This window comes from Pseudoliparis swirei, chromosome 5, assembly GCF_029220125.1.
Source record: "Pseudoliparis swirei isolate HS2019 ecotype Mariana Trench chromosome 5, NWPU_hadal_v1, whole genome shotgun sequence".
NCBI classification, from domain to species: domain Eukaryota; kingdom Metazoa; phylum Chordata; class Actinopteri; order Perciformes; family Liparidae; genus Pseudoliparis; species Pseudoliparis swirei.
Genome location: NC_079392.1, coordinates 7,196,730 through 7,339,791, shown reverse-complemented (window position 1 = coordinate 7,339,791; position 143,062 = coordinate 7,196,730). Strand labels below are relative to the sequence as shown.

The 143,062-nt window shown below is 44.4% G+C and overlaps 7 protein-coding genes across 10 annotated transcripts; 2 read left to right on the top strand and 5 right to left on the bottom strand.

The window, feature by feature from the left end:
• Positions 1–31,271: 31,271 nt before the first annotated feature.
• LOC130193899 (pre-B-cell leukemia transcription factor 1-like) lies at positions 31,272–94,801 on the top strand. 3 transcript variants are annotated; one of them, XM_056414725.1, is made up of 9 exons: positions 31,272–31,796; positions 32,681–32,754; positions 80,189–80,463; positions 82,104–82,294; positions 84,230–84,365; positions 85,769–85,928; positions 88,880–88,992; positions 89,784–89,873; positions 92,290–94,801. In XM_056414725.1, the coding sequence occupies exons 1-9, from the start codon at positions 31,609–31,611 to the stop codon at positions 92,380–92,382; spliced, it is 1,320 nt and encodes a 439-aa protein (XP_056270700.1). In that variant the 5' UTR covers positions 31,272–31,608; the 3' UTR covers positions 92,383–94,801. The 3 variants fall into 3 exon arrangements, with proteins under 3 accessions (XP_056270700.1, XP_056270702.1, XP_056270701.1); XM_056414727.1 differs by lacking the exon at positions 88,880–88,992 and having other exon boundaries at positions 85,769–85,817; positions 92,290–92,379; XM_056414726.1 differs by lacking the exon at positions 88,880–88,992 and having other exon boundaries at positions 92,290–92,379.
• A 6,905-nt stretch (positions 94,802–101,706) lies between these two features.
• med8 (mediator complex subunit 8) lies at positions 101,707–105,672 on the bottom strand. 2 transcript variants are annotated; one of them, XM_056414670.1, is made up of 7 exons: positions 105,589–105,672; positions 105,203–105,324; positions 103,890–104,034; positions 103,620–103,760; positions 103,372–103,459; positions 103,033–103,269; positions 101,707–102,192 (listed from the first exon to the last, which is right to left on the bottom strand). In XM_056414670.1, the coding sequence occupies exons 1-7, from the start codon at positions 105,592–105,594 to the stop codon at positions 102,134–102,136; spliced, it is 798 nt and encodes a 265-aa protein (XP_056270645.1). In that variant the 5' UTR covers positions 105,595–105,672; the 3' UTR covers positions 101,707–102,133. The 2 variants fall into 2 exon arrangements, with proteins under 2 accessions (XP_056270645.1, XP_056270646.1); XM_056414671.1 differs by having other exon boundaries at positions 103,072–103,269.
• A 1,286-nt stretch (positions 105,673–106,958) lies between these two features.
• Positions 106,959–112,514, bottom strand: aldh9a1a.1 (aldehyde dehydrogenase 9 family, member A1a, tandem duplicate 1). The gene is made up of 12 exons (XM_056414865.1): positions 112,433–112,514; positions 112,091–112,249; positions 111,391–111,536; positions 110,695–110,824; positions 110,471–110,605; positions 110,168–110,364; positions 109,701–109,841; positions 109,420–109,608; positions 108,675–108,762; positions 108,441–108,582; positions 108,075–108,187; positions 106,959–107,902 (listed from the first exon to the last, which is right to left on the bottom strand). Exons 2-12 carry the CDS (start codon positions 112,230–112,232, stop codon positions 107,808–107,810), a joined length of 1,518 nt encoding a protein of 505 aa, XP_056270840.1. The 5' UTR covers positions 112,233–112,249; positions 112,433–112,514; the 3' UTR covers positions 106,959–107,807.
• A 438-nt stretch (positions 112,515–112,952) lies between these two features.
• Positions 112,953–116,207, bottom strand: tmco1 (transmembrane and coiled-coil domains 1). Its single transcript, XM_056414866.1, has 7 exons — positions 116,018–116,207; positions 114,998–115,075; positions 114,851–114,910; positions 114,678–114,724; positions 114,362–114,429; positions 114,023–114,167; positions 112,953–113,450 (listed from the first exon to the last, which is right to left on the bottom strand). Exons 1-7 carry the CDS (start codon positions 116,076–116,078, stop codon positions 113,352–113,354), a joined length of 558 nt encoding a protein of 185 aa, XP_056270841.1. The 5' UTR covers positions 116,079–116,207; the 3' UTR covers positions 112,953–113,351.
• A 5,566-nt stretch (positions 116,208–121,773) lies between these two features.
• On the top strand, positions 121,774–127,625 carry LOC130193986 (uridine-cytidine kinase 2-A-like). Its single transcript, XM_056414843.1, has 7 exons — positions 121,774–121,878; positions 123,205–123,364; positions 123,609–123,705; positions 124,726–124,868; positions 125,110–125,207; positions 125,324–125,372; positions 126,541–127,625. The coding sequence occupies exons 1-7, from the start codon at positions 121,774–121,776 to the stop codon at positions 126,675–126,677; spliced, it is 789 nt and encodes a 262-aa protein (XP_056270818.1). The 3' UTR covers positions 126,678–127,625.
• A 7,062-nt stretch (positions 127,626–134,687) lies between these two features.
• On the bottom strand, positions 134,688–139,297 carry LOC130193759 (protein Dr1-like). Its single transcript, XM_056414465.1, has 3 exons — positions 138,245–139,297; positions 137,959–138,122; positions 134,688–137,521 (listed from the first exon to the last, which is right to left on the bottom strand). Exons 1-3 carry the CDS (start codon positions 138,462–138,464, stop codon positions 137,375–137,377), a joined length of 531 nt encoding a protein of 176 aa, XP_056270440.1. The 5' UTR covers positions 138,465–139,297; the 3' UTR covers positions 134,688–137,374.
• Positions 139,298–141,290: 1,993 nt separating this feature from the next.
• Positions 141,291–142,761, bottom strand: zgc:109982 (uncharacterized protein LOC553564 homolog). Its single transcript, XM_056415037.1, is given in 11 exon segments — positions 141,291–141,368; positions 141,371–141,460; positions 141,655–141,689; positions 141,692–141,728; positions 141,820–141,976; positions 142,266–142,303; positions 142,305–142,326; positions 142,328–142,352; positions 142,436–142,526; positions 142,528–142,610; positions 142,731–142,761. Coding segments are annotated over 11 exon segments (687 nt in total).
• Positions 142,762–143,062: the final 301 nt, after the last annotated feature.

The following is a 143,062-nucleotide window of genomic DNA, read 5'->3' as shown; positions in this document are numbered from 1 at the left end:
TGCGTTATATAACCTATGTATCAACACTACAGGTGACAGTGGATATCCTCAAGCGGTGGCTGCTCACCCGTTCAACAACCCGCCGCGGAGAGGAAATTTACACACTCGCCACAGCCAGGCACGAGCTGTGGTAGGCGCTCAATAGGCCTGCTAAAGGGCAGGTGGCGCTGCCTCGATGCCACAGGAGGAAAGCTTTGCTATAAACCGGACAAGGCATGTGCAGCACTTTGGTTCGACCGAAAATCTATTTTAAATGTGCTATATAAATAAAATTTGATTTGATTTGAAGGTGTGCCAAATTGTGAGGCCGTGTGCTGTGCTACAATTTGGCACTCCTTAAAAATGTGCCGTTACCCTGAGGCTGCATGTACGGCCGCGAGCCAGACCCCTTCCCCATGCACATCCACACCCACACCCAGGTGGAGTTCAACAGCGTCTGGATGTGATGCGTAACTTACACACACAACAAGGTATTGAAACAACTTATTTATTGGCTATATCTTTTAAACAAGTGCATATTTCTCCCAACACATGACGAATTTGTCCCAGCTCTCTTGCAACCTCGTGTACTGCAGCAAGTGTGTCCCTCTGATTCTGCAGGACTGCATCTGTGAGGACACGGCCGCTGCTGGAGGGCTGCGCAGGAGGTGCCGTGCCCGTGGAGGCAGCGGGGCTCGAGGCACGAGGTTCTCCTCCTACCCTGGTGGAACCAGCATCTTGTTAATTCTTTTTCTTAATAAAGTTATGATTTGTTTTTCGAAATACACGTATTGTTTTATTTACATACCAGCAGATATCACACAACTTGAATACATTTGGTTTACTCTAATTTCAAACACGGGTATATAAATGTGGTTACCTAGTTCAGTCGGTGCAACCTTAACATCAGTGTCCCCATCTGCCTCCGTCACCACTCCACTCAGCAGGGACTGCGCCAGCCTTTCATCCATAGGGGTGAGCTCCGGTGCTCCTGTTCCCCCGTGGCACACACTCTGCCTGTGTGATGCCAGGCGTTTTAAGCGTCCACCAATGTCGGACCACTTTTTGATTTCCGCAACAGTGCGACCCTGTGCTGATGCAGCGTTGACAGCATCTGTCACATGCTGCCACTCTCTTGCCTTTTGGCATTTGTTACGCCAATGCTATGGCCACCAAACAAAATGTGTTGCCTCGTCTCGATTTCTCGAAGGATTTCTACTTCACAGTTGTTAAAGTTTCTTTTTTGCCTCTTTTTCCTTGTTTGCCATGTTCGATGTAGTTTGTGTAGTTTGATGAATATTCATTATGGGCGTATCAATGACTATTTATGGGCAAATATGGGTGTGGAAGAAGACAAAGCTGCTCCGCATTTCAAGTTGATTGTGATTTATAAAGGGTAATGTAGGATGTACATGCGCTCCGCATTTACGCAAGGTTTTATGAATGGGAAAATGGCGTACATTTTTTGTACCTATTTTTTTGCTTTCTACTACGTAAGCAACCTTCCTACGCAAATCCTACGCACGCCGTTATGAATGAGGCCCCTGGTCCCCTTTCCTCAAGGTGATACGGGTGTAAAGGTTAGTGCTGTATATCCTCACAGAGCCGAGGGAATATTGTCTCTCCTCAGGTTTAATCGTTGCGACTTCATGACCTTCGCATTGAAAATGCGGAAGGTCATGTTTTGATCGCCGTGTATTTATTGATTTATTTATTATATTTATTTGTATGCGTGTTATTCGCATAACAAAAAAAGTTTTTAACCGAATCGCATGAAATTTGGTGGGATGATTTGTTATTATCCGGGGACCATTTGATTAGATTTTGGGATCGATCGGGTCAAAGGTCAAGGTCATGAAAAGGTCAACATCTTCTTGAATCGTATGAAATTTGGTGGGATGATTGGTTATTATCCGGGGACCATTTGATTAGATTTTGGGATCAATCGGGTCAAAGGTCAAGGTCATGGAAAGGTCAAAATCTTCTTTTTACCATAGCACGGTCAATTTGTATCCAATTGGCATGCAGCTAATGCCAACATGTTCATAATTCAATGCCCAATCTTGTGATATGCGAAGGTATGCGCTCTACCGAGTGCCCATTCTAGTTCAACCAATAGAGCGTGAAGACAACAGCTGTAGCGTGCATCTCAGTTGTCTTCATGTCATTTATTGTAACGCTATAGGTATATTATGGTATATTTTGTGTACAGTACATCAGAAGAGGAGCCTGTTCTTGGATGGCTGAAATGCTATCATGAAAAATATTTTTAAATGATGCAATATTCATCATGAGTGAGTGCGGTAGGCTATTTCTGTTAAATGCTTTTTCCCCCCAGATAACACGATGAGAAGCCACCTCATCAAAACCAAATAATCGGGACAATTAAATTGATAGAACTGTGGAGCAAAACTCAAGTCTTCTGTCTTGTAAAATCCTACGCAGTGAATTACACTGAAAGGAAGAGCTTGCTCTCTGAGGACGTTATCAGTCATGTTTTCTGTCTGAGACCTGAAAAAGGTTTCTGATAGAACTGCCAAAAATGGACTTGAGGAATGTCTGTGAAGTAAAAAAAGTTTGAACGGAGCAGCATGATTTACAGTCTGAACCTTTTAAAAGGCACAGTTCCCTTTTTGGATCACTATTTGTCCTCAGAGATTGTGAGACCCGCTGACGGCCTTTCTTCACTGTGGGATCGCCATACATGAAATATTCGCAACTCAACGTCTCCTTATAAATTAAATAGAGTTTTAAGTTCCGGAAAAAAAAGGACGAAGAATGTTAATACCGAATGCATCTGCAGAATGAGAACAAACACTTTTAACTGATCTTTCCCTGACCATAACCAGCTCTTTTGTACTTTTTCGTCCTCTTGATGGCTAAGTCTGATGCCTCGAACAGATGCGACTCAACTACAAGTCCATACATTTGGGGATGCTCCGTGGTCCCAGATTGGTTTTGAAAATTTCTTCTGTTGTTGAAAAATATTTTTTTAACTTCTGCGGCAGATTTTCGGACGGTCCATATGTACTGTATAGCATTTAATGCTAGGAATAAGCTAATTTATTAATTGAGTAATTGATGAATATATTACCGCTCCATATATACTGTTTTATAAGTATATTCAGCCAGCTTTGTGAAGCATTTTGTTGAAAGTCGTACAAACCACAACGCATGCGCTTCATGTCGCTTAGCTAGCGTGCTACAAATGTTAACTAAAATATGGCATTGAACTTTTTACCAAGAAAAATAATTATAAACAGGATTCATCTGACATTTGACTCGACGGCGAAAAAACTAAATAAACTTCTCTCCCTGCACTTCATCCATTCGTAAACAGATACATTTCCTTGCATTGAAAACTGGGGGCCATACAAAATGACAGCTAGTAATTAATCACGATACATTAATCGGATTTATGGACACAAAACTTTGTGTCCATGACTAGAACCTCTGTCTTATTCATACCACATGACTACAATATCCCTGACTGTTTTTGCATGTCAAAACACTCTTGATTTTTTGCATTGTCCTGCCCATCCTCTGCTCCCGAGGGAGTCATTTTACCAATGGGATCATTTGATTGGCCGTTCGGGATTGCAATTGACATCACTGCAATTCTGCTTCATCACCAAAAAAAATAGAACTTATTATAATTGTCATTTCTGTATTATTGCTGTAGCTCTACGAAAGGCTGATACTGTTCATGGTATTGTGCTTCAGTGTGTTGTGCTTGGTGCCTCCCAGTATGCAGGCGCTTCACTGTGTTCTGGAGCAGACTTTTTGTACTTGACATTTCCATGATTCATGCCTGGTGTGATGGCTGGCCTGGGGGCTCACAGAACCTTTACTGAGACAGAACCAGGCTGCATTTGTCTGCATGGCCAGAGAGCTTCATCAAACCAAAGCACACTGTGTGTGTGAGTGTGCATACTGTTCCTAATATTTTATCTTTTAATGCTTATTAATTAGAAAACAATGTTGAAGGATCTGTTTTGCTCCACTGTCTAAAACCATATTATCTTGTTTAATTAATAGGTTTTTTTGTTCTGGCATGGTGTCATTGTTAGTGAACTTTCTTTCTTTCCAGAACTTGTTTTTCAGAGCGCTACTCAACACTTTTTGAGAAACCCACACGGCGTATGTTCTCCTTTCGTGTTTTAGAGAAATCATGAAGTCCGCTCCGCATGCATATGTTTCAGTGCTTTGGGGAAATGATAGTGGCTATGAATAACAAATAGATGCAAGTCAGTGCGGTTGAAAAGCGTTGGCTTTGTTGCCATTATTAAAGCAGTGGTGGTAGCAGGAGAAATGGGCCAGAAGTATGCTGTTGATCTTTCTGTGAACAGATATCAAAGCCTGGACAGAAAATGAGTGGTATAAGTACTGGGGGACAGAGGGGATCCCTGGAGCAAACAGAGGGTGAAGATGAAGGGATACGGAGGAGATGAAAGGGGGAAAAGACAAGAGAGGCGGCGAGAAAACAGAGGAGGATTGCGAGGGAGAGCCTGTGTGCCTTTGGATGCATCTGTACACCAGTGTCTGCTGGAGGAAGGACTTCAAAGACCCAGCAGAGCAAAGGCTGCTTCTTTTTCACTTTCTTTTTTACTCTCTTTTTTCTTTTCTTCACCAAGCTCCTCTCCGTGGATCCCCCCCTCACCCCCCTCACCCATCCTCCCCTCCCCTTCTTCCCTCTCTGGTTATTCATCTGTCTCTCCTCAAAGGCAGCCAGGCCTATTGGATTCTGTAGGGCACCACTGACATGAATATTTCTGCTGCATCAGAGACATTTGCTGCCGTTGCCTCATAGTGCTTCAACGGTAATTGAGCGCATGATCCCGCAAAGTTTATTGATTGCAATATTGGCTGCATTTTATATATTTATATATATATTACAATTTTGTATATGTATATAATTATATATATATATACTGTATATATATATATACTGTTTATATATATATATAAATCTCTCTCTATATATATATATAAATAAAATTTAAACAAATTATATATATACATATATGTACGTATATAATGACTGCAATGCTGATGTCTAGTGTAGCTAGTAAAAGGGGAGCCTCTGAGATAAAAATGGTTTTGCATTTTGTTTTTCATTGGAGGTTTTGTATTTCTCTGACTGTACATTTTTCAGGGAAATCCTCAGGAAGGTTGTAGTGGAAGAAATAAATGTATTAAATATAGGCTTAAAAAATTAAACCGGATTATTAGAATAAAGAATTAAACAATTAGGCTTCTATGAATAAATACATGTGATTACCAGATTACGGTTGCAGTTTTGAAAACCTGATAAACATTGTGAACTGAAACAAATCCAAACAAAAACGTAGCAAATTAAAATATAAAGTCTGACTTGCTGATTCAGATTTTTGCCAATTCCCATTTTCTTTCGGACAACTAACATTTTAAACACGGTTCCAGAATGAAACTTTATCTTTCTACTTTGTTGGAGTCATCTACAGTGTCTTCAGACCGTCCTGCCTCACACGTTGGACATAACCTAATTTAAACAAATCACAAATGCTCATTGGAAGTGTTGAGAGTATCGCATCATCATCACATCCTCAGTGTCTAGGCTTGCTGTGGGTGTTGACGGGCCTCTTTCAGAGTGTCAGTCTTCAACTATGTGACTGATTTACTTTCCTCAGTCATGGAGGGAGTCTTTTCCGACGCCGTAATTCTGATCATGTTGCGCTTTGAAGAAGAAGAAGATTCCCCCGAGGTACAGATGGCTACGCGCCTCCTTAGATTGTGTTCGGGGAGATGAGGGGCGACGGGGTGGAGTGTGTCGTCGTCGTCGTGCTTATATGCATAGAAAGAGAAGGGGGACACTTTGGGGGGGGGGGGGGGGGTGCTTGTGCTTACAGGCATATAGGTGAGTGGGTACAACTAGTGCCTGCTGCTGTCATATGAGGATATGCTGTCAGGGCTCTGATGGAGCTCATGGTTGTCTAATTTTGACTGGTTCTCCTGAGCGACACACTCAAGAAGTATTTGTGTCTCCCCGTCTCAAAGCTTGGAGGAATTTCTTTACGTCTCCTACTCTACTCAAGAGTCAAATTCAAAGCAGGAAAGTCGCGACGTAAGTGGGACTTGAAAGGGTGTCACAAACAATTAACTTTCCAAAATGTTAAATTCATATGTCTGGGTATTCAGAGCGTCTTGCATTTGGCACACTCGGTGATATTTGGGGTAGCGTTCTAAAGAACAGCGTGGCTCGATTTCACGGAATAAGCAGTTATTTTTCACATGATGTCACGGTTGGATCGTCGACTGAACAATGTTCTCCGGGATACTTTAGCGGTTGCGTCAAAAAGTCAGATTGCGCGTCAATAGCCACGCTTCCCACTGCTTCTTCTTTCAGCAAGTTGTCAGCCGTCCCAAGATGCAAAGTTGCAGAAGAGCGGCGTAGACGATAGATCAGAGGGCCTCTCGGGCGTCTCAATACTGCCCTTGTTCAAAGAGTTTGACAGATAGATCCTCTCCCATATATTTTTAGAGCACCCAAAGGACTTCGATTGGCTTGCGAGGGCAGTATATTGGCCCTATGAATTTGCTTTGAGCCACTGGTTGTCAAGGTGAAACACTTGCGCTTCATTACATCGCACATACCCAGATTGTTATAATATTGCAAATCCATGTCGATGGGGCTCATCGCCGCGGTGGATCAACAAAGGGGACGGGCCGTATAGCGCGAGTGCACAGTTGTTAACATTTAGAGGGGGTGAAATAGTTACGAGCATATAAAATTTGATTGTCCCCTTTAGAGAACTTAGCGGCAAGTGTAAAGTTTGCACTCTGCGGGATCAATGGCTCCCTTTTTCTATTGTACACTACGTCTCAATATCCGTCTGCTACTTTCTCTCTGGTGGGTTGTAGATCTGAGTTCATGTTGAAGTAATAGCTGCCTCTCTCAGAAATACTGTCTTTTGATGCTTCGCGCTTTAGATCCACAGTATATTTATTACGGTGGGGATGTTGTAAAACATGTCGTGTGAGAGTCAGGGAGACCTCGTCCTCGTTCCTAATATCAGCCCTACTCAAAACCTTCGTAAAAGTGTGTGAAATAATCCCCTCTCATTGTCTACAGAGTGATATTTATTGTATTTTATGGCACGCACGTGTCATATTCATGAAGTACATCAGTGCAGGGTTGAAAAATGAAGCCCTGGGGTTTTGTAAAACCCACGACCACCGACTCAACCTGGGAACTCCCGATTCCACACTGTGTACATGTCACCCCCCCCCCCGTGCGGTGCTTGTAAAGTTTTTATTTGTGAAGGTATGGCTGTAATTAGGAGTAAACACAAAGGCAGAGAGAGGGGGGCTGACGTGTTAATGGCTTGATGTGCGGAGAGCTAATCATTGCTCGGCCGTTAACCACAAGCCTGCACCACTGGGCTCGTTCCAGGGGTTAACTAAACTGAGCCGTGACACATGGCTGGGCTTTATGGGGTCCAGGCAGGGAGAGGAGGCCCACGGATGACGCTAAAGAGCCCATAATAATGACAGCAATTACCACAATCCGCTTAAACGAATGGGAGCGCGCCGAAACCTCATCATACTCTGATCAGATTGGCCCTAATGAGATAAAGATGCCAATTAATCCTGTGTTAATTGTCGTGGCGCGTTCTCGGCAAACACTGAAATATGCACATGCAAATGCAGGACGGGCCCTGCTGTGCCGTCCAGGATTCAAAACTGCAAAACACCGAGAGCATATTTACATAATGATCACGGTGATGATGGTCGTGTGGATAATGATGATGATGACGATGATGCAGACGAGCGTTCATGTCTGGGCCGTGTTTACGGTAGATTTTGAATGATGACCTTCCCAAACTGATCCCTGGCTGTTCCTCTAAATCTGAGCGTCGAGCTACCACAAGACAGAGAGACATGCCCAAAGTCAGACTGACATTCGCATTAAGATCATGTTTGGTGACTGATGCCGTCTTCTAATGATTCAGAATGGCGGGTCGGCTAACCTCTCTCGATACTGTGTCCGAACCCCAAAGTGCTGAGATGACACTGTGCAGTTGGTGACCTCATTATCGCTATTACTGCAGTCAGGAAATTTATAACATACATGTCTGTGATGACAAATTCTATAAATCACTGCATTAACTCCCGCTCAGAAGTCCTCTGCTGTAACATTCTCCTCGGCGCCGATGCCACCGTGATCCATTTTCTTTCATGTTCTCTAATTGCCCTCCTCATAGTTTTGCTCTTTTTCTTGCCCGTGTTGACGTGCCGTAATAGTCGGTCCATCTAAAGTGGCTGCGTTGTCGCTTCTGCCATTATACGGGCCATTTTCATTTCATCTGCAGAGGTCCTGGCTCCTCACCACAGTGACAGCATCCCCCTAAATCATCCTCATGTGTAATTGCTCCCTACTTACCCAAATGGCTATGGCCTTCTCTATCTGCCTAAGAGCATTTACTCAGGCTTCTCAGGAATTCATGCTCCTGGTTCAATGCTCTTTGACTTGTTCTTTATGCCGAACTCGGTGTCACTTGCTTCATTACAATCATTCATTGTAATGTCAACCTAAATGTCTTGTTTTGCATTATGTGACTGTTCAGGCAAAACCTTGAAATATTCAAAAAACAAAGACCTCTCTGGATAAAGATATTTATACACGACTAGATTCATGAAATCTTTTTTAAAAACTATCACTATTTCAACCTTTGGTTTGTATTTTTGGATCTGCGGCCGTCTGTTCCATCAACTTAAACAACACTGAACTGCAACAAAGTGATGTCACCAAAAATTGGTTCAGCATGGCAACAACAATGGGCCATGATGTCAGTAATAACACCTTATTGCACAGCAAAACCACGATAAAGAAATCGGGTTTTTTTATTCTCCAAGAGTAATATACCTAGTCCCGCCCTACTGTTCTGTGATTGGCTAGTGCTGCCTCCTCTTATTACACATCGTACTCTCCTACACGGTGACAAGAGCACGGACAAGAGGGTCTGGTGTTGATAAAGTTGTTGATTTCACTCATCTAGCAGCTGGCTGGTAAACTAGCTAGCTATCTCATTCCACCTTGATTTCGCGCTACACCGGTTCCAGAAAATGGGCCAAACAAAGTTGTCACTCATCTGTCACAACTCGTTTAGCTGCTGGCTAGCTAATTTTTCTTTCATGCTGCACTGGTTCTAGAGATTTTGCGCAAATGGGAGAAATTTGCCTCGGCCAAAAGACCTCCCTTCGTTAAGTTTGAGAAAACATCATCAGTGTCAGGACTGTTGTAGCCAGAGAGAGAGAGAGAGAGAGGACCCAAACGCCGACAAAGTTCCACAGAAACTTTAATCTCCTTAACTTAGGTAGGCTAATCATACAAAATAACAGGTCAAACACGCACGATCACCATGTTTCTAAACAGTAGCTAAAGACCAAAACTGGGGAATAAGACAAACAGGGTTTAAATACACAGGGAAGGTGCAGGTGATTGAACACAGGTGGAAACAATTAAGGGACAGGGCAGACAATCACAGGGACAGGAAGTGCAGGGAAACGGAGGACACGAGAGACGGGACTTCAAAATAAGACAAAAACTCCAGACCCTGACAATCAGCTCGTGCAAAAATGAGCCGAACAGTCGGGGCAATGAATAGGACAACTAGCCAATCACAGCACAGTAGGGCGGGACAGAAGTACGTTGGTCAAAGCTGAACCAGGAAGTTGAGCTGTAAGCTGTAGGAGAGGTTTAAAATAGTAAGTTTGATTTCTAATCGTATATACTCTTCTCTGTTGTTTATTCTTCCATAAATGGCATACATTATATTATTAAATACATTATTACATACATTTAACCCTTAATTTGCCGATTGACCCGATTACACCCCTCATGCAATATGACCCTATTCAATTCAATATAATTAACCCTCTTGTTACCTTTACCTTTATTTTTTATTTTGAGGTCAATATGACCCAGCTATTAAAATCTCAAGAAAAAAAAAAAAATAATTAAATTAATATGTTTAATAAGTTTTGTGAGGTTGTTTGTTTGTTTGTTTGTTTGAGAAGAAGAAACACCGACATTAACATTGAGGTCAAATGTCTGATTGTGAAGGGAGGTTAACATTATATTGATCAACAAAATGACCCGAAGGCAACACAAGGGTTAACACACCTGGAGATTTGTTTTCAACATGACTGCTCATGCTTAACGGCCTGTTTGACCGACTGTCGACAAGATGCCTCCACGTTCCAAGATTTCAGGAGATATTTTGTTGAGTGCAATGTTACAATAACAGATGGAATCGATGGTAAGACCAACAACAATAAAATCCTGCATGTTTTAATATTAGAGGTCGCAGAGGACTATTTGAAATGAAGTGTATCAACCACTGGTGGGAGCAAATGCAACTAGAGTGGTTCCTCTCAAATTAAGTCTTAAGTACGGGATGAAAAGATTAATTGCAGTCTTTTTTTAAAATTACGACGACTGAAGAAGACAGTCAACATCCTGCATTCTACGACTAATCCCATGGTCAAATATGTTCTCGCACATTGTGTGAAATGCACGTATGTACCAGCTTTAGTCGTTGATGCATCATTTCCTTTGGATTCCTTCTGTGTTGGTATCCACATGAATCACTCATGGGAGAGGTGGACTCAGAGTAGAACTGCTACACAGACGGGCAACAACCTCCTGTTACTCGTAGAAGTGTTTTTTGATTTCGGCAACTGTAATATTGTCAACGTCGCTTGTTGATGCCTTCGAAAACGGTTACAGATCACCCATCTGAACTGCTGTAGTTAAGGTTTGTTTAGGTGAAGGCACAAAAATGACCTGGTTAGGGTTCCTGGTTTGGCTTTTTGGTCACAGACAAAAGACACAAACATGGTCACATGGTCACAAATTGGAAAGAACAGCGTCTTTTTACTTCGAGAATGTCACCTGTCTCATTTTTTTGGCGGTATAGTCGCAGAGGTAACTACACATATATTAAATGGCTATAGCTGAAAGAAAATGCCAGACATAAATAGCTTCTAAAATTGGATCTGATGTAATGAAAATCTTAAGGATTATTACTCCTGTCAAGTTGACATATTGGAGATTCTGGCCTGGCAGCAGTGATACTTGCCTTGTATTTGTATTCATTCATTAGATAAAAGGTGACACCGGGGAAGAGACAAAGATGACCCGAACACGCACTCGCATACGCACACAATACATGGCGCGCACACGGCAGCTGGCAGATTGCGGCTATCCCATTACAATGATAATGGCCGTGTCCGTTGTGATGTCCCGCTTTTTAATTTGGATTTCGGGAGGTGAGTGAAGTCATTATGTTGCAGCCCTCGCTTGGTTTTATGAACAATCCAAAGCCCTCGAGACTCTCTCCTCTAGACAAACAAACAGCCACACGTGTATGATAGATAAGCACACACACATTCATGCGCACACACACACACACACAGCGAGCCACTCCCCTCCCCCCCCAGTGATTTGCCCTGCCATTAGGCCTGCGAGTTCCAGAGGCGACTGAGCGAATGGGGTGTCCCGGACCCACTCAGCGTCAGAAACACATCACTTAACCCTGACGCTCTCGCTCGCTTTTGCTCGGCATGAAAAGCCAAAAGCCCTCTCCAGTTAGGCCCTGCCTGTCTTGCCTCTATCGATTTTGTGACAATGGGAAAGTCCAGCGTCAAATCAAGTAGCAAATCATTGAGAGAAAGTTTCAATTGTTTTTTTTCTTCTTCTCTTTCCTTCTTTCTTTTTTTCCTCCTCCTGAAATTAAAGGCTACAGCGGATTCTGCTGTGTCCTCCCCTGCTCCGTCCTGTCAGTGGTAATAGGCTGATGGGCAGAGGCTACACGGGAAGGAAAAGATGTAACGAGCCCATGGGCCGAAGCCTTTTGAAAAGCCTGCCAGAATAGCTCTCACATGTGTTGTGTCTTCCTTTTGGGGTTCCGCCGGCGCAGTTTGAATGAGGACTTGTTGAAAAAGAAAGTGTAAACACTCCAACACTCCAAATACAAAGTTTTTATTCTTTAAGAAAAAAAAAAAAAAACAGCTTAAGAGCACGGCTGGGAATGGAATCATCCCGTGTGCAGTCAGGGAACGGCGGATATGTGATGTGTATTTATATATAGTATAGGGAGGAGGAGAGGGTCTAGGTGATATTTTAGTTTCCCCGGTTCCCCCCCCCTTCCTCTCCTCAAAGATGATCTCCGCGTGTTAACCCACAAATATGGACATATAGGGCAGTCCCCTGCTGTGGACTTGCGTAACTGAGACAAAAGAAGACTCTTCTCTCCCCCCTGTGTGGCCTTCTAGGCTCAGATCTATAAAATAGCTGTATCTTTAAGAGTAATATGCAAAATACACGACACATGTTCACAGCTATCATGGCGTTCATCAGTGAAGCATGTAGCCAACTGTAATGTGCACATCATCATACAATTAGAGACCGACTCTGAGCAATCTGCCACACACACAAAAGGGCCTAAAAATAATGAAAATGAAAATAAATGCAATAGGATCTCGTGGCTTGTGAGAAGTAAAAAATAACCTGTTAATATTTGCCGTGGGCTCCGATTCAAAACCTATTTGTGCCCATTTGATTATTTGCCACCCTCACACATATACCGGCACAGAATGAGGAATGTGGGTTCAGCAGTGATTGGATTAGTTGAGGTTCCACGTCTTTTGACTTCCACACACTTCTAATGGAGATGGAAATGGCTTTAAAGTGATTACTGTCTTATTTAATCATTCCAGGAAGAAATGTGCTCTAATCAATTCTGCGAGTGTGCAGCCAGATGTTTGGAGTTTCTGTAATTGAGTTATTTCAGTCAGACAAACAGAGACGTGTTTGGTCTAATTAGACTCCGTTGTCAGGGAAATCAAAAATTCTTCAAGCGGGAGCTGAAAGCTTTTAATATGCTATTGAGTGATGTATCATTTTTAGAATTAATTTCTGACGCAATAAAAACTTGTCTGATCTTCGGATGTTCCTGTTCATCAAGAGCTGTCAGTTATTTCTGTCATAATTCTCTCAGAACAGACTGTTTGGAACGCGCATTGTTTGTCTCCGTTTGATCGTCCCAGAGCAATCAGGCGGTCACAGATATTTATAGCGCTCTTCCTCAATCTTGGATGGAATTAATATTTGTGCGAATGAACGGGCTTTCTACTTCTGTCGGCGTATATGTGGGGACGCGGATGATTTGTGTTGTTGTGATGTATCTGAGCGTCTTATAGCGGCCTCTCAATTTATCCATCTATACATACAAATGGCTTCGAAGGGAGACCGTCTTTATTTGGATCGGAATAACAGGCTGATTTTGTTCCTGGCAGCTCTTAGCCTGCGAGCGACTTCATTACCCCCGTCAGACCCGCCAAGCACATTGGCTAATTACTCAGTCAGACCAACATTGGCAGGTAGTTGCACACATATTGATCAAAGTGCTTAAGGCTGGGCTCTCAAGCAGAAATTAATCAGGCATTATTTATTTTTTTCGCTGAGAAGAAAATATATGAAATCTCAAACTGCTCCGTGTTTGGTGGGATGTTGATGGCGCAGTGTTTGCAAAGCAATATTTTCTTGTTGGACCAAGGCCCCGAACTTAAGATGACTTTGGAAAAAAATGAATAACTGTGCATTGACGCAAAGACATGCAGGGTAAGGGAGGCGCTCTACCCGCAGTCCAGTCACTGAGTCAAAAATTCACAGATTTACAGATATCTCTCATAACTGGGTCCAAAATATCCAATCACTGTTATAGTAAAACACCACAAACTGTTTTCACTGATAATACCATGTAGCCAGTGTATATTATAGCCACAAGCACTGACTAAGTGTTTTTGAAAACAGATCACATTATATATAAAGAAAAGAACAAAAAAATAACTTTGACTTTGGGTAGTTTCTAGTTTCCATGTACCATACACTACTTCCTGCATCAATCCCACAATGCAATCACATTCTGTGGATGCACAAATTACATCATCATTTTTGGCACAGATCGTCACACAATCACACAACTTTTAACCTGCATTCAACCAAGGCACACTTGAAAATTATTGGTCAATACTACCCGAACTATAAACGGAAACCAGAAAAAAATCTTAGAAGAGTATCTTTTAAAACCCTACATCAAAATAACCATCTCAATTATTACCACACTTTAGCACAGCTCACGTTGACTCTGCTTGTGTGAGCATTAATATCATTCAAAATAACCTTATTGTCTATCTTAAAATAAGCTAGAAAATAAGCTAGCTCATTGTAGCCTTTTGCTAACGGCTGAGTCGGCGCTTCTGTTTTGAAAAACCCGGATAAAAACGCAGATGCAGTCGACCTTTTAACAGCTGAGAAACAGATCTAAATGTCTCTTTCAGGGGACGGTTAAATTAAATGTATTCACATTTCACGTGTTTAAGTTTATGGTCAGTGTCAGAATCTGTGGGATTTGTGCATCTGCCTCGATAAGCAGAGTGATGAGTTCTAGCCTGCGAGTTTGGTTAGAGTTAAGATGAAATCACGTGCTATGTGGGGCCCCGTGGATTTATCTGATGTCATTTATGTATCTTGGTGGGCTGCCAAGAAGCCCGGATTAAAACGCACGTCAGCAGCGTGATTAACGGATAATGACAGACCCAGGTGTCGATATGTTCTGCGCCTCAGATTTGTGGTGTAGGCATTATCACAAGCTCAGGCTCAGTATATCATCCAAAGGGAGTCGGGAGGGAAGTGCGGTGAGAGAACTGCACGGAGGCCACAAGTGTGGAACAGTGAAAGAAAAGAAAGAAAATGAGGAGAGAAGATTAGCGGCTCCCCGGTGCTACGAAGGGAACTTAATTCTCATTTTCTCGCAGCGACACTAAATACCTTGCTTTTCCGGCTGTGCTGTGCTCCTGACCTGAACCTGTGACCTGGCCTTGGTCTCTGATGATACTCCCCTGGTCCCCTGCTCAAGGCTGCCGAGCGGGCGGCGCGGCCGGACCCAGGCCTTGTAATTCACAGGCTTCTAGATCGCCTGCCACAGTGTATTGATTTTTGTTTCCCCAATCTCCAGGAGAGAAGCAAAGAAAAGATTAAAAACACTGTCAGTTTGAAGTTGAATAAGAATCCTGCACAGGGGAGATACCTTAGAGAGCAAGGGGTCACAGCTGAGGTACGTATATCTCTTCATAGGTCCAAACCTTCATCGGCCTGAAATCCAATTATCAGTACATAGAAACGGAGGAGGGCCAGGAATTGACCACAGTCATTATTATGTACATTGTATCATCCATAATGAATGTAGCAGTCATGTATCTATGAAGCAGGCACATTGCAAATAAAATTGAGCTATAATCTAATATTCTATGGATTATCTACCTTCCGGTGAAAGCATTTTTAGTCCTATTAAAAGCTTACAATTGAAATAATGTGTTAAAATTACTTTGTGTTGAAATGGTTCAAATTAAGTATGAAACAAATAATTCTGTAATTTTTCAGCATATTGATTCATAGAAAATTCAGTCTTGACTAATGCTGACAGGTGTCCAATCCTGTTCAGTCTTATTGTATATGCAACACACTGATGTTGCATCATCCTCACATCTATATATTTCAAAATATTTTGCAGTTACATTTGACATTTCTGGAAATGTTCCTATTTATGTTTCAATTTTTAAGCACGATAATTGATCATTTTTATTTTTAATTAACGGCTCGAATAATTATATATAATATGAATTACAGTGACAAATCATAGGCTGTAAATAATAAGGAGACATAGTTACCGTGACATCAACCACTGATTGGTGGACTTCCGTTGAAAGCTTCAAACTCAGTATTCGTAATCTCTGTTTTCTGCAACCACAACAAGATGGTGGCGCCAAGTTCAAACAAACACGCAGACATTTTATAAATGCTACGATTAACTTTCATGATCTTAGAGAGGGTTACATTTTTAACCGACAGCTCCCAGACGCTGCGATAGCTACCTGTCAATCACAAAGTAGCGGTTTCCCTTTTCAGACCTGGACATTGCCGACTGTGACAATCCCACAGAGAATCACCACCAGACTGAAGTTCCCCTCAGCAAAAAAAGCCAGATATTTCTCTCAGGAGGTGGAGACCAAAACAGAGCTCAAACCGTCAAAATCAGCAGTCGGCTTAAATAAAAGGTTGTATTGCTCAAACAATCCCATGGAACAGCATTATTAAATGTATCAGAGTGCCGACAGACGGTCTTTGCAGTCAACTCCCAGCATCACGATACACACACTGACTGTGTGTGTCTGTGTGTGTCTGTGTGTGTTGTGTGTGCCTGAGTGTCCATGTGTATAGCTGGCATTTTGATCATGGCAGTCTGGGCCCTTTTCATCTCTGTGGTGTTGAAAAGGCTCCTTACAGGCCCTGACCTGACATGAAATGTTGTCTTATCAGCTGGGCATGAGTTGCCATAAGACATTAGGGCTGGCACATTTCTCCGTCTCCCCTCCCCACCGATCCCCATCCACTGGAAGGAGATCACAAATACAGTGCTGTCACTCCCTGTCCGCTCTGTTTACTTGATTTCTTTCTCTCTATGGTCAAAGCAAGAATGTCAAATCAAGTCAGTCTCTATGGATGTCTTTTATATATTATCATATTTTTTACTTGATTGCGATTTTTTAATAGAGGTCAGCTTCCTTTCCAGTGTACATATATCATTTGAATGCCAAAAGTATATTAAATGTATATACAGCCAGACTTTTACAGTAACACAGTCTTTACTTGGGACATTACAAACACAGGTGATAACTCTAATAAAAGATGACAGAAGACATAAGAAAACAAATTACCGGGTGACAATTTCCTCAGATGCTGTCACCCAAGGTTCAAATGGCAAGCACCGTGTTCTATTATTTATTGAGTTAGTTGATGAAATGTCATCTTTGATGATGTGATGTTCACAGGGAAGGCTGACGTCTCAGAAGTTTAACTGACACGCATCGCCGTAGCCTTGCCAGAAACACGTACTCTCCCTTAAATATTGAAGGCCTACATTAGGAGGAACATGGAGTCCTTTGTGCTGCCTGTCATTATTATACACATGTCGGCTGGTGTAAATTAATTGGATGGATGGCCCTCTTTTTTTTTGCATGCTGATTAAAGGAAATGGGTTACCTTTCCTGAGTGGATTTTGAATTTAGGTTTCCCAGATGCACACTGAGAGAAAACAGTTCTCTATTGTCCTTATGTGCAGTGTCTTATACCAATGTTATGTAGTGTACATTATTTGCTTAGGAATCTTCTAAAACACATCAGTAGAAAGAATTTGTATTATTTTACTTCTTGTTGGCAGCATTTTTCTTATTTCATACCACCAAATATTGACTTCTGGTATTTCGTTACACCCTCATTTTCAGGAATTTGTGGTAAATGTTACAAAAACCGGCAGCAGAAGAGAGCAAAAGGCAATAGACAGGAAATACAGCACCATTCAAATCCTCCAATTTACAGAGCATGATATTGTATTTGTATGTTATTCATCGGAGTTTGCCCTGAGGCGACTTCACAAGCTTTAAGTCTTCCACAATATGCCGGGCCTCCTCAAAGGGCATATTAGTGTTTGCTGTTGCATATTAATTTAGCATCCGGAATGACTGACTGGATACAACCCACTGTGCTCCTTTATGCCTTCTTCTTTCGCCCTGAAGGGGTAATATCGCCAGATTATGAGCCCTGTGCGTTATATTTATACATCCCCCTCTTTCTACTCCTTTTTTATCTCAAGCAATTATGTCTTTCACTCCATCAATCTGTCACTCAACATCCACTTACCCACCACATTGCTTTGCCGGGAGACTCGTCTGTTCGCTCTCTTCTAAAAGACTTGACTTTTTGATCTGATCTTCATTTGATTTCCTGTACATGATCAGCTGTGGGTGGTTAGAAGAATGAAGTGGGATTGTTAAAGTCACTGGAAATTAAAAACTATTATATTCTTCTAACTCGGTCATTTAGGGTCTTATCTACATAATAGTAAGCATCTAAAAATTAGAAATGAGTTTTAATCCATAATTAAAATATTTCTATTTTAAGATTTTGTCAATGTTCCTGATATTGAGATTTGACTAGAAAAGGTAATGCTTGTACATTTTATTGCAAAAATAACACGATTAATTCCGTGAACACGTCATTTGTCCCCAACTGGACTACATAGTAGCCCTTTTGCAGTTAGCTAGCTAACGATATATTGACTGTTTTACCCATCCATCCACCATCCCATCATGCTGGTTAGGGTTTACTTTGGTTTATTTAATAAGGGACAGTGCACATTAATAAAAACATTTCTGCAAATTTGCCAGTTAGGCAAGAGGCTATTTTTAATCTCAGGTTCCGAGAGGCAGATGTCATAAAACAAACCTAAAAACATAAGATTACATATAAAATGTACAGACAAAGCAAATAAAATAAGGGAGAACTAAAATAGTTAGGGTTTAAAATCTACAAAAAGCCCTTTGCAACGCTTTTGCAACACACATTTCCCCAATAATCAACTATAACTATTCTTTTAGGTTATCTAACTTTTAGATGTCGCTAACATTTTGCCGTGTTGAATTGTGGCTAACATGACGGTTATTTTTCATGATTTTGGTCGATGCCTCCTGAGACAATTAAATATGCATTTTTATAATTGCAGTGCCTTAAATTGTAAGTTGTTCAGCGTGAAATCAAATCACCTGTGGTACACAGTTGGACTGACACCGCTGAAAGAGAAAAGCGACACATTTCCTTTGTTGCTATTAGCCGAAAGCTACATTCACCATTTACATCGTTCTCAACAGTCTCATTGAAGAGTTATTTTCTGCCGTGTTGACGTGTCTCCATATGGCTGTACAGGTGTGAGGGGAGAACATGTGAGGCATTTATCACGATACTGTACCACAGCGGCACTAGTTATTTTTGTGTGTCCCATCCTCTTTGGTGGAACACGAGGGGCTCGGGGAGCGCGCTGAGCGGAAAATGTGCGAGCGGAGGATCAATGGAAAAGAGGCATAAAATGTACGTGTGCATAAAAGAAGACAAACCGCAAACAACAAATAAAACCTGCACACACCTACACATCACAGGGCACGCACGCGCGCGCATGCAAACATTATAAATACACAGCATAAGCCCAGGTGGATTTGGTGCAAGCTGTTTTCACTGGCAGCAACCCACCTCCCCCCCCCCCCCCCCCCCCCCACCCCCCTCTGGATCCCCATCCCAGCCCTGTTCAGCAAAGCTGTCACAGCGGCAGCACTCATAATGAAGGGTAAAATATTTTATTCAGATTTATTAATTTGAAAATGAAGCATGCCTGTCGACAGAGGGACAGTTCTTCTCAATCTGTCAACGCGGAGCCACTCGGCGCTGACACCAGGATTCATTTGTCTTGTCGGCTCTGACAGTCGGATTCTCCCAGTGCTCTACGGAGAGGGATCGCCCAGGGATTTTTTGAGCTGGATAAAACACATTCCGACAAGGAACAGCCTCTTTATTAATGCAAATTAGGCCAGGAAAATTCCAGCAACAGCTACTTGGCTCGAGAGCCCTGGCTCCATTCTCTGTTATTTTTGGAGGGGGGGGGTGGGCGGGGGGATTGGGGGATTGTGTTAATAAAAGCAGCCTTGCAGTGTTTGTGGGAATAGGGCCTTCAGGAGGACCTGTCACAACGCAGCTGTGACACTATCCACACACATGGGACCTAGACCACATTTCTGGAGCCTTTCCTGCACTTTCAGGTCTCCTCTCCAGGTATAATATCCCACGTCACGGAAATGAATATTTCGTACGTTCAAACTCTCGCTTTTGAAAGACAAAACCAGAGCCAAGCAGATTAAAATCCTCATATACGAGTTAGAGCATTAGCCGTGACCATATTAGTCAGACCCTCTTATTTTCGATTCTTCTTTGCATTTTGATTTAATTTCTTTTTCCTTACCCCTTTTTGCGTCTCTGTGTGTCTCCTTAGACCAGAGGCCAGGAGACTCAGGAACTTATGCTGACTTGTGTTTGCCTGGATGAGTGCAGGCGAGTTGTTGTTTTATTTCGCCGAGAGTCCTTTGACATTTATCTCTCTTCACCTGCTCCGTGATGGTGATCCCCAGTGACAGGGTCTCTTCTCTCTCCTCCTTCTCCGTCTTTCTGTCCGTTCCTCCTCTCCCCCTCTCGCTCCCCTTCTCTCCCCCTCTAGCTCGTCTTTTTTTTTCTTCTCTCCTCTCTGAACCTTCGGATGTGTGCATCCCTAACCCAGGGCCACTGTCGGCGCTGCACATGGTTAAATTGAAGCCGGTGTGCTGCGGGAACCCCTTAAAAAGGAAATGCTGTCATTCGGAGGCATTTGACGGGGGAAGCGTTGCGAGATGGGACAGCGAGGGCGAAGACGTGCGTGATGGGAGTGCTCCCCTACGATGTTTAAAATAGGACGACCTTTCCGATCCTTGAATTAATTAAATGGACAAGGTAGGGGAGGATCGCTCGCGTGCTGCCACTGTATCGCCACTGTAACGCTGAGTTCAGTTAATTGCTTATCCTCTGGAACAAGCTGGAGGTTGTATTTCACTCAAACAGACAGGGGGCATCACGTATTAAGGGTCCTCCCACTGCCAATACACTGGACCAGAGAAGGGCTTCTCTCCGGCCTCCTGCAGAGTGGATTTACTCTTGATGGAAGACAGACGTAGCCCATAACCACCACAGACTGCAGCTATTTTTGAGAGGCAACATTGCGCCTGCAAAAAATAAATTGAAAGCGAGCTGGCCCCTCCAATTTGTTTTTATCCTGCTCATTGGCCAGCTCTTATGGGAAAAGTCACCTTAATTGCAATTGGCTTCAATACTTGACCTCGCCATCAGTTCATTAACCCGGCAATAAAAGAAACCCTCATTCTGCCAGAACTGCACCCGGTCTGCCCATTTGAAAACCATCTCACTTCCATGGCCCCGTTTCCCCCCCAGAGTAAGCGCCGGTGCAAGCCACCCACTTTATCAATTGCCTTCATAATTTTAAAAGCCTTTTTTATGTTGTTGTTTTTCTCTCATATAGTAAATGGAGCCATGATTTAATATTTTAATGCATGTTAATGTGTTGTTTAACCTTCTAGCAACAATCAGGCGTCTCTAAAAGGTTAACCTTGAACGTGAGCCAGTGCAGACAGCAGCACAATAACGCGTCAATCTTTGAAAAACATCTCTGTCTAATGGATTAGTGGTTGATTGCACAGCCCCATCTCGAGGTAGATGCCGTATATATTGGATAGGCATTAAAACAAGCATTTCTCAATTTTCTCGCTGCCGGCCCTCAGGGTCAATGGATCGCTGGGACTACAAAACGCTGAGTCAACGCTTGCCGCTTAATTTATCTTGGGGTTTGATTATAGCTTCATTTAAGTCTCCAGCAGGCAGCAGCCCACCAACACAAACATTAAACAGGTCGGATTGAAAAGAAAGAGGTCGGGTTTCTCCGAAGTCCAGTTCAGAGATCTTTTCCTTTTTTATAATAGCTCACTGGTAAGAGTATAAGGTATGAAAACACGTCAGCTCTGCACTGACACGAGGGGTAAACAATACTGTAAGAAATATGACAGGTGGCAAAAAAAAAAGTGAATGAGAGAAAGGGCATGCAGCCACTGGTGTGTGAAGGGTAACTAGACTGTCAGTAACCTTCATGTGACGGGTTGACACTGTATCTATCACCTTACGGATTGGTCAGGTGGAAAAGCACTGATCAGGCAAATGTGTGAGTTAGTGCACTGTATTTCTAATTATGCCATTTGAGACAGTTGAAGGCCTTACAGCGCTTCAAATGAAGTGCTCGTCAGATCGTCTAACGGAGCGTGAAAGCCCATCGCCTCAACTTCGGTAACTCGGCCGATCCGATATTCCCGCTCACTAATTGCACCGACCGGTGTGCGGAGGTGCGGTTTGAACTTTTCTCCAAAGCTCTCCGTTTTCTTTCTTCACACGACTACTTCCTGAAGGCATCGTCACAGACTTTTAAAAAAAAACGAGCCCCGTCGTCTTGACAGTGCGCAGGTTGGTCTTACTGCCTTGAGAAATGGTCTTGCGTAATGCGAAGAAGTTTATTTGAAGCATACCGAGGAATTCAGTCGTCCACTCGTGTAGATGCACCGGGTCAGAACTGTTGGCTCGACCAAGAAGCAAAGCTAGCTTGTTCCTGAGACTTAGATGGGAGGATCCATAGGCTACCAACCATGTGTCTGTTAGCTTAGCTTAGCACAAAGACTGTTTACAACTGGTCCCAAAATTACCAGCGACTCTAAAACGTATATAACGTGGATCTAATTAGTTTAATGCATATATAAAGTATAAAAATGACACATTGGGGTTTAAGTGCTGGACAATTTCTTATGCTGCGCTCACACCAAAAGCTTCTCGTGTGAGTTTACTCGCTTGACCCTTTGTGGCTTTTTCGCGTGATTCGCTTCATTCGCGCATGAGAGGGGGCGGGGCTTATCTCTGTGGCTTGTCTCCGTAAAAAACTGTTGTCATTTCTGCCGTCCACCACGGAAGAACTAACCACTAGTTCTGCTTTATACTTGTTGAGGACATCCCACAAACATCGGAACATCTAACGCCCTCGTGTTTGGGTTCATGACATCACCCGTAGGCTCACACGGCTCGGAGTCTTTCACCGACTACGTCTGGATGACCGCCGCCTCCAGCGCCATGAGAGCAGCAGCAGCCGGTTAGATGCACCAACGGCGGAGCATCTCACCGCTGACTGGCTTTCGCAACTCTGCAAATATATTTCGCACAAAATCGCAACCATTCGCGTCTTCACATTGACTTTGCATGGGATCTACTCGCGCAAAAAATGTGCAGCACTTTTGTGTGAACGCAGCATTAGTGTCTCCACGTCACAGGTATATTTCCCAAAATGTTTAAATGTTAGACCATTACTAAGACTAGTAACTTTAATGTAATCAAATTAATCGGAAATTAGTTCTCTGCATTCTTCTTCCATCTTAGTTTTTTATGCAGTGCAGGGGCTGCAGTGATGGAAGCAAAAGGGGGGGGGGTTCAGCCCTTGCTCAGGGACCGACACTTGCAAACAATGGGGAGGGGGGCGGGAACCCACAACCTTGTGGTTGCAGGACGGCCCTCTTACCCCACTGAGCTACAGCCCCCCAACAAACCACCAAATTTCAAATTGTAATACCTTCCACAACTCATTAGTAAATAAAGACTAAACATAGTACATGGCAGTATATACAGGACTGTCTCAGAAAATTAGAATATTGTGATAAAGTTCTTTATTTTCTGTAATGCAATTAAAAAAACAAAAATGTCATGCATTCTGGATTCATTACAAATCAACTGAAATATTGCAAGCCTTTTATTCTTTTAATATTGCTGATTATGGCTTACAGCTTAAGAAAACTCAAATATCCTATTTCTAAATATTAGAATATCATGAAAAAGTATACTAGTAGGGTATTAAACAAATCACTTGAATGTCTAATTAACTCAAACACCTGGAAACACATTTTCAAATGTTTGATTTTGTTTTGCTGTTATAAATCTTTTTTTACTTGGTCTGAGGAAATATTCAAATTTTATGAGATAGGATTTTAGAGTTTTCTTAAGCTGTAAGCCATAATCAGCAATATTAAAAGAATAAAAGGCTTGCAATATTTCAGTTGATTTGTAATGAATCCAGAATGCATGACATTTTTGTTTTTTTAATTGCATTACAGAAAATAAAGAACTTCATCACAATATTCTAATTTTCTGAGACAGTCCTGTATAATAAAGTAACTGTGTAAGTCATCGTAGCTCTGTTTGTCACAGGGGTGCTTTATCTGTCTATCTGCTGGTTGTGTCCCAAGTTTCCTCAGTTTATCTAGCCGTCCTCACATCTGTCTTTATCCTCGTTCTCTGAGATGCATGTGAGATGCCTGGGCTACACTGCTGTGACAGTGGTTGAGCAATGTGCCTGTCTTGTTCTGGGGCCCCTGCTGAAGCACAGTTCCTCTTTGTTCTGTGATGTATTGATCCATTCAGACCTCCTCCCGAATATACTCCGCTGCGGCCCGCTCTGCCCAAACCAGCGTGTGCCATGGATCTTGGTGTAATGCTCGCTCACGCACAGCAGCATGAAACCGGGACTCTATGTTCTACTCAGCTGTCATGACTTAATAAGCCATTAAAAATCCTTTCCTGTTGTCCGTCCTTCAGGGATTATTTGGCAAGGTCAAAATCCTCAGGTCACGCTGTATACTCTGACATAAAGAAGAAGTCCCCTCCTGCATTTTTTTGTATAACAGTAGGCTTCTGCTGTCACTGCCGCACATATATTCTGCGTTGTATATGTTCGAAAACAGAGTGGACATGGAGCTCCCGTGCATTTGGTACTCGGTCCAAACGCATTAGAATCAAAGAGAGGTTTATGTGTGGGAATCCGTTCCATTAGCGCTGCCTCCACACAGGCCAGAAGCCGTGCAGGATGAAAGGGAGGATTTATGTGCACGAGCTCATCACATGGTGTGACCCGGGGACTGGAGTAGAAAGGTCTCTCACTCAGGTGCCATGGAAACCAGCCATTGGCTGCCTGTCCCGTCGTCCTCCAGTCGTCCTCTGTGCTTTCCCTGCATGGATCTCTTGGCCAACGCTCTGAGGAGGATTCCCAGCCCTGTTGAGTGTCTTGAGTTTGTCCGAAAAGAGATTATTCCAGAAATGTGGTGAACTTGTGCTTCATTGGTGCGTTACAGAACTGAAATGTCAAGTAAGATGTTCCTTAAGACGCTACTAGCGTGTTGTGCCACTGTGCACAGCTACATGACAACACAGTCATTGTGATGGCTCTCTCAGTCTCTCCTCTCTCTCTCTCTGTCTCACTTAAGTAGAGAATTTAAGTTAGAGAATCCACGGAATGTTCCATGTGTGGAGGGCCAAACATGACACTGAACAAACAAATAAAGTTCAAAAAAATTAAGAAATACATAATGGAAGAAAAGCAGGTGAGGTGACTTGGAAACACTAAATTACCCATGTGTGTGAAATTGTTTATCTTTTTGTAAAGTACCCAACCATAGACTGTATGATAAGTAGTAGTCCCTTACATGTCGGACACTTTCATGAACTAAAAACAAACACACAATGAAAGTGTTGATGAAAACTCAGACAGCTCCCAGAGTCAGGCAAAAGCACGTACCTTGCTTTATCATCTATTTTACACTGAATCGGACCATATTTCAATCATGATAATCATGCTGCAATGAGGAACACTTGACAATTGAGCAATTGAGACCATGAACTCATGTTTACAATGTTTACTGAGGGAATAAATCAAGTGAGAGGTAGAGTCAGCGTTTCGTAGACTTCTATACGATCAGACTTCTTTTCACCACCAGAGCTGGACGTTAGGAATAACCCAAGTTTGTGGCGCTTCTGCATTGGATTCACTTTTCAGACTTGGATGTTGCTGCTCGATAAGACCCCACCTGATCCCTGACGACTATTGTATGAATGTATGTGACGGAGCAGCGTGAGTCTGAGCCTGTGAAGACGAGTAAACGTTTCTGTTCAGTGGAAGTCCATTGATGAGATTTACCAAAGTGTTTCTCTTAGTTAATGAAAAGTTAAACTGTTCCTGTAACAAAACTGCACAAGTTCTTCTTCTTCTGCATGGAATTCGAGAAAACAAGTCAGATGAAATCAGATGTATAACATGCACTAGCAGAGATTCATTTATGTGGTTAAGTGTAAACAAAGGTTTATTAAATCGCATCTGGATTTGTGCCAGATATAAATTACTTAAAATAACAAGTGTGTAAAAGGGGCCTGCGTGTCCTATGATAGACTGGCAGCAAGTCTGTGGTGTACTATACCTGACCACTTGCCTAGTGCATGCTGGGATATGTTCCAAGCCCAGGGGAAGGATGTGTTGTTCAGAAAATAGAATAAATACACAACAATACATACTTATATAGAAACAATATACAGTGAGTACAAGTCCAATCAGTTTATTTAAACACAGCTGGACTAGACTCATCTCAAAGAGGATCAGAAGAAATGGACAGCATGTGAGTAAAATATGAGTCACAGCAAAGGGTCTGAATACTTATGACCATGTGATATTTCAGTTTTTCTTTTTTAATAAATTTGCAAAGATGTCTACATTTCTGTTGTTTTCTGTCAAGATGGGGTGCTGAGAAATAAAATGAACTTTTTAGATTTTAGCAAATGGCTGCAATGAAACAAAGAGTGAACATTTTAAAGGGGTCTGAATACTTTCCGTACCCACTCTATGAAAACATAGATACAGGGGATGCCCAGACTTGACTTTCCTTCGGAAGGACTCATTTTTTCACATTAAATCAGCTTCAATGCTTTCGGATAAAATCCTAAAATGGAGGCAATAAATGATGTTGGGTTAAATGAATACATTTGTAGATGTTATGTCGCCAGTTAGTTTCCTGGAAGGTTTTTTCCACTGCACAGCGCCAGTGCCCTGGAACATCCACATTACGTAGCTGCTGTTCTGTCCTACACCTGGGCGTTATATTTGCCACTGCTGTTCGAGTCGGCCTTTGTTACTGTTAGTAACTGTGACTGCATCACAGAATCCAACTCATGTGGACGGTACCCTGGCCTGGGAAATTAGTGCATTCCGCGGCGCGCTCCATAATATATATCGCTTATGTCTCCGCTGCAAATTAAGCACTTTACAGGACCTCTAGAAGCATTTCCTGTTTTATCACTAGTGAGTGGCTGATCACACATCAGCCTGGCAATGAATGGCTGAAGATCACTGCCAACTCCGTGATTTGTCTGCGTTGCCGTGTAGCCGGAAAGTACCAGCATATATTTAGATTTCTAAATGCCCTGCTAACGTAACTTAGCAGATGTTGAGGAGTCATATGGATGTTGGTGTAACAGAGACCCCCTCAGGTATTCTCATTATTCTACAACTGAGCAGATGGCAGGGAAACTTACGACACTTACCATTATCCATCATACATATTCTGCTCCCAATTTACAGAGCCTGGCGCTTCACAGGAGCTCCTACAGGGAAAGTACCTCGCTCCAGGATTGCACTGCGGCTCCACCAGAGGCCTAGGAAGACAGTCTGAGATGTCACTGCCACTGCACCTCAAATTCAAATATGCTAATAGTTGAACAGAGGAATTCCGATGGGGGCACCCCAGTTGTATATTTTGAATTGTGAGTATAGAAAGATCTGCAACTCGATGATTTTAAAATAGATTAATATCAATCAGGGCATGTTTTTGCAATGAAACAGAGAGACCCCGTTTACACGATGGGAAAACGCAAATATTTTCATGCGTTTTGGCCTTTCATTTACACAAAAACGGAGGTTTTATCAAGGAAAACGATCATTTCTAAAAACTCCGGCCAAAGTGGAGATTTCTGAAAACTCAGTTTTTGTGTTTGCGTGTGAACTAAGTCAAACGGAGTTTTAGGTTGTCAAACGTCACAGTATGCGACTAAAAATGCTTCACGTCATGTGAGCGTCCTATGTTTACAGTTAGTTTGCTTAGGTGCGCCCGAGTTATTTCCTCCTTGACATGAGGATACTCCTCGGAGGTCTCGGACGGGTACTGTTCTAAGAACAATGCCAACATATCCCTATATTTAGTTTGGCATGATTCCCAATCCACATTATCGAGTGCTTTATTTGCCTTATAATCTAAGGCGACTCGAAGCAGCAGCTCCACTTCGCTGTCTGTCCATACAATGAACCTCGCGCCATATTTACTCTCTAAAGGAAAAGGAAGTTGGTCGTGTTTTTCGTAGTTGTTGGTTTTGAGAATTCTGATTGGTTTGCATGTCTTTATCCTTCTCGTTACACTGCCGACTACAGGTTTGGCATAGTTATGATGGCGCCCGGGGGCGTATTTATGCGGGTTCATATAAACAGAAACTTTTTTGAAAACGACCTTGTGTGTACGACGTTATTTTTGAAAACGGAGGGGCAGAAATATTCGTTTCTGGAAATACCCGGCTATGTGTAAACGTGGCCTTAATAAGATGGGAAACTAGTGGCTTTTATTGTATTCTTGACTGTTTACTGCCTGTCACTTATCAGGACCTCAAGTTTCAGCCTGGATACTTTTTCAGACGTTTCAAAACACAAATAATGTTTGCATTTCCAGATCCTGAAAACCTATTTTCTCAACGAGCTTTTCATTCAGTTTAATTTGCTTCATTACCTTGTGATGTTTTGGAGCACTCCGAAGTTGTGCTACTCGTGGGTCCATGCTTTATTTGTTGTGACGCTTGAGCAGAAACGGCACAGGTGACGAGACGCATTCTGTCCCGGCCATAGAGCGCAACGCGTCACACTATGAAAACCACCACGCCCAATGGAGGGGAAGTCAGTCAGCGGCATCGTGCAGCCGAGGGTTCAAACGCTAACAAAATGCCCGAAGCTAGCAAAACGCAAATGGGTATTTTGGATCCCCGTTTCTACGAGGCACGCTAAGGTTAGCTATGTGTGAACATGTTACTGTGGCTAGCTTACGCACTTGCAAATATAATACCGCACAGCTTTCTGTATTCTATTGTAACACAAGTATCATTAACTAACAGGAATATATAGTTAGCTTAAAGCTGACATTTTGTCCAAAGGCTTTCTGGACACGTAACGTTGTGCACGTGTCAGGGTCCCACAGTTTGTCTCTTCTTCCTGCTGATGGCTCACGTTTGATTGTCTGTATTCTTTAATGTTTTAGTTCGGCAGCTTCTAAAAACTAAGTTTTACCCCGTTGGTAGTGCCTCCCATCAAAAAGCCGCTTTTAGGCATTTTTCTGTTGTAAGCTAGCAGACGAAAGAGACAGGGGGGCACCTCCACACACGACAAAGTCAATGGGGAGCATTGAAAAGCTTCCCCTCGGCTTTAATTGTTCTCTTTCTCAATAGAGCAGTCGTTCTCTTTTTTGAGTCCCCGCCCTCCCCCCACACAAGAATAATCAGGAAATCCCCCGTTAGATACTCAAGTACAGGCAAATGTCCACTCACAAACACTCAATATAATATATTGTCGGCTAATTATATCATTCGTTTAGGCAATGCAATACAAAAAAAACATTCCCCAGTCTAAAAATATGTTATTTCATTTTTGTAATATGTTCTTTTATTTGCTTTCTCCTCAACCATCTGGTGACCCGACCCCCACATTGAGAACCACTGATAGGCCGACAGACTACAAAAGATCACTGTATCACAGTTTGTGGACTGCAGTTTTGGTTGTCGCTAATTTCTTTTTTTGCCATCAAAAGTGATGCGGAACACAACCAAAGTATAACCAATAGCTGCATAAGACATTTTTGTGGGACCAAACTGTCACTATTTGATGAACATCACGCTGTATTGATGGTGACTTGAAACTGCCGATTGAGACCATAAACTCGTGTTTACAACGTCTGAGGTAATAAAGAAGTAGTCATATTTTTCACTGGCTTCTTTCTTTTTTCAACCAGAGGAGTCGCCCCCTAATGGCCATTAGAAAGAATGCACTTTTCAGTCTCGGAAGTTTCCGCTTGATCCCCACCACAATTTTCACATTCTGTCACTGATCTACAGGCGGCGATAACTTGCCAACAAATTTAGCAGTGCAACAAAAAACGCAGGGAAGAAGAAAACTGCTCGTAAACATAAATGTTTTAAACAACCCAGTTTTTAATTATTTATTTTTTTACAGTTGGGCACCCTTAATGTTTTAAAGAAAAGTGCAACTTTTGAAAAGTTTCTAGGGGTTTTACATCTTTTCAACATGAAATGCGTTTGTCATTTCATTTCTTTACCAAAGCATTGACTCAGATGGGCATCGTTTACAGTGTTCATTTTGTTGATTATATGAATGTCAAAATTAACCCAGAGCAGGGAAAATAAAATCGCAGGTAGCACTCATCAAAACATCTAACGCAGTCTTTCAGCTGCTCACACTAAAACACTGTGGCACTCTTATAAGCGTTTACATACCTTCCTCCTGATGTGAGTCCCGCATATATACACACATACAGATTATACACAACACTGTTCAGACTTTAGCTCCACGCCGGAGCTTTTTTTGGGTTGTTTTTATTTTATTGAGGTTTTCTTGCCCCTCCTCCTCTTCCATTTCCTCCTCCCCTCTTCCCTCTGAATGGCAGCACTGGGCCTGAAGGGCACTTTTCAGCCTGGCCAGACACACTCGGGCCTTGCTGCTTGGCTAAGCAACATGGGTCACCGACTTACATTAGGAGGACCCTGCCAAAGTCAGCCAAGCGGAGCCCTGCAACATACCTGAAAACGAAGGAGCAGAGTCGAGGCTATGACAAACACACGTGTGTTTTGACTGTAAGAATGGGATGTGACATCTAAAAAAAATGGAATATGAATATTCCAAACATAAGGTGTCTCATCATCAGGATGGATTTTTCACCCTCTTCTCTCAGCCATAAATCTCCAATCACATTAACTCTTATAATTATAACAAATAAAAAGCGCTAGCCAATAGTTTTGATTCGTGTGCCTCGCATCTTGGCACGGCCCGGGAATAAAACCGTCTCCCTTTGAGCCCTTGGGTGCTCCCGCTGAGGTCACGAGGGGAAACTAAAGCAGACCTTATGTGTCAGCCGCTGTTATTTATTTGGGGTTCAGGCTCTATTCATCACCACGCTGCCACTCCGAACCGTCTCTTCCCCTCTCTGGAGGGAAGGCAGCGGACATACAACCCCACCCCCCACCCCTCCAAGCATCTCCCCTGCATCCCACCTCTGGAGTCCAATGATCGACGTTTCACGAGAGGCACCTCAAGGTGGGGCTAAACGGTCTTATATTCCCAATCATGTCGCGGAGGCGGAGTCTGACTCCAGTGCTCTCTCTGCCTGCCCAGTCTGTACTGTACATGACGAGGAGGGATGTGAGTGAGGGAAATCAATCCACACTCCTTATTTCTCACAGCCACGCATTTGTGTGTGTGTGTGGTGAGGGCGGGGGGGGGGGGGGGTATTTGGCAAGAATGGTGTTGTGTATGTAGAGGGGGGGGGAGGTTGCTGGTTTTGGATCAGTGCGCCACATTACAAGAAAACGTGCCCTAGTTCGTGTCAGTAGTTGAAATCAGCAGTCTCTCTCTCTCTCTCTCTCTCACACTCACTCTCTCTATCACATGCACTCTCCCTCCCTCTCTCACACACTCACTCTCTCTCTCTCTTTCTCAAACACACTCTCCCTCTCGCTCTCTCTCCCTCACTCTCTCTCTCTCTCACCCCCCCGCCCCCCCTCTCTCTCTCCCTCTCTCTTTACGCACGCCGTATCCTCCAGTGAAGGCAACAGCAGTTCAGATCAGATTTCACATTCAGCTCCGACCAGCTGAGGGGAGAGACAGCCAAAAGAGAGCAGAGGAGGACTCGTGTCTCCGCTTTCCTCTCCGATACCCCCGCCAGAAAAAGAAGAAGACGAAGAGAGAAGAGAGAGACAAATTAAAAATAAAGCCTGAGCGAGGAAACGACCGGGGCGAGCGGCGCAAATATTAAAAACACCACCGGGATTTTTTTTTTTTCCTCCCTCTTTTTTTTCTTCTTATATGTATTTTTGCAGGATTTCAGCAGCGCCACAGAGAATTAGATAGAAGGAAGAGGAAGGAAGAAGAGATGGACGAGCAGACGAGGTTGATGCACTCTCACTCGGGGGTGGGAATGGCAGGGCACCCCGGCCTGCCGCAGCACATGCAGGAGGGCACCGGAGGAACGGACGGCGACGGGAGGAAGCAGGACATTGGAGACATTTTACAGCAAATCATGACCATCACGGATCAGAGTCTGGACGAAGCTCAAGCCAGGTAAAGATGCCCGGAGGAGGCGGCGGCGGAAAAAACTAGACACGTTAAGGGAAAAAAAGAAAGGAAAAAAACAAACATTTAAAAGAAAAATTGACTTCCTAAATTTACAACGCGGCGCGGTGAAGATGAGACTTTTTTTTACATTTCATTTTTATTTGTTGTATTAAATGTGAGCCGTGTGTAATGAAAAGCCCGATATAAAACAACGGGTGGCAAATTGTCTTCGCGCTTTTTAAAATAAGTCCCTTGTCGAAGGAGAAAATATTTTTATAAAGTGCACGAATGTGGTGTCACTACCGGGACACGCCAACGTGTCGCCCACGGAGAGTATTTTCTTTTTTGTATTATTTTTATATCATTTTTTTAATAGCACTTTACGCCATAAACACAGTTATGGTGCATTCACGAGAGCCACAAATATTACAGCTGATTAATTAATATTTTAAAAATGTAATTACTGAGTGGCTCTCAGCTCGCTTACTGCACGGCGAGAGAAAGCAAGGCAACTTTCTCACTTGTAAATGCACAATTCATCCATCTTGTGGCAACCACTTTGAATTAAGTAAGGACCAAAGGTGTGCATTTCAAATGTTTTCGTTTATTGATAAAGTTGGTCAGAAAAAAATAAAATAAATATAAAACTTTTTAAAAAATATTCACAGGACAACAGACAAAGCTAAATAAAAAGTTTCTTTGTGTACATATACATTTATAGTTGTTTTATCTGGGCCTGTAATTGTGCTGGAACATATATCTAAAAGGTGAGTGGGGGGAAATGAAATATAAATTATGGTATATAGGCCAATAATACCGAGGCTGAAGAGGTTCTTAGATGTAATGTATGTTCCTGTGGTTTTGAGTCTGAAGACACTTTTCTGTTTCAGGAAACACGCTCTCAACTGTCACAGAATGAAGCCAGCTCTTTTCAATGTCTTGTGTGAAATCAAAGAGAAAACAGGTACGTTCACGTTCATTCTGCACCACGAGCAGGGGAGCTGCTCATCACTGTGCACTGTTGTTGTCCACACACTGTCTCCGAGAAGTGCTCCCAGGTCCCCCCGGCCAGTGGCGAACAAATACCGTATCTGTTCACTGATGGAGCGAATAGCTTAAGCGTGAAGAAGAAAAACACACCCTAGAGAGGCCCCAGCTCTTGTGAGGGCTATTTTATCATTAACGTGTAATGTGCTATTCACACTCAGATTCACAAAAGGAAAACCCTGACGTCGGACATTCAGTCACAACACAAGTCGCCACATAAATTTCACTGACACACACAACATGTGTTTCCTCCTGTAGCTCTAAAGTCTGCGTGTGTTTTTTTGAACAACTCTTTCACAATATAATCTGTGGACAATTACCTCCGAGCAGTTCTTATCAATTGAGGTGTCAAAATATAAATGAAGGTTTGCAACAACAAAAAAAGTATGCTAGTGTGGAATAATACATAGTATTGATTAAAAAAAAAAAATGTCACAAGCACGTTGATGTCTCACCCTTGTGAGTTAACTGTCACGTCTGGTGAAAACGTCTCTTTCTGTTACGCCGTTGTGTCTCTCTATCAAAGCAGTTGAGAAAGAGAGAGAGAGAGAGAGAGCGTGTCAGCGGAATAATTGTAAGGTGAGAAATAACCGCTCCACGTGACATTTTTAGAAATTGTACACAGATGGAATTTGGTGCACCTCAGACCCCCCCCCCCCCACACACACACACACACACACACTCTCAGACCCCTCAAAAAAGTTCCACCGCTGAGATGCTGAGTGGCCACTGTGTGCCGGTTTGCTGCGGAAAGGCGGCGGTGCACGTTTCTGTGCGTTTTCACACTCATTAGTGCATGAAATCAAGTGGAATGCCTGGAGGATGAGGAGGGTGCTCTTTTCCATTGTCTCCAAAGTTGCACTTGCTCACACTTGACCTTTGCGGGGCGGCGGCGGCCGGCGCTGGTTTACATGCCGTTCCTCGCGTGTGATCACACTCTCTAGCCTGGCGCTTCCACGGATGTTCTTTTATTGAGGGTTTCTTTATTCCCCCCCCCGCCCCCCATTGAAGCTCACCTCGCTGCCGAACCCGCAAGCCCCGGCAGTTTATCTTGAGCCGGCCACTGCCTAGGGAGAGAGCGGGGGTCGGGGCGCTTTTGAAGCCTGCTGGCTCGCTCCTCTGGTGGTTTTTTTTGTTGTTGTCTTGGTAGGTTTCTTTTTTTTGGGGGGGGGGGGGGGGGTTGACACAGTTATGCATAGTGTTTTACTCCCTGGCGCTTCTGGGGAGTTCATCCAAAGTTCGGCTCTGCCGAGAGTACAAAGTAGCCTGGACCTCTCTTCCTGCCTGCACAATCCATTCTCTTCCCTTTCAGCTGGCAACCTATAAATATGAGGTGCAGCTCGCTGGGAGCTCTGGTGCTCGTCTCGTTTGTGTCGTCTTCCTTTTCATCCGGTCGGCTTTGTTCTGAGTGTCAGACGGAGAGAGAGAGAGAGAGAGAGAGAGCGCTTCGCGGTTAATGCGGTTCGAACCGTTTCTCTAATTCTGGTGTAATTTCAAGATTTTTTTCTTTCTTTCTTCATGTCACTTCAAATGCTCCGGTGTTTCTTAATAAGCCCTCCGCTAATCCTGCTGGAGGTCGATGTGCTATTATGGGGTCGGGGTATTAAAAAGAAGAAGAAGCAATTGTGCTGCAAACTCGACTTCACCTTCGTCACTGTCGCTTTGGGTGTAAATTAAACAAGATCCGTTTCCATGCACACGGCAGTCTTGTCGAAAACCATCATTTCACTCACACACTGGGGAGAGAGAGAGACGGTAGGAGAATAAAAGCCTTGATAGGAAGGTTGTAATTTACTCTTGCTTCATTAGGTCCACTCAGCAACTATCGCGTGTGAGCTTGATAATGAATTCCATTTTAATTCATTCATATCGCCCCAATCAACACAGAAGTTATCTCCGGGCGATTTTTCAATTTATTTTGATGAATAATTGAGTCTCCTGGTTAAGTGTCGGGCCAAACGGTCCAGATCTGGACGTTTGTGGCGTTACCTTGATCGCGTCTCGGTAAATCTCGCAGGTTCTACGTGAACGGGACTATTCTAAAATGTTTAGCGGAGCTCGCAGCTCGTTGCTCCCCCTAGTGGCCCGGTGTCTTCGGTAATTGAATTAGGGTTTGTGACCTATTTTATTTCCTATCGACACTTTAGTTTAAGCTTTTCGGAATTTAGTAGAAATGACATTGTAGCTGCGATGGCCGAAGACTGTTTCACCGTTCCAATGACGAGAACTTAGTCGTATCGTGTGGTATTTGTCGTTTTTGAAGTTGGCACTATAGCGAAGGAAATCTTTTGGCTTAGTTTCTCTCGCGCCGCGTGTACATTCGACAGGAGGCTGAAAATGAAACAATTAAGGATGCCACTTTGCTCGTGTTTTTATGCATAACCGTCATGACCTATGTGTCTTAATGGCTAAAAATGATTGGAAACAGCCTTTCTTGCCTCCTCCTCCCCCTCCCCCTCTACGTTTGCCCCAGTCCCACCTCTTAACTATTTCATAGTGAGCATGAGCTTCAGCTTCTCCTCGAGGCTACCAGTTGAAACTTCTTGATCACGGGTACCACTCGAGTGCATGAGCCGGTGTGTATCCAAAGAGACTCTGTTTGCTTGTGTGTGTATGTGTGTGTGTGTGTGTGTGTGTGTGTGTGTGTATATTTCCGCCTGAAGCGATAGGCTGACAGCACCTGCAGGACACAATGCCAGTGTTGATCTAGGGCCTGAACCTCTGACCTGCTCTGTATATTTTTACCGGGCTGAAGTGAGGGATGGCCAACAGAATTACAGTGTAAACAAGCACCATGGTGCAGCATCAGCAGAGAGGAAGGGACAAGGAAAACACACACTTTATTCAATCCAGCGCCTGTTTCTTCTTCTGTTTCTTCTTCTTCTTCTTCTTCTTTTGGACAGACATCGGCTTCGGTTTCATTCCAGGCATACTTGGGTTGTCTTTTTTACTTCAAAGGAATACTGGTTTTCAGACACAGTGCGTAACTGTGTGTGTGTGAGTGTGTGTGTGTTTGTGTGGCGTGCGTTTGTGTGTGTGTTGCGTCGTACATTCCTCAGATGAGACAAAGCATAAAATACGCAAAGCATATGCATTATTGTACCAGCGTGTCCAAGATGTGGAGCGAAGGTTAAAAAATGAATTAAGAAACATGTCTCGTCTGTGAGGTTCTCGCAAAGACTTTTTCAAAAAATATATATATATATCAAATTTGACTCGAGCTGCTATCGACCCCTGAAACCTTATCCTTCCACTAACTGAGAGCAAGTTCGGTAAAGAAAGGCACCAAAAATCAAATACGACACGACTCGATCCAAGTTTCTCTCTCTCTCTCTCTCTCTCTCTCTGTATGTAATCCATCCATCTGGCGTGCGCAGATGTTTTGTAGGTGGACTGTTCTCTCTTGGTCTTCACCATCAGTTTTTTTAAATTTTTCCTATGATTGATGAAAAGGCCTCTTTAGATAAGCAAACGCTTGACAAACTGATTTGGAAAATGAGCCGCCTTGACCCCCCTCCCCTCCCCCCCCCTGTAAACACTTCACCAACATCATAAATCTCAAGCGGTGTCAAACAAAAGCGCGTTCTCCTCGAGACCGAGCTGCTCGGCGAACGCGCGGCGGCTCTGGCTCGACGTTTAACTCCCAACCTCAACAAAAGGCCGGCTTTCTCGCGCCCCCCCCGTGTTTGTGTAGTGTAAGGTTTCCAGCCTTGGGGGGGGGGGGGTCCTCCATTTATAAAAAACGACTCGCCGAGTGATGTAATGTTGTTTTTTTTGAAGGGTGAAAATGGGGTGTTTTACGGGGGGGTCGGGCCGAGGAGCCGCTCGACGGGGTGAAGGGAGCCGGGAGGTCTGATTATGGAAGGTGCATGGGGGCCCCCTTTGCGCTGACCCGTCAGTCCGCGCTGACGCTTGGCATCTGCCTGTTTGGGTTACGGAGGCCACCGTGGGTGATCAGGTGGCTTTTCTTGTTGGTATTGCGCCATTTTCAGTCATCATTTACATCCATAGTTCTGTTTTTTCCAGCTTTTTTTCCCGCTTTCGATCATTTGAACTGAACGTATTTGGGGGTTTTTTTGCGAACAAATAACCTGCCAATTTTTTCTCTCGAATAATCGATTCAGCATTAGATCTACAAACAATAAAACAAGCACATTACCCGAGACTCCAAGGTAACCTCTTCTTCAGTTGTGTATTTTGGCAGGTTTTGCTTTTTTTTTAAATGACCTGAAGATTTATCTTCTGCCCATCAACTCGTCAACGAAGGGACCAATCGCTGCCGCCCTAGACGAGACGTTTGAAGACTCTGGAAGTTTGTGATCGACATTCACATTTCACACACCAAGCAACTTATCAACTCTCTCTCTCTCTCCACTGAGAGAGAGAGAGAGAGAGAGAGAGATCTGAAGTCTAATTCTGCTCCACATATGTAGACAACAGGGGAAAATAGGTATTGATCCACCGGCGTCGTGTCCACATGCGGACCTTTGCCCGTATTTTCGATGCAGAATACTAATCACAGGATCGTCAGTGAGTGACAGCGTCGTAAATGGTGCGTTAATACCATTACAGTATAGAACAATGTGCTTACATTATACATTATGCTAATTGTCAGTCGCCTAATTGATACGTGTTAATCATATTAAGGAGCTTAATTATAGGAATCTTACTGCGCCGCCATTTGTTAATTAACGCTGACATCACACGTAGACGGGGAGAGGGATGTGATTTCTTGCCAGCAGAAGAAGTTCCTCCACCCTGATAAGCCTCCTCTCACGCTTTTAGCAGATATAGTAAATGTATGAATGTTTTTTTCTATTTCTTGCGTGCTCCCCTCCACTGGAATGCAGAGTTTATACAAAGAAAAGTTCGGTTGAGCGCGTGTGCTCGGCACGCCGATTGAACATCAATGTTTGGCCATTTTGCTCGTTCCTCCTTCGCCATCTCAGTCCCGGCAGATTCTTTTTTTTTCATATACAAAAAAAAATACCGGCCTTTTCAATACGTTAAGGAAGTCTGCAAATTCGCTCTGCAAGTTAAATTGAACATGCAACGGCACATTTGGATGTGGTTGCCATACCAACACCCCCCCCCCCCCCCCCCCAGGAGTTCATTTTCCTTAATGTAGTGTTCGGGGTCTCATTCCCTCCACTTTTCTGTCCCCCCCCCCTCCTTCCTCCCTCCCCAGCTGCTTGCAGACGCCTCCTCCAGGCGTCCGCTGTACGTTCGCCACCAAAAAAAGCTGCCACGGCTTTTTAGACGCTGAGTGGGAGAGAGGGAGAGAGAGAGAGAGAGAGGCCTCTCTCCACGTAGTGGAAATGACACAAATTAATATACACTACTTAAACCAGACCAAGATTAATGGTTCCCTTTCGCTGCAGCTTAGTCCCACTGTCAGTTGCCGGGTGCTCGTTGGACAAAATCAACACTAATCAACATTTATTCCACTTTTGCCCTGGGCTCTCAGGAGTCTGGCAGCAAAGTGTGCCCCCCCCCCCACCAACCCCCCCCCCAGCACCCACTCCCCCCTCCCAGCAATCCACCCCTCCCTTTTCGTCCGTCTCGCTACGCTTTTCACCTCTCATCCAGCTCCTCCATACATCACCCTCCTCACGCCGCTCGGCTCCTCAGAGGAGAGTGTGCGCCCCTCCCCCCCCTCCTATCAGGCCGCATTAGAGTCATGATAGATTTTCTCTTTTCATTTGCATCTGATATATTTAACACGGCAAAGCAGTTGCTCTGTCACTTTACGGTACGCGCCGGTGCGTGCGCGAGCGTGTGAGTGAGAGCGTGTGAGTGAGAGCGTGTGCTCGCGGGCTTTCTTCTTTGTTGGGGTCATGCGTGTTCTTTTGAAACATGACCTTGCTGAGCAAGACAAAGTTATTTTTATTTTTTAGGAAATGTTCATATCCTAAAAGAAGACATTGTTCCATCCCCGGTCCAAATCAGCGCGATGGTAAAAAAAAACCAGAGGCTTCCACAGTTCTGCTGACTCGTCTCCGAGAGGCAGCGGACCCCCCCCCCCCCCACACACACACACACACACACACACACACACACACACACAGAGCGTCCATCCGAGGCTCACGATTGGCCGAAATGTAACAGTGTGTTGAGTAAATATCAGAGCTTTCATTCTTCTTATTAGTAGGACTGGGATGGCTCTAGGATGAAATCTCCTAATTCACACTTCACTTCAATCAGAACGCACATTTCCAGACACGCTTCATCACAAAATCCTGATTCCCGGGTAAATAACCCCGATCCGATATTAATTCGTCTGATCGTGTCACTTTGAATTGAAATTTTAAACGAAAATGATATTCAATCTGTAATCATTTGTTCAAAAACCCACAGTGTGTGAATGCAACAGGTGGTGTGGTGCCTTGTACTGCGGCGGGGGTTGTTTGTCAAATGCTGACAGAAAAAAAAAGAAAAGAAAAAACATTTGCAGAAACTACCTGACACAAGCATTTTGGGATTTAACTCCGAAGCGACCGAACGTGAGGCCGCTGACATCGTGGAACGCAGCCGGCTGTCAGTCCCAGCAGCTCGGACACGAGGTGGACGTCCTCGAGTCCATTCTCCACCCGAAGTGAAGTTTGAGATTGTTTTGATATCCAACCCATTCCTTCGTTCCCATTCCTCCAGCTATTGTCTCACCCCGGCTAGATGTGCTGGATCTATTCCCAGCATGCATTGGGCCCGAAGCCAAGAGAAGCACCCTGGCGTGGCGACCGGTCCGGCCTCAGATTTAGAGATCGCGACGTTTTGCTTCGCGCAAACAGCTGATGCCGCCTCCCCTGCTTTGCCGAGACGATCGGCGCCGCCGTGTCGTCCATCTTGCAGCCAGAGGCGCCGTCGTGGCAACGACCGGCCTCGTTGAAGTGACGCGGGAGTGTTTTGTCAGCTCCGTGTCTCAGGTGCCAAAAAAACGGCGCTAACCAAAATAAACTGTCATGCAAACATGGCAGGGTGGAAAAATGTTGGAGCATGTCAGAAGGGGGGGGGGGGGGGGTCTTTGTCTCCCCTCCTCATCCTGAAAAGGATGTTGCGTCGCAGAGACAGCATTGTGGTTCTCGGACGCCGACGGCAGCGTCATGGCGGGGAAACTTGCGTGAGGTCAGCGGCGTGAGGTCAGCGGCGTGACCTCGGCGTCCGGGCGGGATCGCAGGCGTGGAACTCTGGACTTTTTTCCTCCTGCACTCGGCGAACGCCTTTTGATTTGTCTTTTAAGTGCTTTTGACTTCATCGCTGCGCCCGCTGGCTCTCGACATGTCTTTGCTATCTGCAGACATCCTCCTCCAGAAATAGCTTGTGCTTACTGTAGTTAGCTCCTCTTTCTGTTTTATAAATGGTCTGTCACTTTCTCCCCGGCGGTGCCACGTTACACCGGGAGAGAGCTAACGCTGGATGTGCACTTGGCTGAAGTTACTTTCAGGCTGATGATGGCAGGGGGAGGGGGAGGGGGGGGAGGATTGGAGAGGGGCGGGCGTGTCGGAAAGGCACACGTGGAGATGCCTTGGCGACCTCCGAACTGTAACCACCGGGCGCATCGCCTGCCCCGCTCGATACGCGCCCCCACCCCCGTGTGCGTGAGGGGGGGGGGGCGGGGGCCTCAGTGGCTGCCGTGACATTCTTGTGACTCGTTGACTGGAGCAAAGGTGGGAGTCACGAAGGCTTGAAATGGAAGCTCAGTCCTCACCTCCATTAATGAGGAGCCAGCGGCTAATCATGCAGACAGGGAAGGATTCTGTAGCCGCGCAGCGAGAGACGGATAACGATGTTCCACTGAACACGGGCGGCGGCACGTCGGGACGGGAGCGCCGTTTGAGGCAGGGTTGTCTAGGAGGTGGTTTAAATGGGGCCATTACAGTTTTTTTCTAGGGTGGCTGTCAGCGCTGTGAACCCCGCTGAGTGTTTCAAACTCATGCTGAAATTACCCGAGAGGACACGACTAGTTTTGCTTTCGAGGACACGAAACCAAACAGACATGTTATTGAGAGGGACCGATTTTTCTCCCAGATTACGGTCGCAGTTTTAACCCTCCTGTTACCTTCGGGTCAATTTGACCCCATTCAATGTTTAACCCTCCTGTTACCTTTATATTTACTGACATATTTTACCCTCGGGGTCAATTTGACCCCAGCAATTAAAACCTCCAGAAAATTATTAGAATTAATATTGTTTTCCAAGTTTAAGTGTGAGGTACTTTATGTTTGTTTGTTGACTACCTAAATAGCCCTTTAAATATATAAAAAAGTTGATATTTCTTATATGTTTGACACAGTGAAAAACAGCCTGGGGTCAAATTGACCCGAAAGAACACCGACATTAAACATTGAATGGGGTCAAATTGACCCTAAGGTAACAGGAGGGTTGAATGAAAGCATAAAATAAAACCACAATAGAATTACTTGGTTATGTTAAGGAAACACAACTACTTGGTTGAGTTGAGTAAATGATCCTGGTTTGGACTTGACATGCGGTGAATATGTCTTTTAAGTCAACAGTGACACATAGGACAGGAACAGCGGTCTCATGGGTTAAAGTCCTGGGTTTGTTTGACCCACCCGGACTATCACACACACACACACACACTTAACAAACATTCAGCCTTTTTTTCTAGCTCTGGCTAATGCTGCGTGCACGTCCTATTATTTCAAACACAATTACGGCTTGCACTATCGCGACAGCATCTGGAAAAAAACGACAGCTTGCCAGCAAACTGTTGGCAAGATGGCGGCAAAATGCACCACCACTGGCAGTCCCATTAAAATGGAATCCAATATTAACACGAATACAAGAGAGTTGGCTCATTTGAAGGCTTTAACGGCTGCTTGTTTCAGTAGTGGCGTTTTGCTTTTATTTTATTGTCTTTTTTTGCACTTTTCCTCTCTTTTTCTTTTTCTTTTCTTTCACGTTTGTCTTAGTTACGGTCGGACACTGGACCATAACTACTTTTTTCGATAATTCTACTGTGGCTTTTGTTCACTTTGTCGTGAGTATCGGTGAGCCACAGCAAAACAATGACGGGGACCGTCGTCTACTCGCGTGCTCAGCTGATCGCGCTGTGCAGGCCGAAGCTTCTGCCTGGAGAAAGACCTGTGATCCCGCTGGAGCTACGGAGAAGGGCTCATGTTGCAGATCGGGTGTCAAGCGGAGGGCTAAAACGAGGAGATACAAACCCTCGGTACCGTCGATCATAACGGGGAACGTGAGGTCTTTGGCGAATAAGACGGATGAGCTCGGCGCTGGTAATGACCGAGAGGATCTTCCGTGAGAGCAGTCTCTTGTGCTTCACTGAGACGTACACGCGGACTATCCGGATCACAGCGCGTCTTTGCCCGGCTTCAGGACTGTTCGGGCTGACAGAGACGCTACACAGAGCGGTAAGAAGAGGGGGGGCCGGATCGCTGTTTATGTGAATGAACGGTGGTGCCACCCGGACGATGTGATCGTGAAGGAGCGCTTCTAGCCCGAACATTGAACTGTTGGCCGTGGGGATGCGCCCGTACTATTTGCCGAGAGAGTTCACGTCCGCCATTGTGGTTGTCGTGTACGTGCCGCCATCAGCTGACGCTGAGGAAGCTGTGGACACCATCCACTCCACTGTGTCTGCTCTGCTGAATCATCAGCCTGGAGCATTCATGGCTATCACTGGTGACTTTAACCACACCACATTGGAAAAAGCTCTGCCAACCTTCCATCAATACATAGACTGCCCAACAAGGAACAATAAAACTCTGGACTTGCTGTATGCTAATACTAAGGACGCATACAGCGCCACTGCCCTTCCCCCCCTCGGCAGGTCTGATCATGACCTGGTCCGGCTGACTCCCAGGTATGTTCCTCTGGTGAAGAGGCTGCGGTGACCACCAGGACTGTGAGGAGGTGGTCTCTGGAGGCTAACGACGCTCTACAGGACTGCTTGAGTCAACGGACTGGGATGTGTTGTGTGGACCGCACGGGAGGACATCAACAGTATGACCGACTGCATCACGGAATACATCAAGTTCTGTGAACACACCACCATCCCATCACGGACTGTGCGCTGCTTCCCCAACAACAAGCCCTGGATCACCAGGGACCTGAAGGCGCTTCTTAACATGAAGAAAGCTGCTTTCAGGTCTGGAGACAGGGATGAGCTGAGGAAAGCCCAGCGCAACCTAAAGGTGAAGCTCAGGAGGCAAGGACTCCTACAGGAGGAAGCTGGAGGCCAAACTCCAGCTGAACAACACAAGGGAGGTGTGGTCTGGCATGAAGCAGATAACTGGCTTCAAGGTGGGAGGAGACAGCCAGGGGCTCCTGGAGAGGGCCAACGAGCTGAACTGTTTTTCAATAGGTTCAGTTCACAGCCCTCCTGTCTCCTCCACACATCACACCTCCCAAACACCTCCCCTCTGTCCCCCTGCTGAGCTGCACATCCACCGAGCCCTCAATAACAATGGGCTCCTCCACCTCCCCTCTCTCTGTGACGACTGACCAGGTGAGAAGACAGCTGGAGAAACTACACCAGCGCAGAGCTGAAGGTTCTGATGGCATCAGCCCCAGGGTCCTAAAGACCTCGCCACCCAGCTGTCTGGTGTCCTGCAGCGCCTCTTCAACCTCAGCCTGAGGCTGGGGAAGTCGTGCTGTGGAAGACGTGCCTGGTCCCTGTCCCCAAGAAGTCAACACCATCTGGCCTCAACGACTACCGACCGTCGCCTCACCTCCCATGTGATGAAGGTGCTGGAGAGGCTGGTCTTGGCCCACCTCCGCCGCAGGTGAAATCGTCGCTGGACCCTCTGCAATTTGCTTACCAGCCTCATGTGGGAGTGGTCACGCCATCATCTACCTGCTGCAACGAGCTCAGTCGCACCTGGATGGAACCGGTGTCTCTGTGAGAGTCACTTTCTTTGACTTCTCCAGTGCATTTAACACCATCCAGCCACTGCTGCTGAGTGAGAAGCTGCGTGGCGACGTGCGCGCCCACCATCTCCTGGATCACTGACTACCTCACAGGCAGACCACAGTTTGTCAGAATGGGCGTGTGCTGTCTGGAACGGTGGTCAGTGATGTTGAGCCCCACAGGAACTGTTCTGTCTCCTTCCTCTTCACCCTGTACACCAGTGACTTCCAGTACAACACGGAGTCATGCCATCTGCAGAAGTACTCTGATGATTCTGCAGTGGTCGGGTGTATTAGGGATGGACGGGAGGAGGAGTACAGGGCAGTGGTGAGTGACTTTGTAAAGTGGGCGATGAGAACCACCTGCGGCTGAACGTGGCCAAGACCAGAGAGATGGTGGTGGACTTCAGGAGGAAGGCGACAGCTCCTACACCTCTGAGTGTCCTGGGAGTGGACGTGGACATGGTGGAGGAGTACAAGTACCTGGGCGTCTCCATCGACAGCCGACTGAACTGGAAGGCCAACATCAACGCTGTGTACAAGAAGGGATGAGTCGACTCTTTTTCCTGAGAAAGCTTGATCCTTCAACGTGTGCAGCAAGATGCTGGAGTTATTCTACCAGTCGGTTGTGGCCAGTGTGCTGCACTTTGCCATTGTCTGCTGGGGAGCAGCATCGAGCCGGTGACACCAGCCGTCTTAACAAACTGGTTAGGAAGGCTGGCTCCATCATCGGCTGCCAGCTGGAGCACCTGGAACAGGTGGTGGAGAGGAGGACGTTGAAGAAACTGGTGTCCATATTGGACAACCCGGACCACCCTCTCCACCACCTCCTACAGGGACAGAGGAGTACTTTCTCCAAACGTCTCCTCACGCTCCGCTGCCACAAGGACAGATACAGGAGAACATTCCTGCCGTGACTATGAGGCTCTACAACAGTTCACCTCTTGCCAGATCACCCTAACCCTTCTTATATTTGTGTTTTTTATTTTTATTTTTATTCTTGTGTGTTGCTGCTACTGGCTCGACAAATTTCCCCTTGGGGATTAATAAAGTATATATCTATCTATCTATCTTTAAATACAGCAAGCGCGGCTCATTTAGGCTTTTGATTGGTGCGACTACAAGGATTATTATTACCGGATTATAAACACTCAAACTGGAATAATTGGTGTTTTTATTTCTTCTGTTCTTCCCATTATGTCGTCGGCCGAAGCCACAAACTTCAGATCATCTAAAAATATGACAGCGTTGATCCTGATACTCCTCGCATATCTCATGTTATTATATTTGTATAATTTAATTACACACATTGGCGTTTTTTGGTCGGACCAGACGAGCAATTCCAAAAGCGTCACCGATGTGACGGGCACCTCTGACTATTTCCTGTCATTCCAAACGCTAAACGATTATGAGTCAATCTGAAAATAATAATTGGGAGATTAATTGATAGTCAAAGTAGTCATTAGTTGCCGTTCTATAAGCCAGCTGGCCGCCCTGTCACCGCTGATGAATGCACATGGCTCCCGCCTCGGCTGTAAAAAGGGATCGCGTTGATAAGTTAATATTCCGACAACAGGGTCGCGATGAAGAGGTTTTAGGAGTTTGTAGGAGAGCGTAACCTTGATAAAACGCTCATCTCGGTGACATTGATTCTCTCCATCCATCTTCGTCTGACGTGAAGTATGCAAATGGTGGCATCGGCTGGGAGTGGAGTACAGTGCTGTTAAATGGGCCATTTCAAATGTTCTTTGTACTACGCTGACTTCCGAAAGAAAAAGAAATCCCGTGTCAGACAGCGTGCGGATGTCTTTCCAGAGACACTTTGTCCACTTGTATCCGATATCTCCTTCCATTTCTTCCACGTCTCTTACCCCCACTGCCCTCCACCTTTATTTACTTACCCGCCAGCCCTCCGCATCTCGTACCTCGCCCTCTCTTTGCCCGCGATATCAATGAGGTATACCGACGGTGTCAGAATGGCTACTCGTGAAATATTAACAGCTTGTCGAGAATTTTGACTTTTCTCTTCACGTTCAACGATGTCAGCGCGGTGCTGTGGAACGATTATTTGTGTGAGTTCGGGCAGGCTATTACCCGACCAACTCCTTTTTTTTTTTTTTCATGTTTCACACGATATCCATCAACCTCTCCTTCCACGTGCAGGTATTCCATCTCACCCCAAATGGAAACGAGCCACTATTCCAGTGCGTTTATTTCTACCTCCCACATACTGGGGATAACACGAGCTCGGGATACGATATCCCGACTGTAACGAGGTGTTTATCGCCTCATGGAAGTAGTAATTATGAGTGAGATAAGAGCCACATATGGGTAGTTGTTAAAAAAAAGTTACAACCTGAATTGACGGTGATGAACATTGAGTCCAAAAAGAAGTTGTGTCGGATCGGTATTCTCCATCATAAATCTGCCTCTGAAAGACTTCATTTTCTTTTTCTGTATTTGTCTCTTTAAGATGGCTTATTCTGCTTCATTCACTCCAAATGCATTCAACTGAGTGGGCGGGGATGGCCCCTCTCTCTCTCTCTCTGCCTTTTTGTTGGATGGCCCTTTTAAAAGAAGGAGCTGTCAATCATCCGCTTGCTTCCCGAGTCTCGAGAGGCAGCGTCGGTTCTGGCGCGAGGGACCAAAACAATGACTTTTGTTGTGACACGTGCGATCCGCCGAGCGCTCGGTGGACAGCGTGTTTACCCCGTAATTAAGTTCATCCTTTCCTTCTGAATGGAGCTAAGAAGGGAGACGCACAAACGGCTGTCCAAATAACGGGAATGATGGAATACAGATCAAATGATCCTTTTGAGTTCATTGCATCTGAGCATCTTGTTTTCATGGGTTTGCTTCTCATCTGTGGCTGTATTGGTAATTAGTTTTTTTTCTCATAAAATATAATTTGTTGATTAAATTAAATTATGCACTAGCTTTAAAAAAGCTAAAATAACAACAACAACAACAACCACACCACAAGGCTAATCAAAATACACGTATTAATCAGAGCACTTTCACTTGTGGATCGCTTTTGAACGTATGAACGATTCTCTTGAAAACAATATTACAATAAGCCGGAATACTTGGCAAGAAACTGAACTCAGCGGCGTGTTCTGTCTGTCGGCCTTTCGAGCTCCTCCGCTCCGTTTCAGCTCTACGGACAGCGCCGTACTACGGCCCCCCAAACACAACAAACAGGGCTATGGCCCCCGAAAAAACAGCAGCTGACAGTTAGCCACGTTAGCTTACGTTAGCCAACGTGCATCTTGGCCAAGTTTTGACAAAAACACAGGTGCAATTCAGCCTTTTAATGATGCAAATATTATACCAGGCTCAAAAAAGAGATAGAGCGGGAGTCCGACTGCTAAATACTTGATAATTGACCAAATGTTGTCTCCCATTATATATTATAAAATATATATATATATATATATAAAATGGCGGGAAATGAGTTGATGAGGTGTATCCGCCTCTCTCATCATATGTAGCTGGGACTTGCTCTCCTCTTGACTAATGATGACGTCTGGCTCAGGTAGCTGTCAGCGAGCCATGATTAATTAAAAGGGAAACTGGGCCAATTAGTCATATTGTTCTAACCGTGGTCAGCGAGCGAGGATTCCTGCGCTCTACCTTCGACAGCCGCGACGCCTCGGCTGGCTTCTGCAGCTTCCGGGGGGGGGGGGGGTCTCATCGGGTCCGGGGAAGTTTGACCTGCGGCGCCTTGCCTCATATGCAGACACGATAACAACTATAGAACGAGGCTCGTGAAATATCAGGGGTCCGGGTCAGCACCCTCTGCCGGGTTTGAACTCTCATAAGAGTCCTCTCGGCCCCCCCCCTCGCACATGCAGTCAAAGCTTCATTCCCTCTTTTCGTGTGTTTTGGCGGTCCAACCGCGATCACTAATGCCGAGGAGCCGCCTCGCTCTCGCCGCGCGGCGCCCGAGTCTTCTCAGCTGCCAGCTGCGGGTCTCTCTGCAGGCCCGGCGAAGTCTCGCCGCTCTCAGCGTGCCGCCTGGCCCCTGTCAGCGGCCCCTGTCACGTTTGTCCCGACAGCAGAACCCCGGACCCCCCCTCCCCCCCCACTCCCTGCGTCACAAAGGCGGGTTCGTCCTGAGAGAGACAGGTGTCAGCATACCCTGGCCCCTCCCCCCCTCACCCCGCTGCGACGACGCAGCCTCACACAAAAAAGAAAAAAGCGGGGGTCATCACTCTCCGCCCGCGCCCGTTCGCTAGTCGCCATATTGCCGGAGACCCCGAGTCCCATCAGAGCGCCGGAGAGCGCTTTCACGTGTCAGATGCGGAGCGTCCGCCAGAGAAGACCGTCCCAGTCCAGCAGCGCCACAGACGGGCCCTGCCTCCTGACTGACTGACACGCTGACTGACAGCTTCATTGTGTCCTTTGAGGAACGGGGGATGAAAGGCTCTCTCGCGAAAGAGGCCTTCCAAACGCAGACCAGACTCAGCCGTGCTCGGCCCTTTGTATGCATTGTTGTCCCTTTGTGTGGAGTCCACGTCTTTTAGCTGACAACGCTCTTTTTTTCTTCTTCTAATTGTACAAAAGCGGCGATGGAGGAATCTGACAACACAAAGCTGCAGCACGGAGGGAATCAGGGATTTCATGAGGAACTCTGATGAGCTTAACTTGTTCAAGGTTGAAGAAGTTTAATGATACTAGGGTGGATTATTATTTTATTTCCCATATGGTTGGAGGACACTAGCACTAAGCCGAGATACCATTCTAACACATAGAAACTAAAAAAATATTTTATTGAGCCATCGCACTGCCGACAAAGCACGGCTACATTTACAAATACGTTATGTTCCTAAAGCGTGGAAAGCTTTAACATGATACTTTTTGTTGAACAGCCCATACGTTCATATATATATATATACATATTTATACATATATATATATATATATATACATGTGTCACTCTACAACTGGCTTTTATATATATATATACATATTTATACATATATATATATGCCACTCTACAACTGGCTTATACATATATATAGATAAAGTAACACGCATCCAAATTGATCCACGGTGAAGCCAGACAAAGTTTGCTGTATTTTTTATGTCTTTCAGCAGCCACATTAAGAGTGCAGTTTGAATTGAGGGGCTGGTGGTGGTGGTGGTGGTGGTGGTAGGGGGGTGGGGGGTGGGTGACATTAATATTTAATTGCAGCCGTGTATCTGAATGCTGCAGGAGCGCCAAGTGATGGATATTTTTTAATGATATGAAGAGTGAAGCCCAGAAAGATCAATGCACGCACACACACACACACACACACACACACACACACACACACAGACACACACACACAGAGTGTCTGTCAAAGTGAATATATGGGCCTAGCGAGGATGATTGTGCTCCCACACTAATATTGTTTTGGTCCGCGAGCCGTCTGGTCTGATCTTCCGGGCTGAAGGTCTCCGGCCCAAACGACTCGGTCCCCTTTGCTGGTGCTGTCAGAACTGACAGTCCTCATGTTTATTTCATTTTGCGTCTGGGCTGTCTCGTTTCCCAACCCTCCAATGTCATTAACGCTCGGAGCCAGGACCCTGCAGTGGCGCCGCCTAATGAATTCCTCTGCGGCTCCTCGCTCCCCACCTAGTTACCCCAGCTCAAGGTGTCAAATTAAAACAGCCTGGGAAAAGACGGCTCTCGTTTGTGTGCGTGCGCGCGACTTTTCATTGCGCGTATGGCCCTCTGTTGCATTATTTAGTTAGTTTTTTGGGGGGGGGGGGGGGCAGCGATTTGTTTTAAGTGGCTCGGATTGAGAGAGTTGTTGTTGGGTTCCCTCCCCCTCCCCCTCCCACGGCCCAGCGGGAAACAAACAAGCCAAAAAAAATTGACTTCTTAATCTTCCAATTATAAAAAAACGAGTCGACAGCGAACGACGGTTCAACAATCTGTGGAAATGAGTCTGATCCTCTGATGTCTGCGTGTCGCTTTGAACCTCCCTTTTGAGGTTTGTTGGGGACAGCTCGGTGAGGGATTGCCCGCTTTCAACATTTGGGATCTCCGCGATAATTTGGGGGGAACGGAATCGACAGCAGCGCGGACGCCCGGGCGACTGCTAATTGTGCGTATTTAGTTGTCATTGTGATATGCGTAACGAGGCCAGACGTGTTATTGAGCTGTGAGTCTGCAGCCGGCGTTGGGTGGTGGTGGTGGTGGTGGTGGGGGGGGGCTGGGTTGATGGAGCCTTCACGGCGAGTGGTCGCGTTTGCCTCTGAACCGGAGCGTTTTCACAGTAAAGTGAAGTGTACGCACGCCGCCGGTGAGGCCGAGGTTAAGCGGGGGCCAGCGCTGCCGTGCGATGCGTTCTCTCCGTATGCTACCGGAGACCCTTCAGAAGTGACCACAGGGCTCGCAGGCCTCGCTGTGTGGCCTCTCTCTCTCTCTCTCTCTCTCTTTCTGACAGCACCGGAAGATGGAAAATGGTGTCAATCAATTCATCACATCAACACGGGCGGCTGTGCAGCAGGGAGAGCTGGGGGGGGGGGGGGGGGCACAGCATTACGGCTCCGCGCCGCAACCGCTTCCCCTCGCGCGCCGCTGACGCTGCAGCGCCTTTAATGGACCGAGTCAAGCTGTACGACGCGGCGGCCGCGCGCCGGACTAGAGGACTCCTGCGGAGCGGTGATCTATCTCCGTCTGAGGGGTCTCCTGCTCCTCCCCCCCCCCTGGATGCTCCAGAATCCCCGCCACGTTTTGGGCCAACTCACCGCGCGGCTTGTTAAGAGAGTGAAAAAAGAACGCGTTAATTAAAGATGTGTAAATGTGCTCGAGTGGGCCACATCCTCGCGTTAGGAGAGATTTGCGGGAATCGCCGGCGTAATCTATTTTAATTAAGGATTAATTAAAAAAATAATGGGGGATTTTATTTTGCCTGGCAGATTTGGAGACGATTCTGGCGTCTGCCAGCGAGCTCATCAGCGGAATTATTGAGCACCTCAGATCGCTCCTTCAGGAGCGCGCGGGGAAGCTCTCAAGGTCTCCTGGAGAGAAAAGCTCGGCCCTCTCCTCTTCGGAATGGAGAGAAAAGGAAAAACAGGCACTTGCCGTGAGAGGGAGTGGCCAACGCGTTGGCTTAATTAAATCTCCCCTCCTCCTCCTCCTCTGATCTTCACCATCACCCATCCTCTCCTCTCTTTTTCGGCTGGCAGAGCAGCAGAGTGTCTCTGAGACACGGAACACTAGTTGTGCTGGCAATTATGTTAATGGGATGCTATTAGGCCATGATTCCGTATGAGCGATCGGGGAGAAGAAGAGCCCCGGCGGCAGAAAATGATAACGGAGCGTGCGCCTCGTTGATACCGCTCCAGCAGGATCATTTGCATAATGAACCCTCCCCACTAACGAGGGGTGTGGCCTCGACACCGAGCTACTTAGAGGGCTCAGGAGTCGCAGCGTGAGGCGAGCCGACACCGAGAGCTCCATGTGACAAAAGAGATTCATGGACTTCGCAAGTCGTGTTCCAAAAAAAGAAAGAAAAGAAGAAGAAGAAGAAGAAGTCACTTTGGCGCCAGTGTGACTGGCATGTAAATTGTACGATACATGATACATGACGATGCAGTTGCTTCCGTATCTTAGAATTTAGAAGTCTAATTTAATCCAATCAAAAGCTGTTTCCCCGGCTGGTGACGTGTGTGTGTGTGTGTGTGTGTGTGGCTCCAAATAGTCACCACCATGTCAATTCTTTAATGTCTCGACTTTAAACCTTCCCGCTTGAAGTCGACACTTTGCATTGCACACACACACACACACACACTGACATAGTGTGTGAATCACTAAGCTATAAGAAGGAAACTACCTTGGGGGCACCAATGCCCCGTGGATTCCCTCGGCAGCAGAAATAAAAAATACAAGCTGAGCAGGGATCGCTCCATTTGCTCGACATGCTGCATTCCACCGGAGCCTTTTTCCATTGCAGAGACGCCATTAATCCCAAATACGACCAATTTGTTATTAATTGGGTTTTGGGGGGGGGGGGGTCCTGCCTGCGTGTCGATGTCTCGGCGCATTATGTGTGTGTCCGCGCGGCCCAGTGGTTCCTCAAGACGCGGCCGCAGGATTTGATCAGAATGATCTGGAAGGCCCAAGGGAGGACATTAAACACCCAGAATGGCCCTCAGGCGGCTCCCCTCACTCCCTGCCTCTCTCTCTCTTTCCCTCTACCTCTCTCTCTCTCTCCCAACCTTTCATTCCCACTTAATGAGAACTCCTCCTAATTATTTCAGTGGCTGGAGCGTGGGGACACAGCCGGAGTTAGATCCCCCCCCCCCCCCGCGCTCGGACGTGACTGCGATGCTGATGAAGGCGATGGGGGGAGGGGGGGGGGGGGATCAATAATTTAGCCTCCGGCCTTAATGGTGGAGTGAGGAGAAAGCGATACATCCGAGTCAGAGATTACATTTATAAGAAAAGAAGAAGAAAGAAGGAAAGAGAAAAGGCCCAGCTCCGAGTTAACTAGAAAAGCCCCCGAACGTGTTCGCTGTAAACAGCCGACACATTTATGTTTTACTGGAATCCTTATCGCTCTTCCTTTTAAAGCTAAGTCTGCGTCTAAGTGCTTGTTTACCTAGCTTTGTGTCTTCAATTATTGCAGTCTGCAGAGTCACTCTGGAAATGTCTCGGCTCGCCAAATGATTTGCATTTGAAGTACATGGGGATATAATTGATTTAGAGGCATGAATATTGATGGTATCTTATCAGCTCGGTGCCCATCCCTCAAACCGCCCGGCGGAGGAATAATGGTCCTCTGAGCATTTTTCTGGTCATCTTGCCTTAGCGGATGCACACATAATCTTTAAGTGTACAGAGCCTGGGCTCCGTGAAGCCCTTCCATCTCCCTCTGGGGAGGCATCCATGCATCTTTTAAGGACTCCTCACATCAAGGAGGCCCGGACCAGAGTACCCTGCAGTCTCTCGCTCAATTATTAAAGCCGGGATTTTGACGCTCTGTTTTTTTTACTTTAACAACTAAGCCTGGGAAGGGAGGAGGTGGAGGAGGAGGAGGAGGAGGAGGGGCCACATGTAAGAGGACAGTAGCCAAGCCTCACATCCTTCCCCTGAAGAGGAAGAGATAGAGAGAGAAAAAGAGAGTGAGAGAGAGACGGTGACAATTTTCTCAAGCAATTTATTAGAAGAATTTTTTTTTTTTGGTCGACTTGGAGGAGGGTTTGAAACATTCATCTGGGTTTCATACTGGAGAAATTCCTTCTTCAAACAGAATGATTCACTGCGGGTTGCAGAAGAGCTTTTTCTTCTTTTCCAGCACTGCATACCCTGTCACTGTGAAAGAAAGAAGATAGAAAAAAGGGGCTGCATCCAATTATAACAAGGGGGTGGGGGGTGGGAGGTGGGGTGTGGGACACACACACACACACACATTTGCTCACCATGTTTCCCTCTGATTGATGTGCGAGGGCTGCGGTCAGAGCTCTAACCAACTCCAAGCGGCTCGGATTGAAACGTCACGTATTGACTCGACCCGGCAAAAAAAAAAAAAAAAAAAACATCCACAGCGGACGCCGGCGTGCCGTCTGCCAAGTGGGGTGGGGGGGGGGGGTGAGTGATGAGCGAATCTCACGTTATGCTCGTCATCGCTCGTAGCGTGAGAGGATTTAGTTGTTGCTAACTGACTACGGGATCCCGCTCGGCCTCCATAGGACGCCATTGTTTATTTATTTTGTTCGACGTGCCGAGGAAGTCACAAACGGTTTGGCCGGTGGGAAGTGGGGGGGTGGCGGGGGGGGGAGGGCGGGGCTCTGTCTGAACCCGACGCCTCGTCTCTGTGAATTGCAGCCGCCTTTAACCGTGATTAAATATTGATGCCCGTGTAAACACTCGTGCCGTATCGAGTACTTTATTCCGAGTCACAAGTCTCCCTCCGCGCGGCTTGAGAAATAGGCCGCTTGTTTTTCCCGCTGCTCGCCATTGATTTACGGCGACAACGTAAAGTGTTCTGACACCGAGCTGAAATTAAGGACCCCGCTGATTTCCAACCAAGGTGTCGTGAATTTGAACGGCTCCCTTTGGCGAGCGCGAGCTAGCGCACACGTCCTCGGGTTGTTTTTGAGGCTCTGAACGGCGACGGCCGTGGCAGTAATTTAATATTGTCTTCCACGGGCATAAATAATCTCTGTTTGGGAAAAGGCCCAGGATTAGGACAGCTAATTGATAATTGACAAGATTTATTCGGCGTTCGCAATCCATCAAGCGGTTTGCTTTGTCGTATATGTATATATGTGTGTAATATAATAATGATACATATATTAAATTAATATCTCACATGTTGAACTTACATTATCCAGAATCAACCATTTTTATGTATGTATATATATATATATATGTATATATATACATACATACATATATATATACCTTAGTTTTATATATATATTTATACATATCTCACATGTTGAATTTACATTATCATTAACATTTTTATGTATGTATATATATATATATATACATACATGCATATACATATATATATACACACATGCATATATATATATATATTAGTGCTGTGAAAAATAACTCGTTAACTTTTTTTTTTTTACGCATTTAACGCATGCGCAGAATGAGCTTTCAATCCGTCGGTTGTTGGTCGTCGGGACGAAAAAAAAGTCACTTGCAAAATGAGCTTCCAATACACCACTTCAATCTGAACTCTGTCCGCTCTCATGCAGACGGTCTGTTCATCGGTAATGATCCTTCCGCAGGTTCACCTCCGGAAACCTTGTGACGACTTTTACTTCCTGTAGATCAGTCTCAACCTCGCCGATCGCGACTTGCCAGTCGATCGCGGCGTAGTGTTGGTAGATCGCATGACATTAAAAAGATTGGCCCGCCTCCTGACATGTTCTCTACAGCACGTCTTTGTTCTTTTATTAAACTAAACGTCTGTTGTTGATCGTATCTCCACAGCAGCATGTCATCTCTGTCTCTACGCGTTGCGTTAACACTTATCGATCTCCGTCTGGCGCGCCACAGAGCTCCGTGCGCGCGCATCGGGACCGAGCAAAAAAAGTCACTTGTCAATCTGTCCACCTTTAGATTGTATCATGGTGGAGTTAATGGTTGACAAACAAGAGAAAAATGCTCTGTTTAACCCTCCTGTTACCTTTACATTTACGAACATATTTTACCCTCGGTCAATTTGACCCCAGCAATTAAAACCTCCAGAAAATTATTAGAATTAATATTGCTTCCCAAGTTTAAGTGTGAGGTACTTTATGTTTGTTTGTTGACTACCTAAATAGCCCTTTAAATAAATAAAAAGTTGATATTTCTGATATGTTTGACACAGTGAAAACAGCCTGGGGTCAAATTGACCCCAAAGAACACCGACATTAAACATTGAATGGGGTCAAATTGACCCGAAAGGCAACAGGAGGGTTAAACATTCTGTTTAGGATGAAGATGTATTAATGTTCCATATGGAAGAAAACTGCTAAATAACTGCTGAGTTGCAGCACCATTGTATAGAAGAATGTATAAATGTATATATCCGTCTTTTGTCGTAAATCTCTATGTTCTCACAAAATATACCGAGAATATCGGTAATATGTGATTAATCATGATTAATCCACAAAAACCTGTGATTAATCCGATTAAAAATTGTAATCGTTTCACAGCCCTAATATATATACCTTAGTTTTATATATAAACACACAAGTATATATATACACTCACATACACACATACAGTTTATTCAGGATAATCATGCCATACGGGTCATGACTTTGACCTTTTCGTTTTCATTCACTTATTTTATTTTATTTCATTACAGGTTTTTTCTGTGTCTGTTTCATATATCGTCAGTGAAACCGGACTCAAATGTCTGGAATGAAAAGCTTTTTAGTGGCTCGGGTTCATAGACGAAGATTTATGTTGTTTTGCCGCTTGGTTCCCAAAATAGTTGAACGCACGACTCCCGAGATAAACCTCCAGCAATAACACGGATGACTCGTCGCTGTACGGATTTGGATAAAGTCGTCAAACGCAGCGCCACGTGGCCCCGACTGTATCCCGCCGCTCAGATCTCACAGAACAAAGTCCTCACCTTTCCCAGCATGCATTAGAAACAGGACACGTTGACTTTTATTGATACCCGTTAGTGATCAAAAGAGGGCAATGCTCAAACTAAATAATCTAGTTTTACTATTCAGCTACCGTCAAGGTGTGTCTCCAATTAATCCCCGAAAACCCCAAAGTGTCTTCTTTTTTTTGTTTTCTTTCATTTGCTGCTGTAACTATTTCAAACTAGGGTTTATATTTGAATCTCTTAACGTATATTTGGGGACTCACTCCACTCAACCATTGGGCAAATTGAGAGACAATCTGGGGACGCGATCCTCCTGGATTGCATCTGCAGATTAGTTTGAGGCACCGCGGCGCTCTCTACCACCTGCGTCTTTCATCCCACGCTGCAATAGTTGCCACATACTGCGATAAAACTACTGCGAGGAGAGACATTTTCTTCCCTTCTCCCTCTCTGTTTTTCTCTGTCTTTTCTGTGAATAATAGATATCTTGCCAGCAGAGTTTCTCTCTCTCTCTCTCTCTCTCCTGATATCTCAGAGGCAACTCGTTGGCCATGTGAAACAGAAACATTACAGACTCTTACTGTGAGACCATATGAGTGCGTCTGTGCATACAGTACACACCGCGAGCCGTGTCTGAAATGCCTCGTTCCCGGGAGGAGGATGGAGGGGTGGGGGGTGGAGAGGGTGGGTGTGTGTGTGTGTGGGGGGGGGGGGGGCTATCCACATGTAAGAAATGAATGGGGTAATGCGCAGGGAGGTAATGGGGTTTATGCAACATAATGGAACAGAGCAGCTCGTTAGGAGACTGGAGGCCTAACCCCACAGTGCTGCTTTGCCTCTACTCCCTTTGTCATAGCAAGACCGGTGGAAGCCGGGGGATTTAGTGCTGGGGGGGGGGGGGGGTTCAATACTAGGAGTCTTTGCACAGAGGGCACAGGTGACTTACTTTATGCGTGGAGCGGCCCCGTCTCCGAGCAGCAGAACCAGCTATGGTTTGCTTCCCCTGGCAAGGAGGCGCAATCAATAGGAAAGCACTCAGTATTAATACTATGTAAGTGACCTATATGTCGTGTTGGATGTGGAGGAAAGTCGAAAGCCGTAGTGAAACTAAAGTCATTCCTATAAACTAAGGGCCTACGAGGGCTCGGTATTAAACCTTGTGATTCCTTCTTCAGGGGAGTCCTGGTCGTTTTCTACAATTCTATACGACTTAAATATTAATATTAAATGTCTTAGTCTACGAGTTGGTGTTTGTATGGCTCTTCCACTCTCGCCTAATATGGCCAACGGGAGTGGAAGTGGGTAGGAAGAGGAAGTCGGGGGTTATTAGGATGCTGTCATCGTGTCAGTTCAGGCAAAGCTGATTCCTACTGTTATTCTGTGGTATGTGCCATATCTTTTCAGGGGGGTGGGGTGCAACCACAATGTTCCTGTCGTTCGGTTTCTAAGATGTACACAACAGCACACCAGCACAATTATTGCAAAAGGCCAATATAAAAGTGTAACGGTCCCCTATGATTCGCCGCAACTGTAAACCTCACGACCCACTCGCCCGCGTGCCCGGAATAATACCCCGTTTTGACGAGGATTGTGTTTCACAGCGAGTGTCGCCTTCTGTTTGGTCGCTGCGCGCAACACGGACAGGAAATCCAACGGATGGGCCTGGTGCCATCTCCCCGTGCCGTATCATCACACGTCACCGGACGGCACACCAGCTGACCGACGGGCGCTACGGCGTCCGCTCAAAGGCGGCGTCGGCATTGTAAGGCGGTGAATAACATGCTTGGATCACGTTTGGTTTGTGTGATTGAGACGTGGTCGGGGGTGGGGTGTGTGTGTGTGTGTGTGTGTGTGTCTCCGCAGTGGTGTGGGATTTACTTGGCAGGCAGGCAAGCATCACCAGGTTTTTGGCCTGCGTGAAGTTTTCCGGTCTATTTCCAGCACTGCTGTGTTCATTCTAGGTGACTGTGTGTGTGTGTGTGTGTGTGTGTGTCATTAAAGGCCCATCCTCTGCCTCTACCCAAGTGTGAAATGCTGCGCCTTGAGGAGGCTGGTCTGCTTCTGTTTGTTCGACCGGTTTGAAATCCCGGGCTGAGGGTCAAGAGCTGCTCTCAGAGGTCAGGGACACGCGGCGTCGGTTGATTTTTTTTCCCCCTTCTTTCTGGTGTTTTTTACTTCTTTTACACAGTGAGAGTGTATTATTATCCTGTCTCATACATATGTCACACATGCTCACTTAAAAAACACCCAGTGTGGCAGCTTTAGGGTGCACTACGAGCAGAAATGGAAGAGAGTTCCCTGAGCTCGCCATGTTGCACAGCCATGTTTCTCTAGTATTCCAGAATGGAGAAGCAGAGCTCGTTGGCGTCTTCATGTCACGTGGAGTTCTCCTTGTGGAACCGTCGATGACGACAACCACAGCATTGCGCTTGTCGCTGCCGTCATCGCAGTCTTTGTAAAGGGTGTTGAGTTGGTTGCAATCTGCCACGCCACCACTAGATGTCACTAAAGCGTACACGCGGCTCCTTTAAGTCCTGAACTAAATAGATATGAATAGGATTCCTTCAGACTGTACGGGCCGGAAGACTACACTGTATCGTGTACCGTTTTCTCATTTACTGTCAGGGAAGAAAAACAAGCCTTTTGGGACACATCACCGTAACAATAAAGTTGGTCAATTATCCCCTTGTTGACAGTTTCCCAACCGCTTTATAGTTGATTCAAAGATATAAAACTTTTATCGGATACAAAAGAAAAGATACGGGACAGAGCACTGTGTTGTTTTCTTGGTTCTGCTTTATAGTATCTATATTATAGGTCCATTTAAAACTTTATTGGACAGGACAGAAAAATCTGGAGGGCAGTATATAGAATTAGGAATATATTAGTGGCGTTTTGTGTAAGTTGCATTTGAAATGTTATAGCATGGAGAGATGGATGAGCTCGGCCGGCGTGGTTTTAATGCTGCAGTCGGGTAATGATGTGCCGTAATGAGCAGGTAGCAGATGCTGACGTAAAAAGAACATGATATATCAATATTTAGCATAACAGATGTGACGTGGCATTTTATAATGGCATAATCACCGGCTGACCCTGTAAGTCAGTAACGGCGGAGTGATTTAAATACAAAAACACGGTGGTTGAAAAACGGGCTCTTTGACGTTTAATATTTCAGATACCAAAGGTTTTTATTTTAATTCCCAGGGTCATCCTCTGATCGCTGCGATGAGGCGTGCATTTCCTGCACAGGGAGTGATATGTTCTAGATGCGGTTCAGGGAAGGCTATAAAAGTCGTAGACTCTTTTTTTTCTTTTTTTCTTCGAGGCAGGTGCGCATCCTCAGCCACGAGAGCAGAATTTAAAAGGAGGCGAGGAGGTAGGCTCTGCGGAGAAACCAAAGTAGGAAGTCAATAAGGCCTGAATCTTTTATGAAGGCAGAGGTATTCAGATCACAGCTCTGTCGACAGGAAGAGCAGCCTGCTGCGTATATGAGGAGACAGAGAGTAGTTGAGGGTCTAAATCTCTCCCTGATTTACCTCAATCCTCATTAATGTAGGAGCTGCTGCTCGTTACGCCTCATTCCTCACGGAGGGAGAGGCGAATGTACAGTCTCGCACCGGGATGGAATACAAGAGACGGTGTCATTATAATAAGCGTTGAGCGTTTCTCTTTTTTCTTTCTGTCGTATCTCGGTTAGTTGAGAACAAAAAAAACGATTTCAGGACATATCGTTATCATTTTCAAGTTCATAGTTCATGTGCAACATGTTTAAGTTTTTAGAAAAAAAACACAGAATTCTTCCGACCGTCTGAATACACCTGTCTGAAAACGCTCCGTCTCTTTAAGCCCCGCCTCCCACTAAAGGCCAGTCTGCTCCGATTGGTCACGCTGCCGTCTTCTGCATTCACGTAGCCGCCGCCCACTTCAATTCTGGTTTATTATAACTTGGCTACTACATTTATAGTTGTGCCCATCATTCGTATTGGTTATGATAATACTTACGACTCTGTTATGCATGTAACTAACAGTGACTTTCTTGATTAAATACATGTTGAAAAACAGATAATCAGTTTTACTATCAAGACAAAAACAAAAGCTGTGAGTCCTCACAATTAAGATGCTTGATGAAATGAAAAATGACCAACGATTCATTCATGGCACAAATACTCTAAATGATGAATGTTGCTCTTCATCGGACGGATGTGTAACGAGGCAACCGCATGAACTTTATGAGATGATCAAATGTCACAACTTGTACGACTGCCCCTAAGTGGTGCCCCGCCAAAAAATTAAAAGAATTAATGAATGCCAGTGTCAAGATGTTCAAGTTAAACGTCCTTTGAAACTATTCTGAACAAAAAGGCGAAGCATTCTTGGCCAAAGCCGTCACGCTGAAACGTGAATATAATTCTTCATATCAACGCGAGCCTTTTTCAACAGACTCAGCTCCCCCTCCATCATCTCGGTCCGCTGTCCTCACTCAGACTTCCACTGAGTGTGTGAGCGTCTGAGTGGCTCTTGTTTACTCGGAGAGGAACGTCTGGGGAAGTTTGAGTTTGTTATTGATCAGGCGGACAGACGGAGTGCGTCTGAGAACTGATGTCTTGAGGGGCGTCCGCTGAAGAATAGCCGCCGCGTCGTGTTGTTGAGAACTGAAAATAGCCCCATCAGCGACTAATCGAATTAATGCATCCTTACTGCCGCCAAGATCTAATTAAGCATGCTTGCGCAATTCACAAAGACACCAAATGACATCGGATGAATCGAGAAAATATTAATTTGAGTGGGTAACAAATATCCAGCGGGGCTTTAACAGGGTCCTCGGAAATGTACCGCGGACGCTGCCCCCGCTCGAGCGTACAGGAAGGAGCAGGTGCAGCGCCGCAGAAAGGTCGAGGTTGCTCTTTGTGGATGTTGGCCAGCTCGCACCGGGGCTGGGACACGTCCACAATAAAATACAAAAAATTCCGGATGTCCTTTTTTTCTCCTTCTCTTCACTCCCAGAGATGCTCCGCTGGATCTCATTGCAATTAAAACCAAGTGTCCATCAGAGGCTATCTGGGCTCTGTGTGGCCCATATGTTTGGGTGCTGATAGAGCGTGGATTACTCTGTTTGGGACACAGATAACAGGCTGTTTATAACCTTGGCAGAGTCTGGGGTCTAATCTGGCAGGAGCATATTTCCCCTTGCTCCCCGATAAAGGCCTGTTAGCAGCTTTATCACACAGGCAGATAGAAGTCGAGCCGGAGCGAGACGAGCGCAGCACCGAGCCCAATCTGGCACGACGCACACGGTTCTGCTGCTTTATTTTTAGAAGCCTTGTCACACCATCGCGCACGCACACACACACACACACACACACACGCCAGCCCTTATACTCCTTGTCAGAAAGAGCAATTAATTTCTACATCTGCCTTCTCGGGGCAACAAAAGGACACACAACAAACACATTTTTAAAAGGACAATGTTGTCATTTATCACTGTAGCGTTTTGGAGTTATGCCTGTGCGTGAGAAGAAAAAAGAAACAACAGCAGGGAGATGGAGGCCATTCTCTCATGTCATTATGTTTGCTTGTATAGTGTGTTACATATAATGTGGAACCCTCTAGGTAATTAGCCTGAGCCTTTTTTTTTCGGAAAGACAACGTAAGCCAGCGGCTCCTGTGTTTGTGTGGCGCCGGTCTGATTTTTTAAATATATTCCACAGAATGAAAAGGGCATCTCGCTTGATTTGGCTAAATAGAAAAGAGTCTTTCTTGAAGCCGTTTCCCTGCCGCTGAGTTGCTCTGGGATACGCGCGAGGGCCCTGCTCTGCTTCTTTCCGTATCCCCATCGTGATGGCTCTGCGTAGAGGCACAATTAGAGAGAGGCGCTCCTTTCACAGCCCGAGAAAATTGTCGTCCTCTGCAAATTGCTTTTGCCGCAGCTTAAAGAAGATCTCTTGTTACCCTCTCATTCCGTCTCTCTCGCCCGCCTCCCTGCACCCCCCCCCCCCCTCTCCACCCCCAACCCCACCTCTCTCTCTCGGGGGAAAATTGCTTTCTCGCAATCAACAGATTGCTTGCTGCACTTAGGGTAAATACAGGTAGACTAGAGACATTAGCATAACATTATTCAGACAAGTGTCAACCTCGAGGCAGTTAGCGCTGCATCGAAGCTCGGTGTGAGGGGGTGAAGTGCTGCGGAGTTGTTGGAGTGGGGGTAAGTGTCCGCCGCTGAGATTTTTCAGAGCGGAGCTGGAATTGGCCAAAAGTGCGTCGAGTATAAGGCGAGATGATGCACTTCAACATTTCTGGCGCTTAAAAAAGAAGAAGAAAGAAACAGAAAGAGTCATCTTCAAGGAAACATGGGAGGGAGGGGGGGGAGGGGCGTCTTGCTCCAAGGTGACTTCACATGTACAGTTCACTCCCCCCTTTCAGGTGTGGGTGGAGGAGTCACATCCTGGCCTCTCTGGAGGGCCCCGCACAGCATGTAGGTCAGACCGACCTCATCATCCCACTGCACAGGCAGGCGGGACGGGCCGGATGGGAGACGGCTCCGCCGGTGATGTACGGCCCGGTGGCACCAGACTGGAACCGGGGCGACACGTTGGGTCCGATTTTTTTTTTTAATGATTTTTTCACTCGCGCCAGTTAGCTCAAATGAACCTCACTAGCATGGGTCTAATTAAGTTTCCTCAATGAAGCTTAACCCCACTCCTCCTCCTCCTCCCCTCCTCCTCCTCCTCCCCCTCCTCCTCCTCCCCTCCCTCCCTTCCACGTATCATTTTGATAGCACTCTGTCCTGAGGGATGGGCTGTGGAGAGCAGCAGCAGCAGGCGCACGCTCTCTCTCTCTCTCTCTCTCTCACACCGGGGGGAGAGATGCACTCTCTCTCTCCTCCACTGCTCCGCCCCTTTTCTCTCTTGTCTTTCTTGATTGACAACAGGGGTTCCTTCTGACCTACATCTGCATCTGCTCCCCTGACCCAAATAGGACCCGCGTAATGAGCCCGCTCGGGCCTCTTTTTTTCTTTTCTTTTTAAGGGAACTTGTGTGTGCCTCTCATCCTGGTCACTGAGGAGGGGAGGTGAGGGGGGGGCGGTAACCACGGTAGCGGTGTCCCCGGGGGGCTTTGTGTCTGGAGCTGCAGGGGGGCTGCACAAAGACACCCTTCCCCATCCGCACCGCCTGCCCCCCCCCCGGGGGCCGTTCTAGGTCACCTGATTACTCCTCGCGGTGATTACCGATCGGCGCGTTAATGTCCGTGTCGTCGGGGCCACGGAGGCTGAGATCTTCAGCTCGTTTGTCTGGCGGTTCTCCTGAAGTGTCCCCTTTTAAATGTGGCAATAAAGCCAAAAATCCATTCGTAGTCCCATCGCCGCGCGGCGCGTCGGGCGCCGTAATGCAATCTGACTGTGCGTCGAGGCCGTTATTGTTTTCCCCAAACACCGGGAACAGTCGGCGCCACTGGCAGCAGCTTGTACACAAATAGAGAGAGAGAGAGAGAGAGATAGAGCGGTTAGTTGAGAACAAAAAAAACGATTTCAGGACATATCGTTATCATTTTCAAGTTCATAGTTCATGTGCAACATGTTTAAGTTTTTAGAAAAAAAACACAGAATTCTTCCGACCGTCTGAATACACCTGTCTGAAAACGCTCCGTCTCTTTAAGCCCCGCCTCCCACTAAAGGCCAGTCTGCTCCGATTGGTCACGCTGCCGTCTTCTGCATTCACGTAGCCGCCGCCCACTTCAATTCTGGTTTATTATAACTTGGCTACTACATTTATAGTTGTGCCCATCATTCGTATTGGTTATGATAATACTTACGACTCTGTTATGCATGTAACTAACAGTGACTTTCTTGATTAAATACATGTTGAAAAACAGATAATCAGTTTTACTATCAAGACAAAAACAAAAGCTGTGAGTCCTCACAATTAAGATGCTTGATGAAATGAAAAATGACCAACGATTCATTCATGGCACAAACACTCTAAATGATGAATGTTGCTCTTCATCGGACGGATGTGTAACGAGGCAACCGCATGAACTTTATGAGATGATCAAATGTCACAACTTGAACGACTGCCCTAAGTGGTGCCCGCCAAAAAATTAAAAGAATTAATGAATGCCAGTGTCAAGATGTTCAAGTTAAACGTCCTTTGAAACTATTCTGAACAAAAAGGCGAAGCATTCTTGGCCAAAGCCGTCACGCTGAAACGTGAATATAATTCTTCATATCAACGCGAGCCTTTTTCAACAGACTCAGCTCCCCCTCCATCATCTCGGTCCGCTGTCCTCACTCAGACTTCCACTGAGTGTGTGAGCGTCTGAGTGGCTCTTGTTTACTCGGAGAGGAACGTCTGGGGAAGTTTGAGTTTGTTATTGATCAGGCGGACAGACGGAGTGCGTCTGAGAACTGATGTCTTGAGGGGCGTCCGCTGAAGAATAGCCGCCGCGTGTTGTTGAGAACTGAAAATAGCCCCATCAGCGACTAATCGAATTAATGCATCCTTACTGCCGCCAAGATCTAATTAAGCATGCTTGCGCAATTCACAAAGACACCAAATGACATCGGATGAATCGAGAAAATATTAATTTGAGTGGGTAACAAATATCCAGCGGGGCTTTAACAGGGTCCTCGGAAATGTACCGCGGACGCTGCCCCCGCTCGAGCGTACAGGAAGGAGCAGGTGCAGCGCCGCAGAAAGGTCGAGGTTGCTCTTTGTGGATGTTGGCCAGCTCGCACCGGGGCTGGGACACGTCCACAATAAAATACAAAAAATGTTGTATGTCCTTTTTTTCTCCTTCTCTTCACTCCCAGAGATGCTCCGCTGGATCTCATTGCAATTAAAACCAAGTGTCCATCAGAGGCTATCTGGGCTCTGTGTGGCCCATATGTTTGGGTGCTGATAGAGCGTGGATTACTCTGTTTGGGACACAGATAACAGGCTGTTTATAACCTTGGCAGAGTCTGGGGTCTAATCTGGCAGGAGCATATTTCCCCTTGCTCCCCGATAAAGGCCTGTTAGCAGCTTTATCACACAGGCAGATAGAAGTCGAGCCAGAGCGAGACGAGCGCAGCACCGAGCCCAATCTGGCACGACGCACACGGTTCTGCTGCTTTATTTTTAGAAGCCTTGTCACACCATCGCGCACGCACACACACACACACACACACACACGCCAGCCCTTATACTCCTTGTCAGAAAGAGCAATTAATTTCTACATCTGCCTTCTCGGGGCAACAAAAGGACACACAACAAACACATTTTTAAAAGGACAATGTTGTCATTTATCACTGTAGCGTTTTGGAGTTATGCCTGTGCGTGAGAAGAAAAAAGAAACAACAGCAGGGAGATGGAGGCCATTCTCTCATGTCATTATGTTTGCTTGTATAGTGTGTTACATATAATGTGGAACCCTCTAGGTAATTAGCCTGAGCCTTTTTTTTTCGGAAAGACAACGTAAGCCGAGCGGCTCCTGTGTTTGTGTGGCGCCGGTCTGTTTTTTTAAATATATTCCACAGAATGAAAAGGGCATCTCGATTGATTTGGCTAAATAGAAAAAGGGGAGTCTTTCTTGAAGCCGTTTCCCTGCCGCTGAGTTGCTCTGGGATACGCGCGAGGGCCCTGCTCTGCTTCTTTCCGTATCCCCATCGTGATGGCTCTGCGTAGAGGCACAATTAGAGAGAGAGAGCGCTCCTTTCACAGCCCGAGAAAATTGTCGTCCTCTGCAAATTGCTTTTGCCGCAGCTTAAAGAAGATCTCTTGTTACCCTCTCATTCCGTCTCTCTCGCCCGCCTCCCTGCACCCCCCCCCCCCTCTCCACCCCCAACCCCACCTCTCTCTCTCGGGGGAAAATTGCTTTCTCGCAATCAACAGATTGCTTGCTGCACTTAGGGGTAAATACAGGTAGACTAGAGACATTAGCATAACATTATTCAGACAAGTGTCAACCTCGAGGCAGTTAGCGCTGCATCGAAGCTCGGTGTGAGGGGGGGGGGGGGGTGAAGTGCTGCGGAGTTGTTGGAGTGGGGGTAAGTGTCCGCCGCTGAGATTTTTCAGAGCGGAGCTGGAATTGGCCAAAAGTGCGTCGAGTATAAGACGAGATGATGCACTTCAACATTTCTGGCGCTTAAAAAAGAAGAAGAAAGAAACAGAAAGAGTCATCTTCAAGGAAACATGGGAGGGAGGGGGGGGAGGGGCGTCTTGCTCCAAGGTGACTTCACATGTACAGTTCACTCCCCCCTTTCAGGTGTGGGTGGAGGAGTCACATCCTGGCCTCTCTGGAGGGCCCCGCACAGCATGTAGGTCAGACCGACCTCATCATCCCACTGCACAGGCAGGCGGGACGGGCCGGATGGGAGACGGCTCCGCCGGTGATGTACGGCCCGGTGGCACCAGACTGGAACCGGGGCGACACGTTGGGTCCGATTTTTTTTTTAAATGATTTTTTTCACTCGCGCCAGTTAGCTCAAATGAACCTCACTAGCATGGGTCTAATTAAGTTTCCTCAATGAAGCTTAACCCCACTCCTCCTCCTCCTCCCCTCCTCCTCCTCCTCCTCCTCCTCCCCCTCCTCCCTTCCACGTATCATTTTGATAGCACTCTGTCCTGAGGGATGGGCTGTGGAGAGCAGCAGCAGCAGCAGGCGCACGCTCTCTCTCTCTCTCTCTCTCTCACACCGGGGGGAGAGATGCACTCTCTCTCTCCTCCACTGCTCCGCCCCTTTTCTCTCTTGTCTTTCTTGATTGACAACAGGGGTTCCTTCTGACCTACATCTGCATCTGCTCCCCTGACCCAAATAGGACCCGCGTAATGAGCCCGCTCGGGCCTCTTTTTTTCTTTTCTTTTTAAGGGAACTTGTGTGTGCCTCTCATCCTGGTCACTGAGGAGGGGAGGGGAGGGGGGGGGGGGGCGTAACCACGGTAGCAGTGTCCCCGGGGGGCTTTGTGTCTGGAGCTGCAGGGGGGCTGCACAAAGACACCCTTCCCCATCCGCACCGCCTGCCCCCCCCCCGGGGGCCGTTCTAGGTCACCTGATTACTCCTCGCGGTGATTACCGATCGGCGCGTTAATGTGCCGTATCGTCGGGGGCCACGGAGGCTGAGATCTTCAGCTCGTTTGTCTGGCGGTTCTCCTGAAGTGTCCCCCTTTTTAAATGTGGCAATAAAGCCAAAAATCCATTCGGAGTCCCATCGCCGCGCGGCGCGTCGGGCGCCGTAATGCAATCTGACTGTGCGTCGAGGCCGTTATTGTTTTCCCCCAAACACCGGGAACAGTCGGCGCCACTGGCAGCAGCTTGTACACAAATAGAGAGAGAGAGAGAGAGAGAGAGATAGAGATAGATCCCCTGGGATCCCACTGTGGATTCCACAAGCGAGCGTGAAAGCCGTTCGGCTCGTGTTAGTGCGGCAGCCATCACAGCGAAACCTGTCTGATGAACACAATCATCACACCGGCAATATGAGCAGCTCCTTGATGAAGATGCTTTGGCAAAAAAACAACGAAAAAACAAGAGAAGAGTTTGTTTTCTCCTGTTTATTCACAAGTGCATTTACAGAACAAATGGCCTTTTGTCTGTTCTCCTACAACCCTTGTAGGGTCTTATATGTGCGCTTTGACAATGCTTCTTCGCTGTGTTGGACACAATCCCGACGTTGTAGCACACACACACACACACACACACACACACATCATATGTAGACGCGGTGGGGTGATTGAATTTCCCTCCAGCAGAAATATATCAATTTAGACTCGCAGGAACAACTCTGGAACTTGTTTCCTGGTTTCATTTCCTGTCTCTTCGCTGTGCGATTTTCTCTTATCAGCAAGTGTGATATTATGTGAATAATCTCATTTTCCTGCGGCTCTCATAATATCCCCCGTATTTTGATGAGCATCCTCGCCGCCGTGAGTGTGACCAGTCGTGCGATATGAAGGGAAATAAAACAACAACAAACTCCCTTTTGGAGGGGGACCGGGGGAATGAGACACATTGGCCCAGAAATGGCCTCTCTTTTCATTCGTTTCACTTCCGCTTTAGTCCACCTCATTTCAGATAGTATTGCTCCCATCTGTGCTGAACAATCAGAGAGGGAAGCTTTTCCAAAGGATGCATTAGATGGCCTTTCAGTTTCCTCGCGCCTGCAATAATAATGACATAATGTGGTGCACGAGCCTCTGCAGCCCTCTTCTCTCCATCTCCCGCTGTAGATTCAAACTCAAGCAGCTTCACCAATATATATATATATATATATATATAGATGTATATGTATATATATATATATATATGTCTTGTGTGTGTGTGTATATATATATATATAGATGTATATATATATATGTCTTGTGTGTGTGTGTGTATATATATATATATATATATATATATATATATATAGATGTATATGTATATATATATATATATATGTCTTGTGTGTGTGTATATATATATATATAGATGTATATGTATATATATATATGTCTTGTGTGTGTATATATATATATATAGATGTATATGTATATATATATGTCTTGTGTGTGTGTGTATGTATATATATATAGATATATATGTATATATATATGTCTTGTGTGTGTGTATATATATATATATATATATACAGTATACACACACAAGAAACCAAATCCCATTGTTTCTCCGGCTAAATAACACCGGTCCCCGAGGCGTTGTGTGATGTTTTAATGAGAGCCCCCGGTTCCCGACGCTCAACGCCCCCCCCCCCCCCATCTCCTCTGCATTTCTTTAAACAGCCAAGTAAGAGTGCCATTAATAATTCAGCTCATTAAAGTGTGTAATTAATCTGGAGCTGTGTAACAGGGAGAGACTGGGGCGCGGGGAAGAAGCTCTCCAGGGGGGGGCACAAGAGAAACATTGGGCTAAGAGGAACAGCACCCCCGCTGTGATGGAACCCGGTCCCCTGGTGCACAACCGGTCCTCCCGCATCATTCATCTGGCAGGGAAAAAGGAAAAAACAAGAGAAAAAGCTACAGAGAGGCGACACACGAGGCATCTTCAGGCAACTCAGCCCAATCAACAATGCAGCGCGGGTACCCAGGGGGCACTGGGGCCGTGTGTGTGTGTGTGTGTGTGTGTCCTTGTGAGTGTGGGGAATCTGATCTGGTGTCTGTTTACTGGAGATATTGAAGGTCAGTTTCTTGGAAGGCTGTTTTAGTCGCCACATATTTCCTTAAAATGCATCCGAATATGTGTTCAGGAATCTATTTGTGCACCTAATCGTATCATTACACACACACAGAAGTTCTATACATTACATACATATGCATGTATGATTTATCTTATTTATATTCCCCAATTTGTGAATTCAAGATGAACGTATTTACTCAACGGCAGGGGAACGCTGTATTTCTCGTACAAAAGACGTGATTAGTTTTATGTTCAGTAATCCACGGCAGGCTTTGAGAGGTTATAATTTGTTTAAAATAAAACAAGATCACGCTAACATTTTGTTGGCTGCAGCGGGAAAGATAACGCAAAACGCCATCTCACCGTGTCAAGGTGTCACCCTTTCTAAGCATTTATTTGTGGATTAACTCATATTTTCTGTTAGAAAAATGCCAAATGTGCTCATATTTGGGCTCACGTTTGGATTTCTAATAACACTTACTCCAGATTTAGAGCTGCCTGATTAATCGGCGAGGACGATATATTCAGCTCATCGCAGTTATACTGGATCGGTCTCCTAGTGCAATAATTAAATCTGTAAATGTTGCTTTCTGGAAATGCTGAATATATATTTGAGGTCATTTAGAAACTGTGTCTCCGTTACATACAAGAGAGACATCTTTTTTGAATCAGGACAACAACAAAAAAGATTTAAAGGATCCTATCATTGTTCGCTAATGTTATGTATTCATGCAAAAGAAAATTAATATGTATCTGTATCAGCCCACCCCTTCTGAAAGTGATCAGCCGGTGTAATGGCCGTTATCATTGGATATCACTACCACTCTAATTAGTGGTGTAACGGACCGCTGTTGATCCGTGATCCGTATGGATCCCCCCTCGCGGCTCAGCACACATGTGAACCGCGGATCAATTACACAGATGTGATGGAAAGTTTTACTGACGATTGCTGTCTGACAATTTTTTGTAAAATATGCGATGAGGACAACAGTGTTTTATGCTTTTCTAGTCGGCGGTCTCTGGTAATGTTACATTGGAAGCAACTAATCCAAGAGTTAGTAGCTATGGCAGCACCGCTTACATTAAGATGGGTTCAAGCTCTGTTCAGTGAAAATGAGGATCGGTCAAAGGTAAATTATTGCGTTATCACATGTGCACGTGTAATCTCCTAAAATGTACTGTTGGTGCAAAACACACATGATTCCAGTTATTTGAGGGAGATGATTTCACACCAATATAAATAGATGTTAGAAAGATAATAGCTATATAATAGCATATACATCATTAAAACTATTAATGACTAGATTGTTTTAATCCATAAAAATACCATTTGATGGTTTACACTGACTTCAAAGCGGTTGAAATTATTTTTGGGATGGTGGCAAAAAAAGAGAAAAAGGTCTGTAATTAGTATTGGCGGCAAAAAAACTAAACAACTGTAGGTTAAACTAAACTACTTGGTTAGGTTTAGGGAAAGATAGTGATAGTTAAAATAAGAATGCTTGATCCCGTAATCTATACGGTAAAAAAAGCCTTTGTTGACTTGGTTTCATATAGGACATGAACAGCTGTCCCCTGGGTGAAAGTCCTGTGTTTGATTGTCGGTATCGATTCCGGTCTGCTGGAAAGCAACACGGCTGGATACTGGTGTGATTTGATGAGTGCAGGCAGATTACGTTTCACTAAATGCAACAAAAATAGACTTGAAGGGTATAAAGAGCACAGGGCCTCGATACATTTATTAAAATGGAGACGTACCTGTTCCGTGAATGACAGATGTCAATAAAAGCTGAGCTCAACGAGTTATATTCACTTCAAACAGACGGGTGACGCTGTATTACGCATTGTTCCCCTGGATTTCAAACTTAGAAAGTGTTACATTTGAGAACAGAATTCAGTGGGGGACGTGAAATGATACACCTCTTGTCATTTCAAGAAAACGGAACATCGTTGGTCTACTAATTGAGTCACGAGGTTCTCATCCACGCAAAGCATCGACAAAAAGTATCGTTTCTGTATCGATTTCGACGCGTCGGAATCTGATTAGAAAGTTTTCAAACGACACGCCTCCTCCCGGACTACGAATTTTCTGTTTATGGACGTTTCGTTACGCAGCCGTCCACGGAGAGCTCCTATCTGAGATTCGCACAAAGTCCAAGCAGCGCCGGCGAGATGAGTCTCATGCCGTTTCAGGTGGACCTCAGCCGACAGTGGCGTTCACGCTCAGCGTGCCTGCTGCCACTCTCGAAGCCCTCAGCTGTTCCAGATGTGGCTTAATTTACTGCGACTTGGCTAATCACCGTGATTAAGGATTAATTGCTGTTAATCACTTTTACATAAACTGGTTTGGCAGTAGGGGAGCTGTGCTGGGTGAAAAATGCCACACGAGGGTGTGTGTGTGTCGTCGGAATAGACAGAGAAGGGACGGAGCTGGAGGCCGCCAGGCTTCCCAATCGGGGACGTTTCCTCTCGCTTTGTTACTCACGAGCACACCAGTCCAACGGCGTTAACCTCGAATAACTCTCAGCATCGGTTGACGCTGGTCAAATGGCACCGGGAGCCAATTTGTACTGGAAGTACGCTCGTGTTGGTTTCAGCCCGGGCGTTCCTAAATCGGAGTCTCCCCGAAACATATTTCTTCGCTGACAGGAGAGACGTGGTCAATATTCAGCGCAGCAGTTCTCTCCCGGTCAGCCGAGGCTCAGCAGACTGTCCTGCGACGGGAGATAAGAATGTGAAGGAGCACAACCACTGCGAGTTCCATTAACACGGACTGACAAGGGAATCACAGGGACATCAGGGGGTCCGGGGACGAGGCTGACAACAAAGCCGCTGCTCTGTGCTCGTAGCCCCTCCCCCCCTCCTCCTCGCCCCCTTGCACAGGCTGAGGGTGGCAGTGTGGTCACCTTCCCCTCCTTGGCCTGGTTTCCCACTGTGCGACATGCTCGTCTGCTCTCCTGAAGGAATGGCTTTAATAAGGTGGTAGCGGATCAAGGCGACTGATGATGACACGGCGGGCCAAGTCAACGGTGCGCCCCGAGGCCACGGATGGCCCCGGCCTGGTTCATGCTGCCGGACGCTCGCCATCTCATTGTGAGACACACGGGACACTCGTCTGGATGCTCTTTCACTGCTACCCCCGTCCTGTTATGTGGTGTGAGAAGTTACACAGTGGAGTGAGCCCCCGGCACGGCATTTCCCACGGCATCGTGTCGCGTTTTAAATCACGCGTCCGACAACAGAAATATCTCGCTTGATTGTCAATAAACTTCAGTTGACTTGGGGGTTTTGATATGGGGCGGGGGCATGAATACAGTTTAGTTGCATTGGAATGTTATTGGAGACAGGGGTGCAGTTGACGGAGGCTGGGGATGTGTTCGAAAGCCTCTGGAAAAGCTAGTAAGTGACCTTGAGTTAAGATTATTTTATCAAAGTACGATAACCGAAATCAACAGTGACCTCCCACGCTCAAGAAAAGAATATTTTAATTAATTGTCTTAGTTTTTCTTGTCAGATCATTTTCCTCTAGAAATTGGACAGAGCAATTGGCCAACTTTCTCACAGCTCATAGACGTATGCAACCTGTGTTGAGAGTATATAGCAAGAAGGCAACGTATTGATTTTTAGAGGGTCACTTGCACAGAAAGGTCTTTAGAGACGTTGACGGAACAAGGCATCAAGGCTGAGCCTGAGGCCGGCGGTGTCACTTCATCCTTCAAGCAGTGAGATTACATAAAGCCCACCATTCTTCTCTGGAAAAAGAGGTTGCTTTGAAACAAGTGTCAGACGGAAGTGAGTGATTAGAAATTTAAAAAAAAGGCATTTTTCATGGAAATTTTCAATTGGAAGTGTTCGTCCACTGTAGCGAAGACTGTGCGTGCATTACGACTGGCCCTTAGGCCTTGGTGGACCTAATTCTAATTACCTTCATTAGTGGTATCTGCAGATTACAGCGTGTATGTGTGTGTGTGTGTGTGTGCGTGTGTGTGGGGGGGGGGGTCGTTTTTCCTAACAAAAGACTGCTGCGTCTTTCTCCTCTGAACTGGTGGTCACAAAGCGGAGGGGCCACACAGCGGATGAGATGGCAGCGCGGCGCTTTAATGTGAAGGCTGTCAGCTCCACTCCCCTTGGTTTTCACCCTCTGAAGAGCACAAGGCCTTATCGGTTTAATTGACTCTTTATCTTTTTGTTAATTTCCCTTTTAGTGCAATAGCTCCCGTTCTACCTTTTCATGTCATTTCACATTGGCTTTTGCCTGACTTCCAGGAAGTGGCTGTATAGATTATCATATTTCATGGAGGAAAAAAAAGAAATTGGCAGATTTTTTTTCTAACAACGATGTTAAGGAGCTGAGTTGCTTCGTAATTGTCCTCATTGTCCATTAACCTCTTTGATATTGTCGGTGAACTCCTTTTCCCTTCAATGAATTACAGGACTTTGTGTCTCCACCAGCGGTAACATAATTGTGTTCTTTGCACATCCCAAAGCTCTTCTTGTGCATATCTAATAAATTCTGTATAATTTGATAGTGCTGGCAGGAGTTAAAACACTTGAGCCTTTACAAAGGCAAACAGAGGGGACTTAAGGGGAGCGGGATTTAACAGTTTGATGCCTGTCGTCTTCCTCCTGGTGTATGTTGGTTCCCTTTCCATTCCAGTACACATGCGACTGTATAATGAATTATGCCGATGTCGAATTAGCATGTAGCTGTCGCTTCGGCGCTGGTGCCTGCCTTGTGACAGGACCACCGTAGCACAGGCTGGCGTCGAGAGAGGGGGCTTCCACTGTGATTTATTAACTGCCGAAGCCACAATGAAGTGTGCCCAGTGAAGCACCAATGCAAACAAATAGGGCCGGGGCTGTCACCGTAAATTCAAGCAGACAGGCCGACCGCAGCCTGACCAGGAAGGGTTAATTATGCAAAAGCGTTTGGCTTTCATCAGACCCGCCGGACTGTCTTGGGAGGATGGGCTGGTTCTTCGAGGCAAGATTACATCATGACTGTTTGGAAGACCACGTGCCGAAGGTCGCTGTTGACACCCGTTTATTTGAATTGTAATATTTGATAACTCCGAAAATGTATCACCCTCAGGTGATTTTTAGAAACTCTTATGCAATTGTGTTTAATACATGGGGAGCCATGAAAGCATTCATTATACACACCTGGGGACACAGATAGGTTGTGCACTTGAATTTTAAGTGTCAGCACTGCTTATGTCGCCGTTTAATTTTTTTAAATTCCCAAACTTATGGAAAGCTCGCTACATGTCTGTACGATTGAAAAAAAGAATGCAACTTGTCTCTGGTAAATACACTCAATATTGCCCCCCAACTGAATTCAGTAATGGTATTAGTGCCTCCGCCACTACTTTCTTCGGTTTGTCCGTCAGCAGAATTATGGAAGTCAAATAATAGTTGGTGCTAATATGCCACATACTCTTTACATTTTGGAAATATCTTGGATATGATGAATATTACATCTTAGCGAACATGGCTATTGCCGGATTGAAGCTAACGTCTTTTTGCACTGTAATTGCCGGACTGTTATTGGATGTGCCACCATTTTCTTGTGTTTTCCTTTAACCCTCCTGTTACCTTAGGGTCAATTTGACCCCATTCAATGTTTAACCCTCCTGTTACCTTCACATTTACTAACATATTTTACCCTTGGGGTCAATTTGACCCCAGCAATTAAAACCTCCAGAAAATTATTAGAATTAATATTGTTTTCCAAGTTTAAGTGTGAGGTACTTTAAATAGCCCTTTAAATATATAAAAAAGTTGATATTTCTTATATGTTTGACACAGTGAAAAACAGCCTGGGGTCAAATTGACCCGAAAGAACACCGACATTAAACATTGAATGGGGTCAAATTGACCCTAAAAAGATACCTAAAGGTAACAGGAAGGTTAAAGAAGATTTAGGACGTTCTTTCCCCCCTAAACCCAAGTCAAGTTTGAACAAATTCCAACTAACAAATCATGAAGCCCCATCCTCAACAAGGCTGTAGCAACGGTGCCGCTCCATTCATTTGCGGTGGCTCACTGAGTGACTAGCTAACGTTACTGTTCGCAAAGTCAGCAAACAGCCTGATGCATCACTTCCTGTGTGCCAGAGGCTTCTTCTTTTTATTTCACAGGTAAGACCAACACGACACAGCAAAAGTTTTAATAAGCCTCATTTGGCTGATTGCTCAGCAACACAAGAGCAACACTGATATGAAAGCATCAAAGGGTTGTCGCTTTAAAGCCTCGTGCCCTTTGCCTTGTCTACTCAAAGGACTCGGAGAAAATGTCACGCTGAGCGTTGTTGATCTGCCTGGACACGCTGTCACCTGACCGGCATCGCGTGTCACTGTTGGCCGACTCTCCCCGTCCTGCTGCCGGTGATGTAACACTGCGGATCACATTTCAGCGTGTGGGTGCAGAATGGAGGGCCTCGTAAAAGGTGTCTGCCAGTTCGAACCGAGGTGCCCAATCTCTGTCAGAGGGCCGTCCATCTCTCTAACTGTGACAGAACAGCCCAATATCATTAATTAAACATCAGGCTCTGTCCCCCAATCACCCGATCGCCGCAACAGGCTGCCATGCCAACAGTCCCTGTCGACATGCCTTCAAAATCTAGAAGGGGGATTACATATGGTAATGGTTTTTGACAGCCTGCCATTTGCCTCCGTTAATCTGATAGGATACGATATCTGGACCGCAGAGCATGGTGTGCCGTAACTCTTTTGAGTCGAATATTGTTATGCCACGGCAAAAAGAAGGGAGGAGGAAAAAAACTGAATCATTTTGAAGATGCAAGCAGTGTCCTGGAAGAAATTTTAATCCCCTGACAAGCTTTTGATATCATCCCAAATATTGTCACTGACTTTAAAAAGCGTATTTTTAGACCTGGATCCTGCTTGTATTTGCTGTCAATTTGTATATTTCTCCCACTAACTTCTGTTACGTACGGCGGCGAGATGATGTGACATTCTGCAACGTGTCCTTCTCTCAGTGACAACATTCTACCACAGAGGCTAGCCCACGGCTGCCAACCCACTTCTTATTTTTCCACGGTCCATCCCCCCTTCAGAGAGAGTTTATTTTACGGTCTTTGTTCAATTAAGACTCGCCATGTTCTGCTCTGAAATGTTGCAAGTAGTATTTTAATACCCACGGCCATCTTCCTATGAGGCTGCGGGCCAATCTTCTCGGATGACTAATATATGGGGAGAGTGTTACACATGTGCAATGGGAGGGAAGAAGGGGGGTTTAGGCAAGCTGACACCCCCACCCCCCCCCCCCCCCACCCCCACCTCCCTCCAAATGGGGACGTACATCATCTCAGAGCATGATATTCCGAGTTTATCCTCAAAGACCAAAAGCTCTCCCCCCTCATTGAGGAAATTAAATAAATATTCCCAGATAAACAACCAGACATCCACTTCTCCAAAAGCCAATTACTCCTGGTATTATATATATTGGCGAGGTTAAGTAAATATCGCTTTACTTTTCCTGTCTTCAGCCGGTGACATTTCCACCCAGCGACCAGTGCTCCCCAAATCTTGACCCAATCCGACACGTCAACACGGGTGGAGGTTTCCTTCCGACACTTACACCGCAGTCCTGCGTTCTGTACGTTATATTGGCGAATCCATCAGAAACCGCAAATGTGAGAATCACATGTTTTTTTTTTGTGTGTGTGTGGGGGGGGGGATTCTCAGAGAATAAAGTGAAGCAATAAAAGCCCCGGTGCTCGTCTGCTTGCGAGAATTGCTTGTCAACAACCGGAGGGAGGGAATACGGCGGCGTCTGACAACGAGCCATCTTTGAAACGCCTCCAAGAGGGAAATGGCATCCATTAGAGACGTACAGAAAATGTGTGTTCACTCACGGGGGAGGAGGGTAGGGGAGTGTGTGTGTGGGGGCGGCACGCATACAATTGTTTATCCCTGGGAGAACCTTCAATGTTTGTCTGCGGGTGGCTAAGTAAGTTCACCAGCACTATTGGACAGGGAGTGCCCAGCAGACCCGAGGCTCAGAAAAAAACATTAGGATGAATCAATTAGGGCGCCATTAGCCAATAAAGTGGCCCTCACTGAGTCGTGTAATTATGACCCACAGCAAAGCCAATTTTATGGAGGCACATTATCCCTTTCTTTTCTTTCGTAATTTTATTTGTTTGAGATAATCCCTCCATGGTTTTAATTACGTGCTCTAGGTTCAGGGGTGGAACACATCAATCTTTGTTTGCTTGCGTCAGCAGGTCTGCCGGTTGTCCTCCATGCGGGGGGAAAAACGCGTCCCATCTCAAGGCGATTGTTGCCATTATGTCTGTCGCCGTTGCGAGGATCAAACTGATTAGTCGCTTAAATTAAAAAAGCGAAAACGCCGTCGCATCCTTCCCCGCCCCCCGCGGGATCCGCATTAACCCCACTCGGAGCGGGTGCCCATCAGATCGTATGATAAGAGGCGGCGGGAAAGAGCTGATATTATAGGCCCCAGCTACTGAGCTTGTTCAGCAGCTCAGAGGACACGGTGTAAGTGTGACAATGTGCTGTCAATGAGGGATGACAGTACACAGCCAACATGGCGTAATGCATTGTTCCTTCCTGGGTCCCTCCTGACAGATGCTCTCCAAGACAGCTGGATCAGCAGCAAAGAATGGAGCTGGGAATCTGGGCTGCGAGCGAGGAAAGGATGTGATACGCGAGGGCTGATTAGCGAGGGTGTACACGTGTCAACAAGCGAGGCCTGGGGATCGTGTCGGCAGTTTGTGTACATTGTCAGCTTAAGACACGTTTACCTATTTATTTCGAGGAGTAACGCTCGGCTTCGGATACCAGGCCCCCGTTGAGCGTAGTCGTTTGTTTTCCACAACCCTTTTTATTTTTCGGGTTCCATGATTCTGCAAAAACAAAAAAGTTGGACCCGGTAGTGTTTTTTTTCTTTTCTTCTTCTTCTTCACTTTGCCTTTCCGAGAAGAATGACCTTGTTCTGCAACAGGCGCTCCGATAAGGCGGATGTTGGAGTCGCTCGTAGCCAAGAGAAATAAACTCAAATAAAGAACTTTTCAAGTCGGAACTTGGCAGACGTGAATCGAAGTTCTTTTTTTGTTATATTTTCGTTCGCCAGTCTAGAGGTTTGAGAAAAAATCTGGAGCTTTCCCAGACATTAGTTTTTACTCTCTACAGGGTCAGTTGAATAGCTCAACAGGCCTAATTTAGAGATCAATACTCCCAGTCTTCTGAATCTCAGCATTGGTTGTTAGTCCACCCTGGAATACTAAATGTCGCATCTTATCGTTGTCTTTTTTTGGGTCATTTTTCTTCATAGCTCGTGTTTTCCTCCTGAAAATGACTCTTTTTACTCTGGGATTTTTGTGGCGCGCTCTCACTGTAGTCTGGTATTTATGAGGTGGTAACTTTAGTGTGGAAAAAACTGCCTCTCCATACTGGTGAGTGCTCAGGAGCCGGGGTCGGGCCTCTGCTGATGTACGTTAACTGGAGCAGACAGCCGGGTTTAAAGTTTCTGATGGGGCGCGTTTCATCGGGTCACGGCGCAGTTTGCAGTCGCGGCAGCGCCGAGGTGAGATTTCCCCCTCCCGAGCCCGTCCATACATTACGGGAGTGATGAAGGAGTCTGGGTAATGAGACAGGATGTTTGTACAGTCCTGCCATCCCGAGGGTCACCCCCCCCCCCCCACACACACTCAATCTACCTCCCGCTGAGCCGGTGGCCTGAACCACTGACCTCTCCCTCTCGCCAACAGTTGCCATATTTGCATTTCCAGCCCACTTAAAAAGGCGAGGAGGGGGTGACTACAGCAGGCCTCATTCTCATCCCGGTGACCCCCCCCCAGCCCAGGTCTACTGGGGTTAATGCACCAAGTGCTCCCATTGTCTCTGGATTAATGAAGTGCTCCCTTCCTGTCCCTTCTCATCCAATGACAACAAGGCACATGACAAATGGTAGCGTTTTAAATGGCTATCGGCGCGCGTGGGGGGGGGGGGGGGGGAGGAGTCACAGAGTGTAGTCCTGGCTCGCTTTGGCCCTTTTGCCGGTTTCAATTTGGAATGGCAGCAACACGACGCTCCACACAGGGGAAGGTGTTTCATATTGAAATGGATGGTGCTCAGATGGAGGAGGAAGAGTCAGAGGCTAGGGGGGAGGGGGGGGGGGTTACCTCAGAAAATTGGAAATGTAGGTGGGACTTGAGTCTTTCAAAGAATGGCAAGGGAGACCTCTGGTGGAAAGCCGAGGTATCCGCTCAGGCTGCTGCTGTTGAGGAAGCTCAAGATTAACGTTTACGTCTTTAGAAGGATGAGGAACATTTCGTTCATCAGGTCAGCCGTACTAATCACAGCTAATATACGTGTATATTTAATATACACAAAGTAACAAGCTTTGTGTCCACTTTTGCACTGATGAAATTAAACGTGGGAATTAGAGATGTTATTTTCCAATTGAAGACAAAAGATGCACAAGAATAGACCACAAACAAACAGCAACCGCTCTGGCAGCTATTGAGGAGGACCATAAAAAACAGATGGTAATCATAATAATTATAAAAGGAGGGGAAAGTGAAAGAAAATCAATAGATTATGGGATGGATCCAGCAGCACTGAGAATGGAGGATTTAGGGAAAGGCCTAACCCGAACCTTTAGAACTAAATACTGTAATACGTTGCATCTAAAGCTGCCACTTGAGATTATTTTCATTAGACATTTCCAGATTAATCAATAAATTGTTTGTATAAAATCACCTCACGTCCAATGGGACGTCTTCCAACGTCTTACTTTGGCTTATACCACAAAGATATTGAATTTACAATAACTGGAGAAAAGCATAACATCCTCCAATTGCTTGGCATTTATTCTGAAAAGAAAGACTTTAAATTGACATACTGTCTTAATAAATCAGCCGACCGGTTAATATTGCAGGGTGAATGACTGATTCAGAGAATCAACTGTGGATGATGAAGCGGTTAAGACCAGAGAGAGCGGGGCCGAATGCTATGAATGGAGACGTAGAGATGTGTGTATCTTCCTCAACAAGGCATCCTTGTCTTCGTATCCACACACTCGACACTAACGGCCTGTTCTGCTCGTGTGTCTGTCTTTGCTCCGACTCACGCCGAGCTGGTGCACGTGGCGGTCCGGCTCTCTCCGGCTGACAGCTTGTTTACGGCGCATCACGCCACCGTCGGTGTGACCTTTCTTTGGCTGACCTCTGACCTCCTGCTCTCCCCTGCAGTGCTGAGTATCCGCGGCGCCCAGGAGGAGGAGCCACCAGATCCCCAGCTCATGCGCCTGGACAACATGCTGCTGGCCGAGGGCGTGTCCGGTCCGGAGAAAGGCGGAGGGGCGGCGGCGGGGGTGGCGGGGGCGGCGGCGGTGGCGGCAGCGGCGGCCTCGGGGGGCGCGGAGGCCGCGACCGGGGCGGAGCACACCACGGAGCACTCGGACTACAGGGCGAAGCTGACCCAGATCAGACAGATCTACCACACAGAGCTGGAGAAGTACGAGCAGGTGAGGACAGCAGATCAGGCTTCTTCTTTTTTTCACCAATTGCATCTTTTTTCTCTCCAGTAAAAAAATTGCCTTTGACACAAATAATAATAGCAACAATAAAAAAGTACTACATACAAAAAAAAATGCTAAACTACTTATTCCATAATGCTCCACCCTGTGTAAATCCAGTACGATGACATAAAAAAGATAACTTTCTTGATTAATTGACCATATTTCCAGGGTCACCTTCCAATTCTTAACAAAGCTCCTTCTTAATCACAAGACTCTTTTCTTCACCCACAAGAATCAATTGGTTTTTTTTGTATGTTAAAGTCTGTGGACTTAAATAAATCTGTGTTATTTCCTGCATTAATTTGTGGTTCCTGGCTAAATGCCATCAGGACACAAGTGCGCTCTGTGTAATGAAAGCCGAGCATTTACCACCCAAACTGTTTTTCTAAACTTCGATTGAAAAACATTTATTTGGGACTGTTTTAATTATTGTTTAATTCATTAATTCATTGAAGTAAACACACAGGAAGTTGCAGCTCCTCTTTTTTGCGAGGATTTGCCGCTAATCTACATCATATTTGATAGCACCGAGTATTTTAAAGTTTTTGAGGCAAACCAAGACACTCTGTGTTGTGCCTCTGGCTTTCTTTTGAGAATTGTAATGGTCATTTTTAACTTTTACACATTTCGGCATTTGTTTTTCCAATACTTTTCCCCTCAAAATACCCTCCTTAACAACCCAAATATGCAGTCAGAGCCCTTAAAATCAGTTAATGGTCGTTTGGACATACATTTTCCAAGACTGTTTACATTTTTAGTCAATGCTTCCTCAACATGTATCCACTCTCAGTCACAATCCCCTTCAGATTGTCTTCTCGGCCCAGAATAGTCCAGCATATGCAGTTTGTTGTTGTGTGTCTCTGTGAGTTTTACAAGTATAGTCTTGAAAGTCTGCTGTGGGGGGGGTATGGGGGGGGGGGATGATTTCCTCTCAACGCCTTCGTAAACCGAGGCATTCACGACAACGGCGTCCCCTTTCTAGATGCGTGCGAGTAAGACAGACGAACATGCAGATAGACAGACACCGACAAAGCCCGACACGGCCAAATCCAGAGAGAGATCGACGGGGAGGAGAGGAAATAAAGAAGAGGAGACAGTAAGAGATGCAGAGTCGGAGTGTAATATCGTGGCGGATTCACGCCTGGTGTCACACGGGCTGGATGAATGAAAAACGTTGTGGCGTGTTCGTCTCTCAGGGAGGCTGCGCTGTGAAAGTGCGTCAGAAACGAAGAGCAGCTGTCATTGGTTCCTCTCAACACACTGCCATCACCACTTCTGTTAAATATGAAGCACATCAGCGCTCGTATTCCCCCTTGGCTCTGTGAGGAAGCTTGCCCCAGAACTACATTTTCTTTTTTTTATTTAATCTGTGACTTTTAAATACTGTACGACATCGTGTGTGTGTGTGTGTGTGTGTGCGTGTGTGTGTGTGCAGATGTGGGTTTCTGCAGTTGTGAATTTGAATATACGCACATTGACAAATTAAAAGCCTTACAGTTTTTTTTATATTTACCCCTGTGTGTTTTTGTGTGTGTTTGCACCTGTGTGTGTCTGTGTGTGTGTGTGTGTGTGTGTCCTCCTCACAGGCGTGTAACGAGTTCACCACCCACGTGATGAACCTGTTGCGGGAGCAGTCGCGCACGCGGCCGATTTCGCCCAAAGAGATCGAGCGCATGGTGAACATCATCCACCGCAAGTTCAGCTCCATCCAGATGCAGCTCAAGCAGAGCACCTGCGAGGCCGTCATGATCCTGCGCTCACGCTTCCTCGATGCCAGGTGTGTGTGTGTGTGTGTGTGTGTGTGTGTGTGTGTGTGTGTGTGTGTGTGTGTGTGTGTGTGTGTGTGTGTGTGTGTGTGTGTGTGTGTGTGTGTGTGTGTGTGTGTGTGTGTGTGTGTGTGTGTGTGTTTTTCCCGCCGTACACAGGGCGCGCTCACAACATCGCCGATTGGAACAAACATTGCAAATCATCACGTGCCCCCCCTGCGTGGCCTGATATCATTTAAATGGTCGATGTAGGAGGCCTATCATGCTATAAACATGCTGTAACACATGCTGTTATTGCAGCTTACACACACACACACACACAAATCCAAGGCTGCATCTATGGATGCCATTTGGAGCCGCATACCCAGCAGCAACGCTGGCCAATGAGAGTTCACCGCGTGCTCCATGGCGCTAACGATTTCCCTTTTTTAATGTAATCGCTTGTTCCTTTTGATGCGCGCTTTGGATTTGCATACATTTCTCCGAGGATAAATGTCACTCAAAAGTCGGGAGTCGGAGGCATAACATTTAAATGAGGCATGCGCTGCTTTACAAAGCTCCCTATCTATTCTCTTGCAAATGATTGTGGCGGTGCAGAGGGAAGGGGACGGGAGAGGAGAGGAGAGGAGAGCTTTCACTGGTTGAGAGGCTCCGCCATGATTAATCTACTGGCTGCTGGAGCTCACGCTGGGTGCATTTGCATATTCTCAAGCAGGCTTTGGAGTGCGGGACAGAGATTTTAGCACAAATCTCCTCACCGGTGGATACATGCATAGAGATTCTACAGGGTTCTCCCTGCAGTTTATGCAAAGCCCTCTTCAGATGTGGCACATGCAGACATGACCTGATAGGTGCAGGAGATGGAGGGTCAGTCAACTCGTGAGCATCAGCATGTGGCATCTGTCTGCTTTAAAGGGGTGGGGGGGGGAAGCTTTGAGAAAATGTATGCTAGTATTTCATGTGAGATCTGTGCAGCCATGTATTCGGAGCATGCTGCAACATAGCGATTTAACTTTGGATGATCCGTGTGTTTCCCATTGGATGCGGTTAGTCTGTCCCATTTGAAGCCAAAGACAATGCTGGTGCAGTGCTCGCTGTAAAGCGGCTCTAATTATCGTGTTTTGCATTAACAATGGAACAAATGACAGCTTTGTTTTGGTCTCATGGGTGCTGCCGGATATTTCCCCTTCCCTCTTCAAATGATGTTGTGTGTGTCTGCGCCGGATGTGTAAATACACAACTGTGGGCAAACCTGTTTGCCACAACAACTTCATATGTGCGGACAGCTTGTTGCGCTGCCCCCAAGTGGCCAAAAAAAAGGCTGCAGGTTTAAAGAAAATTTAGGAATATTCTTTTTTTTCCCTTTTTGTACAAACCCCAACGACAAACCACACAGATTGAACTAGAAATGACAGAAACTTATCTCGAGATCTAAATTGGTATTTTTTATGAAATGTACAACTGTCTGACCAGACATGTGATCTCGATACGTCTAAGTGTTGGGATTTGATACGGAGCCCTACCAATAGTTGTTTTCATCATTTATTTTATGGATATATATATATATATAAAATAATGCCACTTCCTGTAACTGCGGCTAAATTAATTGGTTTGTAGTGTGGAAGCATCTTTCACAAAGCAAAGACCTTAAGAGGCTCCATTATTTGAAGACCAGTCGACTATTAAGTTAACAATTTTAGTCCTGGTGGTATTGTCGTGAGGTCAAAGACGTGAAGAAGACCTAATAAGGATTTAGGGAAAGACAACTGCTGTGAGAATGTGACTGTACTTACACTAGGCTATGTAGTTATTATGCGTATAATCTCTTTTCCTCTCGTGAAGAATGGTCCGGGGTCCTTTCACTCGGGAAGTGTCCGAAGCAACAGCTCAGCGATCATTATGAACTCCACCCCTGTTTTAATTTGCCTCTCTGCTGTTTTTTGCAGACGGAAAAGGCGAAACTTCAACAAGCAGGCGACAGAGATCCTGAACGAGTATTTTTACTCGCACCTCAGTAACCCCTACCCCAGCGAAGAGGCTAAAGAGGAGCTGGCAAAGAAGTGTGCCATCACAGTTGCCCAGGTACACCACAGATCAGTGCACACCTCACCTCACCATCACCTGTAGGAACACCACTGTACAGAGACGACTGAGACAAGCCAGATTTCTAATCCGAAGGGGCTGCGAGCGTCTTGGCAAGTAACCTAATAATAAGTTTCCTGACTGTCATGGGTACAGACAGCTCCTCTAATCTTTCAGCGGTAGCTTCCTGGGAGAAAACAAAGGACTCAAAGTATAAATATATGCCGTGTCATAAATTCAAACCAGACAAAGCTATTTTTGACCAATGATTCTTTTGTTTCTATTGAAGAGACAACACTGCTGTCAAAGTTCTCATCATACAGGGGAACAAGTTTTCTTCTAACTCAAAATACAAAAAACCATAACATCTGGAGTCAGTAAAAGTACAAAACACACATTTCTTTGTTTTGTGGGATTCTAAAATGATTATTATTTCGTTATTTTGGCTACTCATCCAAACATTTGATTAATACAAATAAAAAGACCAATAGGTTAATGAATTGTGAAAATAACCCCACTGCATATGGAAATAATTAGCCAGACCATTAGCCTCTGAAAGGCAGCACGCCGGTCCTTTAAGGGATGAGCAGTGCAACGGCGGCTTTCTATTAATCTCGCCGTAACTAATTTACCAAACATCTCAAAATAAAAACTCTTGAGATGTTTGCGCCGTGGCTGCCGGCGAGCAAAAAATAAGGGTCAAATATTTAGGCCCCTTGTTTTGTTTGTTTTATCTTTGCACTCTAGCGTTCAAGTCGTTTCAATCCCGTGAGAATTGATAATAAGGGCAGCAACGCCAAGGTAAACAGCAGTTTGTGTTTTGAATCCATCATTTGGGAATGGATTGTTTTCTCAATTGATTTCATTAATTCTCACCAAATGATTTGAGGATGCATCGGGGCCTGATTGTGGAAGCTGCTCGGCGGCTGAATGATTTGTAGGCTTTCCGTTTCTTGGCCATAATAAAGGAGATGTTTACCTACTCTGCGTATTGGAAACTTTGCAGGATTGATTTGGTTTTCATTTTAATGTTGTTTATCATTAGCGCTGGGATTACCCCCCTGGCGTCATCTGGGAGTCCATTAGCAGTAATGGGTGTTAGCGGATGTTGACTGATTGGTGCGTGCGTGAGTTCTGATGATAGCTGCAGTCATGGTGACATAATGAGACTGTTATTGGCAATCATTCCATTCTGGCACTAATGTGGATTCGCAGCACCAGTCTATGTAGCCTCTACCTCTCTGTAGTGTTACATGCCATTACGGCTGAGCTAGAAAAGACCACCCTGATATCTCTGAACGCTTGCTCCTCCCCCTCCCCCCCCCCCCCCCCAAATGTGGTGAGGCTTCTGCTTGTTGAGATTTCACGAGCATTAAACTACCCTCTCTTGTTTGTCTGCTCAGGTTTCCAACTGGTTTGGGAATAAAAGAATCAGATACAAGAAAAACATTGGTAAGTTCCAAGAAGAAGCCAACATGTACGCTGCGAGAACTGCCGTGAATGCGACTAATGCGTCCTCACATGGAAGCCAAGCAAATTCACCCTCAACTCCAAACTCTGCAGGTGAGACAGGAAGTCCCTGGCTCTGATCAGCTAATAGACATGTACCTCCTCTCTGTGCATCACTACAACTAAACAACTCTTGCGGTATATCACTCTGAGGCTATTTCAATGCTGGTGCTGGTGATTTGTAAGGCATGAACAAATTAGCACTAACAAAAAGGCCGTTCTCGGATAAAGGACTATGCCTATCACCTGGTAATGCACCGTTATTATACTGGACAGGTCACCTTAACAAGTACGACGACACTTCTAGGTCAACGCTATGTCAGAGATAAGCCGACCTGAGCCCCATGCCGAGTCTCCCTATGCTTACTGTCCTTTTGTCTTCATCTCAATGAATCCTCTTCTTCATGTGTGACTATTTAACTCTGTTTCCATCCTGTTCTGCTGTACTCATATTCTAAGGATAGTTCTGGGGATCTTTCTGTCCTTCTTTTCTTATTGTCAACAAATCACATTAAAAGACTAAATTAACAATAATTGACTCTACTAACAAGTGCTGCCTCCAACTCCTTCTTTCTTTGTGCCATAGTTGCCATTGTTGTCGAAAAATTAAAACAAGTGAAAACAATCAATGAGCCATACTTTTAACCAAATTACCAAGAACATGGCCACTGTTGTTTTTTTTGTTCCTCACATTACACACAATCTCACATCAATTCTATGTAAATAGTCATTAACAGCAAATCTGTGTGAATAGTAGCCCAAATATTCACAATTGTTTGCTTCTGTTTGGGTAACATTGCAAAAAAGGGGCCTATTTAGTTGAATTGACATTTTAAAAACTGACACTATATAACTAAGATCCAGGGTTCTTTTCTATGTCGTAAAGTCCTTAATTTAATTAATTAATGTTGTTCTTTTTATGAGACTTGTTGACAGTAAACATACATATATATATATATATATATATATATATATATATATTGCTAGCCTCATCTTTTAAAGCTAAAGTTAATTATTTTTGAGAAAATTGTGTATTTACAGTGTCAGCAGGAGTCAGAACAGGAAACATGTTTATCCTAGCATGGGACAAGTATGGGAAGCAGATGCAAACAACTAGCTTCGATCCATGAAAACAAATGTACTCTTAGACCAGAAAACTAAATCAAAGGTCGCACAAGTTTGGTTTGAAGGTTCCTGGCTAGGCTAATCACATCCTGAGCCGACCACAGAATACTTAAAGGTGCTAAATTACAAATTCAGAGCATATCTATGATTGAGGGATTGCCTCCACACAGCTCTCAACATGGCAACAGCTGAGCCAGCGGCAAGCAGCTAATGATGCTAACAGTGCAAACAGACAGACCAGCTACATGCGTTTTGTTATTCTTATTTTGGTGACATTTTTGAGCAATCACTGGTATAGGAATTTCCTTCTGGATTAATAAAATAAATATTAAAAGTTCTATCTTATTTTATATAAACGAGCCAGTCAGATGAAAGGCTATCTCCAAATACAAGAAAGTAACATGATAACATCTAAAGATGGACTGAATAGTTCAACGCTTCTTTCATAATGTTGACAACCCAATCCTAAATCAACATTCAATGCTACGAATATTTTAATTTTGCATATCTATTTATATCTTTATGAACATATCATATATAATATATCATAACATATATATCATATCTATGTTCAAACACAGTATTTATGCACAATTTCAAATAAAGATTAGTCTATACTTATTTTATTCGTTATACATATTCGAAGAATTAGTTTCCAGTGGTGCTTAAGGATTGTTTCTGACTGCTGTTGTCGAGACATTTCCAATAACTCCAGTGGTCAAGTCCAAAAGTCAAAATGCATCGATAAAAAGATGGATGTAATCATTCTCCGAAATTTACACTTTTCTTTATTCACAACATCTTTCTCTTACGATATATTCTGCTTAAATCCATATTCGTTGGCATTTAGTTTTTCAAAAACTAAATGTTTCACTTTACTAGTTGTTCATGTAGCGATCTTAATCGCACCATAACTTACATTTAGTTAACGACAATGACATTAAAGCTTGTTTCCCCATTTCCTTTTCTGGGAGATGATGATTTCCAAAAATATATTTGAAGTTCTGTTGAAAAATCTCAAAAGAAAATGAATACTTGGTCACAGTACAAATAATCACAATTTCCAACTTTGCATGAAACACAAATTGAACAACAAATGAAAATAACTCTAAAACTTTCAAACAGAAACCACAATCATAATTTGCCACGGCGGGCCGCGATAAACACAGTTGGAGTCTCCTGAGCTTTGAGTTTAAATGTTTAGATGACGTCATTGTAATCTTTAGTGCCGATTAGTTCTCCTTCCTCGAGTACGTCCAGTCACCATGGATGGTCTCGGGTGCGGATCTGGTTTGTTGCGTAGAAAAGTCTCTCAAAGTGTCAGGCCGCCAGAGGGAGCCGGTAACGATGGCCCTGTTACCAGCTGGTTCCTTTTTAACTGAATGATCCGGTTGTGTCCGAGGTTATCGAGACTAGCATAGCTCTCACAAGAAGTCCGTGAGTAGATGGCCGCCGCCGCTTTTATCATAAATCTACTTAGAAAGTTGTTGCTTACTGCTACACTGATGCTCTGAATTTTGAATTAAGCACATTTAACTCTGAAATGAAATCATATTAATACTATGAACTTGCGTTTAATGGCAAGAAAGTACCCTTTGGACTGTAAGTTAGCTCCCACATGAAGACCCGACGTAGAAATGACTCGCTTATTTTACAGTCTGGCGGCCAAAACGTGTACTTGACACAACCACCCCTTGTGTCCGGCTACAGCTGGATCTCTTCTTGCCCTCATGTGTCCATTGGCTGGCCGCCTTCCTCTCATCTAACAGAGCCTGTGTGGCTGCTCGCTAACCTCTGCATGGTGCCCCTCCAGGCCGACTTGCTTGCCGCTGCTTGCTCTCTGTCTCTCTGTGATGCGACTGCTCCCTCTCTCCTTTCAGGTTCTGGCGGCTCTTTTAACATGTCAAACTCCGGGGACTTGTTCATGAGCGTGCAGTCTCTCAATGGGGACTCGTACCAGGGGGCTCAGGTGGGAGCCAACGTGCAGTCACAGGTAGGGCCGCGAGCTGCACTATCGCAGATGACACAGGGGCAGACCCACCTCACACCCCCCCAGGAGACATTTTGACTTGTCGCGCACAGGTGTCATGATTATAATGACAGAAGTATTCAAGTCATATCAGAAGCCAAATTCAGTCCAGTGAGCTCGCTCTAAATGCACAGCACGCCACTTGTTAGCATTTGGTTCTGCTTGTTGACGAGTAGCTACAGATGTAACATTTGAATCAAATCAAGCTGATTTGAGGCTAGCAATGGTGGTGATCATTTCGGATCAGCGTGCGAACCCTCTGGAGTCGGAATGCTCGCAGGTTTTCTTTTCTCGTTATCTCATTCTGTCTGAAATTGTTTTGCCGAGCAGATTTTTTTCCGAGCCTTGCGGGCATTAAAAGCTCTCGTTTTGGGTTTGTTGCTCTCACATGGCTGCCCCACAGATTGGTTCTACTTCATTTCCACTGCATGTTTGTTTTTTTACCCACGGTCATGCACACCCACATTGTCATACTACTACGCCCCAAAAGGGGAGCTAACCCCACAGTTAAAACAACACGTGGACCTAAGTTAAAATGTCCGTCTGCACAGGCCTCACAGTCTCATGGGCACGCTATTTCTTATTTTGTGAATAGTTTTTATTCTTTTTTTACGCTTCTTGTTTGTTTGATTGGACCCTGTCGTCTCCAAGGAGAGACTCGCAGCCGTGTGCCCTCGGCGTCTTGTCATCCCTCTCTCTTTGCTCTCTCGTGTTGACTCTGACCTTGCTTTGTTTGTTGCCTCTGAATGTTTCAGGTGGATACCCTTCGCCATGTTATCAGTCAGACAGGCGGATACAGTGAAGGACACACAGCCAACCAGATGTACAGTCCGCAGGGCATCAATGTAAGGATTCTTTTTTTTCCTTCTTCTTCTCCTTATCCTTCTTCTCTCCCTGCCAATTATTTCCAGGCCATGGGGCTCAGAATGCCACTTAGTGGGACTTGTCTCAGCTCCGTGGTCACCTAGTTGATTGCCTCTGTGTAGCCCGCGCCGCAGGCAGCACGCCGCCCAGGCCAACGCAGGCATGTGGCCTGGCCACACGCACGCACAGCCGCCGTCTGCGCCTGTCGCGTCGGATCAGGTCCGCCGCGGCACCTGCAGCCACGTACAGTCAGCCCGCGAGCCGACCGCGCAAACAGGTGACACCTCTTGCGCCGGACTTCAAATCCCCTCGGACCACCTGACCCCGTGATTAGCAGCCCTGGGAGGCCAGAAGCTCCCGTTAAAGACAGCGCCGCCGACCAACAAAGAGAAAAAGAAGGGGGGGGGGGGGAACCACTCGCGCCACAGGACACAACTCCTTGTGTGCGTCGGGTTGCGTTCCTCCCTCGTGTTTGTCTTATTTTGTGGCAGAGTTTGTGGGTGTGGGGGGGGGGGGGGTAGGAGTAGGGGGAGGGGAAGGATGGGGTTGGTTGGTTGGGGGGCGCGCTCGCTGGCGGCGGCAAACGGCGGGGGTGAAAATTCACAGCGACAAGCCGTGTCGCAAAGGGGAAAATCGATAAGACAGACACAAGGAGAGCAGAGTGTGGACTCGGGACAGCAATCCAAGCGCATTGCTCAGATCATGTTCCCGCCACACTAATGGCCCTGACAGCGAGCCGCCGCGCTACGAGGACGAGGCGCGGTCACAGCCGCGGCTCCTCCGCGCTGTCGCCGTCGTCGTGCCTCAGTGGCCATATGATAATCAGATGAAATGTCTCCCCCCCCCCCCTCGTACAAAAACATGTATGTGTATTCAAATGGCCTTCCCGGCTGCCTCGGAGCGCACCCCCGCAGCCAGCTGTGCCGGCCCCCGAGAGGTCGCTCACGTATGCAGGCCCCGTCCTCTGCCAGTCCCTTTGACCTCGCAGATACGGTTCTCCTTGGACGCCTGTTTGCTCTACCACATCTTACACTGCCACGGTATGCCGTGTTATTCACTCTCGTGTCCTGTACAGAAGCCCCGCAATGCATAATGGAAGAGCGGGATATCTGTCCGCCCCGGCTGTTTGCCTGTGATTTATGGAGCCATGGCGAGTAACTTACGAGTTTCGGGCCTCACTGCAATATATGTGCTTCGCAATTTTTTTTGACAATGATATTTTTCCAAGTGGCGGTAATTTCCGTCAAAGTTGTCAATCTTGTAGGAGAGAGCTAAATGTCATCTCAACCTTGTCTGGCCTGTTTAGGGCTTTAATTCAGAGGACTGAATATAAATTCACATATTTACTGTGTTATCAAATGGATAGATAACACAGAAAAGATGCTACTATTTCTATTTTTACTAAAGAAATTAATCATACAAATGCCACCACAACAGCCTTTTAGAAGTCTCACTTGTTGTTTTTGTTAATGAGATTCATGCTGTATCCAGGAAAATAGTTTTCCACACATCTGAAGACGAAGGGTTTCACGAGTGAAGAGCAAATGATGAGAGAGATAAAGAATTCTTATCTGAAATCTAACACAATGACTGGATAATGACTGAGCGGATACATAATGCATGCTGTGGATGATTACAGTTTTGAAACGGGCAAAGTCAGACTTTCTTCGATCTGACCCCTCCACTTTGTGATTACACACTACCGTCTGCCATCTTAAATAGCAGGCTTTTTTTTCTTTCTTTTTTTTAATGAAAGGCTGTCGAGGACCATTTCCAGATATTCTGATGGCTTTAAACGTACTATTAATATCCTAAATGCTCTCTAACAGGCATGTCTGTGGTCGGGGAATGGCCCTCCATTGCTCTTATTGTATGTTAATTCCTGCTGTCAGCGTCACAATTAGTGCACATGACGTTGATTGTACTTGTTTTGTTTCGGGGGGGGGGGGTCTTTTCACAAAATTCACATATATTATTCATATTATTTAAAACGGAAGTGACAGGAATTTCTGTCGAGACAAAACCCTCACACAGCTTCTCTTTTTTTTCTTCTTTTTTTTCATTATATGAATTTGAGTGCGCCGTGAACGACGGCACGGAGGTTTTAATTCACTCCCTTTCTGCTTGGTTGAAAACATGATTTTTATATTTATTTGATGTCAGTCGTCTTCTGAAATATTAGCTGTAATTCCAGCCAGGTTAGCTGCTCCTCCGATCCGGGAGGAAATTTGGCCCAAGGCGGCGTCCATCCCGGCATCGCCCGCCCCGCCGTACACGACCTCGCCCTCAGGACCTTGTACCTCGCCGTGTTTTCACCCGGCCGCATTGAGTAATGAATGTGAAAGTCATGCTTCTCTCCTTTTCTTTTCTTTTTTTCTTCTTCTTTTCTCCTCTCAGGCAAACGGCGGCTGGCAGGATGCTCCGACCCCCTCGTCGGTGACTTCACCCACAGAAGGACCCGGAAGCATTCACTCCGACACCTCCAACTGATCCTCCACCCCTCTCCCTCCTCCTGCTTCCCAGCCCCCCTCCATCACTGCGACCCCCACTCCCCCGCCTCCTCCCCCAGCCACATCTCCCAAAACTTATGCTCAATCCCCACCAGGACTGGACGTGACGTACTGTTTGTAGTCACGCGGCGGGACGCCGCCGGGGTCCGGGATGACATTTGCGGACAAAATATTTCACTTTTCCTATCCGGACCGCCGCGGCGCCGTTAGCAGCCTGCAGAGGGGACTCCCATCCACAGTTCACAGTTTGTACAGTTTCGATGTCCATGTTGCCTCTTTGTATCTCTCATATTATTATTATTATTATTATTATTATCGTTATGTGTTCACGTCGTTAGCAGCGCAACGCCCCCACGTCTTGTAAATTTAAAAATGCTTCCACACTACCTCGATTCGAAAATAACAACGTGAATATTTCTTCGGTTTTACCAAATTTTATAATCATTGGCGTCACCGCCCTGTCATGGCACCTCCGTCTCGGTTCACACGTTTCTGTTTGTCAAAGTTCAACCCTGGAGGTGAATTTTGATAATGTTACATTTTAATGTCCTTCCATTTCCCACCCCGTACTTCGTAAAGTATTGTTTTTATGTTAGTCCAGTCATATTAACTCGTAATAACTCGATTAACATAGTTTGTATTCAGAACTTCTACAGCAGACAGGGACACATGAGGCATTTGAAATTTCTGCTCATCTGCAGAACAATAATAAAAAGGATTCACAATTTTCTCGGAAAGAACTTTAACGCAGACTCTCTCGTGGAGATAGTTGAAGTTCTGTCACACTTGTTGGCCGCGGCCACGGTATTCATAAAAGATTTGACCCGTAAACACTCAAATCGACGGCAGCAGGAGCAATTACGGCACGCCGACGTGCATTAAAGCACAATACCGCCTCCTGATTGGACTCAAAGGGTAACGTTTGTAAATGACGAAGAGAAAAACAATACAGGAATACATTTTGAAGCTATAGGAGTGGCGTATGGAAGAAAGAGAGAGTGCTCATACAGTATATGATCAGACATCAGCCGCGTGTGTATCAGTGAGAGAAATGTAGCCAAATACTGCTGGTAACCAAATCCACAACAAAGAGAATCACATTTCAGATCATTAAAGGTGCCACGGTGTTGGGATTGGACACGTTGCGTATCCTGTCTCTGAATTCACTTTTCATTTGTGGAATTCCATTTGCGCGATAACGGCGAGAGCGCGGCGGCATTGTGAGCAGTGTGTTGCGTTTGCGAGCATTAAAAATGATCCTTAAGAATTGCTTTCGATAAAGACTTAGAGCTTAAACATCATTTTCTGTGCTCCGGGTGTCAGGCGCTCCCGGCTTGTGGCTCAAATGGACTTCCACATGCAGTCAGCGCTGGAATAAACTTGAGGCTACTTGTCCCGTAAACCCCTGTTCTACGATAACAAAGAGGAACAGTTTGAGAGAGAACGACAGCGTTTGTGTTTTAAATGTTTGAGAGTCCATTCCCTTTTTTTATTTGATTTTTAAATGCCGCTAAAATAAAACGCCACACCCATCGACACAAACAATCCAAAATGTGAACAGAAATGTGTGACTTTTGTTGTATGTACAGTATAGTATGTGGTTCAACATGTATACGAGATATCATTTGCATACTTTGATACCAAATTTTGACTTTTTATCCTCCACATTGGGATCAGCTTGGAGCTCTTTTCATAGGATTTGATTATCCGCGGTCCTCATGTTCTGGTTCTCTGTATTCAAAGCCCAAGGAAATGCAGCTGGAATACAGACGTGTTTATATACATTGAAACGGAAACTTAACACCACGATGGCACACAAATCCATATTTGTATGTCTCCATTTTGTGAGAAAAGTTGTTGTTTTCTTTTGATATAACGTTGGCTTCGCTCCAGGATTATTTCTTTGTTAATGCTCCCGTTATAAGTGAATTAGCCCAAGAATGCTCTATATACAGTATGTAGATATGCACCTTTACTCTTTTATAATTTTAAATTTGGCATCTATTGAATTTGGACAGAGTTCCTGTTGGATTCAAGGCTGCATCCTGGTTGTTATTTTGTACTAAAGACCAGCGACAGAAGCCCGCCTCCAACGCGGCCCCTGTCCGGACGAAGGGGACCTGAAGGGTCTGCGTTCACATCGCCTCCTGACATTGTTTTTTTTTTATGAGCATAACTGGACTCCTCTCGGAAAAAACAAAATTCAATCCCAACCAGTCGTACAGCCCGAAACATTTTTTTTAAATTTATTTTTATTTTTTACAGTTGTCACTGTGTTTGTATTTATTACACATGTATGAAATCGTGGAGAGCTACTGCGTGGAAATCATCCACAGACATGATCGCCACAAATAAAACTCACTTGGATTATTCGGAGGGCTCCTCCTCGACTCGCTCACTCAGAATAATAGGAGGGGGTGGGTGGGGGGGTCTTGGGGGGGGGGGGGGCAACATTGAAGTGATGCACAGAAACCTGCCTCAGTCGTGTCTCTTGAAGTCATTGGAGTGAATTGACAGCACCGGCCATGCAAGGCAAACGTACGGATTGTTTTTGCACCCCTCAAAAGAAGAACTAATAATAATAATAGTAATAATAATAATAATAACTTCACTCTACTTTTCACATTGCCTGTCAAATAATAGCAGAGCTTCATGTAATGACGCTTTTGAGTTTGTTTTTTTATCTATATAAAAAGGAAAAAAGACATGAAAAGAAAAACGGAACAATTTGTAAAACATGAAATGTTTTATTTGTTGCATGTTCTTTTTGTTCTTCAATAAAATAACGTACTGCGGTGTTTTGAATGTTAACTTCTTTTTTATAAGGATTTCAGAGTGAAACCGTGGAGCCTTTTTTTCTTGACAGGTTTTTAACTTTTAACATCTCTGCGTATGTAAAAAAAATAAAAGGTATCAAATGGAAAAAATGTTTGTTTTTTCTGCAGAGAGGAATAGCTGAAAGGTGTGTTTTATGGTCTCTTAATTTGTACTGGCGATGCGTATCCCAAATAAATACTTTCTTTTGTTGCATAAATACATTGCAGATTGTTTTTTCGTCATTTTTCTCGCCCTGTGCTTTTGTCAAGTTTCCCCTCTACTGAAGCTGAAGCTCATCTCAAACTTGTTTTCTTCGCCCCAGGCGGTGGTAACGGGATCAAGGTCAGCAGTCACTAGGATACAAGTTCTCACGTCGCACACTTGTCAGTCCGACACCTCCTGGATGACATCGCACGCCCCCCCTTTTTCAAGTTTGCCACTGCACGCAGGCATTTTTATCGCCTGCTTAACATGGCGCCGGAGCTCGGGCGTGCTGCCGAGGGTGTGAAGGGGACATTTTCACAGTTTTCCCGAGAGTGAAAGCTGTGTGCTCCCGGCAGACAGAAAGAACACACACACACACACACCTCCTCCTCCCCTCATGCAAACACCCAGCTCTCCCTCCCAGGCATGGTTAATGTGCGTTCCCTGAAAGAGGCGGAATCCACACTTATCTCTCTCTTCCAGATAAACCAGACAGGATGTGTCTGATTCTGCTCCTCCAATTCATCCATCCTTGGGAAATGTAACAACAACAAAAAAGGGAAAAAAATTAACTTGTGGATTAGGGAGAGGTTCCCAGGAGCATCCGAAATCGGAGAGCATGACAAGAGACTGTGGGAGTGACATGCAAACATGATCACGTGTAATTACATGGAGGAGCCTCCTTGTTTCTATCAAAAGGGCCACTGTGAGGCATAAAAAGACGAGGTATGCTGGACGCGTTTAATTTATTCATGTGCTCCTCAGGAAACCAGAAGAAGAAGAAAAAACACATTGTGAGGCTGATTCAGTCATTACGTGGTGAAAAGGTGCAAATCCCATTCGGAGTTAAATCGCTGTACGTTCTTTTGATTGTGTGAACAAACAGGCTGGATACAGCGCTCCGCCGGGACGAATGCTACATGGTTTTTTTAAGAAGATTGCGATGATCATTATTCTTTCTTTTTTTTTTAACATCAAATCCAATCAGCAACGGAATCAGGACGTTCTGAGGTGTTTTATCCATGAAGAAAGAAGTAGACGAAGAGCAATACATTCAATCTAGCCAAACAATAAATAAATAAACCACTTCTCTTTTCGTGGCATTTTGTTAAAAGGTCATTCACAAAATGAAACTGGCTTATATCCATTTTCTTTTTTTAAAGGAATAGGAATCGGATGGCAGGTGTTATTATTTTTGATCTTTTGTGAGAAGAGCAAGCCATTCCCACAAAATCACAGATTTGCAATTCAAAAGATGCCTTGATGTCTTGGGGAAGAAAAAAGACTTCAACTTTAAACTGGTATTTTAACTGCGGTTTTTTGAGAGTGTTTCTATACGCATGTCGAAACTGTTTTACGTTGAAATATGGATATTTTAATTCAGTTGAATGACAGTAGCTTACTTGTCTAAAAATGAACAAACTTTATATTTCCTTCAGAGATCACTTTTTATTTTATTTAAATGGGTTTAATTAAAAAATCACAAGTTTAAATAAACAATCAAATGAATGACGGCTGCGTTCCATTTAGCTGCCTCCTGGTATTGCTCATGCTGGCCCATAATGTAGGGGTCATGAGCTTTTCAATAACAAATCAAATGTAAAATTGTGACATTTTATTTTTTTCAAAAGCACTCAAAATGTTGTCCGATCGGCTGCTAAAATTGCTTTTAACTGATGGTGGTGCTGGGTAAGTGAGCTTAAGTGGAACCGTCATGTTCGTACTCTGCAGTCACAGGTATAACACCGTTGAGCCTCCACGATTTACTCATTTGAATAGCTGTTCAGGTTTATTTGGTAACAGCGCCACAAAAAACACAACATTAACTTCAACGGAAAAACGCCTCCTACATTTGAACCCAAATCCTTGGCGATGAACCCAGTTTTTAATAGAGAGTCCAGGTGAAACTGATATATTCCAGAAGTAAGGGAACCTCTTTAAAAAAATGTGTAAAGACGACGAACTTCTAAATGAACACACGAATAACTACAAATCCAGCATGGGAGGAGGCCCCTCCTCCGCTGTATGTTGTGTGGCTTGCTTCATATGTCTGGATAAGAAGAACATATTTTTCTGTGGCTCTGGTTGTTCACTCGAAGCGTCGCACAAGAACAAGCGGCGTGCTATAAAAGACTTTCCGATGGAATGAGAGAGGGCATCCTCGGCATCTCTTTTTCAAAGTGTGTTTTAAACACACGCCTCAATGTACGCGTACGTTCGATTTGCAAAATGCTTCATTGCTATTTCAAAAACAAAATTCTAATTATTTTTTACGACAACCTCGTCACCTGATCCGAGGCCTCTCGCCGCTCACGACTTTCCGATCAATCAGCCCTCATCCAGACCGCAGTGCATGCGGCACAGTGGGGCTCGGGGCTCACATTATATCAATGACAATAGCGAGGCTCATATGGCCTTATGCGTCACGCATAATGCGCATCAGTTATGTCAACGCCTGCCAGCATGACACACACACACACACACACTCACTCACACACACACATGTGCCCGGGGGAAGGGCCACTCAAGCGGACGACGCAAAGTGTCCGAGGGCACAAAATATCGGAGAGGCTTTGTCTCCGGGAAACCCGGATCTGCATTAATGCGACGAAACAAGTCTTGTCCTCCACTGATGGATCTCTGGCGCGTGAATCCTAAAAACACCTCCAGGTTAGAGGAGCTTCTGCAGGAATAGGGTCAAGTCATTAGTGATTGTGGGCGTGTTGCAGAATTAAAATTTGGAAACGGTTCAGTTTGGCAGAGGACTTTTTTGCCAACAGTCTGGCGTTGCCCGTATGCGCCACCCACAGATGTTTAATGAATTCCTCTCATCCCAACTTTCATAAAGAAGACATTCGGGGGAGATTTCACAGATCAGCGTGCGTCATCGGGGCCTTTCAAGTTATTTCAACCGTGGAACATTTGAATTAGGCTCCGCAGGAAATTGGAGCATCCTGGGCGTGGGAGTTTATAAGGCTGGAAACTGGTTCTTTATACTTGCCTAAAGCTTCCATAATGAGCGAGATGTGGACCTTATCTGTTATTCAATTATAGGGTGGGGAGCGGCGGGGGAGAGGGGGGGGACCCTTTAAAACAGTGCCAGGAGATGCTCTTATGAAAGAAACGAGAAAGTTATCTATCCGAAACATGAACGAAAATGAAGGCGAAAAAAAGAAGAAGAAAAAAAGAAATGTTTTGTTTGTCGTTGTTGTTGTTGTTTACCCGCCGATGATCCAGGACATCCAGATACACCGCTGTTTCAATAATTATGGCACTGAAACTCTTGTCTTTTCCATGAGAAAGCAACGCCGATCATGTAGTCAGGATGGATTTATTATGTCTGGTAAAAAAAAAATTACAAAAATAACTGTCCGGTTCCTCCCGCTAACCCCGCCACGTACTGTAGATTGTGATTTAGGAGGCAGCTGTCATATTGAGTTTTCCCATTATCCGGTATACGCAACGCGTGGCTCGAGCCTCCAGACCGAGCGCAACGGTTCGGCCCTGGGCCATCCTTTTCTGACGCTCCGGCACGAAGACGCGATCTTGATTTGAGAATCTAAATTAATATTTAGATTAATAGTCAGAAGAGAAGGCGCTGGAAGGAGTGTTATTTCCACGGTGGCAGGTGAAACGCTGCTGACCCCTCAAGGTCCGAGGACAGGAATGGGATGGAAGGCTCCGGAGTCAAAATATGGACCCTCATTAAGGACCGTTCTGACTTTAAAAAACAATGATTCCAATTTTTGGTTAAATAATTTTTGGTTTAATTTTTTAGTTTTCTGAATCTTTGGACCTCAGTATGTGATTGAATCAGCATCAACATTTAACCCTTGTGTTGCCTTAGGGTCATTTTGACCCGACTCAATATTACACCCTCCCCCCGCCTTTGGGTCATTTTGACCCGATTCAATGTTTCACCCTCCTGTTACCTTTATATTTACTAACATATTTTACCCTTTGGGTTCAATTTGACGCCAGCAATTAAAACCTCCAGAAAATTATTAGAATTAATATTGTTTTCCAAGTTTAAGTGTGAGGCACTTTATGTTTGTTTGTTGACTACCGAAAGAAAACCGACATTAAACATTGAATGGGGTCAAATTAATCCTAAAGAAAGTTTGCCAATCATTGACAAATCCCAGACAGAAAAAACTCAAATCGTGGCATTCTGTAAACATAAAGACATTTATTGAAAGTTGTTACATATTTTAAATATATGGTAGTTCAGGATGGATTTTGGTTAAAAAGATTTAACTCGGTGAAAGTGGAAAATAATAGCGAATATTGTTTCCAATTCGGGGGGGAAAACAGGAAATAGTGTGAGTTAGCATGAGCTAACGCAATCTCACCAGCAAGTCTAGCTCTAGCTAACGTGAGTGTAGTCACTGTGGTTTATATTGTTTTATTTTCTCTTGTAAAATAACGTACATGATAAGCTCAGACTCTGGTCTTAACTCAATCGTGACCGATGGCCTATCCTACATTTCGACCCTGCAGGGCAACACGAATGAATGTCATTCAGATCCTGGTGCGACGTGCTCGTTTTATGACAAGGAGTAAATTGATATTCTAATTGCTTCATACAGAAGAGGCACAACTGTCACATGTGGCTGTGACAGCACGCATCAGGGCACCGATAGTGCGAAACTATAGCCCACTACATGTGCCTCTCCGGGGGATGCAATTTAAATCACTGCCTGCATCTCTGTGCTCTCACAGCTCTGGAAAAAGATGAGCGGACAAATCTATGTTTTTGGGGGGTGTCTTTTTGCTCGTCATTCATCATAGGACACCGGAAACTGAGCCGAACGTGTCCATCGAACCTTTATATATACGTTTCCCCATACTTCCTCATCCTCAAATCACAAATTGTCCGGAAAATGGGAACTCTCTCAACACTGATGGGGCCACACGTTCCCCCAGCAGACATGTTTGACTCGTCAGAGCTGGAGAGGCCCGGGTTGTCACTAATAACATTACCAACGGGCTCCTGCTCCGTTCCAGTGGCCCCCGTAAACCGTGACAGAGTGACAGTGAGCCAGCATGCACAACACCAGGAACCCGGCACTGAAGCAGCTGAGTGGAATTCATCGTGGCATCAGTCATCATTTACAGATATGCACATATTACTCTCCCACAATGCATTTGAGGTTCCCCCGCCTTTTATAAGTTACAGCCACAACTTTTGCTCTGCTTATTTATTTTTTAAACACAGGAACAAAAGTGTCCCTTGATTGTTTCAAGGGGGGGGGGGACATTCTCATTAAATCTCTCACAGAGCATTGCACATTGGGAAATTATTGGAAACCACTGGCTGCTTGTAAAGCCAAAATTAAATGGCCGCATAAAACCATTTAAACTCTGTGTGATAAATGTGACAGAAAACAACTCAGACCTATGGAGGACATCAAATGTCTTAAGTATAAATAAATAAACGCATGAATAAATAAATAAATGCTTAAATAAATGTATAAATAAATAAATACAGGAATAAATAAATAAATATATAAATGTATAAATAAATACAGGAATAAATCAATATAAGTTGTACCTAAACAGGACATCATTAAATAAATCCATTTCTACATTTCTGTATTTCTTCATTTATTGATGTCTCTATTTATGTGTCCATACAGACCCCCTCCTCTCCCCTCACTGTGTTCCGGGGTTTGCATGATTGCTGCCCGTTAGTTCTTTGTTTATAACGGAGACACCTCATCGCGCCGGTCTGACCTTGTGCAGCTTCGAGCTGTCTCAGCAGCGCGTCCGAGCGCGGCGGCTGACGCAGCGAGACGTCTGCCCGTTTGGGGACAGAGGGTGAATGTAGGTCAGCGGCGGGCCCGCATGCTGTGACAGCAGCACGGGGATCGGAGTGGACAGAGAGAGAGAGAGGGCGAGAGAGATAGAGAGAGAGAGAGAGAGAGAGCCGGCCCCCCTCACACGGCAGCACCGATACTTCCTCATGCGCCCCCGGCCTTAACCACGGTGACATTATCAGGCCACGCGGAGCGACGTCCGCCCTCATTACGCTCACCTCTCGGTACCGTGGCGAAGTGGGCAAAGAGGAGCCGGGGAAGAGGACACCGGCAGAAAAACGGACGGGCCCATGGTGCATGTCTGAAAATGTCCGGAGTGGTCATTTGACGGGCAGATGGTTCCTCCGTGTCAAGTCACGTGACACAAGCGACGCTCAAATACAACAATGGTACCTCGTGTTGACCTGACAGAGCTGTGGAATATATTTTTTAAGCTACTGGCAAAGCACACACAAATTCGAGAATTCATTTTTTTTTTATGTTTTATTACTTTCCTTTAGTACATACTGATAATATAAAACAAAGTGATACCAATGTATTCATTCAAGTAGTTCTTTAAGCACATCTTTTATTGAAGAAAAAAAAAGTATAGTACAAAATACAAGCCTTTCTGATGTCACGGGTGATGACATACTGCCATCTAGTGGCTCAAACACAAAGGTTCAGATCTCGCAAGTATTAACATTTTGTGTTTGAGATCATTTTACACAAAGAATGACCTCTGCCGAAAAGAGCAGAGGCGTAATAACTTCATAGATGTTGGTCCATTCTATGAAAATAATGTTTTTTTATAAAGTTACAAAAGGCGGGTGTTATAAATTGTTGTCAATGCTGTTGGCGAGTCTCTGAAATGTCAAATGCCTCTGAACACAACACAAAAAAAGAATGAGCTTATCGGGTATAAGGATGGGCAGATTTGATGTTTGTCTTGATGCTGCTTGGCATTTTTCCTGAGAAAGAAAAGAAATAGGGGGGAAATTACTGCTTTTGTTACAATGTTTTCCATCTGTGTCCTCTGAAATCTTAAGAGTCTAGCTAACTTCAAGCATATTTTTTTAATCTTGTGTGTGCACTATTCATTTATGTTTTTGTAGGGTATCACAATAGGGTTTAATCATTAAAAAGGGTTTAATTATTTCAATCCATATTCGATCCTGTCCAATAAAAACTCATCCTGAAATTAAGACATCAATTAATAGTTCATTCTCACAATTAGACACATGCAAAGGGAAATGACGAGCAGCAAGGGCTTAAAAGGATAGTTTGATGTTTTTAAGTGGGGTTGTATGAGGTCCTTATCCAGAGCCAGTGGTTTACCAACAGTAGATGGTGCGAGGTACGCCCCCAACGGACAGGAATACTACGGCTGAAACATAGCTGAGACCCCAAAAAAACTACATTTTCACCACTTTATTCTGCCGTCAGACAGCCTTTCCGATGGGGAGCTGAACTTAACGACACCATTTTCATAAATAGTGGTGGCTTTAAGGAGAGCATAGATAATTGTCACCTAAAGTTCAGTTCTCCTGAGAAAATATTTTAAATATAAAGCCCACTGTGTTGATGTGGTTTTTTTTGGTCGCTGAAATACATTTTGCTGCTGCTCCCATCCACAGCAGTGCGTAGCTTTGCTGGTACTCTGGCAATACACCGACTCTGCAGAAGTAGCTCATACAAGCCATCTTCCAAACCAAACTATCCCTTTAACATCAGTACAAATGTACCGTTAGAACACAAACAACCAAAGTGGTCATGGTCGCAATATGAACCCAGCTCTCCAGGTCTCCTACCTGGCTGCCCTTGCTGTGGAGCCACAGGTCCGCCCATACCTGCTTGCTGGTTTGAACCACCACCAATGGTGACCTGCTGCAAGGTTGGACCACCGCTCATCATGGGCCCTTGTCCCGGATGTCCAGGGGCCACTGGACCAGGAGGCCGACACTTGGAAAGCCCCTTTCCAAATGCAACTGCTCCGACCAACGCGTTAGTGTCAGCAGGGTTGAATGACGGTTTGCTCTGTCGTATTGCTGTGGAGAAGGAGAAGAAGAAGAAAACGCACACGAGTCAACACAATTAATGCAATCAATACCCTTTAGATGAGTTACCTGGACATTGAAAGTGCCACATACCTGCACTCTCTGAATCTCTGTCATCACGAGGATTGTTCAGCTTCTCTAGCAGATTGGAACAAAGTTTATTCAGCGTCTGGATCTGTTTCTGTTGATGAAAATATAACCGAGGCGTTTGAACAATGCAAACTACTCCACAGCTGGAAGCAATGCAAGGCAAATGACGGTTCTACCTTGCAGCACGACAACATTACATGTGTGCCGATAAGTGAGACGGCATCACTCAGTTTGTGCGATAACTAACTGACCTGTGCCGCCTCTGGGCCAATTCGCGCCGCCTCTACACTCAGCTGTTTCTCCTGCTCCTCCACCTCTGGATCAGGCTTCGTCCGCAAGTAGTCTGGTACAATCTCATGGCTGAACACTGGGACACGCTGCTCTGTGAGTTTCTGTGGGGGGGGGGAGGAAGCATTGGTCGTGAATGGAAACGTCAGAGAGATTGCTAAAGAAAATAAAAATAAAAGAATTTAAAAAACAACGGAGAAGCGTAAACGTCAGTCCTTGGCTTTGATACTCACTGCTAAATCCTCATCCCGGTCTGGGGACAGAAGCAGCGGTATTATAACCTGGTTGCGAAAGGACGGTGTCTTCTCGTTCTTCAGCAGCTTATTGATGCTGTTCAGCTGACCGGAGAGCAGGGCGAAGTTGTCCAAAACAGAAGGCCTGAATTAAAAAACACAAATAACAGCATTTGAGAAGGGGGAGAAAAAACAGTCTACAAAAAGACATTTAAATGTATGCATTTCAATAACAAAACATAGCATATTGTGTCAAACAGACAACATTGTTTACCTGTTTTGCGTTAAGGCAAGAGAAAATATCATCAACTGACCGGGTAATGTCAGAGGGAACATATTTATTCAAGGATGAAAATGGACAGTTTGTAAACCTGATAAATGGCGGAGAGCACTGCGATTCACTAACCTCCATCAACCAGAGAGATACAATAATAGTTTAAAAACATTTCAGATGTCAATATTATCTGGACAACCCACACTCCACCAAAATTCAGATAATGTTTCTTTCATAAACACCATTGAAACCTAACTTGACCGCAGAAACAGACTAAAGATGTGACATCCAGAGGTGGCTGCTGAAGCCAGAGTGACTGGTCCTACACTCAAATGTCACTCAATTTAAATAGTGCGTCCAACACAAATGAGCAAAGCCTGAACCAGGGTTCTTACACATTTTGACCAATGGATTTCCAGGACTTTTCCAGGACTTTTCCAGGACTTTAAACCAAATATCTACGACCAAACTGAAATCTCGGTATAAACATTAACAATTTAGAGAATTTTGTATTCAAAAAATGAGAATTCCAAAGCATACAGTTTACCTTAAATGAAACAAATGAATGAGACAATAGTTTGATTAAAAGAATAAACATTTCTATTCATGTTTATACCTTTAAGTTTTTGTTGTGTACCGAAAGAACACGACATTAAACATTTGACAATGGGTCAATTAATCCTAAGGGGGGGGGGGGTAACATTGATTTTCGTCAAAATGACCCGAAGGCAACACAAGGGTTAAACACTTATATAAATGTTTATTCTTTATGTGCAAATCCATCTGTTTATATTAATTATTTCAAACTCGGCGTAAATGAACATGTGAATATACCAACATTTCCATGACTTTTATGATTTAAGTTTTTTTCCATGACTTTTCCAGGCCTGGAAATTACCATTTTAAAATTCCATGACTTTTCCAGGTTTTCCATGACCGTACGAACCCTGCTGAACACTTATTATGAAGGATGATTCTCCCTTTAGAGGGCGCAGACTGATAACTTATAACTATTCTATGGGGGAACTCCTTAACTCACCATGTTAATCGCTCATATTCATTTTCCAGCATATAGATGAAATTGTGCAGAGCGTTTTTGACGTGTGCGACCCGAGAAGCGAGAGACTCCACCGCCGCCTCCAACTGCTTCTCCTCCCGCTGCTAAGAGAGACAATAGAGAAACGCTCCACTGGTGAACACAAACACGCTCACCATACATCAAGACTACACGTTAATGTCACCGACATTGTACAATAGTACTACCGTTAGCTGTTAGCAAGCTAGCTAGTGCTAGCTCTAAAGATAAGTAAACCGAAGCGCCACATTCAAACATCTGCAGGTAGAACTGCAACGATATAATCGGAGTATAATAGAGCAAAGAAGCATCCACTAAATGACAATATGTGGGCATCGAAGTAGCATTACCTGCATTGTTGAACTACAAGCTAACAGTGAAATGGTCTAAATCAGTCAAGGCATAAACACTTCCGGTTAACCGTGTCAAAATAAAAGCACGTGTTGGTGGAATGTAACTATTGGTAAAATGTTTGGATTATCTGAAAACATTGTAGTATTATCAGTTTCTGGTTAATTTTCCTTCAGCAAAGGATCGGGATACTCCTTCCATCACTGAGAAAATGCCTCCAAAACATATACTGTATATAAAATTCACGTATGCGCATCAAACTTTGCTGACGGCACTAACGATAAAAAGCTTGAACAAGCATGACAATAATACTGCAACACTTACTGTCAAATATGTAATATTGTATAAAATACTGTGGCATGGCTGTATATTTTTGGGCCATTTTATTATTATTATGGGCAATAACTGCTTGATGAGGGTGATAATAATACTGAAACAACACTCACGCAATATTGACGTATTGATCAAGGTATTTTGTACGTCTACCTGCTTAGCATCAGGTACAATGTAAGAGGTAATATGGACATGTGGTGGTTTAGAGTGCTGCAGGGATGACGTGATTTTGTAGGCATAGACATTTTATTTCCTATATATATATATATATATATATATATATATATATATATATATTTCAGAAGCACAGAAACACAAACCTGTCTTCGGTTACTTCTAATTCAACTGTTATATATTATATCAATAAAATCTATTTTTAATTCAGCAATCATTTGCTGCATTTCACACGTTTAACTGCATAGATAGGATTGTGTGTGAATGTTAAATATATGTGTGACCTCAGTACCTTCTTGTCACATTATACCATTACATTAACTGAATGTAGAACAGAAACATGGAAGTGGGTCTTCACCATTATTCTTTACGAGTCGGTAGATTCATGAAGAAGAGGATGCTGGCTGTGGTTTGAAGACAAACAGAACTTAAGTCATCTTTTACTATCATGAAACAATATCTCGAGGTAAAATGTCTTCCTGATTTCATCATTTAGTACTCTGACCATACATACACATGATGCGCTCCCAAACCATGCTGGGATCTGGCATGAGAGTTCAAACTCCATCCAATTCCTTCCTGTATCATAGTATTTAGTATTTTATGTTAAACTCTCTAAAGCTTCTTTTAGGTTATGTCGATCTATTAAAGGCCACAACTATAAACCTTATTTTAGGCATTTAACCAAAACCTATTTACTTCCATGTTGAGGGAACAGAAAGTGCCATAATGATGACTCTCTTCCAGGTTTGGAGACCTATAACTGCAGAGCGCCATTGTACTGTAATGTCCACATCAGCAATTGGATATTTGTAAAAATGTAAATGATTATATACACGGTCAAAACTGATGTGTTGGTCAGTTAAGAAGTTGCAGCAATTCATCTTTTATTTTGAAGCAACAAGCAGCCAGGCATAGACTTTCTCTACAAAACATTTAATGAAAAGGCATTAGTTGTCCAGTTATGTGTCAGTTAAACATCGAGTATACATCAGGGTTCGTACACATTTTGACCAATGGATTTCCATGACTTTTCCAGGACTTTAAACCAAATTTCCACGACCAAACTGAAATCTCGGTATAAACATGAACAATTTATTGAATTTTGTATTACAAAAATGAGAATTCCAAAGCATATAGTTTACCTTAAATGAAACAAATGAATGAGACAATAGTTTGATTAAAAGAATAAACATGTCTATTCATGTTTATTCCTTTAAACACTTATATAAATGTTTATTTTTTATGTGCAAATCCATCTGTTTATATTAATTATTTCAAACTCGGCGTAAATGAACATGTGAATATACCAACATTTCCATGACTTTTCCAAAACTTTCATGATTTAATTTTTTTCCATGACTTTTCCACGCCTGGAAATGACCATTTTAAAATTCCATGACTTTTCCAGGTTTTCCATGACCGTACGAACCCTGATACATATTTATACACAGACTGAATAACAATGATTCACAGTTTTCAACACGGTTAGTTTGACGTCAAGGTTTCTGTTAATTTGCTTGGTTAATAGATAGATAGATAGATAGATAGATGTATACTTTATTGATCCCGCAAGCGGGAAATTACATTCAAAGTAGGTTCAGTAGAGAGCGCTCCATGTACTGATGTCTGGTCTAAAGCGCATGACAGAAGGCAGCAGGGAAGCGTTTCATCCACAGTTCTGGCAGAGCTGGTTAACTTGATGAGGAGTTTAGAAGAGGCTGTCGACGTCGCCCATTTCCACAACCACCGTCTTCAGCTGGGAGTAGTACTCGATTGTCACCTGGCCGTTCTCTCTGCCAAAACCTGGCGCAGCACAGGAGATATCTTTTTTTAGTGAAGTAACCTGCTTTCATCTCAGTAAAGATAATGCAGGTCACTCGCTGCAAATACATTTTATACTAGATATGCATTTTCTTAATAATCCGGAACATTTGAACCTTCAAAAATATTTTTTACAAAATAAAAAGCACCCCACCTGACATCTTGTATCCTCCAAATGGCACTTCAACAGGGCTGATGTTGTAGTTGTTGATGAAGCAGGTCCCTGCCTCCAGGTTCTCAGCCACCCGATGTGCTCTGGAAATATCCCTGCAGTCAGAGGAAAGGAACGCGGCTCAGCTTCAATCATCAAAAGAAAAGTCTGTATGCAACCTGATCACACCCTCCGGCCTCAGACTACTGTTGTGCCACATATTCCACATTTTTTTGCTGCTCTGCAGAAAACCTGCACAAAAGCCAACGGAATGCGATACCCGCATTATCTCTCAGAGCAAACGGTCAGCGTTGCGAATCAGTAGTCATGACAAACTTCCAAGGCAGTGCATGCGTGTCCTCTGCTGACCTGGTGAAGACGCCAGAGGCCAAACCAAACGTGGTGTCGTTGGCTCTCGCGAGCACTTCTTCCTCTGTGTCGAAAGGCAGCACCGACATGACCGGGCCAAAGATCTCCTCCTTCACACAGGTCATGTCATCCCTGCAGTCGTCTGCATCGGGGGGAGGGAACAGACAAGACTGCACGCGATGCACACCAGGACCCAACATAGATGTCATTGTGCGATTGTGTATCGTCACTTACCAAGCACACAAGGTGCCATATAGTAGCCCCCTTTCAATTTGGGGTCACTGGGGACAAGAGGCTCTCCTCCACAAAGCACTTTGGCTCCCTTGGAAAAATAGACATTCGTCGAAAATGATTATGACAACCGGGAAAAAGTATGAATAAACTTCACACAACTGCTCTGAGGTCTGTATGAAAACACTGGCGGCAGATTCTGTTTGGTTTTAGAGCATGTGTTTCCAATTTGTATTAAAGAATGTACGCCCTATGAATTATTGTTTACTCCTCGGGGTTGTAATTATTAGAAGAAGATTAATAATTACAATCATATTATTGCTGTGTTGTTTATTCTATACCGGTCACCCTGAGAGCAAGAGGTTCCAGGGTCACATCTGGTTAATGAGCAGACACAGGAACAAGGTTTGGAACAAAGCCCATACTGATAAGAGACCTCGTCCTGTTTTGTGTAACCACTTGCTTCAATAAAAGGACTGTCGGGGTAGAATGGAGCCAGAGTGTTTTGGAGACGTGCAGAGGCACAGCTCAGGCATTCTCCTTGTGACAAGTAAAACTACGAGCTCGAGTCTGTCATCTGTGGTCATTGGAGTTGGTCTGATAATTGAACTAGCAGGGCTTTATCTTGAAGGTAAAAACCCCACAGATTCCCTCTCAGATAAACGCCTCTCACGTTGTTCGATTCTACCACAGGGATTAGAAAACGGCTCCGCTGCTCTAACGACTAAGAGAGGGTTAGGGGGCGCACCTCTTTCTTGGCCTGGGTGACAAATCCCAGCACTTTCTCCAGGTGCGGCTTGCTGATCAGCGCGCCCATCCGGGTGCCGTCCAACAGGGGGTCACCCACTGGGATGGCCTTGGTCCTTTCCACGACTTTCTCAAGGAACTGGGGCATGATCTCTCTTTGCACGTACACTCTGGTGCCGTTGCAGCAAACCTATACACACACACACACACAGAAATAAAGAATGCATTGGATCGGGCGGAGCAACAACGCCGGACGAGACAGAAATGACACAACGGTCTCACCTGCCCCTGTGTCAGGAAGTTTGCCATAAGCGCTCCCTTCACTGCGTTCTCCAAATCACAGTCTTTGAAGATCAGGAGGGGGGATTTCCCTCCAAGCTCCAGAGTCACCTGCTTCACCCCCTTTGCAGACATTTCCATGACCTGAGGGCAAGGAGAACACGTAATGACAACACGGACCATTGAAGCCTCATGGAGAACTTAAACATGACAAAGCACAAATAATTTGATATTGCTGCAATACATTTCTGCTCTTTGGCAATATTTAGAAAAAAGTTGACTGTGATCAATGTCTCCTATCTGCGTCAAATGGGATTAAAGTCCTGTTATTGGTATGTTGTAACACAGTGCAAACCTTTCAGAATCAAGCTGCCTGGCAAGAATACATGCAGTCACGATGTGTATGAGCGGTGTGGTCACAGCGTTCACCTCTTTCAAATTTGGGTTTTAGTCAAAGAAGCTCACTGTACCTTTTTGCCCGTGGGCACACTGCCGGTGAAAGACACTTTGGCGACCTTCGGGTGCTGGCAGAGCAAGGTGCCGGTGTCTGCCCCGCCTTGCACCACGCAGAAGAGCCCGTCGGGCACCCCCGCCTCTTTGTAAATCTCGGCCAGAATGACGGCCGTCACAGGGGTCATCGGAGAGGGCTTGAATACCATGGCGTTACCTGAACACAACACACGCATTTTAAAACGGCAGGTCGAAGTTTTAGTGGTTAGAAATAAATCAACTTTTGTCTCAAAAAAAAAAACCATTCAAAGTCAGACACTCACCACATGCCAGAGCAGGAGCAGACTTCCATGATGCGATCTGGAAGGGGTAGTTCCACGCACCGATTCCCACGCACACGCCAAGGGGCTCCCTCCTGGTGTAAGCAAACGATCCGCCAGGGAGCTGGACGTGCTGGCCTATGATGAACAAAACACAGCTTTAAAAAAATGTTTACTTCACATTTAGTTTTTATTTGGCAAAAAACTAAAAGTGTTTGTGCACCCACCTGCGAGTGTACCAGCCATGCCAGCATAGTACTCAATGCACTGCCAGGCAACATCAATATCAACCAGCGCTTCAGTGATGGACTTGCCATTGTTGATCACTTCCAGCTTTGCAATTTCCTCCCTTCTTTCCTATTTGTATTGAAATAACAGAAAACCAAACAAAAAAACTTGAATGCAAACGCTTACCAAACTGTTTAAACATATATGGGGTAATTTGGTGTTATTACAGATATGGCTTTAACCCTTGTGTTGCCTTCGGGTCATATTGACCTAAAGGGTAAAATATGTCAGTAAATATAAAGGTAACAGGAGGGTTAAACATTGAATCGGGTCATATTGACCCGAAGGCGACAGGAGGGTGAAACATTGAATCGGGTCAAATTGACCCGAAGGCGACAGGAGGGTGAAACATTGAATCGGGTCAAATTGACCCGAAGGCAACACAAGGGTTAAGATGATAAGATGAATCGGAACAATTGAGGTTAAAATCCAAACCTGCATGACATCAATATGGCCGCACGGACAGATAAAAGGTTTTTATTGTGTGCAAATGTAGGTCGGCAGTAGAAGGGGGGACCGGGGGGCATGTTAATGAATAACTAGTGTCTTACACTTGCCAAACTCTGTTCTAATTTGTGTTGCACAACACTGAAATCAGGCTGGTTTCCAGACTGGATGACATTGAACCAGCTCACCCTGATAATGCGGGCGGCCTCCAACATCACCCTCGCCCTCTCCATGCCGGCCTTCTTGCGCCATTGTAGGTAGGCAGCATGGGCGCTCTTGATGGCCTCGTCCACCTCCTCGGCTCCACATGGAACCATCTGACACAAGACGCGGCCTGCACAAACAAGATTAGCAGGTTTACAGCCGGGCTGAGCGCTAAGATAAACGACAGAATTGGTAAAGAGCTGCGGAGAAGCCTCACTTATTCCTACATGCAGCCACGTGTTGCAACCAGTCGTATAGCTTTAATAATGTGTATTAAGCTTATTATAACAAGTGCGAACACATCACAACATCTCTGTGGTTGTGAAACATGATAGACAATTAGGTCAACAATCTTTAGTCTCATAGTTTATTATTTCTCATCAGAAAACGTTAAGTCAGTTTGACTTGCGGCACGGTTAAGATATATAACTTGATATTAAAATTGAAAATTGACCTAGAGCACCGTCTTTTTACTTTTGACCGAAATTGTGCGCGCGCACACAAGTCCGTACTTGGTACTGATAAAGCGTCGTAGACTTTTCCCAAGTTACTCCACCATAGAAGAAGAATAAGTGCGGAGGGGTTCCGTGTCCTCATAGTGAACCTGCCAAGCTTTAACATACACATCACAAATGTAATTATCAAGAGACCTCGTCACAAAACGGACCAGACCGCAGCATTTACCGGTCGCGGGTTCAAACACGGGCTCCGTGTTTTTGTCCTGCATGGGCTTCACTCGCTTCCCACCCCAGAAGTTCAGCGGGTCTGAGATCAGCACGGTGCCCGTCGTGGCTCCGGGCATGGTGTCGAGGATTGACTGGGCCATTGTCAGAGGAAGAGGACCTGCAAGGACACCGGGGAGATGCAGACAAGTGGCCGTGAGACGACGCGGGCTAACACTAAAAGGGAAGCTAACGGCCTTCAGCTGAGCGAGCACACAGTTAGGGCGCGACTAAAAGCGGCACGCGGGAGCACACTCATGTGCATTAGTAGTTAGTGCATGCAGAAACAATGACGCGACCTCACCTGCTGGGCTTCACCAGATGGACTCGATGAGAAAGATTTCAGACTTCAAGCACCTTGTCGACAGGACACGCCCCCTTTGTGGGGGAGGCGTGTCTAATGTTTGTGGTTCGCTTCCTCGCCCGACAGAGATTTAAATACACAAGATTAAGGTTCAAGGTTCAAGGTTTTTTATTTGCCATCTGTGCCTAGACCAGCAGTCCAGACACATCGGAATTATTTTTGCAGGGTTCTCCGAGTCAACAGAGGTACAGAACAAACACACTATAATAATAATAATAATAGAAATATGAAACATATATTTAAAAAGAACACTGTACAAAAAACACACTGTACATAGTGTTTTTTTCCAGTGTTTTGTGTTGCTGCTTCAGGTGCAAAGTTCAGCAACGGGACAGATGCCATCTTTGCACACTCTCAAAGTGTGGCAGTACAGAGGGAATGTGGAAAAGAAAGGGCGGGGGAAATAATCTGAATTAAATATATAAATGTAAACAAAAAAATTAAACGCATTACGACAGAGTAATCATAAAACTTTATTAATATGTAAGAAATAAGGATACATACAATGACGATAATACTGACAAACGGATCAGATGTTTCTGCACCAATTAAATCATTAATATCTCAAAACAATGTATGGCTTGTGCTGAACACACGGCGGTGTCATTTGTATCCTTTATCTAATCAACGTATTTATGGACTAATTTTCTTTTAGTTCCTAAGTGAGACAATCTTAAAAGTTAAATAAACAGAAACGCGGAGTGAGAAATCCGACAGAAGGCAGTCACACAGTCGAGGCGGCAGATAACACAGTTGCTCCTCCAGCGCTTGCAGAGTCTGTTCTGTCCTCGCTCTAAAGGACGGAGCCGCGGCTGCGCAGTCGCCGTGCAGGAACGGCGCAGTTGAACCCGCCTGGTAATCAGGAAAACTTGGCTGCTTGGGGAGGAGGCCCCAGGAAGCCTCCAGCCTGTTTGGTTGCAGCTCTGGAGGGCGCGAGGCCGAGCATCTTCTGGATGTTCTGGAGAGAAGACACAGAACAAATTAATTGTTTTCTAGTTGAAAGTTCCAATGCCAAAGGTTTAAAGTGTAGTGAAAATGATCTCAAAAGCTTTAAAATCGCATATTACATTTTAGAAAATGTAAAAATGAGATTTGTAAAACGGTTCCACAATGCACACATTGCCGGATTAAATGTTATCCACTCCTGGTTTTGCAGAATTCTCAGTTCTGATTGGATGTCCATTAATTCCTGACAATGGTCGCATCCTAAATAGTTCTGGTTAGTATATATGATGATGCAATAATATTTCTGGGGAAAAACTGCTTAATAATAAGACAATACATTTACCTTACATTTGTTGATCATGTAATACACATTTGTGACATTTTCAGACCACTTTCATGCTGCAATAACATACGTGGCCAGAGGGTGGCAGCAGAGGACACAGCATGTCGCTACGCCCGGAAAACTAGACGATCAACTCTTATCCCATTTGAGTGACCCCACTCGGAGCTAAAATGTCAAGCTTCTCCAACTTCTCCACACGTTGGGCCACCACTGCCCCACCCTGGGTCTGTTGTCGAAGTTACCTGTCTGATGGACATGGTGCAGAGGATGTAGAGGAAGATAAAGGAGCAGTCTGTGTAATCCTCGCCCAGCAGGTTGCGATGAGACAGGCCCTGGATGTAGGAGAGCGGCACGAATGGCAACCTGGCCACGACTCTTCCGTCGAAGCTAAACAAAAGAAGTGGGATGAAGTCGTCTGCCTTCACATATTACGTACCGTTTGCTTTGGTCAAATGCAAACCATAATTCCTCATCAACACCATTTTAACGTTTCTCTTAATTTTGTTTGGTTGTTTCTATAAATCAAAAGACGAAGACAAATATGGAAGAACCGACTCGATGCAACTTTGTGCATAACTCACATGGAGTTGAACATGCCCATCAAAGCTGTGAAGCAGAAGCCGATGGCGAACATGGACTTCATGCGCACCTGCAAACAGAACACACACACAAGATGAAAAACAAGGTAAGGAAATTTGAAGTTAGATCACATCTGACTACACTGAGAATGTAAAAATGTACGTACGCCTGTTAATGTCGTCGTACGATATTTATTCTGAACTAGACCTAAAAACAACCAGAGTCCCAGACGTGCTCTCGTTTCATGTGACAATGCAATGATGGATTTATCTCCAAGTCTAAGCATTGCATATTTATTGTGAACAAATTGCTTCTCACCATAGACAAGTCTCTGTTGTTGTTCTTCAGTTTCTCTTCTTGTCGTTCTGTAACACATGCAGAGCCACACATCACGTATCGAGGTAAGGAAAAGGGGCAGAGATGTCCAGGTTTCTTTCTCGTTTGACTAAAAGCAATTTATTTCTCAGCCGATTTATTTCCGGGGTTCTTACCAATTTTCTTCTTCTGTTGACGTCCTGCAGATTCCGTGATGGTTTCCTTTTTCTTCTCCACTGAGATCAAAACAAGCAACAGAGAATACATCAAACAGTCGATGCAGAACTGACAGTATGAGGGTCACATATGAGTGAGTCGCTTACGTTTTTTGCTTTGTTTTTCCACTTCAGCCTTGAGCCCCTTGTACTTTTCAGTGCGATACACTAAAACCCAGGTAATCGCTGGGGGGTGGGGGAAATCAAGACAAGAGGTTTGATTATAAAATTAAAAACAACTCCTTTGGACCACTGCCACTAAGGTGCAACATGGGGTTGAGACGACATACATTTGTCAGATTTTTGCATTATATGTGAAGTCTTGCTGTTGTTATTGCTTATTCATAACAATGTATTTGTTTTCTTCTTCATAAGTATCTTGTTGCACTTTACTTATGCTGCTGTAATCCTGTAAATGTCCCCACTGCGAAACTAATAAAGGATTATCTTATTCAATATAGTATTTGTTGTGTCAGCCAATATTTCTGTTTGATTATTTTATTCATACTTTTTTATCGGATTATGCCACGTACCGATATCACAACATACAGATGCATGTTGCACTCCTAGTGGAAAAGAACGACTCATTCTAAATGGTAAATAACGTTGTGTGGCCATCTCGTTTCATTGTTTTTGAGTCAAAGTCAAGATGCTGAACTGCACTTATGTGAAAAAACCCTGTTTTGGAAATTCTACAATTGAAAATATGAGATACGAGTGTAAAATGCACACCATCAAAAGTGATTATCAATAAAACTTCAATAAGTTTCAATAACAAATTTATATATTTATTTTCTCACCGGGTCAAATTAAGTTTTCACAAGTTATGTAAAATGCAAAATAAAAATGTACATTACAGAGAGCGCAAAGGCTTTTATTCTGAAAATCTAACCGGACGTTTCATTATTAAGCACTAGCATATTTAGCTAAGTGCCCTGCTAGCACACTACTGCTCCCCAAAAGCACCAAAAGTAGACATCAATCAACGCTAACAACAAACAAACAAAGATCCTCAACTTAACGGAGAAGGGAATAAAACAAATGGCGTCTAAAATATGTGTCTTGGACGACAGTAAAGCGTGCTCATACTCGAGCTGCCTGTCGGAAAGTCGGAAGGATTTCACTCACCTTCGGCCAACAGCGCTGTGCAAATGGAGATAAACACGATGAGAATAGTATCGGCGAACATGGTGACCCGTTTAGTGTCAGTTTACGGGCCCGTTGATCAGAGCGCAGAGAGAATCCGTCAATCTGTCACGAGAGGTTACACCACGGGCCGTGAGCTCATCGCAGCGGTCTGAGCTTCACTTAGGCTGTGTCAGCGTTACGGGGAGGTCATCCGTGTGGAAACTACTTCCGGTTCAACGGCCACAAACTGTTAGACTGCTCTATACATTACAACGAAATAATATACGATACTATTTATGATATACATCATATATAATGTATATATAATGTGTGTGTGTATATATTTATATATATATATATATGTATATAATATAGATAGTATAGTATATTATTTAGTTTGTAATGTATATAACTTATATATATATATGAGTCATTCCTAGCATTCGGTGCCATTTCAGCTAGGTTGATCAAAAATAAAAAAACATAATTTTCCATGTTTTTTTCTATTTAATCTGAATGATGGCTTGTTAAAGTATAAGAAAAAGGTTTTGGTCAAGCTCAGGATATTATGTTTAAATAATTGTGACCTAATAATCGGATGCAAACGAGGCAAAACGTCCACCCTGTTACAGACATTGTCATGTCTATGAAAAAGTGTTTTGACTACACAATCATTATAAATGTTAATTATCTAACAGCTGAAATGTTCCTTACTTAACCTGTCAAAATAATTTAACAAAACATTTTTTTTTAAATGCATTATTTCGAAAAATACTACTATTTTGAGGCACAATGTAAGTTCAACCCATTTGTTTTAGAATAAAACATAATTTAATTGGAATGTGCCGCATGTTTTAGTAAATTAATTTTGTCAAATCATTCCCTGCAAAGGACTACAAAGACATGGGTCATATTTGTTCATTTCATTTAATTATTATAAAAGAAACACAGGTAACAGGGTGGACACAAGAGAAACGGGACGTAACAGGGAGGACTTGTATCAGTGAATACAATAACATATTTAATTAAGAACATAAATCCTTAAACATTAGGCTACATTTAATTAATGGTGTCAAAATGTTATATTATATATTATTTAATTACATTTCATTTTACCAAGAATACTAACAAGAATTATTATAATTAACAATAACAGCCCACCGCCCGCATCCCCAGGCCCTGACAAATCGTATACTCCAAACTTCAACCATAAAAGTCCACCCAATACAATATTCATGAACATATTCAACAGTTAATACATATGTAGTACCAACATTCTCCATCTATACATCAACGATCTATTCCATTAGCCAGCAACCCAGTTGCTTCTCTAAGAAACTCAAACAGACTTTTCCAGCTGGACAGACCTCTTATTGATTGGTTGCGGCTCTGTAATGAGGCATACAATCTGGTCATCTCTGTACCAACTGACGTCTTCTCGTGGACTGGGCCAGTAAAATTTGTTAATGCCATTTCTATGCATACACTTGATCTTCAGGTCTTCTTCCACCTCCAGGATGATTCCTGGGAAGGGTTCACCATCATACTTAATGATGCACCACTGCCCAATTTCTTCTTTAGTGAGGACCTCAGGCGGGTTGGTTCTCTGGTGCATTCTTGAATCGGCCCTTCTACCAAGCTCACCTCCTTCAGCCCATAGCACGGACAGTCCAGTTTGCCCTTGTCAGCCTGGCAAAGACAGGTTATGTCCCTGTATTTGATAATCCCTGGAGAGGCAAATGACTTGGTGAATTTTCATAGTTCCTTTCACAGGCACATCAGCCGCGCCCATCCAACATTTCCTGCCAACTTTCTTCTTCTTCTCCCGAGAAAAAGCTCCACTGAAGTGCCCGACTTTTTAACTCGTGGAACATGGTTTCCGCATTGGGGATATCTTCTCCATGTTTGACAATTCTGTCAGCAGATCTTTTAGGGTACCCCAACACCATCTGGAGCACCCTTTCCATGGCTGGCCTCAAAAGCTCTTGAGATAGTAGGTAAAAGTTACCCTTCTGTTTGTACTGAGTTGCTGGGCCGTCACTGAAAACATGCAGGCGATTGATATCAGGGTGTCTCTCCCTCACCATGTCCAAAACAGGGTCAAGATGGGCCCAGATGGCTGGGGGATCGTGGCGTCTGGAAGGTGAAATGGTGGTGAAAGTCACTGGAGACAGTTCAGCTGCTGTGTAAAGCACTCCAGTGTGCAGGGTTGCTTGCTGGTGGGAACCTCCAAAATGGACAGATTGAATTTCCTTAGAGTACTTACAGGAGTAATTTTCACTGAAATCTACATGAATTAGACATTCATTGCTCCTCAAGTTTTCCCTTAGTTGTCTATAGGCTCCATACTGCCACGAATGTTAAATATGTGCCTTCTAAATCTGAACAGTCGGTCATGAAAGTCACATGCAAGTCCATCCTCTGTTGTCATCACATTTTTCTTGACAGTGATTGTTGACCTTTTCCCTGGCTCCTCTCCATTATGGATGTTGGCTTCCAAAGACCACTGGGTAATACCTACCTCTATGTTTTCAGGAGCTCTCAGCATTTTATGTGTTGTGTAAACACAGTCTTTACACTCGCCGTATGCACAGAGTTTGGATTTTGGATTGCACATGGTTGCATCTACCATTTCCTCAATATTTTTTGTAGCTGACATGCCTTGGCTGTTTAGAGTGTTGGCCATGAACTGTAGGTTCTCATGAGTTTTACACTGACAGGTTTCTCGATCAGCTTCTGTTGGCACCACAACCCAAAATGGTCTCAAGGTGCAGAAACACGAGTAAGAGACCCGATGTTGATGCTCAGAAAGGAATTTCTGGTGCAGATTTTTCATCGTGTCAGTTAGCAAACGTTCTTGATTTTTCGTCTTCTTTTGAGTGACAGTTTGTTTCGTCCCGTTGTCATCCGGCTGACGTCATCTCTCAAATAGAATGCTTTTACTTTTGCTTTGCATTCAGCAGGTAATCTGTTGCTCACTTTTCTTTCAAATGTCAACAGCGCTCCATCTGGTCTTTGACCTCTTTTTGAAAAGCCAAGAATTTTCTGTGCATCCCTCTGCAGCCTGTATTTCTCGATAATCTTTCCTATTGTTGTTTTAGCAATTATTTGTTTCTCTCGTTCCTTCCGGGTGTTTTGTATTTATTTCTGATGTCTTCAATTATGGCTTCCTGCAATAACAATCTTTTCTAATTGTGTCCTTAACTATTTGATTGAAGCAGGTAATTCACCCTAGACCAGGGATTTGTTCTCCCAGCCAAACGCTGGTCTCTCTTTTTGTATTTGTACATTTTTCTAATTTCTCTCTTCAATGTGGCCTCCAGTTTTTCAATCTGGTTCTGGAGCCTCCTTCTCCCCCTTCTGACATTGTTCCGTCCAACAACGTATTGCCTATAACACAAAAAAGTTTATTGTCACAATTTACAATCACTGAAACACAAAATGGTTTGCTTTATCATGTAAGATAATTCAAATCCAGATACACACAATCTGCAAATCATTTAACCCATAACTTTATTCTAACCTTGAGGGCCCTTGTTGTGCTGCATTGTCTCGACTTCGAGGTGGAGTGGTCATTACGCTGGCTCTTGCTTTATCCCTAAGCTTTTTCTTCTTTTCTTGCCACTTCTTTCTCTGTTCTCTCCTTTCTCTTTCACTGAGGTCTGACACTTTCTTTCCCTTCTTCTCTGTCTTTCTTCCACTTTGCCTTCTCTTTATCCAGGTACTGCTTCCTTCTTTCATTGTCTGAATCCTTTCGCGCCCTGTAGCGCCGCTGCTTTTCTGCATTAGACAACGCTGCCATTTCCTGATAAATACATTCATACCATTAGATATCATATAATTTAATATATATATATATATATATATATATATGTAATATATATATATATATATATATATATATATATATAATATATATGCATATTAAACAAACAATACATAACAGCACATGCTGAAATAGTTAATCATCTAGCCTTTTAACAACCCTTACTGTTTTATGTCCACCCTGTTACTGTGAAACATAGTAACAGGGTGACATATATTAAAAACAGCTATTGCTACATGTCTGATGATGATCAAGCTAGCACTTGTGACATCAGAGAAAGATATTTGATAGCTTTATTCACATTTTTTCTAAATGTAAACATTTTGATCAGTTTCCACAAAAATGAGCATAACAGGGTGGACATGTTATTTATGCGCAACAGTTAAGTTAGTAAAAACATTAAAAATTGTTGAAGGAAGAGTGCATACTTACTCTGCTTCTTGAAGATGATTTTCCCGCCTAAAATGTATCCTTCTTCTTGAGTCATACAAATAGTAGCATAGTAAAGGGCGTGTCCAGAGGATTCAAATCACAGTAACAGGGGGACATTAAAACAGGGACACACACTTTTAAAAATGTTAATCAATAAAATGAATTACCATTTTATTTTGTGATGAATATCAATAAAGTGACACAAATGTAGAGTTTACATAACAGTGACACAAATGTAGAATTTGTTTGTATTTGTTTGATTTCTTTGTTTATATCCTAGAGAAGTTGAGCAAACATGATTTGGGACACAGCACTTGGCCTACTTTGTGCTAAATCAGAGTAATTATTTAGCATTTTGAATATCCTGGGAAAATAACATTGATGTTTTATAGTAGAGGGAATAAACATAAAACCAGCTTTTAAAAATAAGCATTTGACCTTTTACATGCAAAATATATGATATAATGTGTTGGGGACCTAAATGGCACTGAATGCTAGGAATGACCCATATATATTATATGTGTATTGCCGTATATTGCATGGACAGGTGCACCTAACGCCTTAAAATAACATGTACTGAAATACATTACATTACATGTCTTTTAGCTAAAGCTTTTATCCAAAGCGATTTATAATCCTTTTACATCCATACACTGTTGACTCAGCTAGAGGGAGCAATTCAGGGTTAAGTGTCTTGCTCAAGGACACATCGACTAGGGCGGGGATTGAACCTCCAACTCCCTGATTGAAAGACACGCCTGCTACCCACTGACCCACAGTCTATTTTAAAAAATAAATAAATAAATGCTTACATCTCAAATGTGGTAACATAAACATGTAGAGTATGCCAGTCACTGCCAGACTGGGTCAAAAGGTACTTTTATAATTCACAAGTCTAAATATGATTTGAGAGATACGTTTACCATACAGAAGGCTACAAAATATATATTAAAAAAGGGGATTAAAAGGAGATCACGTAAATGTAAGAATATATATTTTACTCTTTTGGTTTTCAAAATGATTGTTTATTAAGATATTTCTGAGGGTGACGAGTGTGAAATATATATTTTTTCTTTTCTTTTTTCTTCTTCTTTCTAATTTCCTTGTTGTTAACTTAATTGATACGAATGTAGGATTTGAGTACATACGGATTATGTTTCTGCCTCGACCTTTTCAGTCGTATTGTATAAAGGCTTTACTCATTGTGTTGTGTGTGACGACTGGATAAAACCCGACCACTACATGATTGAAGAGCTGAGTTTAGCATAAGTAGCGCCCACCATTTATTTTACCCAACTCTGATTTCACCATCTCCTCAATGTAAGCATCATCATTGTACGATAACCTCCCCTTCGTCATCATTGCTTCCTTGAATGCATGCCCATTAACGTCAGCCTCGTCATCATCAAATGGGAGGAGCGCGCCCCCCCCCCCCCCCCTCACCCAGTCCCGGTGTGTGTGTGTTTTTTAGAGGGCCGCATCGTGCTGCAGATGAAGCATGGCAGGAGACAGCGCGACAAAGCCAGGTGACCAAGCCGAAAATGAGAGCACTAGTCGGCAGCCTTTCCTCATTGGTGTGGCTGGAGGGACGGCCAGCGGCAAGGTTGGTAGAGCTTGTATTGAACGCGGTTTAGTGCTATTTCTTGGTATTTCTTTGGTGTTTCTTGTATATGAATATCTGTGTGAACCGGCTTTAATGGATTCGTTTTTATTTTAATTGAAGATGACACGCTTTTATTTTGTCTTCTGGAAAATATTTATAATGTTTCAACTGGAACAATTAGACGGATTATATTACCCGATGAGTATATCGGATAGCTGAGAGCTTATCTAATGTCAAACTAAAACTAACTCGTGCGTTGTCAAAATAGGCCTTTAGATGGTTAGTAAAGAAACATACTGTAATGTGTGGAAATCAGACTTAAGGACCCCCTTGCATGCCCTTTTTATTTTAAAGGGTTGTAATGCTCAGAGTAAATGTCAATTTGTTAGTATTACCTGCGCAAGGTCTGACTATCAGCTCCTGAAATAGAGAATAACAATCAAAACTAATTTACAGACTCCAAAAGTAGAAGTTTAAAATTACTTTTTAAAACCAAGCAGCTCTTATTTTGAGATGTGAAACTGCCATTTATGACATATATTTCTAAATTATATACCCAGAGTTAGATGAGAGAATTCTTTTTTTAATGATTTTTATTTTTTCTGGTGGGTCTGCTGAAATCTGGATTATTTGTTTTCCCCTTTGTGATATAACCTCTGTCTCAAGCCCCTGGCGTATTTTCACTTCAGCTAATTTCTCAGGCTGACTCATTGAGATAACGATTGTATCTTTAGTGTCATGAGATCAAAATTCGATGTCATTCTGTATTTAATATTGTGCAGTGTTGTCAATAAGTGCTGTTCTTTCTCTTTTGAAGATCAGAAATGGACATATTAGTTTGGTTGCACCGTCTCTTTTGTAGAGTCCGTCCTCGGGGAACCGAGGAAGACTCAACGTCCTTATTTCTCCTTCTTCTCGGCGTGAAAACGAAAAATGTGTCTTCTCCAAATTTCTTTGAGGTATAGTCAATCGAATCAAGTAGTCCTGCGCGTGGGATATTTTGGACACGGCAGCTAAATGCTATTATTTAACTAGGCTGATCCTTGTTAGTCACGTAGATTGATTTCACAGGTGGTTAAATGAACCAAATTTGGTTCAGCAGACAGTTGTTTGTGGGTGTGACTTTCTGGTAATCTGCCCTGGTTCCCCCCACAAAAGTACCCGCTCACAGAGCCACCTGCTCTCCCACACGCGTTATCTGAGTGCGGAGTAAACGGCAGTCTTTTTGTTTTGGGAGATTTCTGTGCGTCTGTCTGCCCATCCAAGTTTTTTCCGGCCGGTGTTTTGCCATGCCACCTGTTTTTTTTGTTCTCCTCGTGTGACTAGTCGTCGGTGTGCAGCAAGATCATGGAGCTGCTGGGCCAGAACGAGATCGACCACCACCAGCGGCAGGTGGCCATCCTCAGCCAAGACAGCTTCTACAGGGTCCTCACCCCAGAGCAGAAGGCCAAAGCACTTAAGGGCCAGTTCAACTTCGACCACCCAGGTGTGTCGGTGTTAATCACCTCATCACACGCTGCAGTTGTGTTCATGTGTCATCTGGCAGCAGGGTAATCGACAATAGATGCCTGCTGGCTGGGGAAATGTCTGTCACCTGCCTTGTTCATGCAGAGGCGATTCCGGCTCGTAATCTGGATGCAATTCAGGACCTTTTTAATTATGGGGTTTGTTTTGTAAAAATCCTGCTGCAGAAATAATGTTATCGCTTTGTTCTGTTTCCCTCTGCATAGATGCCTTTGACAACGACCTCATCATCGCGACTCTGTGGGACATCAAGGAGGGAAAAAGCGTCCACCTCCCTGTTTATGACTTTGTCTCCCATTCCAGGTGAAGCAGTCTTATCAATAAGGCTACCTACAGAAACAACATATTTGAATATATTTGTTTCATCCCAGGGACTATAAAGAGGACTCCAATGTGGCAGTAACACTATAAAAGTGAGAATATATGGCCTCTGAGTCGCAAGAGCTCAGCTAACAGTGCTGACGGAGGGGGAACCGCAACGTCAACATCGTCCTACGAATCAAATGTTGTTTTTGCTGTTATATTAATGCTATATTAAACAATAGTTTCCTGGAAGGTAGAAAAAACAGTGGAACATTTAAACGCCACAAGATGAGCTCATCATTAATGCAACGTATATTTAAATTGTCATTTTCACGATAGCTTTTGAAGCAAGTAAAAGTGTAAACAATGGATTGGAAGCCCGGTGGGGTATAGTAACGGTCAAACAACTTTTAAGTTTAAGATTTATTCTTCCGGTCACAGGCAAAGTATCGGCACTAAAATTGCAACTCGCAGGTTGAAGTGGAAATCTGACTCGACAGAGAAAAACTGTCTTTTTCTGCACAAGGAAAAAGTCATCTGAATCATTCAAGATCCACAATCTAATTGGACCTAGCTGGCATGAGGGAGGACAACCGCATCCTCCCTGGCCTTGTCAAACAAAAACTTACAATGTTTCCATCTGATCTTCAAAGATGATATCAAATTCGACCAATGGTGTATGTGTTGTATTTGTGTCGTTACAAACGTATCTCTGCCTCCCCTAGATTCATCAGCCGTCTGACCTGAAACTGAACAATGTTTTGTTTTTATAATCATGAGTTTTCTGCAGTCCAAGGTTGATGAGAGCTCTTATAAATGGAAGCATACAAATAAAGAATATAAGAATACATAAAAGTATAATATAGAACACAAGACTGTAGCTTTTACAAAAGAAAAGTTCAATACAACAAACCAAAGCTCGGTTCAACGCGCTCATTGAAGAGCAAATGCTCCATGGGCACATATGCGCATTTTTTAACATTACATGTCACTTTTATGTTATGTCTATTTGTACGGCAGGAAGGAAGAGACGGTGACGGTGTACCCTGCTGACGTCGTGCTGTTCGAGGGCATCCTGATGTTCTATTCCCAGGAGATCCGAGACCTCTTCCAAATGAAGCTGTTCGTGGACACCGACGCAGATACACGTCTATCTCGAAGAGGTGAGACATCCATCCAAACAAGACAGACGTGTCCCCTTCCGGTTTCCAAACGCTAGAGGCAAAGCGCTGCGTTAAAGATGGTTGGACATTTTGCGGAAATGCGGCAGGTGGATGGATATCTTAGCTCGGCTAGACCGGCTCTATAGAAAAGCAATAAATCCTAAACGCAAGTAATCCAACCTAACTCCTTCATAACTCATCTACTTAAAGATAACTCTTCCCATGTCTTCTCTCCCCCCAGTGCTGCGTGATATAAGTGAACGTGGGCGGGACCTGGAAAGCGTTCTCGCTCAGTACATCACTTTTGTAAAGCCTGCGTTTGAGGACTTCTGCCTGCCAGTAAGGGATCTTCTACACGTACTTTAACACGACTCAACACATTGGCATGATTCTGCCCCCGAGCCTTGACTCATGTTCGAAACCGTTTGTCCTTTATTTTTTTATTTTTTTATAAGACCAAGAAATATGCTGACGTGATCATACCGAGAGGAGTTGACAATCTCGGTGAGTATTGGTGCTTTCGGAGCTCATAGGCCGGAGCTCATAGTATATTAATGGGTGCCAAATGTTCCAGTCTCTAGTCTTAACGCTGTTATCATAAAGGACGCAGCTGTGTTTGTTGTTGGCCTTCTGTGCTGGGAATTGTCTTCTCAAAACTAAGGAAGCCCAAGCATCTGCTGCCGGGAGAACCAAACCGCTCCGTCTGTTGATGTGAAAACATCCATCCAAAAGAAACTGCAAACAAAAACTACGCTGTGTAGTCTAAATATCGTGAACCTCCTCTGACCTTGCCCCGTGTGATCATTTCATCGAGGTCACAGAGCTGAGCGTCCAGTTACACTCTGCAATCTTCGAAGCGAAGACAGCGTGACATGCTCGCAGCGAGGCAGTGTTGATGTTGCATTCGCATGGAATCATCATTTTAAATGTGTTTGAGGTCGGCAGAGAATACGAGCAGAAGTAAAAAACGGCGCTGCCTTTTTTTCTTTTCTTTTTTTTAACTTACTTTTTTTTCTTTTTATTATTGCCATCCTCCGTGATGTAAAGTACAACCGGGTGTTACGTAAGTTGCTCTCAGGAGAACGTTTTTAACAGATTGGAAAATGCTACATGCGGTACTAGTATAGTTGCGTAAAATAACACAAACAATAGTTATATTTAATTATTTTTTATGTTCCATCACCACAGCATCATTTCTTAATGCATGCTCTTGTTTCCCCCATGGCGTCCAGAAGGCGTCCGTCTACTACACGGTTGGCAACCTCCAAGTCTGAAAAGTGAAGTCAATGGAGAAGTGCCTTCAGCCTGTATTCTCTCTACTGGCCATCAGGGGGCGACTCCTGGTCTGATTGTATAGAATTAAATGAAAAATGACTCTACTTCTCACTTAATTGTATTAGCTCAGTAAACATTGTAAATATGTGTTAATGGTCTCAATCTCTAGTTCCAAGTCATGGTGTGAATTATGTTCCCGTTGCAGGTGAAATAGATGACAAATCAGCGTATGCTTTAGGGCGGGGCTAGCATGTGATTGACAGGTCACTACCAAGGCAGTTTTGTAAAATAACCTTCTGGGTTTTTCAAAGATCGCTGTGTGACTTAAATGTGATGGTCATACTTGAGACTCACAAACCAGGACTAACCCCGTGATCTCTTGTGTCTCCCGATACAGTTGCCATAAATCTGATTGTTCAGCACATCCAGGATATCCTCAACGGCGGTTTGACCAAGCGGCTGAACGGGTGGTTAAATGTTTACGGCACGCCGAAGGAGCAGCCGAACATGGAGTCCAGCAGTCGGCCCCACTGAGTGCAGCGAGACGAAGGAGGCGCTCAAGAAGCCCAACGGGCACGTCGTCGTGGCTCGCAAGGCACGGCTAATTTACAGGGACACAAAAGGCCTCTTTTTCCTTCTTCTTTCTTTTATATGATTCTGTTTGGACTGAAGAAATTAATCGAACAGAGAGTATCCCTTTTCGTGGAAATTAAAGCTTCAGTTATACATTTCTCTTCAATTTGTGTACTGTGAGAAAAGGGATGGAGAGAGATACAAAGGAGCCAACTCACAATTTAATGAAATGTTGCTTGGCTTTTACTACAGCACTGACGGAGCAGAAGCTGTAAAGACCATTTCAGAACACTTGACTGCCTTTAAGATTACAATGAATGCCGTCAAGCGACTCGCTGCTTAAAGGCAAGGCCTTACCCTTTAGGAGGTGTAACCTTCCCCCTTTTGTTAATACAACTTGCCATGTTTTCTTTCTTTTCAAGCGCTGTATGAATCCTAATTTGACCGGAACAAATAGATTTTGAAGACACGTCTAATGGTGCGTGATGTTTGTCTCATCTGACTCTAACAAAGTGAATTGGCTGTTAGTCAATTTGAACAACTGATTCACACCTCAAACCATCTGATGTTTGAAATCACCAAAGATCATTTTCTGTGCCGTCTTTGTGGAAACATTTTGTGTTTCAATGTGATGCTGACATTACTGTAACTCATTCAATAAGATGCTAAGAAATTACCACAAGGTGTTCATTTTCTTTTGATTTCCATGAACTTGAATACTCGGATGTTTTCGAATGCAAGTTTCATTTGGAAGACGCATTGAAAATAGTGTTTCCTAATGCACCGAGTTATTTAGATGTCAATAAGTACAAAATGCCCGATGTAAATGTGCACTGTAAGTGTTGTTTAATGGGATTTTCTTTTGTCCTGTGTACATTTTCTCATGATAAAGTTCTCAGGTACTCTTTGTGTGCTTGAGTTGACGCACGTCATTAGCATCTGATTGAAAACATTATTTTTCTCAGACATTTTGCTGTTTTCCTCTTATCGACATATTCAAAAGGCAAATACCACATGCTTGGCACCACGTTGTAGATGCCAAGAAAAGGTTGAACAATGAACCTACTTTTCATAGAAGTAAGGTGGTCACAATGTGCCCCTCACTAACTCAGAGGCCACTGAAGTCCTCCGTGTGAATTTGGGGGTTCATGCATTATTCCGTGGTGGTCTGCCTGGCTACTGAGACGTATCGTGAGCTCCTTCAAGTGGTGGTGGTGCGTTTGCAGCCATATTGCCGACAGTTTGTTCACATGTCCGTAGTCTGAGATAGTCTCGGTGTCGGTACTTCTCTGAGACTTAGGTCGGAGGGTGACTATAATACTTTTTAAGTGACGGGATGTGAGCAAGGGTATAGGTTTGCATATGGTCCATAGGGACTAGTCACAACCAAAGTTTTGGGAAAGACAATTGTCCCCTCCAATATTTTGTTAATTTTAATTGCCTGTTAGAAAAAGTAATTGTGCACAATATATGTGCAGACTCTGTTCGAACTATGTTCGTTACCCAGAAGAGTAAAAACTACATTTCCTAGTTTTCCATGACTTCCCAAAACCTTTGGGATTAAATCTTTTTCAAGGACTTCCAGGCATGGAAATCATCTGATTACAGAAATGACAAAACGGAAGTGCTTGAAATGAATGTCAAAATAAACCTGCATCAGTTTTAAATGCATTCAGGAAACGTGTTAATTAGGCTACCATGCATTAGCAATAAAACTGAAACACGTTTTGGGAATCTGACCTCACGTCAGCCCTTTTGGATTGTAAAGGATGTGATGTGGAATAAAGAAACAAGGCTGCTCCATAAAACCTGAACCTATTACCTAAATATTCTAAATTGCTTTCAAAATAAATACATATACTCCTCATATATAAGGTCTACATTCATTTATTCAGGCATTATTTTGAATGCATTCAAGAACCTCAGAAATTAGTTTGAGGAGCAGGAGGCTAAGTAATTATGAGACATTAATTTAAAATGTTGTAATTTCTTTTTTTAAGACACAACTGGTACAAGTTGTTTATATATATTGGATATACTGTAGAATATGCCGTTACTGTATCTTGGCATTTTAGCAGAACTTTTCTGATTCATTTATTTCTTATTTTTCGTGTGCAGAATACTGTTTTGTATTTAAACTATAAGGTTTTATTACAGCAATTAAATCAGTTCCAAGTTGCACAAATGTTACTATATTTTAATAAAATGTGTATTATGTGTGTTCAACATAATAGCAACTACTGCTTGGACCATCAGAGGGTCTGTTTTGTCAGGACCCAAACACAGACACGAGGACAACAAGGTTGGGTGAAGGTAAAGAGTTTATTAGATGGTACGACAGGAGGGGAATGCAGACAGAACGGTGAGGGGTGGTGGGGGGTGGTGAGGGGGCGTGAGGTGGCGTGAGCTGCAGCTCTCTCAACGCTAGAGAGGCTGAGATTTAAGGACCACTGGAAACGGTGAAGTCATCTGGCAGCTGGTGAGGGAAGCCGGGGTGTTTCAGCAGGAAGGAGTTGATGACTTGAGTGAAGACCGGTGCTGGAGACGACGTGCAGGTGTGGAGATGAGGCCAGGTGCTGGAAGTCACGCCGATGACTCACACGTAACAAGAGAGAGAGAGACAGGGAAAAACAGTGTGACAAATATGATATAATAAAGAATATAAAGAAGCCGATGGAAATAAACTACGTCCTTTGTGCTGGTGGGGAGGGGACCCTCCTCGTCCTCTCGGCTGGGGGGCGGGTGGTGTCGGGGTGGAGGGGCTGGGAGGACCTTACTCCCTGGGTCTCGGACTCTGGGTGCTGAGAGGGGTTCAGGGGGGTCGGTGGACATCAACCCTCAGCTTCCCTCGTTCAGGTCCTGTGGTCCTCCATCCTTCTCGTCTGATCCTGTGGTCCTCCATCCTTCTCATCTGGTCCTGTGGTCCTCCATCCTTCTCATCTGGTCCTGGTCCTCCATCCTTGATGCTGCTTCTTGTGCTACGGCCATCGAAACCTGAGTAAAAAAGACTTGGAGACTTTTCTTCACGTTAGTAGTTTTTTACAACAAATCTGTCGGGTTCAGCCACCTTCACCTAACTCTAAGAAATAACCAGAGAGTCAAATGAACACAGGGAACAAATCTGATTTATTGCAGAGAATACAAACAGTCGTACAGAGACCCGACAGCCCGGCACCTCATAATCTCGCAGCACCCTCAAATCTGTGGTCGGTTCATCAAGATTATGATATGATATGATAAACCTTTATTCGTCCCACAGTGGGGAAATTTCAAAAATCACAGCAGCAGGGTACATCAGAGCATTAATAGAAATTAAATATAAAACACAAAACTAAATACTAAATACTAATACTAAATATACAGGGGGAAAACAGAGTAAAGTGCCGGGTTTGCCAGGACCTCCAGGATCTGCTGCAGTGTGTTGTGCAGCCTGACAGCAGCAGGGAGGAAGGACTTGTGGTTCCTCTCCCTCAGACACGGGGAGGAATCAGGCGACGCCACTACGTCACGAAAGTCTGAAAGCTGAAAATATCCCATACTTACCGATTATTTTAAGCGACAAGTTTTTTAGGTTTCAAATCTGTGGTCGGTTCATCAAGATTAAGCCTCCTTAAAATAGTGTTCCGACGATTTGGTGGGTTTGATAAAAAAGCTTCTGCAAATGAAGATCCGGGTAAACTCATTCGCAATAACTGCTGAGAAAATTATGCTGGGACAATTTGGTGGTTTGATGGTAAACATGCTTCACAATGAAGAGCCGAGTAAACTCAAGAGCAAGAACAGCTGAGGTGATGATGTCATCAAGTGAGCTGCTGTTCTAAATGCAGAATGACCGTACTGCGTCCTCCCGTCCCTGGGACTTCAAAGTACACAACGGGACGGAGCTTCTTCAGGATGCACAAAAACCTGTGCTACAGGATGAAACCTATTCGCAACCCCGCCAGAGGTGAGGGGAGGCTGTCTGGGGCTTCATCCGTCCTGCCAGACATGAAGGTTTCAGATCCATCTTCGGAAGGGAGCACAGTCCCCGAAGTCCTCTTCCCTGGTCCTCTTGGTGGAGGGTCCAGCGCCGTCCTCTTCCCTGGTCCTCTTCACGGAGGAGCCGAGGCCGGAGGTGGAGGGGGCGGAGTCCTCTTCGTCCTCTTCTGGCCGGTGGAAGAAGGGGGGCGGCGCACCAAGGAAGGGGATGGGAGGAAGGAAGGGCTGGTCATCTTCTTCGTCCTCCGTCTCGGACATGGAGCCGTAGCCGGAGTCGTCCTCGCTGTCCGAGATGGCCTCCTCTCTCTCGTCGTCATCAAATGGGACCTGGGGACGCCACCAACCGCGACCCCAACCACCGCGACCCCAACCACCCTCAGGCATGGCCTGACCCACAAATGCAATAACAGCCTCACCTCGATTACCTTCGTCGTCTGAGGCGATCCGGATGAAGTCCAGCGCAGGCAGCATGTCGTTCAGAGCAGCTAAGAGGGAAAGGTTCAAACCGTCAGGATTTCTCGTAACAGGAAATACATATTTCTGTATTACATTTAGCAATAATATATTATTATTAGAAATAATAGAAAAGAAGAAAAAAACACAGCGTATCCTAACAACGACAGACCACATAAGAGTGCTTAAGAGTGCATAAGAGCCTTTTATACATTTAACAGTTACATCCAACATAGTGCAGCTCTGTTTAAACAGATGAGGGAATCAGAATCAAGTAATGCTGCTTCCATGTGACACTTCATGTTAAACTTTAATGCATTTTGTAAATATTAAAAAAATATGTTTCACAAAGATGGACATGTTGACTATATAATAAAGATTTATTCAAATGGAAATCATAATAATCATAATAATTATCGTTATTGATAATGTCAGCAGCATTTGCATATGCCCCAAACAACAAAGTGGGATTCATAATAAATTAGTTAATTTAATAATTATTCATTCATAAAGTTTGGGGGCCTTTCACAGCTTTTGGTGGTGAATTCAGCGACAGTTGAGCTCTCGGCAAAGACATTTATTCAGGACGTCGGTGAATAAAAAGATGAATAAATGGTTCGCGATAAACGGCGTGAACGTATTTAATATACATTAAACCACGCGCGTCATGACGCACAGTGAGACATGGCGACACAGTAACCTCTTTGGTTTATAACTCATTGTTCTCCCGTTCACGAGGTGCACCTCAGGGCGCGTGGAGGATGCTGGAGGCAGCGCGCGCTCTGCGCTGCCATCAGTTAACGCTACTGAACAGATCGCTCTCTTGTCCCCCCGAAAGCAAAGCACCGCAACAACGAGCCCAGTGCATTTCAATGTTAAATGTCAAATAAATCACTTTAATAGCGAAAGTAAAGGAGCAGGTGTGTACAGTAAGTCCCGTTTCAACGGTCACAACAAAGCAACTCAAAGTCACGCGCATGCAGGTCACGTGACCGGAGGCCCCAGCGCTTCACATCGAACAAAATAAATGCACTTTGCAAATTTTACTTGAAAATTCTATGAAAACGTTCGAGGCGCCATCTTTTTCTGTAATTTCAGAGTTAAACGTCAACGTTTTGATGCCTTCAAACCAAAATCACAGGGGTTTCGATCGATGCCCTTCACTAATTGTCAACACCTCCGCACATCTTCAGCAATTTTCAAGACAGTCTGCAACTCAAATATTTTTTTACAAGACGAATCATCGACTGAGGGTCACTTTTCACAAAACATCGTTTCCCCCTCATTGCCAGACAACATTTTAAACATTAAAACTCACTGATTTCTAAACTAAGAACACTTTTATGGATTTAAGGGGACACATTAATAATATAAATGCTGAATTCAATGTAAAATGGGTCTTACCGTCACAGTTATAGTCCAAATCAAAGCCCAGTCCGTTCAGCAGGGGCTCGTCCTCGGTTCTCGGTCGTCGGAGGGCCTCTTTCAGGGTCTCAGGGTCTCGTTGTCCGGATCTCGTGTCGTTCGGTTCGCCAACAAGTTTTGTATCCAGCAAAAAGTCTCAAGAAGTGCAAAAGTCTCAGTATCCTTCACAGGTTTGGGTTCACAGGAGAGTCCACGGGGGGGTTCAGCTCATGTCAAAGTCCAAAGTGCAAAGGGAAGAATCAGAACGTCCGCGGCCTTTTTATAGCCTCGGTCCGGTTTCCATGGCATTGACGTGAGTGCACGTGCGTGCCTGCGTGCGTGCGTGCGATTGAGCAATACAGAGAGAGATATTAATTATTTCCCCCATATTTTTCTAATATAGATTTGATTCATACGAGTTATTATTATCATTGTCATTATTCTTATTAATATTATCCGTATATTATTTCTCAGTGATCTGTTGCTATTCAGTGCAGCTGTAATCGCTGTAAAGCCAAACATGATGCTAATTATATTATATATTATTATCTTCAACACCACTGTAAAGAATCGCAAATCTCAAGGACTGCATTCTTTCATCAGTTGATCCAGAATGCTGCAGCAGTAAAATCAAGAATCACTTGAACTATTCATACACTCTGTCATATTCATTGAATACAAATAAACTGAATTGAATTGAAACTGAATCTTATTATTTAAAAGGGACCATGAGTTAAAACATAAATGTCACCATTTGATGCACTGTACCAGATTAGCTGCACATCATTTGCATATGTAGTCCCTTGACAGACCATAACAAACATAAAACAATAACAAACAGTACATTTACAGGATATGTGAACAACTTGACCTGCTGTTGGCATCAGAAGGAAAAGTCAGGGGATCCGTAAAGGATAATCCTCTGCGGATCATGCATGTCAAACAAAATATATCATCTAACATTTGCTTACTATTTCAGTCTGGGGTGGACCGATTGAGCCTCTGTTTGTGAAATACAAATGTGATGCAAAAAAAGAAAAAGAAACACTTTCATACTTTATTGCTTGTGGTATTTCCTCAGGATGAACAGTAAAGGCCAACGTTATAATCTGTGTATAGCGATGATACATGGGCTGTTCAGGTGCCTCTAAATAGTTGACATTAATATGTTATATGTATTAGCCACACAATATACTTGTACACACACGTCAACCATCCACATTATAAGAGTCTACATCATTTTCCTTCTGGGTGTTTCCCATGGCTGGGTCTTTAAAGGTACACGTTCTATTCCAGCAGCTAGCCACATTCTTGTGATGACTTTCTTTATTTTGCCAGTGACTCACCAGGTACCTGCGAGTTATCAAGAAAACACCAAGAGGAAGACTGGCGCGTAACTCTGACTGTGTTATTTCCCTCCAGTCACCTTGACCCTCATCAGCAGACTTAACACACTTGTTTTTGGCTGCAGCGTGCACGAGCTGCGCGGACACAGCGACCCGGTGACCGGTGCGCTGCTCAGACCCTCCAACCACCTGCAGGTCGTCCCACCTCACCGGTTGCGTTTCCATCAGCTGTGTTGACAGCTACTCGAGTAAAACCACTAACGTAAAAAACATAAGGTCTGAGTACCATAATGCATTCAGTCAGTAAACCAATGTGTTTGTTCTATACATTACAAACGAAATAATATACTATGATATACATCACATATAATGATATTGTTAGAATTTGAGTAACAATAATGTATTCATCACACCATATTTTTAACTTTGCCACTCAATGATTGTCAACACACACACACACACACACACACACACACACACACACACACACACACACACACACACACACACACACACACACACACACACACACACACACACACACACACACACACACACACACACACACACACACACTTCATCTTGCAGATGTCATGACCAGCGGTGGCACAATGTTGCCGCAGCCTCATTGGGTGCCGGGTCTGTGTGGACCAGTGGACCGCCACCAGGCACTGCCCCAGGTTCAGGGACGAGGGAAACAGCTTTACATCACAGGGATGTTATCGACAAATTAAAGGACACCATCCGGCATTGATTTTTTAATTTGAATAAATGGTCCAAGTGAAATAAATGTTATTTTACAGTTTATTATTTGAACATAACTTGCCCCACATTTCATTTAGAGTCATTTGTTTATTCTTGTAAATGACTAACACGTTGGTTGTTATAACACAAACAGCTCTGACTGACTGGTTGTTATAACACACATAGCTCTAAATATAGAAACATACCTCTAACCTGTTTGAAAACCCATTCATGCAGCACTCTAAAGCAAAAAGGACGCCAGTCATATTAGATTTTTTTTTATGTGCAAATTGAAAATCCAAACCGGTAGACGGAAACACACCCAGAGTGAACTGTACACACATCGCAGACCCCTAAAAAAATGAGACTACCCAATCGTGTGTGTGTGTGTGTGTAAGGGTAAAGTCTCTTGCCAGGATGATTTTGTGTTTGTTGTTGTAATACTCATATTGACCACAAGCACCTTGTGTGCACCATGTTTAAAATATTATGAAATAAAAGCATTCATGTTTTCTTCCAGTTGAGTATTTAATCTCTCTGCACACTTTAAACACATTCATATATTATCTGTTGGCAGATTTATTTTTGTCAAGAAATGTATTTACCCAGTCTGCCGTTCGGGAACTTTTAGTTAAAATGAGAATCTCAACTATACACAAAATAAATAAAGTGTGCCTGCTCACACACATCTGCCTCTCCCACACTCAAAGAAATGACTCATTGGATGAACTCAATTAAAGTGTTGGCAGGTTTTCCATCCAATAATTATATGCAACTCCAACTAAAATTTAGCACATCAGTGCAACAAAATGTAATTAAGTTAGTCCAACTCATTTGTATCAAATACATCTAAAATAAAATAACGATATTCATTAAATTAAATTAATTTGTGTTTGTCCAACTCAAAATATAAATTTGAAATTAAATATTCTATTCCATACCGCTTATCCTCATTAGGGTCACGGGGCGCTGGAGCCGACCCCAGCTGACGTTGGTCACCTGGACAGGCCGCCAGTCCATCCAGGGCACAGAGACAGTCAATGCACCTTTGGGCAATTTAGAGGTCAATTAACCTGACTGCATGTCTTTGGACTGTGGGAGGAAGCCAGAGAACCCGGAGGGAACCCACGCTGCCACGGGGAGAACATGCAAACTCCACACAGAAGGACCGCCCGGCCCGGGAATTGAACCCACGGGCCTCTGGCTGTGAGGCGACAGTGCTAGCCACTACACCACCGTGCGGCCCTGAATTTGTGTTCACCTCATGCAAACAACTGATTTTCAGCTGGCGCATGCGCAAAGGGTAGTCCCCAATTAAACACATTTATTTTGAGTTGATATGCACACCATCTAACCTAAATAAAGCTAATAAATGAAAGTATTCATACATGTTGTGTTACACCCATTAAATATAAATATCTATTTTTGTAATTGATTTATTTAAATGTATCAAACAATATTTAAATGTGTCACCTCTAAGAAGGCCTTGAATCGTTTTTTTGAGTGCAGGAGACACACACCATCTTTGAGCTAGTGCAGAGGGTGGGGGCGAGGGTGGGGGGGGCGACAGTCAAACATCTAGATACAGAACAATAAATGTCTCAGAAGACATAACCAAAAGACATAATAGTTGTCTATAAAATATGATTCCTTTATTGCTGAAAGAATACAACTCCGTAGCATAGGCGAGCGAATGTGTATCACAACTAGGTTACTTGTCTTTACGCTGAGGATTGGCCACAGTCACAATGCAAATGTTTGATACTGCACCCGAAGAGAGGGGGAATAACAAATTCAGCCTGGATATCAAAGCATTTTACAAATTCCAAGGTTAATAATCCTTAAAATTTTTCAGACTGACCCGGAGTCAGCAGCAAGAATCACCTCAGCATCTACACCTTTAAAAAAAAATGAATAAGAAAAAAACCACCAACTCTGGGCTGTGAGTCTCCTCTATCTCTTCTATCTTTGGTTCTATGAGACAAAAATATAGAGCTTCTGAAACGTGTAGCTAATTAGCAATACTGCGGGTGGTTCATGAAAGAAAAATGCAACATTAAGCATCAGAAAGAGCTAAAAATCAACCAAAATGTCCATTTAATTATCTACTTCACGAAAAAAAAAAGAAGAAAGATTCCAATATTCACAACTCCTCTGATGAACACATGTATCAGGGAGGGGGGGGGGGGGTAGAGATAACCCTTTCTGTTAGTGACCATCAAACCACAAGAAAGGAGAAATCGACTGCTCTGAAATTATTCTAAAGCACCGAACATGATCTAGTACAACGGATAACGTGACGAAGCGATCCGGTGCAGCGCCCGCGGGTCCGAACACTTGTTGCAACATCACCAAAATTCAACGACATATTCCGGGCAATGCCCTCAGCGTCCACAACACATCCAGAGATCTACAAATCACTCACAACAAAATATCAAGATTGAATGAAACAGAAGCATCTGGGGGAGGAAAAGAGGGAGAGGCTCAGCGAAAACTCTGCAGCCTCTCGATCCAAATCATTTTCAGGTTCCGGTGCCTGAACGCGAGTGAGGCCGTCTTGAACACCGCGGTCATCTTTCTATTCAGTGTCCAGTCCGATGTGCATTAGCCATGTTACACGGATGTAAGGCAGCGGTCAAACCCGCATCGAGGCTCTGCCAATGACCGCACCGAGGGAGTCGTGTGCCAGCGGGGTCCCAGGAGGGGGATCCTGGAGGAGCGGAGTCCTGGGAGTCACAGGTCATCCTCCTCGTCTTCGTCCTGAGAGGAGCTGGCCTGCTGGGCGGCGCTGGCGGACGCCGCTGCCATCTGTGCCTGCTGGGCGGCCTGCTGCATCTGGAGCCACTCTTGCTGGGCGAGCTCCGCCTGCTGCTGCCGCGCCTGCAGGGAGACAGACGAAACCAAAACAGAGACGTGATGCGAGGGAAGGCGAACTAAAGAGCATATTAGGTGATATCTGGCGTGATATTGGAGCAGAGAAACTCAACTATGACTGTGTTTTTGACACAAAGATATTAAGACATGAGAAGACTGATCACAGTAAGGTTTTTTAAAATCCATTTCTGAGGGTGAAATATAAATAGGGCATTATATGCCTTAGATTAGACTGATATATTGATGACCAAAGAACTGCTGCAAGTTCATGAGATGGATGTCACAATAGATTTGTAATGTGCAGATTCAAAAAAAACATAACAAATCACATTTGTGGTGAACTCTCGTCACATTTATGGTTGTGTTGCGTTTATATCGCAGCAAGATTCAAGGACTTCTTAATAGCAGCAACATAATTGCAGATGTGAGTTTTCAGATCATACCTTGGCAAACAATTCCTGCTGCTGCCTGAGGAGCTCTTCCTCTGGGATCCCCAGGTTCTCCAGTCTAGAGCTGGCCTTCCTCCTCTTCAGAGCCACCGTTTTACACTCCATGAGGACGCCTTTTACCTCCGTGATGTACGAGGCGAAACCCAGGCTCTCAAGAGCTGCGGCGGACAAACAAGAGGCGAAAGCGACATCATTAGCTTCAGGGGTTTCCCATTGTTAGCCAAGGAGAGGCTGCGCCCCACACACACACACACACACACACACCCCCACACCGACTCACCGTTGATGATGTGTTCAGGAGAGATGGTCTTCTTGTCGGACTTGTTGCATATTTCGTTGGCTTCGGAGGAGATGAGGTGGATGAACTCCGTGCAGCAGTTGACCACGAGCTCCCTGGCGTCGTTGGCCACTCGCACGTTCGGGAGAGTCTCTTTAATCATCTTGTTGATGGCTGCTCTGGGGATGGTGAGGTCGTCGTCGTTTGCAGAGGAAGAAGCCATCGTGGCAGGCAAAAAAACAACAACAAAAACAGACCAGGAGATGAACGCTCCGGCTCCTTGCCGGGTAAGGAAACGGTAATGGACGATGACGAGCCGTTGTCAGTTAATAGAGTCCACTGCCCGGGTCAAGGCAACAACAACATCGAGTTAAATGGCGTTGAGAAAGAAAGAAAAAAAGACGTTTCCTCAAAACACGCCGGTTGGTTAGCTTGCTCCGTGAGCTAATTACGTATTAAAACCCAACGAAGGGCGGTTTCTGTAGACCGCCGCTGTGACGCGGACCACGGCAGACAATAATAAGCTCCAAGAAACGAACACATAAAACCACATAACCGTAAATACTAGGAGGGAAACGAAACGTACGCTTAGCTGTGGTCCCTTTCGCGAGCGAGCCGCAACCCAGAAGACGAGTGAGAGCGGAGCGCGAGCGCATGGCTGAACAATGAGCGGCCCCAAACATGTGTGACAGGACAGGTGTCCCGGGAGAGACGACCCGCGAAATGAAGCCGCCGCAACACTGCGAGTTAATAGACCTCGTATCGACTAAGTGAACCAAACATCTTCAATGAGCTCAAAGCTATCGGCAGTTAATTTACTATTTTGTATCATCGGTAGCATTCGCTTAATTTTTCCCGGAAATGACGTAATCAAAAAACCGGATAAGGCCTTCTTCTTCTACGATGAGGTTTTACGGTAGTTGGCATCCATAACTGCCACCCTCGCGTTTTATTCTCCCACAGTTCCCATATTAATGCCGTTTTTTAAGTCCATTCGTGCTTAAAAACCTTTAGTCACCACTAGTGATGAGCCTCATGAGGCATCGAACCACTTCAGCCAATTGGTTCGAGAAAGGGTTCATTTCTCGAAGCTTCATGTGCTCACGAAACCCCCTACTGGCCAAGTGCATAATCACAGGCAGCTGAATCTGAACCACATCATGTGATGCATTGAATTGTTGTGTCTGTTATGGCTGTTGGGAATGACTATGAATTACAAAAATGTATGACCAAATCATTTCTGTACATAAATGATCACATATGTGCATAATAAAATATTTTTTGAATGTATTCTGTGTGTGTAAATGTTCCCAAAATGGTAGTAGGCCTATCATATGATACGGCAGGTTGTGTAATAATGTTATTATGTCACTTTAGGAAAATGGCATGGGCTTAAGCAGGCAGAGGACAGTGAACGTGTGTGTGTGTAACTAGGAAGAGGGGACTGAATATGCGTGTGTAACTTGGACAGTGATGTACAGGACAAGGGACATTTTATTCATTTTTATTCAGAAATAACAGTTTCTCAACAGTTCCATCTTATCACCTATCCTTCTCTCCTCACTCTCCTAACTCTCCAAACTATCTCTCTCTCTAAACTCTCCAAACTCTCAATCAACAACCCACATGTTGAATGGATCCTGAGGGGTTTATATTGCTGTCAAACCTCCCGGCAATATCTGAACCACTTCCCGAAGCAGTCACGTGGTACAGCCGGGCAGCGAGGCTTCGGACGTCATCGTTTTTGGCTCCTCCCCTAAATGAAGCAAGCCTCGATACGCGCTTCGAGGAAACGCCCCCTCCATTATTCGCCACACGCTTCGAAGCGTCGGCACATCTCGTAACAACACTAGTAACCAGCCACTAACCCGTGTATCCCGTGAGCACCGTATACACACCCTTATTTACGTGTAACGTTGTCCTCCTCGCCCTATTCCGTAGTTGTGTCATCTTTTTTTTGTTTACATTTAGTCTGATGTTATCTTACTAGATTCGACTTCTAGGAACAGCAACTGCCGACAATGTTTACAGCTCTTTTATTAAAAATCAAAACACTCTATACTGTCTTTATATGTTTTGTTCAATATAACTATGGCATTCACTCGGAAAATGTGCCCTTATGCCCAAATGTACACTTGGAATTTTACTACACCTGTTCGCACATATTTTAAATGCCGAGTCACTTTAAATAAGGTTGTCTTTTTTCTATTCTTCGTATACCATGTATACAATACTGACATGCCTCTTACTCACTTCTGTTATAATTCTGTACATATTTTGTTTTTTATTCTTATTTTTTAGTTGTACTCCTATTTTTTTTACATTGAAGTGCACCTAGGGGACTGCTACTCAATTTCGTTGTTCTTTGAACGTGTTCTCTGTAACAATGACAATAAAGAAAGTCTAAGTCTAAGTCTAAGTCTAAGGATACGTTGTAACTCAGGTGTTGAAAGTCGTCGAGCAAGTGTTTACCGCCATCTGTTCACTTTTTGTTCAAGCGCCACGTTTTCTTTTATTTTCCATTCTATTGTATTCCAGTCTTTTGTGTTCTCCTCTCTGCAAACAATCCAATAACTCTTGAATATATTTACGAAATGTTTCTCAGAAAAAATCCATCTGGTATGAGGCTTTGGAAAAACAGATACATTGCAGATTAGGTCACTGATTCCCAAAGGGATGCATGTCTTTGAAAGTTGACCTCTAGATGTTGAGAACGTCTCTTAATGTAAACATCGGCTCTCAACAGGGCAGTGTAACCATCTAAAGTTTCTAAACGTTTCATCTGATTCACTGACTTCATCTCTGCCCTGAAACGTTTTGCTTATTATTTTCATGTTGTTTAAGAAAGGGCTTGGAGGCTTAACGAGTGTAGATGTGCCCGACCAGTAAAGTGTGCCATGGTGTATAAAAAAAAGAAAATGGCATCGTCACAATTATCTTTAGCTGTCATATTTGTATTTGTTCACAAACCACTGATTCAATCTTTTTGGCATAGAATACAATTCTAATTAAATTAAGGGAAAGTAAACCCACATGTGGGTGAATGTATCTAGCTCAGGTCAACATGACACGAGTTGATCTTTTCCAAGGTGAAGCTCTTTCGGCTTCTCCAGCTAAATAATGTTTAGGAAGTTCAGACTGCATGGCGTTGAAGACCTTGTCTAGTTCAAACACCATTTTGTAAAACGTGTCAATCAAGAGGTCGCCGTTGGGGTCCGCTCATGAAGAGCGTGCATGGCTGTCCTGTAACCACAAGGTAGCTGGTTCGATTCCCGCTCTCCCCATAGTTGCATTTCGAAGTGTCCTTGAGCAAGACACTCCCTGGGCAAGACACTGCACGGATGTGTCAAATGCAGAGAATAATTTCCTCACTGTGGGATCAATAAAGGACACATAATTATTTATATTATTATATATTTGAGTGTGGTCATCAGGGTGTAAAGCGTTAAAAAGGGGGGTTCTCCATGGTGATGATCTTGAAAGTATGCTATTGGGGGAAGAAAAAACAAACATTGTAACTCATCTCGGTTGCGTTAAAACGGCGAGGTGAAGAATGTCTGAGGACAAAGATGCTGTACCTCTGCCCGAAGGTTTTCAAAGATCTGATTGTAGATCTTAAAGTTGATGTTGACGAACATGTCGGCAGTCACCTTGTCAGCTTTGCTGAGATCTGTCTTCATGCCCTCTTAGACTTCACGCTCAATCTCTGTTAGCACCGGCCCTATCAGGCTGATGCTGAGGACGAAATGGACAGAACAAACATCACATCTCACACGATGTGAGGCCGATGAGCAGCAAGCTAAATTAAAAAGTAACCTTTTAATCTATGTATGCATGGGAAACCACCCTGCAGCGCTTCCCATGGATACTCAGTTCCTGAATGATGCCGTGTTAGCGCCGGCCCCAGACCAGGGTGTGCTGATAAGGGATTATAATAATTCTTTGCCTGGCAATTTGAAACACTTTGAGAAAGCGACTTGGAATTTAAAAAAGTGCAAAGCGTGCCTCGCAACAATTATCTTACCTGAGATTAAATCTCAGGGCTTGCACCGTTAAGCTTTCAACAAAAGCCCTCGACTGCAAACTACGTAGACATCATTGAATAATATCCCTGGAGAACACAGTGAGACACTATTAGGATTTCTCACCCAAAAAAACCAAACAAACCGTTAGGTTGAGCTGACGTGACCCAGCCTGGATGCCGATGACGCTGGCCCATGACCACGTTGTGGCCTTTTTTCCTCCTGTCAGGGAGGATTTCCTTCAGCAGGCGCACGAGCCCAAACAAAGTTGGTGCCCATGACGGTTTTCAACTCATCGATGGACTGACACCTGATGGGTCCAATCAGACCCATCCCAGCATTGCTTACTGTGGCAGGAAGTCAGCCATGGCAAGAGATGTTATTAAAGTGTTAGTGGAACTAGAACTCGTGAAAAGCGGCAGCTCTAGTTTCTCTCAACTAAATGTAATCAAATGGTGCAGGCTTACTTAAGCTGTCCACACTCAATGGAGCTCTCATCACTAACTTCATTTTAAATAAGGCTTTATGGAAAACTCACTGGAGTGAGGGATGGCGCTATTCTAAAGAAATAAGGCCCTGCCCAACTCGTGTTGAAAAATATTACTGCAACTCAGCAGAAACCTTGTACACAGGCTGAAGAATACTGACAGGCACATTCTACACATGGGTGTAGTGCGGATTTAGGCTCATAAGTTTATTGCTGCAGGTGAGTCGACTCTGAAGAACAGGGTCATATTTGAATGAAGATATCCAATCGGATACAGACATTCAATGAAACGTTTTTTTTATTGAAATTCCT

What these genes read in the sequence shown, in the direction of transcription:
- LOC130193899 (XM_056414725.1), top strand. Translation starts at nt 31,609, where the DNA reads ATGGACGAGCAGACGAGGTTGATGCACTCTCACTCGGGGGTGGGAATG. An exon ending in CTGGACGAAGCTCAAGCCAG is followed by an intron (nt 31,797 to 32,680) that starts GTAAAGATGCCC and finishes TTTCTGTTTCAG; the next exon opens with GAAACACGCTCTCAACTGTC. An exon ending in AGCTGGAGAAGTACGAGCAG is followed by an intron (nt 80,464 to 82,103) that starts GTGAGGACAGCA and finishes TCCTCCTCACAG; the next exon opens with GCGTGTAACGAGTTCACCAC.
- aldh9a1a.1 (XM_056414865.1), bottom strand. Translation starts at nt 112,232, where the DNA reads ATGGCCCAGTCAATCCTCGACACCATGCCCGGAGCCACGACGGGCACC. An exon ending in AGGCCGCCCGCATTATCAGG is followed by an intron (nt 110,825 to 111,390) that starts GTGAGCTGGTTC and finishes CAATACAAATAG; the next exon opens with GAAAGAAGGGAGGAAATTGC. An exon ending in TCACCCAGGCCAAGAAAGAG is followed by an intron (nt 108,763 to 109,419) that starts GTGCGCCCCCTA and finishes TATTTTTCCAAG; the next exon opens with GGAGCCAAAGTGCTTTGTGG.
- tmco1 (XM_056414866.1), bottom strand. Translation starts at nt 116,078, where the DNA reads ATGTTCGCCGATACTATTCTCATCGTGTTTATCTCCATTTGCACAGCG. An exon ending in CACAGCGCTGTTGGCCGAAG is followed by an intron (nt 115,076 to 116,017) that starts GTGAGTGAAATC and finishes CCCACCCCCCAG; the next exon opens with CGATTACCTGGGTTTTAGTG. An exon ending in TCAACAGAAGAAGAAAATTG is followed by an intron (nt 114,725 to 114,850) that starts GTAAGAACCCCG and finishes CATGTGTTACAG; the next exon opens with AACGACAAGAAGAGAAACTG.
- LOC130193759 (XM_056414465.1), bottom strand. Translation starts at nt 138,464, where the DNA reads ATGGCTTCTTCCTCTGCAAACGACGACGACCTCACCATCCCCAGAGCA. An exon ending in TCCTGAACACATCATCAACG is followed by an intron (nt 138,123 to 138,244) that starts GTGAGTCGGTGT and finishes TGTCCGCCGCAG; the next exon opens with CTCTTGAGAGCCTGGGTTTC. An exon ending in AGCAGGAATTGTTTGCCAAG is followed by an intron (nt 137,522 to 137,958) that starts GTATGATCTGAA and finishes GTCTCCCTGCAG; the next exon opens with GCGCGGCAGCAGCAGGCGGA.
- med8 (XM_056414670.1), bottom strand. An exon ending in GAATATGAGCGATTAACATG is followed by an intron (nt 104,035 to 105,202) that starts GTGAGTTAAGGA and finishes TTTTTAATTCAG; the next exon opens with GCCTTCTGTTTTGGACAACT. An exon ending in TTGGCCCAGAGGCGGCACAG is followed by an intron (nt 103,460 to 103,619) that starts GTCAGTTAGTTA and finishes TTTCATCAACAG; the next exon opens with AAACAGATCCAGACGCTGAA.
- LOC130193986 (XM_056414843.1), top strand. Translation starts at nt 121,774, where the DNA reads ATGGCAGGAGACAGCGCGACAAAGCCAGGTGACCAAGCCGAAAATGAG. An exon ending in GAGGGACGGCCAGCGGCAAG is followed by an intron (nt 121,879 to 123,204) that starts GTTGGTAGAGCT and finishes TCGTGTGACTAG; the next exon opens with TCGTCGGTGTGCAGCAAGAT. An exon ending in GAGAGGAGTTGACAATCTCG is followed by an intron (nt 125,373 to 126,540) that starts GTGAGTATTGGT and finishes CTCCCGATACAG; the next exon opens with TTGCCATAAATCTGATTGTT.